General features: G+C 37.8%; 1 protein-coding gene and 1 long non-coding RNA gene across 4 annotated transcripts; one reads left to right on the forward strand and one right to left on the reverse strand.

Moving 5' to 3' along the window:
* Positions 1-26,907: 26,907 nt before the first annotated feature.
* Positions 26,908-111,885, reverse strand: LOC129732977 (uncharacterized). 3 transcript variants are annotated; one of them, XM_055694476.1, is made up of 4 exons: positions 111,528-111,885; positions 111,210-111,454; positions 33,133-33,307; positions 26,908-27,594 (listed from the first exon to the last, which is right to left on the reverse strand). In XM_055694476.1, the coding sequence occupies exons 3-4, from the start codon at positions 33,279-33,281 to the stop codon at positions 26,934-26,936; spliced, it is 810 nt and encodes a 269-aa protein (XP_055550451.1). In that variant the 5' UTR covers positions 33,282-33,307; positions 111,210-111,454; positions 111,528-111,885; the 3' UTR covers positions 26,908-26,933. The 3 variants fall into 3 exon arrangements, with proteins under 3 accessions (XP_055550451.1, XP_055550450.1, XP_055550452.1); XM_055694475.1 differs by lacking the exons at positions 111,210-111,454; positions 111,528-111,885 and adding an exon at positions 65,612-66,467; XM_055694477.1 differs by lacking the exons at positions 111,210-111,454; positions 111,528-111,885 and adding an exon at positions 36,633-37,865.
* Positions 111,710-113,241, forward strand: LOC129732981 (uncharacterized). The gene is made up of 3 exons (XR_008729401.1): positions 111,710-112,015; positions 112,067-112,198; positions 112,251-113,241. It is a non-coding gene; the product is annotated as an uncharacterized LOC129732981 (long non-coding RNA).
* Positions 113,242-121,896: the final 8,655 nt, after the last annotated feature.

Raw genomic sequence — 121,896 nt, forward strand, 5'->3', positions numbered from 1 at the left:
AACGTGACAACCCCAGGTGCCTTTAGAGTCGAACCAGACACCAAGATATTTGTGTACCAAAGCCTGAGAAATCGTTTTACCCATTAATTGTGTTCGAGGCTGAGCAGGTTCATGCTTCCTAGAAAAAACTACTATCTCAGTCTTATCCGGAGAGAATTCGATACCTAGTTGTAAAGCCCAAGCAGACAAATTGTCCAAGGTATCTTGCAATGGTCCTTGCAAATCGGCAGCTTTGGCTCCTGTAACAGAGATTACACTGTCGTCTGCAAGTTGTCTTATCGTGCATGAATTTGCCAGACATTCGTCGATGTCATTTACATAAAAGTTGTAAAGAAGGGGGCTTAAACATGAGCCCTGGGGAAGACCCATGTAGCTAATGCGAGCCCTGGGGAAGACCCATGTAGCTAATGCGAAAAGTTGCCAAATCGCCGTGCGTAAAATGCATGTGCTTTTCGGACAGCAAATTGTGCAAAAAATTGTTCAAAATTGGCGAAAATCCTTGTCGGTGAAGTTTACCCGAAAGAATGTCAATAGAAACGGAATCAAAAGCCCCCTTAATGTCCAAGAACGCAGACGCCATTTGTTCTTTGCGAGCATACGCCAGCTGAATATCTGTTGAAAGCAACGCAAGACAATCATTCGTCCCTTTGGCACGGCGGAAGCCAAATTGAGTATCTGATAGTAGACCATTTGATTCGACCCAATGGTCTAAACGACGGAGTATCATTTTTTCCATCAATTTCCGGATACAGGATAGCATTGCAATTGGCCTATAAGAGTTGTGATCAGAAGCTGGTTTCCCTGGTTTTTGGATGGCGATCACCTTCACTTGCCTCCAATCTTGCGGTACAATGTTTTGCTCCAGGAACTTATTGAACACGTTCAACAAGCGCCTCTTGGCATTGCCGGGTAGATTCTTCAACAAGTTGAATTTGATTCTATCTAACCCAGGCGCGTTATTGTTACAGGACAGGAGGGCAACTGAAAATTCTGCCATCGTAAAAGGTGATTCTATCGCGTCGTGGCCCGGAGACGCATCGCGAACAATGTTTTGCTCAGGAACAGAGTCCGGACATACTTTCCTGGCAAAATCAAATATCCACCGACTTGAAGACTCCTCGCTTTCGTTGACCGTTACGCGATTCCGCATTCTTCGGGCTGTGTTCCAAAGAGTGCTCATCGATGTCTCCCTCGACGTCTCGTTCACGAACCGACGCCAATATCCGCGTTTCTTTGCTTTAGCCAGGCTTTTAAGCTTGGTATTAAGCTCCGAATACGGTATATAGTCGTCGGGTATACCTCCCTTCTGGTAGGCCTTAAACGCGTCGGATCTTTGCGTGTAGACATCGGAGCACTCTTGGTCCCACCACGAAGTGGGAGGCCGTTCTTTGATCGTTACGCCGGGATATTTCTTCGTTTGAGCTTGCAACGCGGCGTCGAGAATCAAGCCCGCGAGGAGGTTGTATTCTTCAAGTGGTGGATGATGTTGAATCGACTCGACCGCTTTTGAAATCATTTCCTCGTATAACTTCCAATTGACATTCCGTGTGAGGTCATACGGAATGTCAATCGGTCGCATGCGAGTTGAACCGTTAGTAATTGAAATAAGAATAGGCAGATGGTCGCTACCGTGAGGATCGAGGATTACCTTCCATGTGCAATCCAACCGTAGCGACGTCGAACATAAGGATAGATCCAAAGCGCTTGGGCGCGCTGGAGGTTTCGGGATACGTGTCATTTCACCGTTGTTCAAAATAGTCATGTCGAAGTCATCGCAAAGGTTATAGATTAAAGAGGAGCGGTTATCATTGTAGGGGGAACCCCAAGCCACACCATGAGAGTTGAAGTCTCCCAAAATCAAACGTGGCGAGGGAAGAAGTTCTATAAAATCAAAGAGCAACCGTTGCCCAACCTGTGCTCTGGGAGGAATATATATTGAGGCAATACAAAGCTCTTTACCTTGTATTGTCATTTGACATGCGACAACTTCGATGCCTGGAATCGAGGGGAGGTTAATACGATAGAAAGAAAAGCACTTTACAATCCCTAAAAGTACTCCTCCATATGAGGTGTCTCGATCAAGGCGAATAATATTAAAATCATGGAAGTTGAGATCAATATTTGAAGTAAGCCAAGTTTCACAAAGGGAAAATGCATCGCCATTGTTTCTATTTATTAAAACTTTAAATGAATCCATTTTTGGAAAAATACTTCTACAATTCCACTGTAAGACAGAGATAGAATCCTTCGTATACGCAGATGAATTAGGCATCGAAGGATACAATCGCTGCAAGGAGGGGCCATTGGGCAGTCAACTGCTTCAAAAATGATCTAACTGTTGGGAGGAATGCTGTAAGAAAAATTTTAATTGGATCGGGTACATTGAAAGTTTCAAAAATCCAGTCCACAATGTCAGAAAATTTCACTAATCCAGAGTTTGTTTCATCAACTGGGAGTGCAAAAGGAACAACTGGGGTTTTAGCTGTTCCTGGCAGTGCTGGGAGCTCCTTCTGGGACTTTAAATTTGCAAGCCCAGGAGGAGTTTGCTTCGGTTTTTCCGCAGCACTGTTTGGTTTGTTCGTACTTTTCATTTCACTTTGGGAAATCTTAGGACCTTTTCGGGGAAGTTTAGGAGAGGAAATATTTTTCCTCTTTCTAGACGCCCCAGGATTGGCATAAGTTGTTCCCGCTGGTGAATCGTCAGAATCGGTTTCATCAGAGGACAACAGATCAAAGGGGTTCGATGTTATGGTAGAAGTGGTCACGGTCTTCTTCAGCATCTCAGCGTAAGATCGCTTTGAACGCTCCTTAAGTGACCGCTTGATTTTATCTCTGCGCTGCATGTACACCGGGCATGTGGAGAGCTCATGCTGATTTTCCCCGCAGTGAATACATTTTTCAGCATTTACACTGCAAGAATCTTTCGCATGAGTTTCTCCACACTTGCTACATCGTGCCTTATTGCAGCAGTAGGCGGCTGTGTGGCCTAGCTGCTTGCAATTGGTGCAATTCATAACACGGGGTACATACAATCGCACAGGCAGACGAACCCGATCGATCGAGACGTGGCTAGGGAGAGCAGATCCGGCAAACGTAACACGAAACGAGTCTGACGGAGTGTACACTTTTGTGCCGTTGACAAGAGACACAGACCGCAATTGCTTGCAATCTATGATCTTTACTTTTACGTCGTGACACAAAGCATTTTTGAAGCAGCCAAAACCGCTTGCCAAGATACACTCGACCGACAGACTCGAATCGGTTATGACACCGTCGATCTCCACGTCTCGTGCGGGTATATAAACGCGATACTCGCGTGTGAAGAGCTCGGAGCGAGCAATAGCGTTGGCCTGTTCCAGGTCGCTGACCACGACACGGAGCTTGTTGGGTCTGACCTTGGAGATTTCGGTCACGGCCTTGTACCCCTCCGTCAGGTCTTTCGAAATCTGCAGGATGTTTAACGGTTTCGATTTCGGTCCTGCTTTTGGCCGAAAGAAAACAGTAAAACTGCCCTGAGATCCGTCCGGGTAAAGCCTGGGGCGAGGGGGGACTGGAGAATTAACAGAGGATGGGTTGGCAGGAGGGACAGGGTCGGAGGGGTTCGGGGATGGTGGCACGGGAGGCGAGGGATCTACATCTATCGCGCTAAATCTAGCGCACTAGCGCCGACAGAACACGTACCTCTTTACTTCTCCTTTCAGCAGGGTTGGTTGTCCGAACGGTCGAAGCTGCAGCCGTTACAGCCAGCAGCACCAATACAGCAGCTCCAAACAGCCACCAGCAGCGAGCCGGGTGTGTGATCACTCAGCACAGCGACACAACTCGCTGTCAACTGTTGGCTTCTTCTTTTTCCTCCTTTGTGTTGAGATTCTCGTCCACTGCTGTAGCACAAATCACTTAGCAGCCAAATCGGCTTACGCACCAGCAAACAGCCACGATGCGAAACAGTTGCACAAAGGCGGGCGACCTTGAACCTTCACTCGACCAGGCAAACAATGCCAACACTTGCTCGCGCGTCTTTTGTTTTATATTCTATCGGAGCGATCACCAAACACGTCCTATACTGATGCGTGTTCGGCACAGAATGGTAAGTACACTATTGAAATATATATACAACACATTCCAAATAAGCTTTATTTCTCTACATATCGTTAGCAAAGTAACCTTTTACGTTACAAAACTCACTTTCAATATTTTGTGGCTTATCCTTTGTTTTGTAAAACCATATTTAATCTTCGTGACGTAACATAAATCATATAACAACTAAAATCAGTGCCTAAGTATGGGAAATCAACCAAAACTGCAAGTGTATTTATTATTTTCTCGCACCTGATGCCAAAACATTATAGAAAAGGCATAACACATTCAAGTGAGTGTAACTATTTATGAAAGTCGTCAATGCACCCTTGCTGGAGTAAAATGCACCGCAACAAAGGGACAAGAAGCACCATGTAAATGAGGTAAAATGCACCACGTCCACGGGGCAGAATACACCATAATATTGGAGAGTACGGCTCATTTTGTCATCTAATCAATAATGGCAAAATGGTTTTCTTTCGAATTCCATACACCCGAGCGGCATGGTTTTTGATAACAACGTTTTTGATTGCCTCTAGCACCGATCGTAGCTGTTCAACGGTCCATGACCGCCGATTGGGCTTCCGGACAATGTTGGAAACGAAATGAAACGTTAGTAAAAAAAATGTTTACTAAGAATCCTTTTGCCCTGAGCTACGGGAAGCGTTATGCCTCGAACGTAACAAAAGAATAGTTCTGGTTACATAACGGTAATTCTCATTGAAACTTGCCGATATTCCATCAGAAATATGTTGCTCGACATATATTCGATGTAAATAACACTTTTCGCTGGTGGAAAATAACAATTGAAGAGCTAAAAACACTTAATTCAGCTGAGAAAAAATGAGACCGTATGCAACGAAAACTTTTTTTCGTATTTATTTACATTTTCTGACATTGTAGTGCTGCAAAATTGACAAGGTGACATAGAAAACATATTTTAATAATAATAGAATTATTATTTTGTTATCAAAATGTTTCTCCATTGTAAATCATAGGGGGTGCATCTTGCCTCATCGGTGCTTATTACCCCAGGTACCCCTATATGAAAGGAAGAGGTTCTAGAGAAGACAATGTTAACCTCCCACCTCGATTGAAAACGAGAAAATTGACGGTGATGAAATTGAGGTACCAGCAGAGAATTTCATTGGCGCATTATGGCAGAAAACCGCTTATACTTTGGGTTCCGGAGGACGCTCTGATAGAGTAGAATTCACCACCACCGCAGCTCTTATAAATGTGCAGTTCCACGAAAAATGTGTTCTCCATGATCAGACAGTATTCAATGTTTATGTAACTTTTTGTAGATTTCATGATAAAAAAAATAGATTTAAAAAACGAGTTTTTTTAGATAATTATTTTCCTAAAACCTTATTTTCAAAAAAAGAGTGTATTTTTTTGCGAAAAGACAAAATGATTTTCTACAACTTTACCGAAGATGTCACTCCGATCAAACAAAAAATTTGGCTCTAAATATATTTTTTATCATCAATACCCTCTCAAAATAGTGTTTTAGCTTTTCAAAAATAGCATCTTTTGCTCATAGAAACGTCTATGCAAAGCTTTAGCCAAATCAAAAATGGTCGGTTAAATTGGTTGCCCGTTTTTTTTTGAGGAATTTCACAAATGAAGAAACAATACTACATGGTGCTCAATCAGTTCGAATACAACCATTCATCATTGTATAGGTGCGCACTATGTGCATTTTGTGTATAGGTGTTGGTGTCAGCTTTAGTCTCATATATAGGCTAACCGACGCGCATGGTGTCGACTTGCGCACGTTGACCAGCATCACCCCGTCCCACATAAACATCCCGCGGTCCCAGAGCGCCGCGTTGGTGATGGTTGGCTTCCACTGGTCTTTATCTAGAATAAAGGTGTAAATCAGCGTCGCGTACTATAAGGGCGATGTTTTGGAGAAGATTATGGCTCCAAAATGACTTTAAAACGGATGCATTCACGAAGGTAATTATAATGAGCTTTTCGATTTGAAATGACTATTTAAATTGTTTAAAATCATTGAAATACATACACATATTTTGAAAAATGTCGAAATTAAACATATTTTAGGAAGTTCAATCTTCAATTACAGAAATTGTTTTTAATTTCGCCATCCAGAGCTCTTTATAATAAATTTTGTTCAAACTTCAAGCTAAAAAAAAATTTCCAAATAAAACAAAATTTATAAATTAAAATTTAAATAAAATTTAGTATTTATGAAGATTTTTTTTTGGTTTAAAACTGTTTTTTTTTAATTGTGTTTTTATTTTGTGAATTACTATTAGTTGCCTGCAATTCGTTCTCAGACAGTTTTTATATACAACCAATGGTTTCTGAACTACAATGCTTTGAACGAAACCTATGCCAAAATGCACACTCCCTTTTAGGAAATTAGTCTTGAATTTGAAAATTTTCTCCATCGGTGAAAATATTCAGTTTGCTTTGCTAAACACGTGTGCAGAGTTACATTCAAATTTTTCCGAATTCCCAGATCATTTGGCACGGAAACGCTCTATGGTCAACTAAGCTGCCGATTTTCTTAACAAACTAATGCTTTTAAGGCCCAAACACAATGGATACGTTGCGGCTGCGTTTGCGGCAATTTGACAGTTAGCCCATATATTTCCTGTCAAATTAACGTCAACGCAACGCAAACGTTCTCATTGTGTTTGGGCCTTTAGTGTACATGATTTATGTTTGTAAGCGATTTATTTTGAATTTTTAGATAAAATCACAATTTTGATCATAAATTTTAAACTGTGAGTTCGATATGTATAAAAATTAGTTAAAAGTCTGATGTTAATGGGTTTTCAGTTACCGCTAAAAATTAATTATCCCAATTACACTATGCTTGTTGCAATAAACTGAGAAATGTTTATGTTTTGTACACTTTCAATAAATTTTTAAATTCCATAACTATAGTTATGCTGGATTATTAGTTCTTAATGTATTGGAAATTGGTGAAAAGTACAATCACAAACCAAATTTATGGTACAAACTTTTTTCCAGTGCAACACCCATTTCTTTTGAACATGATTAACTCATTCTTTTGGGCGTGTTGCTTGCTCTATCGTAAGGAAAAAGTATTTTAGCAATCTCAACAATTAAATCATTAAACTAGTCCAACTGCCATCCTGCATGGCTATGATGTAGTGAACGAGTCCTGTTGATTACTTTGCTGCTCAGTTTAGTAGTTGAGTATGAACCTCCCATTATTTTCTCATTTCTTATAGCTTATACTTCGCCAGTATTAGGTAAATGAGTGTCTGGAGGTGCAATAAGCAAACAATACCATAGCGGTAATTATATTTCGGTTCTATAAACATTGTTCGCAGGTAGACAGAAAGAGATACACCGAGAATGAGACGGGTAAATAATAGTTTACTTTATGAAGTGCAATAAATAATCCCTCTAAAACTTAAATCGGCACATAATCTGCAAAAGCTCGTTTACTTTTTCTTGTTATTTGTCTTCCTCATTGAGTTGGTAATCATCATTAGAGTCCGCGCGGTATTTCTTATGTGTCTACGACGCTATAAGCCTCATTGTGAAACTCTGTTACAGGTTATTCAATTAGACAGAACATTAAAAAAGTGTGCTCGAAATAATTAGCTAGATAATGTGATATCGAAGAAGCATCATATGGAAAATTTAAATCGAATTATGTCAGGCAGTACAATTTTTGTTTTGATTTAAGGGAAGAAGTTATATAACAACTATAAGCAATCAACAAAATAAATGTCAACACTCGGTATAACCTTCTCATGGAATCTACATGGAAAGTTGTGTGAAATTTTCTATCTTACTTTTTTTACGGTGAAAACATACAAACTCGTTTATGTGAAATTTAGGTAAATTATATATCATTTTATCATGAGTCATGAACAAATTTCAAACGATTTTCATTTATGCAAAAAAGTAATCACATGATATTCCTGCTCACACATTTAGGCAAAAATTGTAATAAAAATAATTAATAATACACACAAGCATGGGCGGGCATACATACATATAGGATTAGCGTATTAACAACTGTGTTATTTAAATGAAACACTTTAGAAGCTAGAGTTGATCAAGGAAAGAAACTCGTGTAAATTAGAGATTTTTTTATTGATTTTTACTGACCTGTTCACTAATATTTTCGCGAGACTTTTAGCCAACTTGATTATAGATAAAAAATAAAAAGAGTAAATTATACGGCAAAAAAATGTGTCAAAGAAAAAAAAAATTAGCTTAAGTAAAGCATTAGACAAACTAATATAGCCCCTAAAAATCAATCTTTTCATCTACGCTTTTTAAATTTCAATTTTTTAAAGAATATGATGCTTTAGATAGTTTGAAATATTATAAATATACATCTCTCGCAGTAGAAAATGTAAAACGCGATTACGGCGGTATCTACACGAATGAAAAAATTAAATCTATGTCTTCGAAGATATACGGCATCGGACAAAATATATGTTAGAGATCTTTTGGAATATGAATTGAAGAATCATAGTGCAATACATAGATAATTTTCGACAGCAGCGTTAGTAATTCATAGCAAGTGGACGGATAGACGGCGAAACGGTGTGTCTTTCATTTATCTATGCCTCCTTTCCATTTCCTTCGATTTCTGTTTTAAGGTATCGATATCACAAACCTTCCGCCTGACGGTAGATTTGAAATTAGATTTCTTAGCAATCATTGGCGCCAGCAAACGCCGAGTGACTTGTATGCCAAAATAGTCAAATACATTCTAGAATCATGTAGAAACAAAAAATAAAAATTTAAATAAGCTCTTCAGCTTAGCATAGATTTTCTAAATCTGAAATTACAAAAAAAAATTAGTGCGTCCTGACGACATTTGTTAAAGTTGTTTGGTATTTGTGGCGCTTATAGGTATTTCAAAAGAAAGGTAAGTTAGAAAAATGTAAAATCTGCGTGTGGTTGCATGGTTTCATTTTATTTGTTCGGGTTTTCTCCTAAAGAGATTGTTGTGAAGCTACGTTTCCTTTGTAATTATGGGCAATAAAGAACGCCCAATATTTCTAGCTGATTGGAGCATTTTGATATAAATCATGTATTGGGTGTATTATTAACGAGTTTTAACCTATTATAACGCCATGATCACCAGTATTCAAATTATATCGCTACATATCATGTTTATTCCAAAGTGTTCAGATACCGCAGCTTTAGCAAGCCCCTCGGAGCCTTTATTTTTAATATCTATGCTTTTGAGCTCAATCATTTGTGATTTCATTATACTAGAGTTTCAATTCATAACCTGCTACGTGAATTTGGTTTCATTGTAACAACTTAGAAATATATGTTCCATCATGTTTCGATATAGAGGGTGATAATGAATACATTAGTTTTTGTAGTCTGTTTTTGTTTTTTTGTCCGCGTACGTCTTTTGGATATTTTCAAAATCAATTGTACCCCTCATAATTTAGTGTTGATTCAAATAATTTTTCATATAATTATCCATGAAAATAACTGACGTAATCTGCAATAAAGTTAGTTGTACTCTCGAATAGAACATCGCTGAATTGCTACAGTTTTAATTGCCACATTTTTTAAGAGCAAGATTGAAAATCAAATGAAGGATTACAAAGAAAAATTACTTCGTCCGCCATTACTAACTCAATTTTTCGCGTACCCTTTAGAACCTTTTGTGTACCCCAGGTTGAGACCCGCTGTTTTAAACTGTATACATGCTTTTGAACCAAATACCCGCTTGTTTTTATTTAAATCACCAAAAATTAAAAATATGAAAACGGGAAAATTTTGTTTCTTAATCGGATCAAAATGATGTTGATTTTTGCATCGAGCAACTTCAAGAAACTTGTGTTTTTATGTTTGTTGAAGAATGGCTTATAAAGTAATGATGTGTTCAACAGTAGCAGAAAGATATAAAGTATCTTTGTGATAATGAAATTTTTAAACAAAGCCCAATGGGTGGAATTGCATATAAAGTTCGACTCATTTCGTGTGTGCACGTGTGCTGTGTAAATATGTTTGTTTAATACTCACTATTCTCACCCACTTTTTTCATAGATGGCTGGACATTTACAATCTTAGTTTCAAATGATTGAACTAGATTTGCCATACGACGTTATTAAATTTTTCCAATATCTGATTAACAATATTTAATTAAGTAAATGCCAAGGAAATGAAACGTTTCTCAATGTCTCTATGGCTTATTTGGGTAATGTGAGATTTTTGGGAGTCATCAAATTGACGATACTAGTTATAACATTATATATTTTTCCCTAGACAGCGACCTATTAAGTAAACAAAGGTGAAAATAATGAATTAGTTATTATAAGGTCATTTATACAAGAATAAGAATTGATTATTTGATGAATAGCAAGCAACACGGCAAATTTTGTTATGTTTCCAAAATCGAACCATACCGAAAAAGGAACGGTTATATTTCATCATATTTTTTTAGGTGGCCTATGATGACTTGGACTCTAGGTATCGCCACCAATGGAGTTTTAGGATTCCTACTGGTTAGAGGTGTCGTTTGATGGGTTTTGGCTCCCTAATCTAGGAGTATCCGAAACACAACCGGAACAAGTCCGCATGTGGTTTATGACGACAAAGAATTGATTGATATGACCATCCGAGAAATTAAAGGCGTGGTACTTTTCTAAGTACTGCTTTGATCAAGACTATTATATTACCGAAACATGTTCCAGCCACAGCTCCGGAACCGGTTCCGGCCATTCAACTCGGCAACATGAAGCACCATAATACAGCTCTTTTGGCGATTTTTGAACCTAAATTTGTTAAAGGAAAAACGAGGAAACTTAAAAATAAGAATAAAAAAGGGATGGTATTAACTGAATTAACTTGCTTTGTTTTTATGCTCTACGGATACGCTATGTGTAAAAAAATGTTTCATCTTCGAAAATAATCTTTTACCTAACGAGAAAAGCTTACATATGATTCGTGGGGGGAGAGAGGTAATGCAGAATCTTACTAAGCCTTATTATGGGAGTGGGGAGGTCGAAAATTTCGAAAACAGTCTTTACATAATTCATGGATGACGCCTATGCACAGTGGTTTAAAATAGCAATGTCGCGAACTTAATTCTATAGTGCCTAAGTGCTTTACTTTAGGACTATAGTGTCTTCGAAGCAATTGTTTGTATTGAAATTACCCACATGATGGTGCTATGCAACAATAGCCATTGCCTACTATGTAAAAAATAATATTTCTAACTTTTTTGTTTCTGCATGTAACTAAAAGTTGTCTTCGGCAAAGTTGTAGATAATTTCATTACAAACAACTTTGCTGACAAGACTTATTAAATAAATTATTGTTAATATTGCTTTTATCTTTTAAACCAAAAGGAATTTTAACATAGTGTCTTCATGGAATTTTTGAAGCATGATGAGGCCTAAAATTCTCTAGAACAGTGTGTTTATAAAAAAAATCAAACCAAAAAGATAGGAGCAAAAAACAGATTTTACGGACATAGCCATACGAAACTCAAGTTATTTCAAAATCTGCAGTATATAGAACAAAAGTCTTGTTAGCAAAGTTGTTTGTAATGAAATTATCTACAACTTTGCCGAAGACAACTTTTAGTTTCATGCAGAAACAAAAAAGTTAGAAATATTATTTTTTACATAGTAGGCTATGGCTATTGTTGCATAGCACCATCATGTGGGCAATTTTAATACAAACAATTGCTTCGAAGACACTATAGTCCTAAAGTAAAGCACTTAGGCACTATACAATTAAGTTCGCGACATTGCTATTTTAAACCACTGTGCTATGTAGAGGTATTAGGAGCCGAGAAAGGTAATAAGGAATAGTTCGAGACCACTCCCTTTTCTTGATGGGAGGGCTCTAGAGTGGTCGGTATTTAATTCCTTTAGGAGCCTATGACCACTGCTACCATTAGTTAGATCTATTGTGGTGTACTCCGCGTTAATTTACATGCACTGTCAGTTCGTTCCATCACTATGGGATGACACCCCGTTAAGCATACAGACGCGAGGCATACGGACGCGAGGCATAGTACGCTAGGCATAATGGATGGCAGGCATACGGACACGAGGCATATGGACGCGAGGCCGAATGGACGCGAGGCCGAATGGACGCAAGGCCGAATGGACGCGAGGCCGAATGGACGCGAGGCCGAATGGACGGGAGGCCGAATGGACGCGAGGCCGAATGGACGCGAGGCCGAATGGACGCGAGGCCGAAAGGACGTGAGGCCGAATGGACGCGAGGCCGAATGGACGCGAGGCCGAATGGATACAAGGCCGAAAAGACACAAGGTCAAGGGGAAGTGATGCGGAATATGTTATTATCGTCATCATCATCACAGCATTCAATAACATGTATTTCGCTTCAAAGTGTCATTTCAAAAGCAATACACTCGCGGCCTTCGGACGACTCGCTGTTCGAGCGAATGCTGTCCTTACTCGCTACCGCTCGTTCGGACTTAACTAAGGGAAGAAAACTATGTTTGAGTAGACCTAGCAAACCAATAGATCAGTCGTTTGGGTGCGAGAGGCCGCCGCTTCCGACGGCGGGTCGGCGGCCGGCTCGGACTGCGAAAACCACGGCGGCTTAGGGCCGCCTCGTTTCCTTGCCCTCGATTATGCGTCTTCGCCGCATGATTTCAAGAGAAGTATTATACTCAACTTAAACTCTTTAGAAATATAATAACACCTGAACTACATAATTGGATCTCATGCGATCATACAACATCGCATTCGGCCTCGCGTCCGTTCGGCCTCGCGTCCGTTCGGCCTTGCGTCCATTCGGCCTCGCGTCCATTCGGCCTCGCGTCCATTCGGCCTTGTGTCCATTCGGCCTTGTGTCCATTCGGCCTCGCGTCCGTTATGCCTTTTGGCAGTATGCCTCGTATCCATTATCCCTCACATCCATTATGCCTCGCGTCTGTATGCCTAGCATACTATGCCTAACATCCATATGCCTAGCGTCCATATGCCTAGTGTCCCGTCCCCCACTATGGGTATCAGTGATAGTCGCACCCAGACTTTGTATTTCACCCCAAGAAGGTACAACTTCTTTGATGAAGTTTCTTACCTTCATCAGTTCAGCAGACCATATCTCGTTAGGCGTAAGGATACCTTTTCTGAAAATACGCAGTCTTTACTGAATTATCGCGCTGCATTGGCACAGTTAGTGTTCCGAGGTTTCTACTTCAGAATTACAGAAACGAGTTATGTCATCTGTCAGTTTACCAATTTTTTTAAGGTGATAGTCGCACCCAGACTTTGTATTTCACCCCAAGAAGGTACAACTTCTTTGATGAAGTTTCTTACCTTCATCAGTTCAGCAGACCATATCTCGTTAGGCGTAAGGATACCTTTTCTGAAAATACGCAGTCTTTACTGAATTATCGCGCTGCATTGGCACAGTTAGTGTTCCGAGGTTTCTACTTCAGAATTACAGAAACGAGTTATGTCATCTGTCAGTTTACCAATTTTTTTAAGGTGATACTTACTCGGACAGTGTCCAGTCAGTAGGCCAGTTAACATACTTAGATCAGCTTTATTCATACTGAGTAGGTTCCGTGTTACACTATTACATGATGTAATGAAAAGTTTAGATTGTCTTGCTTTAGAATAAGCCCTCCAGTTGAAATCAATCATCATTGATTCCGAGCCTCTGAGCTCAGATTTCAAACAGGATGTAGATACCCCACAGAATGGCTTTTGCACAGAATGGCTTTTGCTAAGGCATTTTCATTAGGAACGTTTGTAAGGCGCCGTACACAAATTACGTAACGCATGAATGTGGGGGGAGGGGGGGTTGAGTCAGCGTTACTTATTGTTACGTAGGGGGGAGGGGGGTAGTAGAGACAGTTACGTAACTGTGATGATTGCTCGAAATTGAAAATTCCGGAGGGGATCAGCTTGATCAGCGTTGCATAATTTTAGGGGGGGAGTCATGTCGAACGTTACCTATCGTTACAATAGGGGGGGGTGGGGGGAGGGGGTCTGTAATGTAGATTTTTAGCGTTACGTATTTTGTGTACGACGCCTAACAGTTAGTTGTCGTAGTGATTGAATACTTTCTCATACCAACTTCGACTGACATGTGTATGCTTGTAATGCATTGAGGTCTGCTTGACTATCAGAGTAAATGCAGTTATTGGCATCAGGGTTGATATTTGTTGACACTCTTGAGTGAAAGTGAAAAAAAGCATCCATAAACGTTATTTTTTACAATCCTTTCAGAGTTCTCCCTTCCCGCTTTTTGCATGGAAGTGAACTGTCAAAACACCTCATTATATTTCATGCGATGGAAGCAGGGGGGATTTACTGCTGTCAAAATTCATATATGTGTGCGTTATCGCAGATCAACTCTGGTCCATGAAGTTTGTTGGTCCATGTCGTTTAAAAGATTTCCTGTGTGGCGAGGAAACTTCATGTTTTTCAGCTAATTGCAGGCTGCTGCCACTGAATTTCACTACGTAACGCAGTATGAATAAAAGTTTTCCGCGATTTCTAGAGTTTTGTTAAAAAAGAACGTTACAGTTCGACTAAATTTTACTTCAATCAAAACGACAAAAACCAAAACAACCGGACGCCTTGTTGGCAAATATGCTGGTCACGGTTACACGATATTTGACAGATAGATTCCCCCTGGATGGAAGCAAGACAACAAAATCAGTTTATCAGTTAACGAAGATTGTCAAGGCATCGGTCAGTGTCCGTGAAAAAGTGTTTCGGTGAGGTTCATATTGGATGAGTGGACTGTTTGTTTTTCTTTTTCGCTTTGAAGTGAAGATCATTTGGTTGGATTGGTCGTCAAATTTCATTCCGTAACCGTGAAAGATGCGCGCGTTCTATTTCATCTGAGTATAACAGCACGTTACTAGGACGAAAATCTAGTGTATCTGAAGGAGTGCTGCGATCATTGGAAGTGAAAATTGAAAATGATTGGCTGTAATTTTCGAAGAATTTTGCTGGGGAAAATGAATGAAAAGATTTTTATATCAATTTTCGTTCAGATCGCAAAGCTTAGTATTAGGTTAGTGAATACACACTTAATTTATCTCGGTAAACTTCCCAACAGCTGACCAAACTCGACGAAGTATTTAACAAATCTAGATAAACATTTCAAAAGGTCCTATCTGCTTTCATCGTTTTTCGGAAGCATCTTCTTATTTTGGTAATGGTTCAACTTTAATAACTCTCCCAAGCGTTGTTTTCGTTCAGATCCCTCCGCTATCAACTTGTGCAAATAACGTATCATAAGAGGTGTTTGATAAGTTGTGGTGATTGAATGAAAGTGATCGATCAAAAAATCGATCGAAGCAGATAGGTTCTTTTGAAATGTTTCTCTAGAAATGTCAGCAAAATATTTCGATGAACATTCAGCAAATATATCGATCTACCGTAAACCAGCATGCATTGACATTTTGTTTGCCGAAGTTCTTAAAAATTCTGCCGAAAACTTGTAAATCAATACATTGAATTCTGCTCTGCTCTGTTCGATGCTCTTTAAGTTCATCCAACTTTGTTCGAACCTGAGAAAGCATTTTCCTTAGCTAGAATTATTGCCAATAAAACCTATGCTACGCCTGTTGGAATTCCACTTTTTCAAGAATGAGAAGCAGTAATTTTTAGGATGAAATCTTTTAATGATCTATTGTTTTATCCTGTAAACACGATTTGTTAACACTTTGTATCAGAGGCAACTTGTCCATAACTATGTGCAACCTGTGCATTGCGCACGGAGATCCCACACGAAAAAAAATCCAAATTTTATTTCCAAATAGTAAAAAACGAATAATGACTTCCGTATTTTCGCGGACTGTATTGTGATTACTTCCCCAAACTATGTTTTCAAAATTTGTCGTTTAACTAGTAGGTTCAAAAGTCATGAGTGCCCCTGTAATTTTAACATGTTGTCGATACACACAAACAGATCCTCTAAATCCAAGTAAAACAAACAAGAAGGAAACAAAAATTGAAAAATATCTAAGTTAGAGTTACTTAATATTCAATGTTGCTTTTGTCTAAATGTGTCTGTTATATACGCCGTCAAGTGGGTTGTAACGCCTGCCTAAGTGGGTATCATTTATTTGTCTCACAATGAATTGTGAATATTGTGACATTTTTTTTTAATTTTCGGAAAAATATTGAAAATACTGGTTTTTCCACCTCCGGTACTTCTGTATTGAAAAAAATATCGGTTTTACCGGTTTTTGTTTTACCGGTAAACTACCCAGGGCTTTTATACAAAAACAACACAAATTTCTGCATAAGTCGAGAACTAATCAAGCAAATGGAACAAAATTTGACATGTGGAGGTTTTTGCGAGCAAGAAATATTCCTATGGTGGTTCGATACTCCTCCTTCCTTTGGAAAGGAGAACTTCACTACTACACACTTAAAATTTTTTGCCTCCCTTCGGAAAGGAGAACTCCCATACAAATGAAACAAACTTCACTACTACACACATAAAATTTTTGGCCGGGTCTCGGTAACTTATTGCCGAAAACGGCACCACTGAGTGCACGGTTAGAAAAATAATGACAGCTGTCACATTTTATCGTAAATCTCGGTTCAACCTAAATGAAATTTCGGCACAAAATATTACTACCGAGATTCCGGATATTTTGTACCGAAATTTCAGTTAGGTTGAACCGAGATTTACGATAAAATGTGACAGCTGTCATTATTTTTTTAACCGTGCACTCAGTGGTGCCGTTCTCGGCAATAAGTTACCGAGACCCGGGAGAAAATTTTAGGTATGTAGTTTGTACTAGTGTTTGCACAAACATCAAACGTTAGGGAGCTTCGTGGCCGCAAGGTTACAGAGTCCGCTTTGTTAGGTGAGTGGTCGTGGGTTCGAATCTTAGTAGAATTAAGCCATTTGGTTGTCAAAGGACTTTAACATGGGTTTATTATCTGGCTCTCCAATGCATACCCTTCCTTCAAGCTGAATTCTATAGTACCCCTGCTGACTTTCTTCATCCTAACAAAAAAGGGCCTTATAATAAAAGTGATCTGAGTGACGTATAATAGTTCTCTTCAGGGAATTGTAATTATGGCGCGGTCTATATAGGTCCTACATATAATAAAACTGACCAGAGGTAAAGCATTAAGTGCCTCTTCAGAGAATTGTGATTGTGACGCGGTGTTGGTACGAAGAACGAGGTTTCGATAAGACTCTTTCCTCTTGACAAAATAAGTCCTTTTTGGAATAAAACTGATCTCAGGAATATATTACCTCTACAGGGAATTGTAATTGGTGATATTGGCGCGGGGAACGAAGTTTCGATAAGACTCTTTCCTTATGACGTAATAAGTCCCTCTCAGAATTAACCTGGCCAGAGAGGAACGTTAGGTGTAGTCTCAGTCCAGGGAATTGTAATTTGGCGATATTGGAGTATAAAAAGAGGCTCGGTATAATAGAGCAGTAAGCTTGAAACGAAAGGGTAAACTCTCACACACAAGCACGTATATAAATTATAAGCGTATCATTTACTTCAATAGTGATACTGCCAATAATATGAAGTCATTCCGCGTCGAACACTCGACAGAAACGGACGTGCAAAGTGGTCGTTCTATTACAATCCGGTCCGTGTGTACGAATAGCCAAACAAAAGAGTGTATTATTCAAGGCCATCAGTTGACAGTCGAGTCCGTGTCGCTGTGCTGAGTGATCTCACACCCGGCTCACTGCTGGTGGCTGTATTGGTGCTGCTGTACTGGTGCTGCTGGCTGCTTTGGGTGCAGCTTCGAACGATCGGACAACCACTGCTGGAAGGAAGAAGTAAAGAGGTACGTGTTCTTGTCGGCGCCGTGCCACCATCCCCGAACCCCCCTGACCCTGACCCTTCTGTTACCCCCTCCCCTGTTCATTCTCCAGTCCCCCCTCGCCCCAGGCTTTACCCGGACGGATCTCAACAGGGCAGCTATACTGTTTATTTTCGTCCAAAGGCAGGAGTGAATTCAAAGCGATTAAACATACTGCAAATTTCAAAAGACCTGACGAAGGGGTACAAGGCCGTGACCGAAATTTCCAAGGTCCGACCTAACAAGCTCCGTGTCGTGGTCAGTGATCTGGCACAGGCCAATGCTATCGCTTGCTCTGAGCTCTTCACACGCGAGTATCGCGTTTACATACCCGCACGAGACGTGGAGATCGACGGTGTCATAACCGATTCGAGTCTGTCTGTCGAGTGTATCCTAAAAAGCGCAACCGGTTGCTGCAAAAATACCGAAACACAGGCGAAGATTTTGGATTGTAAGCAATTGCGGTCCATGTCTCTCGTCGGCGGTAAAAAAGTTTACACTCCGTCAGACTCGTTTCGCGTTACGTTTGCCGGATCTGCACTCCCTAGCCACGTCTCGATCGACCGGGTTCGTCTGCCTGTGCGATTGTATGTACCCCGTGTTATGAATTGCACCAATTGCAAGCAGTTAGGCCACACAGCCGCCTACTGCTGCAATAAGGCACGATGTAGCAAGTGTGGGGAGACTCATGCGGAAGATTCTTGCAGTGTTAATGCTGAAAAATGTATTCACTGTGGGGAAAACCAGCATGAGCTCTCCACATGCCCGGTGTACATGCAGCGCAGAGATAAAATCAAGCGGTCACTTAAGGAGCGTTCAAAGCGTTCTTACGCTGAGATGCTGAAGAAGACCGTGACCACTTCTACCATAACATCGAACCCCTTTGATCTGTTGCCCTCCGATGAAACCGATTCTGACGATTCATCAGCGGGAACATCTTATGCCAATCCTGGGGAGTCTAGGAAGAGGAAAAATGTTTCTTCTCCTAAACTTCCCCGTAAAGGTCCTAAGATTTCCCAAAGTGTAATGAAAAGTACGAACAGACCAAACAGTGCTGCGGAAAAACCGAAGCAAACTCCTCCTGGGCTTGCAAATTTAAAGTCCCAGAAGGAGTTCCCAGCACTGCCAGGAACATCTAAAACCCCAGTTGTTCCTTTTGCACATCCAGTTGATGAAACAAACTCTGGATTAGTGAAATTTTCTGACATTGTGGACTGGATTTTTGAAAATTTCAATATACCCGATCCAATTAAAATTTTTCTTACAGCATTCCTCCCAACAGTTAGATAATTTTTGAAGCAGTTGACTGCCCAATGGCCCCTCCTTGCAGCGATTGTATCCTTCGATGCCTAATTCAACTGCGTATATGAAGGATTCTATCTCTGTCTTACAGTGGAATTGTAGAAGTATTTTACCAAAAATTGATTCGTTTAAAGTTTTGATAAATAAAAACAAATGCGATGCATTTTCCCTTTGTGAAACTTGGCTTACTTCAAATATTGATCTCAACTTCCATGATTTTAATATTATTCGCCTTGATCGAGACACCCCATATGGATGAGTACTTTTAGGGATTAAAAAGTGCTATTCTTTCTATCGTATTAACCTCCCCTCGATTCCAGGCATCGAAGTTGTCGCATGTCAAATGACAATACAAGGTAAAGAGCTTTGCATTGCCTCAATATATATTCCTCCCAGAGCACAGGTTGGGCAACGGCTGCTCTTTGATTTAATAGAACTTCTTCCCTCGCCACGTTTGATTTTGGGAGACTTCAACTCTCATGGCGTGGCTTGGGGTTCCCCATATAATGATAACCGCTCCTCTTTAATCTATAACCTTTGCGATGACTTCGACATGACTATTTTAAACAACGGTGAAATGACACGTATCCCGAAACCTCCAGCGCGCCCAAGCGCTTTGGATCTATCCTTATGTTCGACGTCGCTACGGTTGGATTGCACATGGAAGGTAAACCTTGATCCTCACGGTAGCGACCATTTGCCTATTCTTATTTCAATTAATAACGGGTCGACTCGCATGCGACCAATTGACATTCCGTATGACCTCACACGGAATGTCGATTGGAAGTTATACGAGGAAATGATTTCAAAAGCGGTCGAGTCGATTCAACATCATCCACCACTTGAAGAATACAACCTCCTCGCGGGCTTGATTCTCGACGCCGCGTTGCAAGCTCAAACGAAGAAATATCCCGGCGTAACGATCAAAGAACGGCCTCCCACTTCGTGGTGGGACCAAGAGTGCTCCGATGTCTACACGCAAAGATCCGACGCGTTTAAGGCCTACCAGAAGGGAGGTATACCTGGCGACTATTCACGGTATTCGGAGCTTAATACCAAGCTTAAAAGTTTGGCTAAAGCAAAGAAACGCGGATTTTGGCGTCGGTTCGTGAACGAGACGTCGAGGGAGACATCGATGAGCACTCTTTGGAACACAGCCCGAAGAATGCGGAATCGCGTAACGGTCAACGAAAGCGAGGAGTCTTCAAGTCGGTGGATATTTGATTTTGCCAGGAAAGTATATCCGGACTCTGTTCCTGAGCAAAACATTGTTCGCGATGCGTCTCCGGGCCACGACGCGATAGAATCACCTTTTACGATGGCAGAATTTTCAGTTGCCCTCCTGTCCTGTAACAATAACGCGCCTGGGTTAGATAGAATCAAATTCAACTTGTTGAAGAATCTACCCGGCAATGCCAAGAGGCGCTTGTTGAACTTGTTCAATAAGTTCCTGGAGCAAAACATTGTACCGCAGGATTGGAGGCAAGTGAAGGTGATCGCCATCCAAAAACCAGGGAAACCAGCTTCTGATCACAACTCTTATAGGCCGACTGCAATGCTATCCTGTATCCGGAAATTGATGGAAAAAATGATACTCCGTCGTTTAGACCATTGGGTCGAATCAAATGGTCTACTATCAGATACTCAATTTGGCTTCCACCGTGCCAAAGGGACGAATGATTGTCTTGCGTTGCTTTCAACAGATATTCAGCTGGCGTATGCTCGCAAAGAACAAATGGCGTCTGCATTCTTGGACATTAAGGGGGCTTTTGATTCCGTTTCTATTGACATTCTTTCGGGTAAACTTCACCGACAAGGATTTTCTCCAATTTTGAACAATTTTTTGCACAATTTGTTGTCCGAAAAGCACATGCATTTTACGCACGGCGATTTGGCAACTTTTCGCATTAGCTACATGGGTCTTCCCCAGGGCTCATGTTTAAGCCCCCTTCTTTACAACTTTTATGTAAATGACATCGACGAATGTCTGGCAAATTCATGCACGATAAGACAACTTGCAGACGACAGTGTAATCTCTGTTACAGGAGCCAAAACTGCCGATTTGCAAGGACCATTGCAAGATACCTTGGACAATTTGTCTGCTTGGGCTTTACAGCTAGGTATCGAATTCTCTCCGGAGAAGACTGAGATAGTAGTTTTTTCTAGGAAGCATGAACCTGCTCAGCTTCAAACACAATTAATGGGTAAAACGATTTCTCAGGTTTTGGTACACAAATATCTTGGTGTCTGGTTCGACTCTAAAAGCACCTGGGGTTGTCACGTGAGGTATCTGATGAAAAAATGTCAACAAAGAGTGAATTTTCTTCGTACAATAACCGGACAATGGTGGGGAGCCCACCCAGGAGACCTTATAAGGCTTTACCAAACAACGATATTGTCTGTCATTGAGTACGGGTGTTTCTGCTTCCGCTCCGCAGCAAACACACATTTGATCAAACTGGAGCGAATACAATATCGTTGTTTGCGTATCGCCTTGGGTTGCATGCAATCGACCCATACGATGAGTTTGGAGATCTTAGCTGGAGTACTACCATTGAAAACCCGCTTCTGGAGCCTGTCTTCTCGTATTCTAATCAAATGTGAGGTCTTGAACCGTCCCGTGATTGAAAATTTTGAAAGGTTAATCGAACTTAATTCTCAAACCCGTTTTATGACATTGTATTTCAATCACATGTCCCAAAATATTAACCCTTCTTCGAATATTCCAAATCGTGTCGACTTATCAAATACTTCTGATTCTACTGTGTTTTTCGATACATCCATGTGGAAGAAACTCGTGGAATCCCGGATCTTTTACGCGTGCAGCAGATCCCTAAAATTTTTTCCAATAAATATCGAAACATCAACTGCGACAATATGTACTACACTGACGGATCACTTCTTGATGGGTCCACTGGCTTCGGTATCTTCGATAACAATTTAACCGTCTCCCATAAGCTCGATAATCCTGCTTCTGTTTACGTCGCAGAATTAGCTGCAATTCAGTACACCCTAGGGATTATCGAAAAAATGCCCGAGGACCATTATTTCATCTTTACGGACAGTCTCAGTTCCATTGAGGCTCTCCGATCGATGAAAGATGTTAAGCACTCTCCGTATTTCCTGGGGAAAATACGGGAACATCTGAGTGCTTTATCCGAAAAATCTACTCAGATTACCTTAGCGTGGGTCCCTTCTTACTGCTCGATACCGGGTAATGAGAAAGCGGACTCTTTGGCTAAGGTGGGCGCAACAAACGGTGATATTTATGAAAGACCAATTGCCTTTAATGAATTTTTCGCATTTGTACGTCAGAATACGATCATCAGTTGGCAAAATTCTTGGACCAAGGGGGAACTGGGAAGGTTTTTACATTCCGTAATCCCCAAGGTATCGACGAACCCGTGGTTCAAGGGGTTAGATGTAGGTCGGGATTTCATTTGCGTGATGTCCCGGCTTATGTCCAATCACTATAGATTTGACGCGCATCTCCGTCGTGTTGGGCTCGGGGAGAGTGGTATCTGTGCCTGTGGTGAAGGTATCACGACATAGAGCACGTTGTTTGGTCATGCCCTGTACACCGTGACGCCAGGTCTAGATTAATAGCTTCCCTGCAGGCCGAAGGTAGGCAGCCGGCTGTTCCTGTTTGTGATGTCTTGGCGAGCCGTGACCTATCCTACATGTCCCTTGTATACGTTTTCCTGAAATCCATCCACGCCCCAGTTTAGTCCTATCCCCTTCCGCCTACATCCAACCAAACGACAAGAACACGTTAAGACCCCGGATCCGGAAACAGCAATCAGACCCGCACGATACTCTCAAGGCCCGATGGAAACAACCCAATATGCCAGTCCGTAATATCTTGGCCCAGCAGCGGAACAAATTTAATATGCTGCTTACCTATGGCAATGAAAACCATCAAACAGCAAACCTGTGCTTTAAATGCAAAATATTCTAGCTTTAAGTTAGATTTAGTTTCAGCTCGTAGTCGGCAGCGAGGATAAAAAATTTGCTTTTAGTTATTAAGATACTTTAGAAAGTAAGCTACCAGATATAATTGGCGCCGTTAAACATTGAATTGTATTTGTGCCGTGTCAAATAAACTATAGATGAAGAAAAAAATATGAAATAATATGAAGTGCGGAGTACAAAAAAAACACCTGGGCAATATCCCAATAGACTCTGGTCGCAAAAAAAAACATCAAACGTTTTTCGAGAAACTGAAAAAGCATTTTTCGTGGTTTTGAGCTATTTTCTATGGAACGCACAAAAGAACGCAGCGGTATACCACAAAAGATCAAAATAATGGTCGCAGTGGTCCAAATCTTACAAAAAAAGGAACGCACTATTCATATCAATTCCCTAGTGATCAACGATGAAGATTGGATGGAGGAAAGATACAATTTTAAAAGACGATTTCAAATGTTTGAACCTGACCGTGATTTTTGGGAACGCCATGGTCCTGATCTTCGTCCAGGATCAATCATTTTCTCACAGATGGTTCAAAAATGAACAATCGGGTGGGAGCAGGAGAAACTGGCCCCGGAATAGACCTGTTAATTCCGATGGGCCGATGGCCAACTGTCTTCCAAGCTGAAGTCCAAGCAATACTAGAATGTTCTGAAATATGCCTACGCAGGAAATACAGACACTCAAACATTTGCCTTATGTCCGACAGGCCAGCAGCGTCAAAGGTTTTGAAGTCTGCGACATGCACATCAAAACTAGTTAGAGAGTGTGTTCAAAAATTGGGTGTCACTTCAAAAATTGGGTTGTAATAATCGAGTAGATTTATATTGGGTTCCTGATCGCTGTGGAATAGATGGAAAAGAAAAAGCCGATGAACTGGCAAGACTTGGATCGTCTCATCAGTTCATAGGAACAGAACCCTTCTGTGCTCTGGCCGCTTGTTTCTTTAGAATGAAACTGAAAGCATGGAAAACTCTGACAGTAAAATCCGATTGGACAAGCATTTTCATTGGTAGGCAGGCGAAGTGTTCCATCACATCGAACGTTTCTATGACTCGCAAAATAATGAAAGTTTGAAAGAAAGATCTATGCACGTATACTGGTTTAATAACAGAGTCCGTGCCGTTATCATTTGGAAGTTATGAAAAAACTTCAAAATGAAATAAATAAATGTCGCGTATGTGGCATGGAAGAAGAAGACTCAAAAAATCTGTTACGCCGATGTTTGGCAATTTTTATCAAAAGATATAAGTTCTTCGAGAGAAGGCTACTGAAACCCTCTGAAATCTGGAGAACAAATCCCAGATCGGTTGTGCGCTTCATGCGAAGTGTAATACCGGACTGGACTAATGCTATTGGTCAGATTGCAACGACCACATCCTATAGTGATTCGTTATGCTGACTTAGCAAGATTAAAAAGGGGGAATATGTCACAAAATATCAAAAAATTAGTCGCAGTGACAAAAAAAAAGGTACGCAAACAATCACATATTTCTAATATAACTAACCCAAAGAGATTCCGATACAGTTTCAGTAATAACCTACTAGTCACATTCATTTATAAAAAATGCGAATTTGTGCCTCAAATTTGCACTTAACTGAGCAATATTTAAAATTTTCATACAGACTGCATCACTTGTAAGAATCAGATGATCAAACAAATCACCAAAATTACCAAAAACCAACAACGAAGAATATTGATAGCCCGTTTTATAATCACAGACGAAAAACGTGAACTATTAAGAAGGAAGGGAGTTTGATTAAAATCTATGGTTGAAATTTGTGTATACTAAAATCTAATGATCCTAAATGATCCTTGCGAGATTTGCAGATGGTCAAGGTGCAAGTACCCCCAAAAATGTCGAAATATGTCAACATTTTTTTTTTGTTTTATTAGATAAAACTACTAATTTTTATTAAGAAGAAGTTTTCGATGGCTGATAACTTTGTAGAAGGTTTGAAAGTTCAGAAAAAACAGAACATTGGGATTTAAGCGCCATTCAAAGAAAACTTTATGTGGCTCGTAATTCGTAAAAGATTTTACCTTCGGTAAAATATACTATACCTTCAGTAAAGTTTCTTGCTTTGAGATGTTTTAAAATTTTGCTGGAAACACTACGCGTCTATCTAAATCAGATAAAAAAGTAAATTTTGTATCAAACTTTTAGGTAGATTGATCATCCAGTTTTTTATATCAATAGATGCGTTTCGGAATACCTAGAAACTTTTTCGAATATAAGCTATGGCTATAATTAACATTTGAATCACTTTTTAATTATTCGCACGAAAACGGCAAAATGAAACACTGTGCAATAATTAAGTTTTTTTTGTAAACTATATTCAGAATGATGTTATTCTAAAAAAAGTTGTGCAAAAGTACTAAATCATTGAATCTAAATAGAAAATCAATTCAACCTGCTATTTTTTTGTTGAAATGTTATATAATGATAAAATCGGTGGCAGACAAAATCGAGCAGTAAATACTGAATTTGCATGATAAAAAGAGGTAGAGAAAAGTTATCAAAGGATGACTTCTAGGGAATTGTCTGAGCCCTCATTTAAAAATAATTAAAAAAATGAACTTGAGATTCTACACTGAAACTGATTGGTTAAAAAAAAAAAACGAATGTTTTCAAATAATTATTCATCTCGGATTTTTTTCAAAATAAGTTTTTTAGATAGATTTAGGTGCCTAAAACTCTCCTAAACAAACCAAAGTGGGCAGAAAAATTCCTTTTACAAAAACTTTTTCATGTTTGACGCGGTTTCACGTTTTTGCCTCTGAGCCCTTTTCGGTAATGACAAGAGTTAGAGAAAAGTTGTCAAGGTTTTTAGGAAACGTCAAAATTTTTATTTACAATTATAAAAAAAAGGATTATTGAGATCCTACACTGTGATTTTTTTCCATTAACGTAAAAGTGTTCAAAAGTTGGCACACTTGAGGAAAAAAAGGTTTTTCTAACACAAACTTTTCAGGCGGCTCCATGCATCATCGTTTAAGAGCTGTTTTCTAATCCCACTTTTTGTTCTTGAAAAAAAAAAAGAACTGTTATTCGATGCAGAAACTCAAAATTTATTTTGTCAATATTTTTTTTTTATTTTTCTTACGGGTTTGTTCGGAAGACTTTCAGGTAACAAAATTGCCTATCTAAAAAACTTATTTTGAAAAAAAGTCGTGGAAGCCTGATTAACAATTTTATTAACTTTTGAATCATTTTTGGTTTTTCAAATGATTTTTTTCAGACAATTATTAATGTTTAGCTAATATCTTGTAGTTTTAAACAATAAACTAAAATTTAAAAAAAAGATCAAACAAACCGTTCTTGCTCTACAAATGTAATCAAAAATACCTTTTTTACATTACCCCTCTGCACAAATTAGTCGCGATGAAAAAAAAAAACAACAGCACAAAGTGACATTTCAGCCCATAAGAATGTGTGCAAAGTTTCATCCAAATAAAAAATGACAGTTGAAGAATGTATCAAAATTTGGACATATTTTATTTGGAATTGCTTTATTTGGAATTGCAAATTTTTCAAAAGTAGCTAATAGACCACATTTTGTAAGTATTTTAACCAACCATGTAACCTGTCTAGATTGAAAATTTTGTGTGCTTTTGTGCTTGCATTGTTTTTACGAACCTTTGGCCTAATCATAAAAACTATGCACTATGACCGAAAAAAAGAGCTTATTCAATTACTAACAGAAGATCAATGAATATATCCATGAGGAATACTGATTGTTTCGGATGCATAATATTGTCACAATTAGATAAGTTAACTAGCTTGATTTTTTTACTTAATGATTGAAACGACAGCCATCTGCATTATTTTTCTCTTTGTTCATGGTAACATTCACTCGGATTATTTGTCTTGTACTGGGACTTGGTGTGCGATAACAAAGTGATCTATAACCAGCCGGTATTTGTGGTGAATCTTCCGTCATATTTTCAGTTTTATCCGACTGAGGGCCGCAGTCATCCATTTCGTAAGAATCCAAGTTTAAAAACATGTCATAACCGGATGGAACGCTAGTTTTACTGACAGGTTTGATAGCAGTTGAATCCGTTCCCTGAAGTCTTTGTTGATGTCTATTTATCATTTCTAAAGATATATTCGAAATACTATCCAGCAAAATGTTAGCGAAACTGTCTTCCTCGTTTTCAGTTATTGGTCGAATTTCGCATTGCAGAAGTTCTCGTTGTTGAATCGGACCATTTTTCTTATCGTGAATTTCAAACCCTTGAATAAAGATTTGAGGTACTGTCGAAGTTGTACACGCTTGGCTTTCAACGACAGTCTGATTAAGGTTGCAGCCTTTCGTGGGTTGCTGATGTTGTACACAAAATGGGGGCAGTTTTCTTGAGCTTTTTAGGCTCTTTGGCGCTAGAGTTTTGATGCCCGGGGGAATATTTAGATTGACAATCATCAGCGGTGTTTTAGGTTTCTCATACGATTTTCTGGAAAGAAAGAGAGACATAAAAAATAATAAATTATAACACAAGAGCGGTGAGTTAAAATTTATCAGAGGTAGCCTTTCAGGGTTTCATATGGCGTGTGAAAGTTGTTTCATGCTGTTTTGTGAATCAACACAAACCGCTAGCGCCTCGTAGATTAAAAATAATTTGGTCGTAACAGAGTTTGCCTTCTTCTTTGCGAATATCGCGTCGATTCTCGCAAATACCGGTCTAGAAGTGACTCATAATGTCTGCAAGTCTTCGCGCTAACCTACATCAAATACGATATACTATGCCTCTGGGATGGATTTTTTGCAGTTATTTCTTTATTTTTCTTCTGAGCAGCGAGCTTGGGTGATGTTCACTGAAATCGCTGTTCATTTTCTGATACTCAGTTCTGTGGCTGCCGCGTCCAATAAGCAGCACACTTCATTTAATGTCTTCTCATTAATTGACCCTGGTGGCTGTTTCGATGTTCTCGGAAAAGAAGCGGCATGAATACATACACAATCGCGTCAAAACTTATTTACATATATTTTTAATTATGTGAATGCGCTATATTGGCTATTAAATATTAGCAATCAAACGAAGCCGCCTCATCTTGTTTTTTTGCATCTAAGCAGTGATTCCATATATTATGCAGATATGATATATGTAAGAGCAAATGAAACTAGATCCAGACAGATATTAGCTAGTCACAAAATAGAGTGAGATATCTTCGTTAATCGTGAGATCGGATCATTCTGAACATATTGCATTTGTTATAACCATGATCTGAAATTTGACTCACCAATGTATTTTGAAAAATAAATATTCAAACAGAAATGTAGACTTTTAACATATGTTTAGTCTATTTTCATAAAATTGTTTATTCTATTTTTCTCTTTTTTCTTTTTCATACTACTAATATGAATGGAATAGAAAGACATTTGAAATTTCTCGCAAATTTTCGAACAATCAGGTCTTTAAAGCGTATTTTTTCCTGATTTTTTAGGAGGTTTTTTATGCAGATTTTCGAATTAACACGATTTATTCTTACGCGATTTCTTTTCTTGAGGTACGTATCCCACGCGTAGAAAAATGTGACTGTATTTAAAAATTATAAATGTTAGTTTTCCAGACAATGGAGACTAAACAAACTTTAAAAATAAAATTTATTCTTCTAATAGCTAAAATAGGATACAAAGCAGTTTTATTGATTTTAAGGTTGTAATGCTGTTGCTTTTGAGTAGCTCACATAATCTGGTTTGGTTACAAGAATAAGTACAGCAGAGTATTTTTTTACACGAGAGATACGGACCGCGGAAAAAAACCGTGAAAAAAAATGAAATTAACGTCGTTAAAACAAACACTCGAAAATAACGTCGGAAAAAAATGTGTGCAAAATACACCTTAATGTCTGTAAGCCTTACTGTTACTTACTGTAACTGCTTACGCAAGGATAAAAAACCGTGCGAAAAAAGTTTAAAAAATCGCGTTCGTCGTAAAAAACGTGTAAAAAAAGACGTTACTGTATATAAAGGAATAACTTTTCCACCTGTTAGACTAGAAAAAGTATATTAGGGAAAAACTAAGAAACTATCACTGATGATAACATTATCTAAAACTCAATTACTTTTTTTTTTGTTGGGAAATTCATACAGTCGCGATAAAAAAAAAAACAACAGCACAAAGTGACATTTTAGCCCATAAGAATGTGTGCAAAGTTTCATCCAAATAAAAAATGACAGTTGAAGAATGTATCAAAATTTGGACATATTTTATTTGGAATTGCTTTATTTGGAATTGCAAATTTTTCAAAAGTAGCTAATAGACCACATTTTGTAAGTATTTTAACCAACCATGTAACCTGTCTAGATTGAAAATTTTGTGTGCTTTTGTGCTTGCATTGTTTTTACGAACCTTTGGCCTAATCATAAAAACTATGCACTATGACCGAAAAAAAGAGCTTATTCAATTACTAACAGAAGATCAATGAATATATCCATGAGGAATACTGATTGTTTCGGATGCATAATATTGTCACAATTAGATAAGTTAACTAGCTTGATTTTTTTACTTAATGATTGAAACGACAGCCATCTGCATTATTTTTCTCTTTGTTCATGGTAACATTCACTCGGATTATTTGTCTTGTACTGGGACTTGGTGTGCGATAACAAAGTGATCTATAACCAGCCGGTATTTGTGGTGAATCTTCCGTCATATTTTCAGTTTTATCCGACTGAGGGCCGCAGTCATCCATTTCGTAAGAATCCAAGTTTAAAAACATGTCATAACCGGATGGAACGCTAGTTTTACTGACAGGTTTGATAGCAGTTGAATCCGTTCCCTGAAGTCTTTGTTGATGTCTATTTATCATTATCAGAAAAAGTATATTAGGGAAAAACTAAGAAACTATCACTGATGATAACATTATCTAAAACTCAATTACTTTTTTTTTTGTTGGGAAATTCATACAGTAAGGTCTTTTTTTACAGGTTTTTTTCACGCGGGATATATGGTTATCATATATCCGTTTTCAAAAAAAAATCACAATTTTGGTGTAAATACTGAAAATTAAAAATGTTGAATTTTGGTCTCCAGATTGACCTCTATCATATTCAAACGAGGTTCAAACATTTTAAAACGGTTTTCCTCGTTCTCAAAAGAGTCTTTTTTTACGCGATCCCATACAAATTTGGAACGCATCCCTCGTTTGAATAAAAAAAAATTGCACAAGAATATAACAGTAACTCTCGCTAAAATTAGACTCTATTTGCACAAGATCTTTTAAATTTGATATAATGAAAAGCTAGTAAGGTTTGTTTCATATAAAATGCTGAGAAAATGGATTAGCTCTATCTCGGAAATGATATTTAATTGTACTTTCAGAAAAAATAACATTAGAAAATTATTCCGTCAATCGCGAACTTTTTCTGAAATTCACGCCATCATTTTTTACACACACCTTGTCTACCTCAGCCACTCGTTTATTCCAATTGATCGCCATCCGTGCAGTATCCCGCATTGCCTTTTAGTCTTCTTCTTGATTATTGTCCAGTGTTTTTCGATTAGGCGAAATCGGGGGCAATTGGGTGGGTTTTTATTCTTTGTGTTGAAATTCACCTTGCAGTCATGGTACCACTGAACTGCCTCCCGATCGTGGTAGCAGCTTGCTAAATCCGTCCAAAACTTTATAGGACCTTTGTGTGCTTTAATCAATGGTAAATTATAAAATCATTATGATGAACGTACTTACATATACACTAATGTCCCTTTTTACGCGAATTCCGGAATTTACGCGGTATTTTTTTTGCGCGGATTTCGGTTTCCCTTCACTCGGAATGCAGAATTAATGCAGGTTTTTTTTTATGCGGATTCTGGAATTCACGCGGTTTTTTTTACGCGGATTCCGGAATTTACGCGGTTTTTTACGCGGATTCCGGAACTTCACGCGTTTTTCTCACGCGGATTCCGGAATTTAGGGGTTTTTTTATAGATTTTTTTGACGTTGACTAACGTCTACATCGAATCGAAAAGTTGCCAGTGTTGTTACTGTTGTGAAATATAATAGCACCTTTTGGTGCTCTACAATTATGTGATTGAAGTAGTTAAGATTTTTCATCATGTGTAACAGACGGCAAACTGCAGAGCATTTGCAGCATTTGCAAGCCAAGAAAAAACCAACATTGCCTCAAGAACGCGTTGGTGGCCCTGAAAAGGGTCGGTTGTAATTAATACTTGTTCTCCTGCTAGATGGCAGCAGATACCAGAAATGCAGCACTTACACTATTGCGTCTTTGTGAAGAAAAAAAAACTATTGCGTCTTAAAACGAAACGGTTATAGTTGGACATCACAGCGGAATTTCGACCTTCATACTCATGTCTACCATCGACAATGTCAAACACGCAGCAACCTGCTTCAATTCGACACGGGAACGGGAACATTGTCTGCCTTTAAGCCGCAGCACGACACGATACAATGTTATTTTGTTGCCTTTATGAGAGCTCTACGGTGCGGCCTGACAGAATGTCCACAAGATATCATTTTTGTACATCCGTATTGCGAAACTGAGACGAACTGTGGGAACTTGAAATTAAGGCGAGGCTATTGAAACAATAGCTCTAAACCCGAATAAAATGAGATTTTTTTTCGTACATTAATATTGCGACATACGTAATAAAAATTTTCGAACTTTGGAGTATGGTATAACTGGCAATAAAGAAGTCACATCTCTTTTTCCAGTTATATCATTCTCTACCGATCGAAAAAAAAAATTATGTCAGAATGGATATCGCACGCGATCTGACCATGAAGCATTTATGCGATAATTGAATGAAAATTGCAATTGCAGTAATCGGCCTTTTTCATGGCTACTACATGTTTTTTGAAGAGCAAAATGAATGGTTATTATTAAACTGCAACTGTGGTTTGATGCTGCTGCAAATGCACAGAAGTGTGATGTTTATTACGATTCGTTGATACTGTGCATAACCGGCGACATATAGGGAACACATCCGATTTCAAACAGAAAAGTTCGGCACGTTCTGCCCACGGTGCTGGGTCCGTTTTAGAAAAATCACAACACTTCATTAACAAGGATGTAACGTCTTGAAGAAGACGGCTATAGTTTAACATCACAGCAGAATTTCGACCTTTATACTCATGTCTACCATCGGCAATATCAATCTGCTTCCATGCGACACGGGGACGGGAACATTGTCTCCTTTCAAGCTGCAACACGACACGATACATGTTATTTTGCAGCCACTATGAGAGCTCTCTCAGTCCGGCTAGACAGATTTGATTTGATTTGAATTTTGTTGGAGAGGCTATAACCTGAGGGGTCATTCAGCTCATCATTTCTTGTGCATCCGTATTACGAAACTGGGACAAACTGTGGGAGCTTGAAATTTCATTATCGCACGCGATCATGAAGCATTTATGAATTAATTAATACAATTTCTTTTTATATTTTTTCAACAGAGTCAACATAAGCACATCGATTAGTGCGCTTTTGACGTAGAATTACGTCATACGGCAACATATATAGGGGTACAAATTGTAAAACCGAAAAAATCGGGAGCGTCACGAAAGTAGCCCACTTTCTAATGTTTCAAACTCAGTCATTTTCCAACTAATTTCGTTCATTTTTTAAACAAAAATAATATACGAAAAAATGTACCGCTTCACACCATTAAATTGATTAACCCCAATCGAGTGTATTTCCAAACCTATTGCAAAAGAAAAAAATATTGACATAAACCAGACTGTCGTAATTCTACGTTGACCTTGTGGTCATGTCATGTAAACAACCTCTTCAACTATTTTGCACATTTTTTTTGCACTTGGGATGAGCATCATGAATCGTCAATCAAAGAATTTCATTGCCATAAAACATATTTTACTGTCAGCAGTTTCGCTCTCTGATGATGTCCAACGTGTTGAATTGAAACATAAAGAGATAATTTTTATGTACAGACCGTATCTACCATTAAAAACAACCAGATTATTATATTCGGGCATCTGTCCGATTATAAGCATTTTAATGTGCTTACCTTCCATGCTGTCCGAGTGAGGAAATCGCAGAGTCTTTGTCGTTGCCTTCCAATTTGCGAGCAGTGCACGGTCGCATGATTGGTCCTTCGATGGGCTCGCGTGGTTCTTGAATGTGACGTTCGGTTAAACGCATCCTGCGACACAACATTTCACGTTTTTAGATATGGATGAAATCTGAAATAAGGACAGACTAGATTTAAACGATTGTATAAAAATTCATTTGAAAGATATTATACATTATAAGAATATAATTATGATTAATATGAATTGCCATTAATATTAAAATTAAAACATGCTATTTGTACAAAAAGAAATAGACGTTGAATATACTTAGCGAAATGCTTCCTGGCTGATCACGAAGTACGATGTTGATTCAACAAGCTCTGTACAGTGCATAATGTTTGTAGGGATAAGCGGGGTAAGACCGCCCCCTTAAGCAATTCTGTTTATAGAAAAAAAAGTTGCGGCTGCAATTTCATTTTTTCTTCGCTAAAAGGTTCTTCTATTAGGTTCTAATACCCACATTCAAAAAATAAGAACTGAAATATTCTTGTTTATTTTCCAGATTTTTTTTAAATTTTTAAAATTCATTGAAAATGTGCAGATCCTTTTTATGCGGGGTAAGCCCGCCCACCAGCGGGGTAAGATCGCCCACCATTTTTTGAGGATAAACAATATTTCCATGGCCGAAACGGTTGATTTTATCGGTATAGTGTCTCTCACAAAGTTATAGATGGTATTTTTTTTTCTTTCTTACCCTTAAATGCGCACGACGTTAAAAAATCATCTAAAAACATAAAATCTTTGTTTAACAGGTTAACTGCTCTAAAACTAACCAATATGCTTAAAAAATTTGAAAGATTTACTTATTAATGTGCAAATATTGCCATGTTGTTTCTAAACAACACTGTGACTTTATCGCAGAATAAAGTCGAAACAATTACTTTTGTTAACAGTAACTTTAAAATTGACCTTTTGTTGGTATAATTACTGATAATTCAGACGTTTTCTCTAACCAGTAACCTTATTTTGAAATTTATTTTCAAAGACAGTCAGCACCAGTCGGGAATCTCGCCATGTTTTTTTTCGTTTCCGAGATTTTAACAGCAAACATAAAAACAAAACATCAAATACAGTACTTCCAGCTGTTAAGTTTTCTTCGTTAGAGTCTAGAGAGCTGTTCTAATGAATTAAATTTCTAAAAAATACTAAAATATGTATATTTAAAAACGTTTTTAGTACTGTTGTTTCAAAACAACATTGTGCATTTAAGGGTTAAATAAAATATACACTGTGAAAAATCTGAAAAAAAAATTTTTTTTCTAAGTTTTAACTTATTTTGGTTTCTGATTGTTCAAGTTCAAATCAATGTTTAGGCAACTTTTTTGGTTTTCAAAATAAATAGATTTTTCAGAATTGGGGGTTTTCAAGATAACTAATTCATAATATACCTATCTTTAAGCTAAAAATTAAAACTCATTAAATCTGTCTGTATGATTCTTTTGAAGACTTATTATGTATAGAAAAATACTTTATTTATATTTTCAATTTTCTATGCTCTTTTTTTTTAAGAACAAAATTACCAACGACTCTATACACCAAACAAACCGTCCAAAAAAAAAATTTCTTAACAAAATTTGAGCTATATATATTTCTATAACTCCACGATCCAACAACCATAAAATTTTAGCTTACCTTTCGTAGATTTTACGGGCAAAAACATGTTTTTTTCAAATAAATTGGAAAATATATATATATATATATATATATATATATATATATATATATATATATATATATATATATATATATATATATATTTTTTTTTTTTTTGTTACTTCCGAAAAAGTACACACTCTAAAAAAATTTAAAGAATAGATATAAAAATAGAATTAAATATATATATATATATATATATATATATATATATATATATATATATATATATATATATATATATATATATATATATATATATATATATATATATATATATGTGTGTGTGTGTGTGTGTACTTTTTCGGAAGTAAAAAACTACTATTTTCAATTCTGCGGAAACCGTCCTGGCTCTAAAATTATTTTGGTTCATTAACACCATTTTCAAACAGGTTTACTTTTTTCAAAAATAAGTCTTGTTAAAATATATTACTAGAAAAGCTTCAACCAAATCGAAAATGGTCGATTAACATCGATGTCTTATGTGGCTTGAAGTTGCTTTACTGATCCTGTAAATATTCCCTTTGTAGTGTCGAGGCATTTGGGTCTTGAAGTAAAACAACAAGCAGTTGTATACGTGGCGGTTTTACCCCTTGTATAGTGGGCGACTTTACCCCCAGTGGAACATTTTCATATTTGACCGAAAAAGTAGTCAAAATTACAAGATTACTCACGGCCTTCGATATTTCCGAAAGAAGATAGATTCAGGCAAGCGATTAAACGTATATTCACGAACAAAACAATTGATTTTTAGACTGAAAAACCTTAAGTCCCGTTGCCGCAAAACAAAAGCGCATTGACTGGTTGCCAGCTGAAAGGTTGTTTTTGATTATTTCTGCGACCGTTCGCGCCAGGGGGAATCTATCTGTCAAATATCGTGAAACCGTGACCAGCACATTTGGCAACAAGGCGTCTGTATGTTTTAGTTTTTGTCGTTTTGATCGAAGTAAAATGGAACGTTTTCTTTTAACAAAACTCGAGAAATAGCGGAAAACTTTTATTAATAATGCGTTCCGTAGTGAAATTTTGGGACAGCAACAAGTTTTTAACGAAAATTGGTGATGGATTATCGTCACATTGGTAATTTATCAAACGTCATGGACCAACAAACTTCATGGACGCACACATACATGAAATTTGACAGCGGTAAATCCCCCCTGGTTCGCGCACTATCAAAACAGAAAAACGTGCAAAATGTTATGTAATTATACTGTAATAGACACGTTAAAGAAATGTTCCAATTATTTTATAACTTGTTAGTAAAACTACGGTGGGCGGTCTTACCCCGCAGGGCGGTCTTATCCTGTTTACCCCTAAACGAATTCAAATCAAAACTTGAGCGAACTAGAAGAATGCAATAATTGCTCATGCTCGAATTGATGTTGCTGCAATTTTTGGTTAACGGAATAGTGAAAATATATGTAACATATGTACTGAACTAGTTTTCATGTGCACGGATACATCAGTGTCGTAATCGGAATACGTAACTGCGTACGAGTAAGTTCAATATTTATTTTTGAAGTTGATAGTAGAATTCAATGGGAACTTTTCGAGATTTGATATAGTGCTATATGAATAGGCTCATACAATATTTTTAAAATCGGTTTTGAATTAGAAATATTTCGAATCTGAACTACCATGCTGCTAATGGATATATAGATAAGTATGTGCTCACATTAGTGAGTTGTTAAAAAATATTTATTATTAAAGTTCGTTGTACAACTTGCTTCTTTCACACTCAAAATTAGACTGACTAAACCTGTGCTCCTGAATTGTATTCTACCTGTCCACTGTACTGCATACTGCTGCGTCAGGTGTTCCTGCTGTTCGTCGTCGTTGAAACTTTCCAGAGTTGCCGTCGATGGTGTCGATGGTGGCTCGTTTTGTTGTGTCAGGAATACCGGCCATCCACGTGTTGTGTCGGGTGACGTGCTGCGTCAGGGCAGTGCGTCCGGTGCTACTGTCGTTCAATAATGTTCATGGATCGGAGCATGGAATGTGCATTGTCGGCGTCTATTCCACGATCGTTTGAATATCGTGGATAGAGCATTAGTTTATCCATAACTATATATAGTTTACAATAATGCATTAGAGAAACAAGCATACCTACAAAATCCTCACAAAAAACGTATTAAAAAATCCTCACACAAAAAAATCGTACTATCGAGGAACGAAGATGTTAAAGTAAATTTTCCACTGTGTCAATCAATCAATTTTGGAGCTTAAAATTTATTCAACAACTCCGTACGACTAAATAGATCCCGGAGTAGTTAGGGGCCATCCACATACAACGTGGACAGGTTTGGAAAGGAGGGGGGGGGTCTGTGTCCACGGTCCATATAAATTTTTTAGAATTTAGGGGGGGAACTTCAAAATCGTTAAAAATCTGTCCACGTGGTATGTGGATGGCTCCTTAGCAGTTTATCCATACGGTATATGTATCATCGAATACTCGGCCGTCGGCCAATTTGTGTAGTCAAGCGTTGGTAGACATAGTACGCGCAAATAGACACTCAAAAGTTAAATACAGATTCAAAAAATGTATGGGGCTTCTGGTTCTATTTTTTGACTGTAGCTGTTTCAGTCTGCGAATTTCCAGCCCTGCTTTCTTATTTTCAAAGATATGCAGAACATTGTTATAAAAACATCAGCTTCGATACGTTATCGTGCTTCAAACAAATATAGGGCAAAAGACCTGTTCTCGGCTTGTTACGCAAGAGTCAATCATTTTTATGAAGTACTTGAATATTGTAAATTGTTTTAACTACATACTACTACATACATAATAAATTGTTTTATACACAGTTTAAAAAGTTCTTCTGCTAAAAACATGAGAAAACTGAAGTGTTCAATATAGCCCCGCGCATCAAAACAAAGGCCTCGCACAACGACTTATATGCAATGCTTTCATATGTGCAATTTAATAATTATCGTATTAGTTTTTGGTGAAGTGCCATTGCCATTTTTGTCTATAAATATGCAGTCAGTGTTATAACTTGAGTCTTGATTTGTCTACATTTTGTTTCACGTTAGTAAATTCTTTTGATCTGATTAGCATGGTTCCCATACCATGTCCCTTGATGATTCTAAATTTGCGGCCTAGTTTAGTGTTGCAGATATTAAAATAACATCGTGAAATTGACATGTGAAACTTACTTATTCAGTTATTAAATATTATCTTTAAAAAAAACTCCTAGAACCTGTTAGCGAGCAGATTCTAAGTTTATTTGTACAGGTACATGTGAACAAACAAAAAACAGAGAATAGATTGAACATATCAGTAGATCGAAATTACCTTCTTCTACCCTACTAAGCTTTATGATGTTCTGACGGCAGCGAAAAGATTTACCGTCACTGCAGCGTCAGGTTTGTAGAGAGTTTGAAAACTCGCAATCTTCGAACAGATATAGAGATGTACATTAGTAATATATCGGTGAAACTATAATACTTCGAAATTTATGAAAAAAAAAAATCAAAAAATATATTGGGCTTATACCAAAAAATTACCATAGGTAGGGAATACGGCTATCAAATATTTTACATGATAAGTGTTTTTAAATATGAACGTTTTTTATTTTAATATGTTTTTCTATTCATGCATTTCATCTATATGTTGTCATTTTCCTAGCATCCCTATTCCAGTGACTAGCACGGTGGTTGAAAACCATTTTATCGCTTTCGCTCAGTCGGCTTCAAAAATGAATTATCAACGATATCGTGTTACATTTTTGTCGCCCTGTTAGCTCTGTCGTTTCATATAGAGCACTTTTCTACTTCGGGCTACTCTGCTATACAATGGCTCGTGTATAAAGCTTGATAATTCGCTGCATAGGGTTTCCTTCTTTGTATACTATTAGGCTTGGCCACAAGGTTCCTGAATCGGGCAATAACTGGACACCGCGATCTGCTGGTAGCATGTTTTATTTTATCTTTTTTTATAAGTTGGTGTTCCTAGTAATGACGAGCTTCGGAGCGCGCTAATATCAGGTAATAATCAAAGGTAAAATTCATTGGAAATCATCTCTGAGCAAATTTGATTATATTGAAATTGACAATCGCCATCAAGCTGACTCAAAGACGAGACATAATAACGCATTGTAGGTGGCATTTCATAAAGCGTCGAACAACTTGATAAAGAAGGCTTGTAAAATTGTTAGGACTAGCAACCACGGCATAAAATGTTAGAGTGCGTATGCATTTTGCTTTGCTTGTTTTTTTTTTTTTTTTTTTTTTTAAATAAAGATTGAGTATACTACAGCTATCTTCTAAAGTTAGCAGAATACAGTCAGACTTTTTTACGCGGGGGATAAATACCTTGTAAAAAAACACGGTAATTCGGAAACACGCGTAATGAACCATGCTAATTCGAAAATTCGCGTAAAAAACCACTTTAATTTTGCAATCCGCGTAAAAAACGGTTTATTGAAAAAATGCGTGAAATTAACCCTCAAAAAGGCTTTAGAAAAAAACCCGAAACGCTCTACGACCAGTCATTCCGGATCCTTCGGAAGGCGAACGGTTTTTTTTTTTTTACTAAGTGATTTACTCAATAAACATTTAAACGTTTTTGGCTCCCAATTTGCGTTAATTCGGAAATCCACGTAGATTTTTGAATTACCGCGGTAACGCGTACAAAACCTCGTTAATTAGAAAATCGTTAACCCGTGTAAAAAACTCTTAAATACCGCGTTGTCAAAAAACCTGACTGTATTTATTTTTAGGTGTGTTGAAGTCTTATCATTAAAAATATATATTTATTGCTCATACAACATCAACAGAGTAAACTTCTTAAGCTATTTTTTTTTCAAAAGTCAACATAGTAAACGCAATGAGTACAGGAAAAAATATTTTTAAAAAACTGGAAACTATTGTAACTCATGTACTTTTTTTTCTTCTTGGTGTTCTCCAAGAGAAGTATACGTCGCAAATTGTAAACCGACAGATTCTAATACACACACACATTGTAAGCTCAAACTCCGCGCAGGATTCCAACTGTGCCGTGTCTAATCAAAACCATATTTTTTCTGTAACATTAATTTAGAAACCTATCCTTCGATTTTTGGGTTTTCTATTCCCATGGTTTTCTTCTCAGGATATTTCAGCAATAATTGCTTTGCACAATATTCTTCGACAGTCCTGATGCGTGCGTGGGTTTGAACGAATTGACAATGAAAAGATGCACTTCATCGCACGAAGGTCTTCTTTTTCTAATTTTTTTTTTCCCAAAATCATTTCTGTCCTTTTTTCTCGCACGTTTCATGATTTAAGTTTCTGGTTAAGTTTTTCTAACGTGTTTTCATTTCATTTTACGGTTATTCGCATTTCCTCTGTCGCCACTCGGTGCTGAATTAGTCTGATGCAGCCAGGCACACAAAAGATGGATGGTTGTGGAACTTGTAGGAGTAGCTTTTATGCGACTCAATGCAGAATGAAATAGGAGGTTTACAGCAAAAAGAAAGAATAAATGCGCCGATTTCTCTGCTTTTTCGACTACAGTCGTATGCTTCGGGTAATGTGATTGTATATATATCTATTTTTTGTGCTATGCAGGGTTGTAATTGTGTTTACTATACAGAAAAAAATCAAATCACTGTTGTTTTAACTGATATTAGTTGTTTTAACTGATATTAGTTGTTATGTTATTGTTTTTAGAAAATAAAATTGTTACTCATGCTGAATGATTTGTCATTCACTGAGGAAAAGAAATTAATTTATGACTGAACTGACCAATAGGCGTTCCTCAAAGTTACCATTTCAATTTTTCCAGTCCGATAATCAACCATGATAGTGGAAATGGAATTTACTTTTTTTTAATCCTAGTTTTATGACTGCTTGCAACTTCGGCAACCGTCACATGCATGCAACTTCGGCGGACCGTCACATTGTTTGTTCATATCAGAAAACTACAGCCCTGGCATTGAAAGTAATACTCTAGCAGCTGGACATAAAATTCCAAGAAAAGGAACATATTTTTAAACAAGACAAAGAATTGATGCCACTACTAGCATAGTTGTGAGAAACAGGCGAAGTTCTCGTTCGTTTAATTTACAAAATAGATTAAATTCGGTAGACTATTGTGCTCAAGCGTTTCGTCAGGATTTGATGGTGATCAGCGTATGTTCGAATGAAACAGCATCTGTGCAAGCTTGCAAAAGGGAATAAGCCGTTTTCAAACACAAAACGAAAAGCAACCTCAAAAATTGATTGCTGAGTTCGATTCTGCATTTTATATAACATATCTTGTATAAATAGGCGCTTCCTGTATTCGACCTTTGAGGTGTCATGTTTCTATTCCATTTTCGATAGAAATGGTGAATTTTCCCACGGTGTGCAGTACGAATGTGCAGGTGAAATTATTCGCGTGTTGTTACAGCAATGTTGGCAAATTAACCCTCTATTTTCCAAGCCCGCATACGACGGGCTTCAGCTAAATGACTATAAATCTTTAATAAACATTGCTTTTTACTTTCTCCAATTCATGTCTCTTTAGCTTAGTCTCAATTACCTAACCAAAAACTTTATTAGTTGAATCAGACTGGTTTGACCGATAAATAGGTTGCTAAGGACAAACAAAAATCGTAAAAACCAGAAAACAATATTTTGCTGTACACAGTGAAATAGAAACCACTGGTATTCTACTTTACGAACTAATTTCATTTTTGTCTTATGACTTACATTTTAAGTTTAGTAATGCGGGCAATGTATGTAGTTTGCGAGAATGCGAAAATGAACGAGAATAGAAGGTGTGACTTTAGACATAGAAAAAATTTCCCTCGTCCACACGGACTCGGACCCGCAATCCCCGTTGTCTCCGGCATGGTGTTTTAGCCAATTAAACTACTGGGAAAGGTATAACTCACCCTAAACCAAAGTCGAATCTGTATGTCGCTGTAGATATAATAAGTTGTTAACATAGTGTGCGTGAAGAGACCGCTCTCTCAGTTACAGAAATAAAACTCCCACAGGGCAGTGTGTGCAGTTTATCGTGGCGTGCTGAGATACGTGAACACAATAGTAGAGGGTGATTCGACATTGGTTTAGGGTGAGTTATACCTTTCCCAGAAGTTTAATTGGCTAAAACACCTTACCGGAGACAACGGAGATTGCGGGTTCGAGTCCCGTCTGGACGGGTTCGCCACAAAAGGCAGAATCACGAAAGGCAGAAGCACGAAAGGCAGAATCATGAAAGGCAGAACTCTATGATCACTATGTACACACAAGGCAGAATATTTCAAAAGGCAGAATTTCGAAGGGCACGAAAGGCAGAATCACTGATAGCAGAACCTGACTCACGATAGCCAAGTGCGTGATGGCAAACTGGTGCGAATCCTGGTCACGGTATCAAAGCTGCTGCTCTACATTAATTTTTTAATATTATTTGGTAACCAGACATAATTACTGGTCACACAGCCATGACCAGTTTTGATGGGAGGTGCAAATCAAGCTTAATTATTAGATCCGAAGCGCGCAAACTGGTTTGGCTCAGGTCCTTAAGACTCTCACGGCATCGCGGAGAGTAATTATTCGATGTTAGGTATAACTTACACTAGTCTCAACGGCTTGTTGGTTATAATTAACATAAAACAATTCATGCGGCGAAGACGCATAATCGAGGGCAAGGAACCGAGGGGGCACAAAGCCGCCGTGGTTTCCGCGGTCCGAGCCGGCCGCCTCTCGCATACAAACAACTGATCTATTGGTTTTCTAGGATTATTCAAACAGGTTTTCTTTCCCTTAGTTAAGTCCGAACGAGCGGTAGCGAGTAAGGACAGCATACACTTGGACAATAGAGTCGGCCAAAGGCCGCGAGTGTGTGTTGTTAAACAGAAAATAGACCATTTTTTGATTCTGCCATTCATGCTCTTTGCGATTCTGCCATTCGTTATTCTGCCTTATAAAATATTCTGCCTTTCGTAATTCTGCTTTTTGTGATTCTGCCTTTCATGATTCTGCCTTTCGGTTTTCTGCCTTTCGTAGGAGACCCGTCTGGACGAGGGAAATTTTTTCTAAGTCTAAGGTCACACCTTCTATTCCCGTTCATTTTCGCATTCTCGCAAACTACATACATTGCCCGCTTCACTCACTGGTATTCTCTTATTTATTGGTAATTAAAAACGATAAAATTATTAGTTGGTGGATGGAACATTGTAGTTTTTGGTATAGAAGTTAATTTATTGTAGAAGTTGAAAAAATAATAATAAATATTCACCGAAACACAAAACCCGTCGAATGGCGGTATCAGGCACTAACGTCAAGTTGTTTTTTTCGTTGGAAAACCTTGTTTTCCAAAGGGACGACGCCTGGCATAATTACTAACGCAAATAGTTGGATTATTGTAGATAATTTTGCTGGCATTTCTCTCGCTTTGTTGACACTGCTAGTGCTACTTAGTCTAGACATGCATGTGATGTAAGTACGAAGGAAATACAGCGGCGTGCTTTGAAAACCGATGGTTTTAAAAGCGTCATGCAACTAAAAGGCAAAAACTGAATTGAATTGTTGAATTGAATCTTGTCTTTGAAAACCTGCATTGGAATCTTTATTTTATGGAACATGATAGGAACGAATAAGGCACATGGGGCACTCTCATTAACTGCAGTGTTTACCTATATTTGCAAGCTCGTTAGGACTTTTTTTAGGAATTACAAAAGCCTTTCTCCAAGGCAAAAGGCAAAACAAAAGGTATAAAAGTGCTCCAAAGGGTCGAATAGCAGATATCACTCGACTCAGTTCGACGACCTGAGCATTTCCTGTGTGTGTGTGTGTGTGTGTGTGTGTGTGTGTGTGTGTGTGTGTGTGTGTGTGTGTGTGTATGTGTGTATGTGTGTGTGTGTGTGTATGTGCAACTTTTCAATCTCGCTCGATTTTCTCAGAGATGGGTGGACCGATTTTCATTAAATTATTTTCAAATGAAAGGTCTAATTGCCCCATAAAACCCTATAAAATTTTATTTTAATCGGATTTTTAGTTTGTATGTGATTCATCAAAATGTAAAAATCACGGAAGCTAGTTATCTCAGACACTACAAAACCGATTTTTTCAACAAAATTGGATTGAAATGAACGGGTGGCCCGTAACTTTTGACTTTGATTAAGATTGGATGTGTGATTCAAAAGTTATGGAGAGATACGTGTTCTGGAGACTATTTAATCTCACTCATGTTTCTCAGAGATGGCTGGACCGATTTACATAAAATCAGTGTCATATGGAAGGTCTTGTTGCCCCATAAGACCCTATTGATTTGTTTTGCGATAGAACTATTACTTTGCCTGTTATGTTTAAAAATGTAAAATCCAGCTATGAAAAGAAACATATTCCGAAGAATACTTAAACTCACTCACTTTTCTCAGAGAATGTGAACCGAGTTCCACAAAATTAGTGTCAAATGAAAGGTCTAGCTGCCACATAAATAACATCCTATGGAATTTTACTGTAATCGGATTTATTACACAGGCAGATTTTGTGTAAAAACTGCTAAAAGGCGAAATCCATCTTTGCCCTTCTAGAACAAATATACGTCAACGGGATTTCCTGTATCTAAGATCGCAGAGATCTGAATATGCGCAACATGAGCCGATTAGACTTTTGTGTAGTACTTTCACCGCTATTTTTGAGATTTTTTACTTTACCATTACAACTAAGACTTTTCAAAACCAACTTTCTTCAAGACGATAATTTTATGTGTCTTGTTTTAAAATTTGTATGTTAGTATTGTTGAGTAGACTAGTTACTAAGGCATGTTTATGTACATCAAGGGGAACAAAGATTGCATTTTTTAAAGCGTGTAGCACCTTTTTGCCTTTCTCCTAGAAAGGTATAGCAATCACTTGCAAAACCGAAGATATTAAAGTGCTCTTAAGGGCCGAACACATTTATCACTCGACTCGGTTCGACGAGCTGAGCATTTTCTGTATATATGTGTGTATGTGCAGATTTTTATTCTCACTCACTTTTTTCAGAGATGGCTGGATCTATTTTCATGAAATTAATTGCAAATGAAAGGTCTAGTAGTCCTATAAGACCCTATTAAATTACATTATAATCGGATTTTTAGTTTAGAGGTTATGCATCGAAATGTAAAAATCACGAAACATTATTATCTTAGAAACTACACAAACGGTTTTAAAAATATTGGTTCCAAAAGAGCGGGCTACCTTAAAAACCCTCAGCTTTTGAATTTTATAAAGATTGAACAGGTGGTTCAAAAGTTATGGAAAGAAACGTGTTCTGTAGGCTGTTTAATCTCACTCATGTTTCTCAGAGATAGCTGAATCGATTTTCATAAAATTAGTGTCAAATAAAAGGTCTAGTTGCCCTATTGATTGCTGTCGAATTTCATTGTAATTGGACTATAATTTTGTCCGTTATTTATAAACATGTGAAATCACGTTATAAAGAGAAATATATTCCGAAGACTGCTTAAACTCACTCACTTTTCTCAAAGATGGCTGAGCCGGTTTTCACGGAATCAGTTGCAACTGAATGGTTTAGTGACCTTATAGGATGCTGTTGGATTTCATTGTCATCGTACTTTTAGTTTGGGCACTGTGTTTCAAATTATGAAAATAACGAAACTTCATTCTGCAACCAATTTTTACACCGGGCACAATCAATTTTTACACCAGGTCAAATTAAAATTACAAATTTACAACAGTGTTGTGAAGTCTCCATTAGTGATTGGACACACATACTCATTATTTTCTAATATTTGTCATAAATACTTAAGCTACTAACAAATCCCCCCCTTTAAAAAACACCGGGTCAAATCAAAAGACTGCCGTGAAAATCCCTAACTAATGATTTTTGTAATGATTAAACATGTCTTGACTAGACTTGTCTACACTAACACAGCTAGTTCTTGAAAGGATACAGGAAAATGACATCCACCTTTTTACCTTTCTCCTGCAATCACTGGCAAAACCGAAGATATAAAGTGCTCCAAAGGGCCGAATGGCATATATTACTCGACTCAGTTCGACGAGCTGAGCATTTTCTGTATGTGTGTGTGTGTATGTGCAACTTTTTATTCTCATCCACTTTTCTCAGAGATGAACCAATTTTCATGAAATTAATTGCAAATGAAAGGTCTTGATGTCCCATAAGACCAAAACGAATTTTATTGTAATAAGATTTTTAGTTTAGAGGTTGTAAAAAATGTAAAAGTTATGAAACATCATTATATCAGAAACTACACAACCATTTTGAACAAAAATGATTTCGAATGAACGGGCTACCTGAAATACCTTTAACTTTTGAATTTTATAAAGATTGAACTTGTGGTTCAAAAGTTACGAAAAGAAACGTGTTCTGAATACTGTTTAGTCTCACTCTTGTTCTCAGAGATGGCTGAACCGATTTTCATAAAATCAGTGTCAAATGGAAGGTCTAGTTGCCCTATAAGACCCTATTGATTTGTTTTGCAATCGGGCTATTACTATGCCAGCTATGTTTAAAAATGTGCAGCTATGAAAAGGTACATATTCCGAAGACTACTTGCACTCACTTTTCTAAGAGAAGGCTGAACCGATTTCCACAAAATTAGTGTCAAATGAAAAGTCTACCTGCCTCTTAGTATAGTTTAAATGCGGGAGGGTTGTTGATAATAAAAATAGAATATCGATATTAACTTTATCGATATTAGAAACGGCTCCGATAATAAAATCGGTGCTGGATGCCGGTATCGATATTTTACCGATATTTGCCTATATATTTTTTTGTTTGGCTTTCAGTTAGGCCTGAAAATCGCTGAACGCCAACGTGAGCGATCGGGCGAGATTCTTGCCGTAGGTTAATGAACAACCGTACGTAGAGCTGTTCATTAACCTACGGCAAGAACCTCGCCCGATTGCTCGCGTTGGCGTTCAGTCTGTTTCAGGCTTTAGTATTGAATATTCCGGCAAATTGTTTGCTATTTCATCTCGTCCGTTAGGACAGCGGGCCGATTGCTGATCGCTTTACGCCAGGTGCATTCCCCAATCAGATTAAACCGACGTTTCGTGAGCCGCGTCTCCTAATCGTCACTGACATTCTCCATTGACTAATCACCAGCCAGTTACTGAAACATCCTACGTGAACATTACGGTTATCGCTTATGTAACACTGCTTTTTGACTGAAATTCATCGATTTTGCTATCCCAATGCAACACCAAGGCACCGCATTTGATCGGTTTAATGTGGTGGTTATTGCCCCACGCGCTCCAGAAATTCGCTCTATACATCCTGTCAATAAAAATGGAAATATGGCAACCAGGAGATTGGTGTGGCTGTCAAATGTGCACCTTCAATGAATATCTTATATTGTGTGTAAGCATTTTAAATTTAATTTTGATGCCACGATGAATTTCTGAATATCGGACAGCAATATCGAGTCGCAATATCGGAATATCGATAATATCAGGCGCAATATATCGATCGAAAATATTGATATTGTGACGGGTAAATATCGATAATATCAAATATCGATAAAATATCAGCAACCCTAGATACCAAAAATTTGTTATTTAGAGACTTCCTGAAATCTCGCTCGCACAAAGAAGAGACAGTGTGCTTTGCGCTACAAGTCTCGTTTCTCATTCAGTCGCTTCGTGCTGTGTGCAGCGTGCGAGCGAGAAAACTTACAATTCGTACGAGCCATGTCTCGTCGCATGGGAATTTTTATTGCGACGTACACGAAGATACCTCGTCTCTCAACTTAACGAGTGCGGTGCATGGGCGACGCGTACTTGAGACAGCTTGCGTGCAAAATCTCGTGAGCTCGTCTCGCGAGCTTGCCTCGCATGTTGCTTTGCGCTAATGGTGCGAGAAGGAAATTGATTTTGCGCAGAAGGATACAGGCAGGGGATTTTATGTTTTTTTTTTTATTTACGGTGTTATAGCAGCATGCATCAAAACACCGTTAGAATTATCAATGGTATAACCTAGTTCATTTATTTATCAATTCGAAATTCTATGATTAATTCATCCGACTTTTGTTAACATGAATTAAGAACGTTTTGTTACTATACCTATTATGCTAACGGTACGAAAATGCACCGGATGCAGAGTGTTACGTTGGTTAACAGAAGTGTTCCTTTCGTCGGTCTAGATGTCATTGACTATCTTATGATAGAACTTTGTTTTGTAGTTCTAAGGATAAAAATGAGGTTTGAAATTACAGTCGCCGTTCGATAACTGCAAGTCTGTTAACTACAACGCTTTTTACTGCAAGACCGATAACTGCAACAACTTTGCAGTTATCGGACCGCAATCCGTCAAATCTGAAGTCGAAGTCATATTTGACATTGAAGTGACAAATCTCGCGGGGGGATTCTCAATGCATTCGAAAATGAAAATTGTTGAATCTCTAGAAACATTTCAAAAGGACTTTTTCATTTTTCTCGAATTTTCTCGATTTCGTTAACTTGTTGTCTCTTCATTCAAAATGGGAGATTATAGATCTCCACTATTAATCAATGAAGCAAAATCACCATGTTATGTGATTCACTTCCCGTAATTATTATAAGAGAAAAAAAAATTCCTTGTGCATTGTTTGGCTAGCTTTCCCTACTCAGTGAGGCAGTGCATAGTAGATCACAAACAATATTTCTCGCGTAATTTTTCAAAGCGACCTATCTAACATTGAGAGACTCTCTTTGTTTACTTTCTCTTTGATCAATAATAATGTTTTTTTTTTCATATTTCATAACACTCAATGCATAGTAAGCAAGACAGTATTACTATCTCTCGATTAAGGGGAAGAAAGCTTAGAAAATATATATAATGACGACGTAATTAACGAAACAAAGTGAGAGATGAGAGAATCTGTCATTGTTACTTAGGTCTCTTTGAAAAATTACGCGAGATTTTGTGACCTAGCGTTGAATAGACCATTTTAAGACAGGTGTCACGGATCCTGCTGACATTGATGTTGCTTTTACTTGCGTTATGTCACCGGTTCCGAGCTTTCTGTCAAAATTTCATTCGTGAATTGAGTTCAGAAACGTCTCGTAAAATGGTCTTCTGTAGTGATGAACTTTATCTTCGCCTACATATTGGTAATGAAAAGTAGTTACTAAAACGCAATAAATTATGATGCGGAAATATGACTATCAAATTGCTCAAAAAGCTTGCCTATTTTAATTTTCTGCTATTTTTTGCCACTATTCCATTAAAAAAATACATTTCGACATCATTGAAAAATTGAAAACAAAAATGGTAGTGACGGACCCCCCTCTAAATTTTGGCGTGTGTCAAGTGTTGCAGTTATTGAACGGCATTCGATAACTGCAATGTAAACATGTTGCAGTTAGCGAACGACGACTGTACAACATAAGTTTTTCGGGAGTTAAAAATAGTAAAACCATTGAAATTCCGGAATCCGCGTAAAAAAAAAACCGCGTAAATTCTGCAATCCGAGTGAAGAGGAACCGAAATCCGCAAGAAAAAAAAATACCACGTAAATTCCGGAATCCACGTAAAAAACCGCGTAAAAAGCGACCTTAGTGTATAGATATTGCAAATCAGGTTCTGAAGGCTCGTGATAATCTGATCTTAGTAATATAGTTTTGTGAATTCTTCCGATTAATACACCTTCAGAAGGGTCTGACGGCATATATCGTATGTAGGTACGGTAGGCAGTCTATACACCAGAGGGACGCAGAGACACTCACCGTTAAGGCAACTGTCAACATCAAAACGGGTAACGGCAATGCAAAATTATACAGCTCGCCCGTTTTGATGTTGACAGTTTCCTCAACGGTGAGTGCTTTGTCATTTCTCTAATATACAGTTTCACTAAGGTACAGTACGGGCGTCTCGCTCAGTTTGTAAAGCGATAAGGCATCGTGTGGTGCGCCGCAGTCTCTTACCGAAGAAAAAAAAGAAAAGAAACCTCTCGTCGTTTCAGTAAAAAGCGCGTGTACAGCGTGTACAGGAAGTCTGTGTACACGAGAAAGTCTCACGAGCTGTAGCGCACGAGCTGTATCAAGTATGTACAGTACGGGCGTCTCGCTCAGTTCGTAGTGCGATAAAACATCGCCCTGCGCATCGCAATCCGAACCGAAAGAGAAGCGAAAGAGCAACCTGCAAATTGCATGTGACTTGTCTCGTCTCGTCGCACATACATGGAAATTCTACGAGCGAGAGAAAGATTTCTCTCGTCGCTTGAAAAAAAAGCGCGTGCACGGGAAGTCTGTTAGAGTGACAAAATCCAGTGATAAATAAATCAAGGTGTATTTTTATCTGAAAATAGAAGTGTTCGTGTCAATCTATTTAAAAAAATAATAAGTTTGAATGAGAACGGCTGGGTCTCACCGCTAGGTGGATTTATTTGGGTTTTTTGCAGAGTTTTGCGGTGTTTACGATAAAGGCCCAGAGGATCAACTGAAATCAAAAATCTCATATTTCATTAGTTAAGAAGTGTACCGGGTATCAGAACGATCATTTCGATGCAAACGGGAACGTTAGAAAAGTTTTTCGGCAAAGTTAAACTTTGTGTATCAAAAAACGATCGTTAATCGACCGGAGAATTTTATAACGCACATTGAAAACACCCAGATTAATCCACCTAGCGGTGAGACCCAGCCTTTCTCATTCGAACTTTTTATTTGTTAACATAGATTTACACGAACACTTCAATTTTTAGAAAAAAAATACACCTTGAAAATTTCTCCTGGATTTATTTTTCATTTTAAATAACGAATTTCTGGTAGCCAGCAGCACAACTATACCGAATATTTAAAACAAATCATTCACACACATATGAGCTTACGTAAACACATACACATGCAATTACCATAAAATTAATATGTTGTAAATACATCACGCGAAAAATCAAGATGGCTACTCCTGGTTACCGGAATACATTCTAAAATGGCCAAACTCTGCTTAATCTGGGTGTTTCGATGGCGAAGATGCCGACTTTTAGTTTCTGGAAAACAGCTTAAAGTGACCAAATATCATTCACTTGAGACGCCACTTTAAATTTCTAGATAGTAGTTCCGATTTATGGAAAACAACCTAAAAAGGACAAACATTACCCAATGTTTTTCAGGAATCGGGAAAATGCTCGGAAGCCGGGGTGAACTCTATACTTCACATTGAAACCCGATTTTGCAGTTTTCGGTTTCTAGAAATCGTCCTAAAATTGTAAAATACAATCTAATGAACGTACCTATATCCGCTCTTTGGGTTCTAGAACATTGATTGTATATATAAAGTAATAATTTAAGTATGTTTGAGACTAATTTTGTGAAAATCGGTCCAGCCATTCTGAAAAAATTGTGAACTTCAGTTTTTTTTTTAAAGTGATTTGCTTCTTTCATACAAAGTTATAGTCCAATTACAATACCATTCAATAGGGTCTTGTGGGGTAACTAGACCTTCAAAACGACACTAATTTTGTAAAAAATTATTCAGCTAAATCTTAGAACAATCAGTGAGTTACAAAGCCTCCGGAGCACGTTTCATTTAAAAACTTTTGAACCACATGTTTAATCATTAGTTAAGGATTTTCAAGACAGTCAGCCCGTTCATTTGACACTAGTTTTGTTTCAATTGGTTGTGTAGTTTCTGAGATAATGAAGTTTCGTGATATTCACATTTTGAATAGTGTTCGACATCGGACCGGGTAGGGTCCGGTAAAAGTCCGGTCCGGTCCGGTCCGAAGTCCGATCGGAACGGAACCTTCAAAGTCCGATTTTTTTCCGGACCGGACCGGAACGAAGCCATCCGGACTTCGGAACGGACCGGGTAATGCTTTCCGGACCCCGGACATTTGCGGTGAAAAAAAAATTATTCAATTTAGGTCATAGAACGCAGCAAGTTTTTCATCCTTTTTGATGTTCTTCGCTGCTTTTATTAAAAGTCAACCCATATGGGCTTGCTCGCCTTTCTAACCTGTAATATATGCTTTAATTGATCACATGGTTCTTATTAAATTAGAAAGACATTGATTGTTACATTTTTTCTGCTATTTCAATTTTGCTCCTGCTATCACTTCGAAACTAGTGAACAACTGATAGACTCGCACAACTTGTTCTGAGTTTGTGCTTAATTTAAGGTGGTCAGCGAACCGATAAAACCTTGAAAACCGGGAAAAAGCCGGGAATTCGAAACTGAACCGGAAAATTTATCATGTCCATTTTTAACATTATTTTTCATTTACACATGCTTGGGATCTGTTGTATTAGTTCAACGCACTATACAATTTCTGCCATCTCACAAACACTGGAAGGCTCAAGGAACCATTTAGATGGTCTCGAGGTAAGGTGCTGGAGTAACAAGCCAGTCGTCATTCATTAGAATCTCGGTTAAGAGAGACGACCGTTAGAGTCTTAGGATCCTATACACTAACAGTTGGCTGCTTTTGTTTTTCTCTAAATTGTCTCCCTTCTCATTCGCACTGATTAGGGCTTCAACAGTAAGTGGCGATCAAACATCAAAACAACCACCACTTTACAGGATCAACGTCTAATGTCATTTATGGCTGAGTTTGTTTCAAAGTTATGTACCGAATTCTTCACAATTGATGTAAAAATACTCTTTAAAAAGAAACAAAATTTGAATCTTGGTTTACATATCGCCAACAAAAACCTACAAAGCCCAGGGAAGGTAAAAACTTCAAATTACTAAAAAATATTTTGGAGGCCAGAGAAGTCAAGAATGATTCCAACAAAATTTTATATGTTAACTTGAAATAGGCAAAAACTAAACTATGATAAAAAATATTTCAAACCTGATCTGGGTTCGAATCCCAACGCCATAGGTGTCGATGGTTGTGTGGTGACGTTATTTACTCACAATCAACCAAAACTGATCTAGATCCTCCGGAGATTTTCCGAGGCGAAAAATCTCTGGGCTCTTCTATCGCATGGGGGTCTCCTACGAAAGGCAGAAAATCGAAAGGCAGAATCACGAAAAGCAGAATCACGAAAAGCAGAATTACGAAAGGCAGAATATTTCATAAGGCAGAATAACGAATGGCAGAATCACAAAGAGCACAAATGGCAGAATCAAAAAATGGTCTACTTTCTTTTTAACAACACACACTCGCGGTCTTTGGCCAACTCTATTGTCCAAGTGTATGCTGTCCTTACTCGCTACCGCTCGTTCGGACTTAACTAAGGGAAAGAAAACCTGTTTGAATAATCCCAGAAAACCAATAGATCAAATGTTTGTATGCGAGAGGCCGCCGCTTCCGACGGCGGGTCGGCGGCCGGCTCGGACCGCGGAAACCACGGCGGCTTTATGCTTTTATTAATTGTTTTATGTTAATTATAACCAACAAGCCGTTGAGACTAGTGTAAGTTATACCTAACATCGAAAAATTACTCTCCGCGATGCCATGATAGTCTTAAGGACCTGAGCCAAACCAGTTTGCGCGTTTCGGATCTTATAATTAGGCTTGATTTGCACCTCCCATCAAAACTGGTCATTGCTGTGTGACCAGTAATTATGTCTGGTTACCAAATAATATTAAATAATAAATGTAGAGTAGAAGCTTTGATACCGTGACCAGGATTCGCACCAATTTGCCATCACGCACTTGGCTATCGTGAGTCAGGTTCTGCTATCTGTGATTCTGCCTTTCGTGCCATTCAAAATTATGCCTTTTGAAATATTCTGCCTTGTGTGTACGGTCATAGAGTTCTGCCTTTCATGATTCTGCCTTTCGTGATTCTGCCTTCTGTGGTGAACCCCCTCCCCGGGTGTCGGTGATTGACATAATAGTGACAGAAATAGACCATCAGAAAATAAGCAAAAATAAAAAAAATCGTAACCTAACCCATTCCCGGCGTATGATGCCATATGGAATTACCTGACATTCAAACTTTGATTTGAGTTCAACATTTATACTTGAAAATTTACACATACAGTTTATGTTAATTATGCATACAGTTGATTAGTAATAAGAGTTTAAAGTTCATTGTTTGAGGTAAAAACTGATTTTTCTCCACCGGTAATCGATTAAGCTTAAATCCGCTTGAGAAAATGTCTTGAGGCCAGAAATTTCAGAAATTGATTTTAAAGAATTTGCGTTTCAAAAACCAGATGCAACGAAAATAATTTAAAATTCAATTCAAAGTTTATTGAATAGTATTCTAGAGGCTTAAAATGCAGAGCCTGTCTTTGTTTTTTCTCAAATTGCTTGCATGCTCCTATAAAATCAGAAAGACATAATTTTCAAATAAAAAAGGCAAAACTATAAGGGCCATTGCGGAAATTATTCGCCTGAAAAACCTGGAACAATACCACGTAAGGATAACATTGGTATCAAATTAGTCCTTTTTATATTGTCAAGACAATAACTGAGCCTCAAGAGATCCTTAAAAAAACGGAAAAAATATTTTGAACGACAGAAATACACACAGTTGTTCATAATTCAGTCTACAATTGTCATGAAACGTTTACAGAGACTATAAAAAGATAAAAGATATGTTCAAATGTTTCTAAAGTTCTCGATAAAAGTCAGCAATCAGATTTTAATTTAAAGCCAGAAATGCACCATAAATATGAAAAGAATTCAAAGATATTATAAAAGTAATAAATTCAATTTTTCAAAATAGATTTTTGTTGAAAATTCTGAAATCTAGAACGCGGAATCAGAAAACACAAACCAATCTTCTTATTTAGCTCAAAAAGGCAAAAATTGTTTCTGAGTAGCAATAAAATTAAATTGATTTAAGCCTAGAATTTCAAATAGATTTTTGTTGAAAATTTTGAAATTTAGAACGCGGATTCAGAAAAAAAAAACAAAACAATCTTCTTATTTAGCTCAAAATGGCAAAAATTGTTTCTAAGTAGCAATAAAATTGTATTGAAGCCTGAAAGAAACTAATAATATCAATTTAAAATCAATTTCAAAACTTAAGTGTGTGAACACTAGGAAATGGGTAATAATTAGGTTGAAAATGCAAAAACTTATTCTTTATATTTATATTTATTCTTAAACAAACTTAAAATTGCCAAAAACGGCTATCATTGCAGATTCAGGCAAGGCGAAAAACTATCTCGATTCGGGGTCAAAAAAATATGTTCTAATTATTTTAAAAACTCTGAAAAATAACTAGAATGTTTCCTCTCAGCAACTAAAAATGACTATGAACAAGTTATCAGGAAACAAGAAAAAAAAATAAAAAAAAATTAAGGTCAATTCAATAAAAAAATTTAAAGTCAATTCAATTTAAAATTAAGTTTTGAAAAAGAAAAAGAACTCAGAATTGGGAATTTAGCTAAAAAAAATGCTAAATTTTAGTCTGACGAGAAATCAGAAGAAGAAACTCTAGAAAAGATTCCAAATTGAATTAAAAAAAAAAATCCACAATCATATTTGAAATTCAATTTAGAATTAGTGGAAAATAAATTTTTAAATTTGATTTTTAAATAAGCACTTTGAATGAGGCCAAAATCCGTAACAAAGCTTAAAAACAATTAATAAAATTTCACAAGGCTTGAAATGATAGAAAATGATTTCAAAGATTTGTCGTTTCCGAAGCTCAACAGCAGCCAAAACAACTTTGAATTAAATTCCAAATTTGTAAAAATATATACTAAAGGTTTGAAAAAGCAGAAACCAGTCCTACTAAACGCAGAAAATCTCAACCAGAGAGTGCAGAAAGTTACAAATATTGCTTTAGTTAAAATAAATAACAAAATTATGTGAAAATATTCTGAAACATGAAGCACAGATTGATTCTAAATTATATCCTGATTTTAGCCGAGTGAAAAAATTAAAATCTTAGCCATGAAAAGTCGAAAAATCAACAGCAAATACATGTTGGCCGAAGAAGTTAACCCTTTTTCAAGTTTTGGTAAGAAATAATGATATTAAAAACAAGATTCTCTCACGAAATTTATTTTGTCAATAAATAAACTTCATTCTGTGCCGAACACGCATCAGTATCGGACGTGTTTGGTGATCGCTCCGATAGAATAAAAAACAAAAGACGTGTGAACAAGTGTTGGCATTGTTTGCCTGGTCGAGTGGAATAAATCCGGGTTCAAGGTCGCGCCTTTGTGCAACTGTTTCGCATCGTGACTACCAGCTGGTGCGTAAGCCGATTTGGCTGCTGGCTGAATTGTGCTACATCAGTGGACGAGACACAAAAGAGGAAAAAGAAGAAGCCATCAGTTGACAGTTGAGTTGTATCGCTGTGTGGAGTGATCTCACACCTGGCTCGCTGCTGGTGGCTGTTTGGTGCTGCTGTATTGGTGCTGCTGGCTGTAACGGCTGCAACTTCGAACGATCGGACAACCAACCTTACTGGAAGGGAGAAGTAAAAAGGTACGTGCTCTTGTCGGCGCTAGTGCGCTAGACTTAGCGGGATGGATGTAGATCCCTCGCCTCCCGCGCCACCATCCCCGAACCCCTCTGACCCTGACCCTTCTTTTACCCCCTCCCCTGTTCATTCTTCAGTCCCCCCTCGCCCCAGGCTTTACCCAGACGGAGCCCAGGGCAGCTATACTGTCTACTTTCGGCCAAAGGCGGGACCGAAATCGAAACAGTTGAACCTCTTGCAGATTTCTAAAGACCTGACGAAGGAGTACAAGGGCGTGACCGAAATATCCAAGGTCCGGCCTAACAAGCTCCGTGTCGTGGTCAGTAACCTGAAAGAGGCCAACGATATAGCTTGCTCTGAGCTCTTCACTCGCGAGTATCGCGTTTACATACCCGCACGAGACGTGTAGATCGACGGTGTCATAACCGATTCGAGTCTGTCCGTCCAGTGTATATTGGAAAGTGCCAAAGGGTGCTTTAAGAACAACACATGTCCCGATGTAAAGGTGCTCGACTGCAAGCAACTGCGGTCAGCATCGATCATCGGTGGCAAAACAGTATACACTCCGTCAGACTCGTTTCGAGTTACGTTCGCCGGGTCAGCACTACCTAGCCACGTCTCGATCCACCGGGTTCGTCTCCCTGTGCGATTATATGTGCCTCGCGTCATGAACTGCCTGAATTGTAAGCAGTTAGGCCACACCGCCGCCTACTGCTGCAATAAGGCACGTTGTGGCAAGTGTGGGGAGAATCATGCGGATGAATCCTGCAGTAAAAATGCTGAAAATGCAATCACTGTGGGGAGAGTCAACATGAGCTCTCGACATGTGCGGTGTACATGCAGCGCAGGGATAAAATAAAGAGGTCTCTCAAAGAGCGTTCGAAGCGTTCTTACGCTGAGATGCTGAAGAAGACCGTTACCACTTCTCCCATTACATCAAACCCCTTTGATCTGTTGTCCTCTGATGAAACCGATTCTGACGATTCATCAGCGGGAACATCTTACGCCAATCCTGGGGAGTCTAGAAAGAGGAAAAATATTTCCTCTCCTAAACTTCCCAGAAAAGGTCCTAAGATTTCTCAAAGTGAAATTAAAGTTACAAACAAACCAAACAGTGCTGCGGAAAAACCGAAGCAAACTCCTCCTGGGCTTGCAAATTTAAAGTCCCAGAAGGAGTTCCCAGCACTGCCAGGAACATCTAAAACCCCAGTTGTTCCTTCTGCACTCCCAGTTGATGAAACAAACTCTGGATTAGTGAAATTTTCTGACATTGTGGACTGGATTTTTGAAACTTTCAATGTACCCGATCCATTTAAAATTTTTCTTACAGCATTCCTCCCAACAGTTAGATCATTTTTGAAGCAGTTGACTGCCCAATGGCCCCTCCTAGCGATTGTATCCTTCGATTCAACAAAGAGTGAATTTTCTTCGTACAATAACCGGACAATGGTGGGGAGCCCATCCAAGAGACCTTGTAAGGCTTTACCAAACAACGATATTGTCTGTTATTGAATACGGGTGTTTCTGCTTCCGCTCCGCAGCAAACACACATTTGATCAAACTAGAGCGAATACAATATCGTTGTTTGCGTATCGCCTTAGGTTGCATGCAATCGACCCATACGATGAGTTTGGAGGTCTTAGCTGGAGTACTACCATTGAAAAACCGCTTCTGGAGCCTGTCTTCTCGTATTCTTATCAAATGTGAGGTCTTGAACCGTCCCGTGATTGAAAATTTTGAAAGGTTAATCGAACTTAATTCTCAAACCCGTTTTATGACATTGTATTTCAATCACATGTCCCAAAATATCAACCCTTCTTCGAATATTCCAAATCGTGTCGACTTATCAAATACTTCTGATTCTACTGTGTTTTTCGATACATCCATGATAGAAGAAACTCGTGGAATCCCGGATCATTTAAGCGTGCAGCAGATCCCCAAAATTTTTTCCAATAAATATCGAAACATCAACTGCAACAATATGTTCTACACTGACGGATCACTTCTCGATGGGTCCACTGGCTTCGGTATTTTCAATAACAATTTAACCGTCTCCCATAAGCTCGATAATCCTGCTTCTGTTTACGTCGCAGAATTAGCTGCAACTCAGTACACCCTAGGGATAATCGAAAAAATGCCTACGGACCATTATTTCATCTTTACGGACAGTCTCAGTTCCATTGAGGCTCTCCGATCGATGAAAGATGTTAAGCACTCTCCGTATTTCCTGGGGAAAATACGGGAACATCTGAGTGCTTTATCCGAAAAATCTACTCAGATTACCTTAGCGTGGGTCCCTTCTCACTGCTCGATACCGGGCAATGAGAAAGCGGACTCTTTGGCTAAAATGGGCGCAACAAACGGTGATATTTATGAAAGACCAATTGCCTTTAATGAATTTTTCGCACTTGTACGTCAGAATACGATCATCAGTTGGCAAAATGCTTGGACCAGAGAGGAATTGGGAAGGTGGTTACATTCTATAATCCCCAATGTATCGACGAACCCGTGGTTCAAGGGGTTGGATGTAGGTCGGGATTTCATTTGCGTGATGTCCCGGCTTATGTCCAATCACTATAGATTTGACGCGCATCTCCGTCGTGTTGGGCTCGGGGAAAGTGGTATCTGTGCCTGTGGTGAAGGTTATCATGACATAGAGCATGTGGTTTGGTCATGCCCTGTACACCGTGACGCCAGGTCTAAATTAATAGCTTCCCTGCAGGCCGAAAGTAGGCAGCCGGCTGTCCTGTTCGTGATGTCTTGGCGAGCCGTGACCTATCCTACATGTCCCTTATATACGTTTTCCTGGAATCCATCCACGCCCCAGTTTAATCCTATTCCCTTCCGCTTACATCCAACCATTCGACAAGAACACGTTAAGACCCCGGATCCGGAAACAGCAACTAGACCCGCACGATACTCTCAGGCCCCGAGGGAGATAACCCAATATGCCAGTCCGTAATATCTTGGCCCAGCAGCGGAACATATTCAATATGCTGCTTACCTATGGCGATGGAAAACCATCAAACAACAAATCAGTGCTTTTAATGCAAAACATTCTAGCTTTAAGTTAGATTTAGTTTCAGCTCGTAGTCGGCAGCGAGGATAACAAATTTGCTTTTAGTTATTAAGATACGTTAGAAAGTAAGCTACCTGATATAATTGGCGCCGTTAAACATTAAACTGTATTTGTGCCGTGTCAAATAAATTGAAGATGAAGAAAAAAAAAAAAACTTGGTTGACTTATAAGTTTATGCGTTTTAAAACCGGGAAAAACATCAATTTCTAACCGGGAAAAAACCGGGAATTTGAAATTGGAAATCTCCTGGCCACCCTGTTAATTGAATGCCATCGGCTAAATTGGTGGAAAGTGAGTTACAATATACATAATTTTTGTTTCATTTATGGTGTTGTTTATTCTCTTTTCATCATTCAGGACAATTATGAAAGATTTCCGAACCTGTCGTTAATGGCAAGAGACGTCCTGTGTGTTTCTGCATCGAGTGTTCCACTCGAAAACAAATTTTCTTCGGGACGGGTCCTCGTCACATCACGTATAAACATACTAAGTAGGAGAAGAATCCTGCAGCTACTTTTACTAAAATATTGGCTTAAATAAATGTTCCAAAACTAGGAAAATTGTAGAACCAGCTTTTTTTGTTACTACACTCCAAATTTTTCAATTAAAAAAAATATTAAAAAAAATAGAAAAACAAATTGCAAAACTTAGTTTGTATTGTAGTGATTTATTCAAACATTTTTCAATATGCATAAATAATATTTTTTCACTAAAATAACGCTCTCGAAAAAACTGGCAACCTTTGTTCCCGGACTTCGGACCGGACTCCGGACCGGAACCGAAACGAAGCCAATCGGACCGGACCCAAATCGGACCGGCACGAGCTAGTTCCGATTTTTTACCGGACCGGACCGGACCGGAACGCGGACCCAACGTTTTCGTTCCGATGTCGAACACTAATTTTGAAACACGGTGCGATTTCAATGAAAATTAATAGCAACCAATGCAATTGGACAATTAGACCTTTCGTTCGAAACTAATTTTGTGAAAATCGGTCCAGCCATCTCTGAGAAAAGTGAGTGAGAAAAAAAGTTGCACATACACACACACATACACACAGACATACATAAAATGCTCAGCTCGTCGAACTGAGTCGAGAGGTATACGACATTCGGCCCGCGTATAGTGTTTCAAGTTTAGCTTATGCGGTCGTGAGGAGGCTCGCTTCAAATAGCTCTAACTTTCTGCCTATTGTTCAGATCTTCATGATAATTCATGAAAATATTCTCAGGAAGTTGTACATAAAAATAATTCAGTAAAGTTTTTTTTTCGATTTTTTAAAAACTAAAAAGGTATATAACAAATTATGTTGAACAAATAATATCAAATAATAGTAATATGTTACCTGGCCCATTGACAAGTCTGCTTACGTCAGTTTTACTCTTCATATGTCATCGGAAAAACAATAAATTTGGCAACGTTAATGTTGCCAAATCTCCAGACGTGAGCAGTGCGGTTCGCAAATTACGAATTATAGCACTCGTCAGCGTGAAAAGCTGAATTCAACAATTTTAGATCGTTTTTCATTATTTGTGATTTTTGGTCATTAATAAATATTACAGTGGTCGACAAAAGCAAAAATAAAAGATACCCTAAGGCTGAAAATAATTGCACTAAAAATATACAGCTTCATAACCATTCCTGTGAATTTTAGTTTCCTTAGTATATGCAGAAATGCTTCAAAAAGCGGCAGAGATATTGCTCGCAGGACTCGTCGCTTCAATGTGGGTTTATGAGAAAACTCATTTAAGTCTCTGAAAAAGTTACCTTCACTATGGGCACCAAATTTCACAGAAATGGTTAAAAATACCAACTTCTCATTTTTTCCAGTATTTTTTTGAGGGATTTTTTTCCAAATTTCTTGATTTTAAATTTTTGTTACTTTGGAACTGTTGGATCGATTTTCAATATTTCACCGCCAATTGATGATAATTAGTGGGCTGAGGAAAAATACCAAACTATACTTTAAACAACACTAACTATGCCAACAATAATACAAACCGTATTTTGCCATTTTGTATCGTTTTACATATTTTTGGTTCCTCATTTTACACCCAACATCAACCTATATGATGTCTGGGATAAAATTTATTTATTTTGGAGAGGGAATTTTTTCAATCTTAAGTATATTAGATGCATCAAGCATTGCAGTAACCTAGCGCCTCCATTCTGAAGGGCTACTGCTGCTCTTGAATGCAGGCGTAGGGTGGGTCATGGTTATATGGAAAAATTAAAACTTGATAGCACGGAAGCAGAGCCTAGTTTTATTGGTTCTATTTCAGACCTCAAACAATCCTAATGTTGCATTTCAAATTTGTGTGAAGGTTTGTATAAGAAAAAAATTCAACATGTTTTTCCAGATACCCGAGTGGAAATATCGTAGGAAGCATTCAACAACAAAAATGCATGCATTGCCAATATTGCTCATACGATACAGCAACGGAACTGCCTTTCAGAAATACTCGGAAAATTTTGAAAACTGACAACATGCACTAAAGGACAGGAAATATTACGTTTCCGAAAATGTTTTTAATTTCATTGTGAGTTTGGGTTTTATCAAAATGTGTATTTTGCAGATAAGTCCATGGTCAAGAAAAATGCAATCATTCTACCACACAAATCCAATCCTAGCCGGCACCGGGAGATTTTCTGAGGCGAAAAATCTCTGGGATCACGCCTTCCATCGCATGAGGAAGTAAAGCCGTTGGCGCCGGTCCGTTAATAAACGGGTCGTAAGTTAGGGTCCTGGGTGGAGTCGCCTCCCTGGGCGTCGGTGATTGGCACAACAACAGTGGCGGAACTAGACCGACGGAAAATAAGCGAGAATAAAAAAAAAAAAAAAAATACCACACAAATCACTGATGACGTTACAGGTGCAACTGCACGATTGCTGTTACTGTAACAGTTACATAAAGCAGAAGTTGGTTTGAAGATTTCTTGAATTTGGAATTTAATCTGGAACATACAAGCTCATCAACTGATTTCACAAGTGTCTTCATATTACAGCGGCCTGTTGAAATCCACAGTTCGAAAGGTATTTCACTCAAACAACTTACTTCAAGTTCTTTGAAAAAACAACTCTTCAAATTCTTAACGGCTTGGACAATGTTCCCATTTGCGGAGAAAACAATATTTGAATCGTACAGTTGATCTGCATGTAGTTGTTCAAAAAAAATGAGAACCATTTGAAAAGAACATTTCTTTAGACTGTCAATTCAGTATTCTTAAGGGGTTATATACCTTTTTGGTCGATAAAAATGAGGGAAGTTTGAATTTATTTTTAAGTGCATAGCACCATTTTCATTGCATCAAAGTGGTATTTTTCTGAAAGTACAGTTTATCAACAACAACAAAATACGTTTGATTTTGAAAGATACCAATTTTTACTGGAGTAATGGCCGTTCCCCCGTAACGCTATTTTTTGCAGAGGCTTGCGGTGATCCTGATAAAGACTCAGCGGGTCAACCGAAATCAAAAAACTCATATTATTTCATTAGTTTAGAAGTGTGCCGTGTCCTTGAACGATCGCTTTTATGAGTATTTTGTTTTCAGTGCCAACGGGAGCGTATTTCCCAAAAAATGCACGTTTTGAGCGCTAAAAATTGTATTACATTTTTTTTTGGGGCAAAATGTAACAGTATGTTTCAAAAAGCGATCGTTCAAGGACCGGCAAATTTAATAACGAAAATTAAAAAAAAAGAAGAAGAAGGAAATCGGTTCAGTAGTTTTCCCACAATCAGGATCACGGTAAAGTCATTTTTCGAAAAACGCTATTCCGAGATAATCGCGTGTAAAGTTTCAAGTTTAGCTTATGCGGCCATGGCGAGGCGCGCTGCAAATCGCTCTAACTTTCTTCATATTGCTCAGATCTTTATGAAAATTTGTGAAAATGTTTTCAAGATGTTGTATTTGAAGATAATGAAATAATTTTTTATTTCGGTTTTCTGAAAACTAAAAAGGTTCCCCTTAAGATAATCAAACCCGAAAATGATTACTCAATTTATAAATGAATATATCATTTGAAGCATTTTAATTCTTTTCTTGAGAACCCCCAGCAAACCAGAAGTCGTATAAGGATGTTGATTTTAAGTCGCTCAATTGTGCATGTCAGGTTTGAAATTGCATAAAATGCAAAATTAAATTTGTTTATATCGTATAAAACTTAAATCCTATAAAACGCAATATTAGGTTATATATGAAGCCATTTAACGTGTCATACAAAATTGTAAAATGCGTCAATCCTCTAAGTCGTACAGAATGCAATTTAAAGTTTCGAATGAGGCCATTTAAGAGAGCATGCGAAGTTATTAAAAATCGTAACCAATTTTTTCTTACAATGTACGTATATGGCCTCCAGGTTTGTACACATAGGCGCATTTCATGCATCTTATATGGTAATTTTTTACTAAATCAGGGTTCACTTAACAGAGTTGAGCGCGAGTTATATGAACCAATTTGTTTGCTGGGCCGTTCGCCCAATCATTTTGTTGTCATAGAATGAATTGTACAATATTGATCATACATTTCAATAAACTCCTGAATATTAATTTTTTTTGAGCTCAAATTCAGAATAACTCGAAAACCGGTGCATTTACAATGTTAACTACCAAAAGCTTTTTTGATTTTTAATGACTGTCTGAAACTTTAAAATCATTTGAACATAAAAATTTTGAAAAAGGTTGAAATTAGAATTTAAAGAACTATCTTGCATAAAATATTTGATTTTTTTCTCCATCCTGTTTTTTTTAAAGTTGCGTAATAACGTTTCTTTAAAAAAAAATGAATAAAAAATCAACTCTTCTTTTAAGTTATAGTTTTGTGTTTATTTTCAATTTTTTTAGCAAATTATTTTTTGCGGTGTACATTTTTTATGACATACTGAGTTGTAGCTTGTAGCTGCTTTGAATGAAACCTATGCCAAAAGCCCTTTAAGAAAATGAATCATGGGTCTAAAAAATCTCTCCATCTGAGAAAAATGTTCAGTTTGCTAAGCCAAAGTTTCATTCAAATAAATAATGATCGATTAATTTTTAGTGTATCTCCAGGTCATTTGAGATGATTCTGCTGAACTGCGTTAAGGAATTTCATATTCATATATAAGATCATTCAAATGAATTCAAAACGAAATTTAATTATGAGTTATTTGAAAGGTATGACTAAAGCTGACATACATAATTGAAGCATAGGCTATCCGAGGTTTTGAATGTTTGGTATAGTTGCTGTTGGTTGTCAAAAACTTATTATTTAGAGTGAGAAATAAACACAGCAGAAATTATTAAGCTTCAATTTTTTTATAAAAATTGGAGTTTTTGTGCAAATCTAGTTCGACGAATAATGAATTTAGTATGACACAGGCAAGGTTTCACCGCTAGGTGAATTATTTCGTGTTTTATTTCAATTTTCACATCGAAACTGTCTTGAGACGTGTAGAGATTTTTAAGACAAACGTTTCGTAATGCCGAAATCGTTGATGTTTAATCATCTTCAAAGCTTTTGATGTTTAACCCTACTAATGAAATTTTTTTTCAAAATTTGTTATTTTTGTTTTGAGTAAATTTATTTGAAAACATGATGAAATTTATTCACTTCTGTTCGAGCGTCTTGATAGAATATTTCCACTACACATTACACTTTTCATTACACATCACACTTTTTATCCACTTTCACTATTTAATTCTATCACTTTTCACTTTTCACTTGCATAGATAAAATTTTTAATAGTTTCTAAATTTTCGAAAGTACACATATTCTATTAAAGTGAAACCTCATTGAATCCAAAAATGGCCGACTTCGAGTCACCATTTCGAATTTTCGAAAGCACAAGACTCGGAAATAGTTGATGCGTTCCCTGTGAAAATGCTATTTTATGATTGCTGTGGTGAAGCAAACATAGAATAAAATTTTCATAGGAAACGCAATGAGTATTTCCGAGTCTTGTGCTTTTGAAAATTCGAAGTGGTGAGTCGAAGTCGGGCATTTTTGGATTCAATGAGGTTTCACCTTAATCTGTATTTTTTTAAACTAAAAATAATTACATTTAATTTGATTCACGAATATCAAAAATCGATCAAAAGTTATGAATTTTTTAAAATTTTGAACAAAGCAATATTTTTCTAGCCATTAATATGACGTATCTAGCCGCAACGTTATATGTTATATGCAACGGGTGTTATATACATGTTAAACTTTTCGTCACTGGAGTGGTACAGGCAAAAATCGCAATTCCGTTGGTTTTTAATCTTTCGGATCACTTGCGAATGGTCAAAGTATAACAACCGAACCCTTTCACTACAAAGAATCTAAAACGGTCCAATAACAATACATTAAATATTCATTCTCACCCAATTACGTTTCACAGCAAAAATCTCGGAAAATAATTTGCCATAATGATTGCTAAGCGCTGGTGGGCCGTCATGCTGTACTTACAATAGAAGCGAATATTCGTGTTGCGGGGCTTCCTGCTTTCCTTCGCGTTGAACTCGAAGGCTCTACACCACCTTGCCAGAAAGGAATAGCCAATTCTTCCTGTAGCCTGTGGGTGGTGAACGGCCTCGGTTGCGACAGCAGCACAAGTAAGCAATCTGACTTTTACAAACACATTTTCCTCGCTCCACTAGAGTTTTCAACTGTTTTGCTTGGCACCAAAACGCATACTTAATAGCTACAATTGCGTTATATCCAGCAAAAAGCGTGGATACCGTGGCAAGAGTTATATTATTGAAAAATCCGGAAACAGGCGGCAATATTCTTGCTTCATAATAACCATTTCTTTCCAGACTTGCACACTTTTAAATTCTCGATAAAACTGCAAACGACGACAGAGTAGCGAGGTAATGGATTCTATTTTCCCCTGGAATCATTCGCAATAACCCGAACTTTAACTCATTCTTTCACCGCTGCTGCAAAATTCATCTCACATTAATATTTGATCAGAATTACACAAAGGCTTTTAAGTTTCAATTTCGCTGATTCCATCCAAAATATTTAGTGAGTTCCTTAAAACATTCCAATCAAAGCATTGATTAATAATTTATTACGATTTTTAGTACATTTATCACTGTGAGCACCAAGGAAGTTTGGTGGTTTACTCAAAATGATGCTAGGTAATTCGATGTACTTGTGGAATTTCCTCGCAATCACGGTTTTTTGCATAGTTAGTATTATTGTACTGCCGAATTCTGGATGCATGGTTGATAAGCAGTCTTTCGGGCTACTTCAGTGGGAAAGTGAAAATGCGTGAACTACACTGGGAACAACCGCGTCTGTACAACGTTAAACTTCGCGCTCCAACAGCGGAATGCAATAGAGTTATTTTCATGCTGGTTTTCTCACCCTCTTTTCACCTTCTTCTGTTATGTAAATGGGCTTTTCATGCATAATAAACTGTGTTTTTAATGGTTACCCGAATGGTGTGAAATGTCTTATAGCTGCGATCAGGATAAACGTGATGATATTGAAAAAAGCAAATTCGTATGAGATTTACTTTATTCGGCATTATCAAATGTACACACAATTTAAAAGAAAGCGCTAAAACTTAGAAAAAACGCGAGTTAATCCACCTAGCGGCCGGACCAGACCTTTCTCATAAAACTTTATTGTTGGTTAAATAAGATTTACACATACATATTAATTTCAATACTAAGATACTAAATATGGCAGCCTAATAATCTCTGTAGCATTCATTGCTTTGAATAAAAATACGGTGCTACCAATTAAAAAAACGCAAGAATTTCTGAAGTCCTGATGCAGGTGGTAGATCTAGTCAAGTAAAATCGAGTTGAAAAAAAACGAGTTTAAAATTAAAATGTGAGCATAGGTAAAAAAACGAGACTTAAATATAACTTCAAATTCATTCCGCGTCGAACACTCGACAGAAACGGACGTGCAAAGTGGTCGTTCTATTACAATCCGGTCCGTGTGAACGAATAGCCAAACAAAAGAGTGTATTATTCGCGCTAAAGGCCAACTAGATTGTGAGTTGTGTCGCTACGTTCTGTACCCGGCTCGCAACTTTGGCTGTATTGGTGCAAAATACCAGCTGCAGTTTTGATCTGTGCACAGTGAATAGATCTTTCTAATTCAAGGCCATCATTTGACAGTCGAGTCGTGTCACTGTGCTGAGTGATCTCACACCCGGCTCACTGCTGGTGGCTGTATTGGTGCTGCTGTACTGGTGCTGCTGGCTGTTTTGGGTGCAGCTTCGAACGATCGGGCAACCACTGCTGGAAGGAAGAAGTAAATAGGTACGTGTTCTTGTCGGCGCTAGTGCGCTAGTGCACTACATTTAGCGCGATGGATATAGATCCCTCGCCTCCCGTGCCACCATCCCCGAGCCCCCCTGACCCTGACCCTTCTGTTACCCCCTCCCCTGTTCATTCTCCAGTCCCCCCTTGCCCCAGGCTTTACCCGGACGGATCTCAACAGGGCAGCTATACTGTTTATTTTCGTCCAAAGGCAGGAGTGAATTCAAAGCGATTAAACATACTGCAAATTTCGAAAGACCTGACGAAGGGGTACAAGGCCGTGACCGAAATTTCCAAGGTCCGACCTGACAAGCTCCGTGTCGTGGTCAGTGATCTGACACAGGCCAATGCTATCGCTCGCTCTGAGCTCTTCACACGCGAGTATCGCGTTTACATACCCGCACGAGACGTGGAGATCGACGGTGTCATAACCGATTCGAGTCTGTCTGTCGAGTGTATCCTAAAAAACGCAACCGGTTGCTTCAAAAATACCGAAACACGGGCGAAGATTTTGGATTGTAAGCAGTTGCGGTCCATGTCTCTCGTCGGCGGTAAAAAAGTTTACACTCCGTCAGACTCGTTTCGCGTTACGTTTGCCGGATCTGCACTCCCTAGCCACGTCTCGATCGACCGGGTTCGTCTGCCTGTGCGATTGTATGTACCCCGTGTTATGAATTGCACCAATTGCAAGCAGTTAGGCCACACAGCCGCCTACTGCTGCAATAAGGCACGATGTAGCAAGTGTGGGGAGACTCATGCGGAAGATTCTTGCAGCGTTAATGCTGAAAAATGTATTCACTGTGGGGAAAACCAGCATGAGCTCTCCACATGCCCGGTGTACATGCAGCGCAGAGATAAAATCAAGCGGTCACTTAAGGAGCGTTCAAAGCGTTCTTATGCTGAGATGCTGAAGAAGACCGTGACCACTTCTACCATAACATCGAACCCCTTTGATCTGTTGTCCTCTGATGAAACCGATTCTGACGATTCATCAGCGGGAACATCTTATGCCAATCCTGGGGAGTCTAGGAAGAGGAAAAATGTTTCTTCTCCTAAACTTCCCCGTAAAGGTCCTAAGATTTCCCAAAGTGTAATGAAAAGTACGAACAAACCAAACAGTGCTGCGGAAAAACCGAAGCAAACTCCTCCTGGGCTTGCAAATTTAAAGTCCCAGAAGGAGTTCCCAGCACTGCCAGGAACATCTAAAACCCCAGTTGTTCCTTTTGCACATCCAGTTGATGAAACAAACTCTGGATTAGTGAAATTTTCTGACATTGTGGACTGGATTTTTGAAAATTTCAATGTACCCGATCCAATTAAAATTTTTCTTACAGCATTCCTCCCAACAGTTAGATCATTTTTGAAGCAGTTGACTGCCCAATGGCCCCTCCTTGCAGCGATTGTATCCTTCGATGCCTAATTCAACTGCGTGTATGAAGGATTCTATCTCTGTCTTACAGTGGAATTGTAGAAGTATTTTACCAAAAATTGATTCGTTTAAAGTTTTGATAAATAAAAACAAATGCGATGCATTTTCCTTTTGTGAAACTTGGCTTACTTCAAATATTGATCTTAACTTCCATGATTTTAATATTATTCGCCTTGATCGAGACACCCCATATGGAGGAGTACTTTTAGGGATTAAAAAGTGCTATTCTTTCTATCGTATTAACCTCCCCTCGATTCCAGGCATCGAAGTTGTCGCATGTCAAATGACAATACAAGGTAAAGAGCTTTGTATTGCCTCAATATATATTCCTCCCAGAGCACAGGTTGGGCAACGGTTGCTCTTTGATTTAATAGAACTTCTTCCCTCGCCACGTTTGATTTTGGGAGACTTCAACTCTCATGGTGTGGCTTGGGGTTACCCTTACAATGATAACCGCTCCTCTTTAATCTATAACCTTCGCGATGACTTCGACATGACTATTTAAAACAACGGTGAAATGACACGTATCCCGAAACCTCCAGCGCGCCCAAGCGCTTTGGATCTATCCTTATGTTCGACGTCGCTACGGTTGGATTGCACATGGGAGGTAATCCTCGATCCTCACGGTAGCGACCATCTGCCTATTCTTATTTCAATTACGAACGGGTCAACTCGCATGCGACCAATTGACATTCCGTATGACCTCACACGGAATGTCGATTGAAAGTTATACGAGGAAATGATTTCAAAAGCGGGCGAGTCGATTCAACATCATCCACCACTTGAAGAATACAACCTCCTCGCGGGCTTGATTCTCGACGCCGCGTTGCAAGCTCAAACGAAGAAATATCCCGGCGTAACGATCAAAGAACGGCCTCCCACTTCGTGGTGGGACCAAGAGTGCTCCGATGTCTACACGCAAAGATCCGACGCGTTTTTGGCCTTCCAGAAGGGAGGTATACCCGACGACTATATACCGTATTCGGAGCTTAATACCAAGCTTAAAAGCCTGGCTTAAGCAAAGAAACGCGGATATTGGCGTCGGTTCGTGGACGAGACGTCGAGGGAGACATCGATGAGCACTCTTTGGAACACAGCCCGAAGAATGCGGAATCGCGTAACGGTCAACGAAAGCGAGGAGTCTTCAAGTCGGTGGATATTTGATTTTGCCAGGAAAGTATGTCCGGACTCTGCTCCTGCGCAAAACTTTGTTCGCGATACGTCTCCGGGTCACGACGCGATAGAATCACCTTTTACGATGGCAGAATTTTCAGTTGCCCTCCTGTCCTGTAACAATAACGCGCCTGGGTTAGATAGAATCAAATTCAACTTGTTGAAGAATCTACCCGGCAATGCCAAGAGGCGCTTGTTGAATTTGTTCAATAAGTTCCTGGAGCAAAACATTGTACCGCAGGATTGAATGCAAGTGAAGGTGATCGCCATCCAAAAACCAGGGAAACCAGCTTCTGATCACAACTCTCATAGGCCGATTGCAATGCTATCCTGTATCCGGAAATTGATGGAAAAATGATACTCCGACGTTTAGACCATTGGGTCGAATCAAATGGTCTACTATCAGATACTCAATTTGGCTTCCGCCGCGCCAAAGGGACGAATGATTGTCTTGCGTTGCTTTCAACAGATATTCAGCTGGCGTATGCTCGCAAAGAACAAATGGCGTCTGCGTTCTTGGACATTAAGAGGGCTTTCGATTCCGTTTCTATTGACATTCTTTCGGGTAAACTTCACCGACAAGGATTTTCTCCAATTTTGAACAATTTTTTGCACAATTTGTTGTCCGAAAAGCACATGCATTTTACGCACGGCGATTTGGCAACTTTTCGCATTAGCTACATGGGTCTTCCCCAGGGCTCATGTTTAAGCCCCCTTCCTTACAATTTTTATGTAAATGACATCGACGAATGTCTGGCAAATTCATGCACGATAAGACAACTTGCAGACGACAGTGTAATCTCTGTTACAGGAGCCAAAGCTGCCGATTTGCAAGGACCATTGCAAGATACCTTGAACAATTTGTCTGCTTGGGCTTTACAGCTAGGTATCGAATTCTCTCCGGAGAAGACTGAGATAGTAGTTTTTTCTAGGAAGCATGAACCTGCTTAGCTTCAAACACAATTAATGGGTAAAACGATTTCTCAGGTTTTGGTACACAAATATCTTGGTGTCTGGTTCGACTCTAGAGGCACCTGGGGTTGTCACGTGAGGTATCTGATGAAAAAATGTCAACAAAGAGTGAATTTTCTTCGTACAATAACCGGACAATGGTGGGGAGCCCACCCAGGAGACCTTATAAGGCTTTACCAAACAACGATACTGTCTGTTATTGAGTACGGGTGTTTCTGCTTCCGCTCCGCAGCAAACACACATTTGATCAAACTGGAGCGAATACAATATCGTTGTTTGCGTATCGCCTTGGGTTGCATGCAACCGACCCATACGATGAGTTTGGAGATCTTAGCTGGAGTACTACCATTGAAAAACCGCTTCTGGAGCCTGTCTTCTCGTATTCTAATCAAATGTGAGGTCTTGAACCGTCCCGTGATTGAAAATTTTGAAAGGTTAATCGAACTTAATTCTCAAACCCGTTTTATGACATTGTATTTCAATCACATGTCCCATAATATAAACCCTTCTTCGAATATTCCAAATCGTGTCGACTTATCAAATACTTCTGATTCTACTGTGTTTTTCGATACATCCATGATAGAAGAAACTCGTGGAATCCCGGATCATTCACGCGTGCAGCAGATCCCTAAAATTTTTTCCAATAAATATCGAAACATCAACTGCGACAATATGTACTACACTGACGGATCACTTCTTGATGGGTCCACTGGCTTCGGTATCTTCAATAACAATTTAACCGTCTCCCATAAGCTCGATAATCCTGCTTCTGTTTACGTCGCAGAATTAGCTGCAATTCAGTACACCCTAGGGATTATCGAAAAAATGCCCACGGACCATTATTTCATCTTTACGGACAGTCTCAGTTCCATTGAGGCTCTCCGATCGATGAAAGATGTTAAGCACTCTCCGTATTTCCTGGGGAAAATACGGGAACATCTGAGTGCTTTATCCGAAAAATCTACTCAGATTACCTTAGCGTGGGTCCCTTCTCACTGCTCGATACCGGGTAATGAGAAAGCGGACTCTTTAGCTAAGGTGGGCGCAACAAACGGTGATATTTATGAAAGACCAATTGCCTTTAATGAATTTTTCGCATTTGTACGTCAGAATACGATCATCAGTTGGCAAAATTCTTGGACCAAGGGGGAACTGGGAAGGTGGTTACATTCCATATTCCCCAAGGTGTCGACGAACCCGTGGTTCAAGGGGTTGGATGTAGGTCGGGATTTCATTTGCGTGATGTCCCGGCTTATGTCCAATCACTATAGATTTGACGCGCATCTCCGTCGTGTTGGGCTCGGGGAAAGTGGTATCTGTGCCTGTGCCTGTGGTGAAGGTTATCACGACATAGAGCACGTTGTTTGGTCATGCCCTGTACACCGTGACGCCAGGTCTAGATTAATAGCTTCCCTGCAGGCCGAAGGTAGGCAGCCGGCTGTTCCTGTTCGTGATGTCTTGGCGAGCCGTGACCTATCCTACATGTCCCTTATATACGTTTTCCTGAAATCCATCCACGCCCCAGTTTAGTCCTATCCCCTTCCGCCTACATCCAACCAAACGACAAGAACACGTTAAGACCCCGGATCCGGAAACAGCAATCAGACCCGCACGATACTCTCAAGGCCCGATGGAAACAACCCAATATGCCAGTCCGTAATATCTTGGCCCAGCAGCGGAACAAATTTAATATGCTGCTTACCTATGGCAATGAAAACCATCAAACAGCAAACCTGTGCTTTTAATGCAAAATATTCTAGCTTTAAGTTAGATTTAGTTTCAGCTCGTAGTCGGCAGCGAGGATAAAAAATTTGCTTTTAGTTATTAAGATACTTTAGAAAGTAAGCTACCAGATATAATTGGCGCCGTTAAACATTGAATTGTATTTGTGCCGTGTCAAATAAACTATAGATGAAGAAAAAAAAAATAACTTCAAATTTTAGGGGAATTAAAAAAAATACAATTATGGGCGCAAGTAACACTTAACTTGGCGCACAGCCTACATTTGGTCACATCAGAAATTCTTGATTTTTTTGACGTAGAACTACGTCCCTCAGGAAGTTCGGTTACATAGGGATGTAAAATGAAAATCTAAAACCGAAAAAAGCGAAAAATATGCCAAATTTGAAATGCTAATAAATCGGTTAGTTTTCGATGGATTTCTTTCGTTCTTGCAGTAATCGATTGGAAAATCTTTCAAGATTTCTCTCAAATGCAGAGAATTGTAATTTTATCATTCGATCTATTGTACTATTGAAAGTTTTCAAGCCTTATCAAAACGCAAAATTTGACCTCTGATTGATCATTATATGATTTCTTTCCCAAGCACGGTCGACAGAATTATAGACCTAGTAATTCGGAATATACTATTTGGCCTATATAAGAGTCTGTTCCACCCGAAACTGGTCTGGGTATTAGTTCCAGACAGCGACTACAACAGTCCTTACTTAGCAGCAGCAGTAGCGGATATCAATAGCAGCGGAGAGCGTAGCAACGCATAGCAGTTGCAGCGTCTATCAGCAAAGGTAGTGGCAGGGCCAGCTTATGTAGCAGCACTTTATTTAGTGAAATGCTACCTCTGTGCAGTAACCGACAGCATCACAAGTAGATACATCCAATGAAAAGTACTCTCATTTTGATAACACACCAACGTTCTGGAAAGCTGGTGTTCAAAATGTATCAGCTGTCTAGTTTTGAGTGTCAAACAGCTTTAAACTGTGTTATCTATCACAGGGAATACCATATTCGCGCTGTCATTGATAACGCAAAAATTGATCAGCATCTCATCCAAAATCGAATTAAACAGCAAATTGCCCTTTCCAGGATAAATAAAAAGCCTAATTGAAAAGTAAATAATTTCCTTCATTTATTGCACTTCATTTTAAATGTTGAACGGTTATAAGTTTGGTTTCACTAAATGCCTCAAAACGTTATCCCCTGAGTTATCTTTTCCTTCAGTAATATGCAACACCCGAACAGCTTTTGTTTTCTGCGTAATCAAACCTTAAAAATTGTCAAGATTAAGTTATCGGATAATTAAACCTTGAAAATTGTCAAACTTTCATATGCAAGAAACTTGTTTGCGTTGTAGAGGGTTTTTTCCATTCATGTTCAGTGATGTATGTGAAAACTTAAAATCGGTAGCACTTCAACTCCACTTTTGCACAAAATTTTGAACATATTCAATACAAGTACCTTATTAACCTTATGTAGTTCTACATCAACCTTGCGGTCGTGGCTTACAACCTATGTAATTTTTTCATTTGTAGCACCGTGAAATTAACAAAATAGATTGTGTAAATAAAAGCTGAATATTTTTTCCAAAAAAAAAAACTTGACTCAGCCAAACATCTATTAATAAAACATTTTCTTTCATTCGTAATGGAATATAGTTTCAACGTAGTATTTTTCTTACATAATAGGAGGCAAATTCAAATCAAGTGTAAAACTTACGTGAAAAAGTGTGAAAAATAAATTTTAGCTCAAAGAACTTAACATATGTTGATGAAGTTAGTACAAACACATACAATAACACACACAACCTACACTAGGTGACATCAGAAATTCAAAATCACTGTAACATTGTGTAATTTGTGAGATGTAGAATGTCACTCTAACTGGTACAACTTTATCATATATTTACAATCGAAAATGCCCAATTGTGTGCACTCACACACATGAGCATACATACATGCATATATATGCACACGAACATAAATGCTTACACATACGAGCACACGTATACACACAAACATACAAATGCACAGATATGAACATAAAACCATATGAACATACACATAAATACGAAAATACCAACTTACACTAAAACATTTTAGGTGCTGCGTAGCCGCAAGGTTACAGAGTCTATTTTGACAAGTGGATAGTCGTGGGTTCGAATATTAATAGAATTAGGGCCATCCGATTTTAAATAACTTTAAGCATAGGTTAATTCTCATGTTCCACTCAATAAATAATCAGAAAAATACGATTTTAAACGGTTCAATGGGTCACTAAGCCCTTCATTTGACAAAAAATGGGGCATACCGAAGAGTAGCCCCACAAATGTAATTAATACTAGAATTCTTGTCTAATGTTTAAAAAGTACGTATCTAAAAATAGACATGCGTTTGCTGTACATATATAATTTAAATTACTGAAAACTTTGAAGACATTGAATGGACCACAAAACGAATGTGCGCAAGCGGCTACGTTAATTTTATTTTAATAAATTGATTACTTGAAATAAATGATTTTATATATGTCGTTGTTGAAGAAATAATAGAATACAAATCTACTCATTCATTACTAGTCATCCCAGATGTTTTGAAAAATATCTGTTCGAAAACGAAGAATAATTAACTTGAATTGGGTTATTTATTTATTTATTTATTTATAGTGACTTTAACTTTTAGTCATTCGTCACTCATTGAATTGGGTTGTTTAAAGCACACTTATATTTTAAATATAAGGATACGATTTGATGTTATGACCATTTTCTTGAATGTTTTATCATGCGTGCTGTGCCGGTCATGTGTAATGATAAGGATGACAACCTGCTTACTGATAAACCGACAGTTGCAGCCAGGTGGAAGGAGCATTTTCAGGCGCTATTGAACGGTGAGGAGCCGGATGAGCAGAGCAGGAACAGGATTACGATTATGAGTGACGAACAAGCTGTGGAGCCGCCAACACAGGAGGAGGTGAAAAAGGCGATTAGTGAGCTGAAAAACGGCAAGGCCGCTGGGAAGGACGGTATCCCGGCCGAACTTCTAATAGCGGGAAGCGAGCGGCTGTACTATGCGATCCACCAGATAATACTAAGGACCTGAGCGGATGAACAAATGCCGAACGACTGAGCCGAGTTGCAGCTGCGAACAGAGCCTTCTACGGGCTACGTAACCAGCTAAGGTTCCGTAGTTTGCAAACTCGCACAAAACTAGCGCTGTATAGGACGCTGATACTCCCGGTGGCCCTTTACGGACATGAAGCATGGACGCTGAAGGAAGCTAATCGACGCACTCGTCGGAGTTTTTGAGCGTAAAGTCCTGCGATCGATACTTTGCGGTAAACTGGAAGATGGAGTGTGGCGCAGACGCATGAATCACGAGTTGTACCAGGTATACAAACATGCTGATATAGTGAAGGTAATACAGCTGGGAAGGCTTCAGTGGGCTGGACATGTAGCCAGAAAGCCTGACGAGAGAGCCGCCAAAACTATCTTCAGTAGAGAACCAGGAAAAGGCCGTCGGCTCCGTGGTAGGCCTCGCACGTGGTGGAAGAAGATGCACGATCTGCTGGTGTACGAGGAGACTGGAGCACGGCTGCCCAAGACAAGAGTAGCTGGACATCTCTAATTCGGTCGGCCCTAGACCGGTGAACGGTCCTTTAGCCAACAAAGTAAAGTACGTTATATTTAGAAACTGACAAACTGACAAACTGAAACTGACAACTGACAACTCTTGAACCAAATATTAATGAGAGGTATATTGAGCTGTAAAGGTCATTTCTGAAAACTTGTATGGGGAAAGCGGCCGAAGTAACCTGCATTTACTTCGAAATGTGGAATATTGAAGTGTGTTGCAGGCAGGCATGCCAATGGTACAGTCTTTTTTTTTACTGTCTGCTTCTAAGCATGTGTTTGCTGTTGCTATTTGTGATATCTATTCGCGCTGCCAGTCCGATAATCACATTGAGAACGTATTGACAGCAGAGCATCACAAAAGGAAACGAAAAATATACTTCGTGTGTCGATTCGGCATTATTTGGAAGATTGTCTTTGGGATTGCGATTATAGAAAAGAGAAGAAGCTGTTTTTTATACAGACGTTCGTGTCTGCACTACACAAACAGCGCGTTTCGGTAATAGCCCGAATCCACCGAAGACATTTCCCTCTCTTTTTTTATTTGCCTATGATGGATGCCGGGTGACGGCTGTTAAAAAAGGCTGTGAGAAGAAGAAGCGTAAGGACTGTTCGGCAACTCACCGACAGCCTTCGCGCAAAGAAAAGCAAACTCGGCAATAGAGCCGCTGTGCACTGAAGGATGTGTGTATTGCATACCGAGTGTTATCTGCAACCATACTATCGTCGACATGGTGATAAGGTGAACAGCAAAGAAAAAAAAAAACATTCGTGTATGAGGACCTAGACGGCAACGTTATAGTCGCCAAATATTTTATCTGTCGGCTGTCGTTATTTTGCCAATACCAACACTGTCATAGAGGGACGCTCTCAGTTGTTATCAGAAAAACTGTCATCACTCGGTACATTTTTTCCCCTGGTTGCAAGCATTTGCAGCCAGTTCCAAACCGTTAAATGTAACTCGGCTCATTCGCATTGAAAGAGATTTCGGAGGCTGTTCGCACCTACGTGAACTCTCATATGTAATTGTCAAAATGTGCGTGATGACAAAAGCAAAAATATTTCCTTCTCTCTTTTTCCCACGCAAAAACGAAACAAATATCAGCAACACTGTCAACGCGAATAAATTAAGAAATAATAAGGTACCTGTAAATCGCTACAAGATACCTCTCCATCCAGTGCGAAGCGACCAAATGGTGAACAAAGAGCTGTCAAAGCTTAGTTAGGTGGCAAGAGCAAAATATGTTCGTTCTGGACATATTTATGCCTTATGCTGACTATATGAACCTTTTTTATACTTGTTAGAATGAAACCGTTTTAATGGTGTTTATTCATATTTGTTACAATAGCTTTCGGAAATTGACATGAATATTACCACTACCTCTTGGGTGAGGCACGATTTTTAATATGTGTGAACTAATCCCAAAATAATGCTACCTAGAGTCAGTATTTTGCCGAAAACTTAGGTTAGCATGTTTCTTAGATATGATTAGATTATTTCAATGGTGCATACATGTTTGTTTTGATATTCGTTAAATTCATTTTTTTGATTTTATAGTGCGTAAAATATTCCCGGGTAGACTAAGAAGACATGTAGATAGACTTAAATACTCCCGTTACTCTACTACTCTAAGATCGAAAAAAATAATACGCTGAGACAAAAACCTTTTTTGGAAAAACTTCAAATTTCTGGAATTAACTTAGCACACAGATTTCAGAAATCTTCATTTTGCAGGCAAATATTTTCAACAAATTTGTTCCTACAAACTAAAGTTATGAATCAGGGTGAAATTATAATTATTTTTTCACTTTATTACAATGTTTTGGCAACCTTTCAAACGGGGGGCGGGGGCCTAGCGTGGTTGCTAACGTCTCCGCCAACCACGCTCGATGCCTGGGTTCGAATCCCAACGCCGACATAGGTGTCGATGGTTGTGGGGTGGCGTGATCCACTCACAACCAACCCAACTGGTCTAGATTCAATCCTAGCCAACACCAGGAGATTTTCTGAGGCGAAAAATCTGATCCCAGAGATTCCTTCCATCGCATGAGGAAGTAAAGCCGTTGGCGCCGGTCCGTTAATTAACGGGTCGTGAGTTAGGGTCCTGGGTGAAGTCGCCTCCCTGGGCGTCGGTGATTGGCACAACAACAGTGGCGGAACTAGACCGACGGAAAATAAGCGAGAATAAAAAAAAACCTTTCAAACGCTTTTTTAAAAATTTGAAATTTTTTAAAATCGAGCTCGATTTTAAAGCATTTTACCTATAGTTTTTTGTAACGGCTGGATATTCATACACTTTACAATTCAGTTATGCAAATGAAGCAAGCAAACGCAATAACTAAACACTCCTTCGGCTCGTGCCTCTATGATACTTATATTTACATATATACTAATACTTCGCGTGTTAAATTTTCTTGGTACTAGGGCAAATATGTATGCGAATCGGAACGATTATGATCCGTGAAAACGCGGCTAACAAAAGTGCATGAGCACGCCAATTTATTTACGAACCGCTGAGTGTGCACCATCATCACCTCTGCTGTCCTCGGCCAAGGAATTGCTCAAGTGCTAATGAAGGTAGTTGAGAATAATCGATAAATTCGAAAATAGGTAACCTGTCACTCAAGCAGCAGTTGGCTGATTTCAAACCAAAACTTGGAAACAGTACAACCGCGAACGGAACAACGGTGGGCTTCATTGATGCATAAAATCAATAATGACTTTTGTTGTTATAATTCTAAACAGTGTTTTTGTAAGTAATAACTTCAACTAATCAATTTAAATTTTTGAAGTTAAGGATTTTTTTATATATAATATATATTTTTTCTATTATATATGTTTGTTGAACATTACCATTCGTGAGATCCAAACTACTTAATTCACACCAAATGGTGTTTGAACGGCACAACGACTCATAACCAAAATCTTATTATTTTCAAAATATGTGTTTTGGTTTTGGTAGTGAAGAAATTATTGTAATGCATCATCGTGAGACTGTATGTATTTGGCTCTTTAAAAAATATTTTATGTAATCATGTAATAATATATAATACTACACTAAAGTGAAAATCTCGTTCCATGATTGTTCAGAGTTAAGTGAATAAAGTCCTATTACGGGACTCACGTAAGTGAGAAAAACGTCGCAAAGTGACATCTGCCGCGGAATCTGGGTTATTAAGAGTGTCATATCAGTGAAGTGAGAGCGGAAAAAAGCGACGATTCGCGTGGAATTATTTCACGACCATTTTGAACGGTGAAATGATTCCACGAAGATGCTATGAGTCTTAAAGCTGATTGATTTGTGATCTAATAGTAAATATTGGATTTATTCTTCAGTAACGAAACGAATCAGAATTTGATCCGTGCATTAAAGCGAACAAATTTTCATTTTTTTGCCCGATCAGGAAATTTTCGATACCGAAAAAAACATTTTTTTTTATGCCGAATGTTCTAGAAATGCAGAACACGTCAAGATCTGGTGTTATCTGAAAAAATGGAAAAAATGACTTTCTGGGACTTAGAGATTTTTGAGCTGAGAAACAATCTCATTTCACTTGTCCTTTTCTCAATTTCACTTCACTGTCAATCTCACTCCACGGAGGTGATTTTTGTCACCTCACTTGAGATGGAATCGGGAATAGGTCCAAAAAAGTGAAGTGAGCGTGAGAGTGAAATATATTTCACCGTGAAGTGACTCCCGTAATAAGCACCACTATTCAATTTTTATTTTAATATGAACTTAGGTTCTTGTGGCAGGTTAATATGTAGTTATTGGGGTCATATTGATTGAACTTGGAATTGATTGTTCTATATCGTTTTTGAATCCATGATTCGGATCGTATTGCAAAAAGATCATTTTGCCGAATGGGTTGGTACGTCCAATATGAATCAGGTACGATAATTATAAGTTTCTAGAAATTTGAAAGACTCTAAGATGGGTTCTTCAATAAAAAATCAGTTCACTTTTTGATCCAACTTAACGGCAAGAACACGCTTGGAAACACGATTTAGAACCAGCAACTAGATACCAGATACCAGCAACTAAAAGCTCGAGGAACCCTATATCCCAGTTCGTGTCTTAGTTCAGCAGAACCAGGGTTGATATTTGTTGACACTCTTGAGTGAAAGTGAAAAAAAGCATCCATAAACGTTATTTTTCTACAATCCTTTCAGAGTTCTCCCTTCCCGCTTTTTGCATGGAAGTGAACCGTCAAAACACCTCATTATATTTCATGCGATGAAAGCAAGACAACAAAATCAGTTTATCAGTTAACGAAGATTGTCAAGGCATCGGTCAGTGCCAGTGAAAAAATGTTTCGGTGAGGTTCATTTTGGTTGAGTGGACTGTTTGTTTTTCTTTTTCGCTTTGAAGTGAAGATCATTTGGTTGGATTTGTCGTCAAATTTTATTCCGTAACCGTGAACGATGCGCGCGATCTATTTCATCTGAGTATGACAGCACGTTACTAGGACGAAAATCTAGTGTATCTGAAAGAGTGCTGCGATCATTGGAAGTGAAAATTGAAAATGATTGGCAATAATTTTCGAAGAATTTTGCTGGGGAAAATGACCTTTATCAGCACTGAGCAGAACATACTACATATGTAGCGAGGATAAAAAATGCTCTTAGTTTATGAGATACTTTATAAAGTAAGGCACTAGATATAATTGGCTCCGTGAAACATTATTTTGTATTGTGCCGTGTCAAATAAATGTTGGGAACAGAAAACAAAAGAATTTTTTGTTCTCATAACATTTGTTTGACATGGCACAAGCGTACAGTAGAAGTTCTAAAGTACGTGTGCCGTACTGACAATAATAGTTGGAGAGTGTTTCCAGACACGACAGGATTGCAGCGCTTTTCAATAATATTTAGGTAGTTTCTGTTAAAACCTATTGCTAAAAGGTAATTAAAGCTATCTTTTCAGTTAACCAGTAAAACCAAAAATAACATTATAACCATTAACTAAAAATGCAGTTCTGTGCTAATTGTTTCCAGAACAACAGAAAAATTCTGGGAGAGAAATGATGCTAAAGATGCTAAAAATTCTGAGAGAGAGAGAACTGGAAAAAAACTCAAAGTTCTTGAAAAATCTGAAGTAATGTCGAAATTTTATTGTTGAATTTAACGCTGATCTCAAAAATTTACTGGAGGCTGCATAAAACCGAAAAAAATTACCAAAAACATATCGTTTTTTTTTTTTCAGAAACCCCATGTGAAATCGCAAAAGTTTTAAAATTTATATGCAAAGCAGCATCCGTTTTCAATAATATTTAGGTAGTTTCTGTTAAAACCTATTGCTAAAAGGTAATTAAAGCTATCTTTTCAGTTAACCAGTAAAACCAAAAATAACATTATAACCATTAACTAAAAATGCAGTTCTGTGCTAATTGTTACCAGAACAACAGAAAAATTCTGGGAGAGAAATGATGCTATAGATGCTAAAAATTCTGAGAGAGAGAGAACTGGAAAAAAACTCAAAGTTCTTGAAAAATCTGAAGTAATGTCGAAATTTTATTGTTGAATTTAACGCTGATCTCAAAAATTTACTGGAGGCTGCATAAAACCGAAAAAAATTACCAAAAACATATCGTTTTTTTTTTTTCAGAAACCCCATGTGAAATCGCAAAAGTTTTAAAATTTATATGCAAAGCAGCATCCGTAAAGTGTAAACTACATTTAAGAATCGAAAATGCATATCACGCAACGTAAACTTATCAAACGCCCTGAATTTCTCGAATTTCCGATAGTAGCAAGATTATTCGATTATTTCGGTGCCGATTATTCCAAGGCAATCGTCAACTGCGAGAAAAATAATCCACTAGCTAATAATCGACTAGTTGGGAAAATTAGGCAGCACTAGTTGCTAGTATAAATCACAAAAACGTTTGCAAATAATCCGATCGTTTGAATTCGTTAGTGTCGCCTGTGCTTGCGAAGAAAGGCTGTTGGTTTCGTTGGTCCATTCAATGCTGTTTATCAATTTTTCAATAGTATGTATTTTTTATTCGTGTTTTGCCTTTCTCCTAGAAAGGTATAGCAATCACTTGCAAAACCGAAAGTATAAAAGTGCTCCAAAGGGCCGAATGGCATATATCACTCGACTCAGCTCGACGAGCTGAGCATTTTCTGTATGTGTGTGTGTGTGTATGTGTGTGTGTGTGTGTGTGTATGTGCAGATTTTTATTCTCACTCACTTTTCTCAGAGATGGCTGGACCGATTTTCATGAGATTAATTGCAAATGAAATGTCTTATTGCCCCATAAGACCCTATTGAGTTTTATTGTAATCGGATTTTTAGTTTAGAGGTTATGTTTAAAAATGTGAAAATCACGAAACAACAATATCTCAGAAACTAAACAACCGATTTGAACAAAATTGGCCTCAGAAGAACGAGCTACCTAAAAAACCCTTAACTTTTGAATTTTATGAAGATTGAACATGTGGTTCAAAAGTTATGGAAAGAAACGTGTTCTGAAGACTGTTCAATCTCACTCATGTTTCTCAGAGATGGCTGTACCGATTTTCATAAAATCAGTGTCAAATGGAATGTCTAGTTGCCCCATAAGACCCTATTGATTTGTTTTGCAATCGGACTATTACTTTGCCTGTTATGTTTAAAAATGTGAAATCCAGCTATGCAAAGGAACATATTCCGAAGACTACTTGGACTCACTCACTTATCTCAGAGATGGCCGACCCGATTTCCACAAAATTAGTGTCAAATGAAAGGTCTAGCTGCCTTAGAAGACCCTATTGAATTTTACTCAAACTGTAACTTCATTTGTAATGTACCGACTTGTGAAAATCACGAAACTTCATTATCTCAGAAACTACACAACCGATTTGATTATTATTATCAGATGAGCGGGCTAGTTAAGGGTTAACTGATGAATTATTATTGAACACGTGGTTTCAAAGTTTGGCTGCCCTACACGTTCCCATTTCATTTGATTATAATCGAACTTAAGCAACCTTTATGTATTAAATTGTTAATAAAACAACGAAAGTCTATTATCTCAAAGATTACATGACTTATTTGAACATAACTAGTGTCATACGAACGAGTCATCTCTCAAACTTACAAATAACAAACTTCATAACAATTTGATATGTGGCTCAAAAGTTATGGAAAGAAGAGAAATTCAAAGACTATTTAAAACTATACCTGCTTTGATCGATATATGTGGCCTCAACATAATTTAAATGTGGTATCGTACTATTTGAACGTTCCCAATTCATTGATTCCTTGCAATGTGTTTAAAGTCTGCAAAGGCACGACGAATCGGTCATAGGATATGATCAAAGTCAAATAACAAACCGCTTGAAATGATTGGTTCTATCGAGATGACAATATCCTCAACTTTTGGCTTCTGTACATCGCCTTAATTCTGAATATATTCATATGAGGTGGTATTCTGTCATTTTCAGCAGACTTTCTGGCATCAATCTGACACCGGAAATACTCATATTGGGAGGTAAACTTGGTTATTTTCCAGAAACTAAAAGTGGTCGTTTTTAAATTCGAAATGGTGTCCAGGGTCAATGTTTGGTTTCTATGCATCATCACGTTTACGGAAATATCCATATTGAGTATTATTCGGTCATTTCCGACTGTTGCCTATAAGTTGCCATTTAGCAATTCAAAATGGTGCCTGAGGTCAATTGTTAGCTCCTTGCATCATTCTGGTTCCAGAGATACTCATATTGGATGGTATTTGTTTATTTTAGGCTGTTTTTCACAAACCGGTAGTCGCCATCTTGGATTTCAAAATTGTATTCAGGATACTGGTTGAAGAAAAACTCATATTGGGTGGTATTTTGTCACTTTGGACTGTTTTTCAGAAGCCGAAAGTTGTCATTTTGGACTTTAAAATTGGCTGTGAAATCAATTTCTGTCATCTGGGAGTAATTCTGGTTCCGGAAACATTCATATTGAATGGTATTTGGTCATTTCCGGCTGTTTGTCAGACACCGGAAGTCACCATCTTAAAATTCAAGATTGTGCCTGTGATCAATTTTTAGCTTCTGCGCATCTTTCTGGTTCCAGAAATACTAATATTTGATGGGAATCGTCCATTTCAGGCTGTTTTCCAGAAACCGGAAGTTGCCATCTTACAATTCAAAATGTTGTCTGAAGTTGATTTGTGGCTCCAGTGCATCATTACGGTTCCGGCTCCAGTGCATCATTACGGTTCCGGAAATACCCATATTGGGTGGTATTTGGTCATTTGCCGCTGTTTTCAGAAACCGGAAGTTGCCATCTTAGAATTTAAAATGCCTTCTGTGGTCGATTTTAGCTCCTGTGTATTATTCTAGATCCGGATATTATTATATTGGGTGGAAATCGGCCATTTTTGGCTGTTTTCCAGAAACCGGAAGTTGCCATCTTACAATCCAAAATGTTGTCTGAGGTCGATTATGGAACATATCTGTTACCACTAAAAACATTCACCTGCCAATATGGTTCCATTTAGTTGATTAGTTCGCGAGATGTGCAGAAATTTGTGAAGAAACATGTACTTCCAGAGTAGGGAGGGGCGTAAACCATTATGGACATATTTGTTACCTCTAAAAACATTCACATACCAAATTTGGTTGTATTTTCTTGATTGGTTCTTGAGCTGTGCGAAATTTGTGTTTCATTTTCATTGGATCCCTCCCTTATAGAAGAAGGAGTCGGGTGTCAAACCATTATGTACATATTTGTTACCACTAAAAACATTTACCTGCCAAATTTTGTTCCATTTGGTTGATTAGTTCTCGAGATGTGCACAAATTTGTGTTTCATCCAACTATTATGGACATATTAGTTACCCCTTAAAACATCCACATGCCAAATTCGGTTTCATTTGCTTGGTTTGTTCTTGAGTTGTGCAGAAATTTATGTTTCATTTGTATGGGACTCCTCCCTTCCAGAAGAGGGAGGGGTCTCAAACTATCATAGGAACCTTTATCGGCACCAAAAACCCCTACATACAAATTTTCACGTCGATCGGTTCGGTAGTTTTCGGGCCTATATGAATCAGACAGACAGACAGACTTGACTGCATTTTTATATGTAAAGATTACAACATCAATATTTTAGAACCTAAAGAGTGAATATACATTTATTGGATTGAAGCGGTCATGTAAATCTATTTTTACAAATAAAAAATTGAATGAGAAAGGCTGGGTCTGACGCTAGGTGGATTAATTTAGGATTTTTTGCAATTACAATATAGGCCAACTCAACCATCCGCAAACTTACCAATTACCTATTAACCGTTTTTTCAGACCTGTTTATCCGGCTGAATAAGCAGTTTGATAGTTATATTATAATTTGAGCGTTGATATACGTAGTCATGTAGAAAAACAAAAGGAGCTAGTCGATTACTTTAACGTTAGATTACTTGGGTCATGTTTGTCTTTTTTAATGTATCAATAAAACTTTGCAAATATCAATCAATCGATTCCGACCAAAATGACCCAAAAACACACGAGAATACGCATACAGTTTCTTTAAAGCATTATAGATCATAGAATAAACAAACTGTCTGAGAATTAATTTCAGGCCTACCTAATAATTCTAAACATATAAAAATGCGTTCCTGTCTGTCTGTCTGTCTGATCCATATAGACTTGGAAACTGCTGAACCGATCGACGTGAAGATTTGTATGTAGGGGTTTCTGGGGCCGGGAAAGGTTCCTATGATGGTTTGAGACCCATCCCCCTCTGAAAGGGAGGGGTCCCATGCAAATGAAACACAAATTTCTGTCTAACTCAAGAACTAATCAAGCAAATGAAACCAAATTTGACATGTGGGAGTATTTGAGGGCAAAAAAAGTTTCTATGATGGTTTGACACCTCTCCATAGTTTGATGGAGAGGGGGTCTTCCCATTAACCCATTGACCCATTAACACCCAATATCGGTATTTCCGGAATCATAATAATGTACAGGTGCAAGAAATTGACCCCACATGCAATGTTTGCTACTTCGAATATCACAACCGTAGTAAATATCACAAACCACAATGAACCACCACTGTCGATATTTAACAACAAATGCTGCATGGGACGTCAGGGCGGTGCGATGACAGCTGACTGCATAAGTGTTACCAGCATCAATTCAGCATCATCTTGGAGGTTGCTATGGACCGAGCTTCGTGATGTTCCACCTGAGAGGAGCGGAACCCTTTTGGCGCTGGTGGCGTACAAAACCAGTTCGACTGCAGAGAAAGGAGCCATTCCTATTCGCCAATCGCCCTAGGAAACAGCTAAGGCGCTAAATACCCAAGACTTTTAAATTAAGTAAAGTAGAAAATAAAAAAATTAATTCTTACGCGAGCTGTTGACAGAATCTCCACAATTTTACACTACTCTTTTATTTCACTTCACTTTTTGAATCTATTACTTTTTATCACTTTTTCAAAGTGATAGAATTGAAAAGTGAAGTGAAATAAAAGTGTAGTGTGAAATTTTAGAAAATAAATATGGATATTTCCGTAATCGGAATGATGCATAGGAGCTGAGAATCGATTCTGGACACCATTTTGAATTCTAAGATGGTTACTTCCGGTTACTGGAAAACAGCTCAAAACGACTGAATACCACCCAATATGGATATTTCCGGAATGAGAAAATACCCGAATACCACCCAATATAGGTATTCCCAGAAACAAGGTGATGTACGGATGTGAAATGGCGAGGATCATATCATTTTGATAAAACATTGGAAACAATTTGTCTTTTGCGTTTAAACGTATTCAATAGCTGATTCGTCATGCCTTTGCAGGATATAAACAAATCGCAAGGTCAATCTTTGGATGCATGTAGGATCAATTGAGATTATCAAAATAAAGAAAAAATGCGCGGAAAGAAGTTAGCCGGGTCAGCTAGTACTTTATAAAAAACAAACACCTAATTTTCAACTACAACAAAAAGAAAAAATACCATTTTTATTGTTTTTCAAAATTTTAAGTCAAGGTTAAGTTAAAGTGGAAAAATCATGAAGGTCAAGTTAGGTTTATGTTCGTATTCCAGATTCCAAAAGTTATTTGAAATCATTAAGTTTATAATAATTAACTTACTAGAGCATTCGCTTTTGAGGGATTTTAAATTTTATTTTAGACTATTAATTTTTTTAACTCTTTTTTCTTCACTTGTTCGCGATTTTCGGCAGTAATCATAGATCCATCAAAATGTTTGATTATTATTACACAATTCATTTTTGGAATACGAAAATATTGGATGAATAATTCAAAAGTTGTAGAAAGTTTCCGCGTATGACACTATCGACCGTAAAGAGCTATGGAAGGTCATGGACGAAAACGGCTTTCCGGGGAAGCTGATTAGACTGACAAAGGCTACGGGGGATGGGACGCAGTGCTGTGTGCGAATTTCGGGTGGATTGTCGTGTTCATTTGAATCCCGCAGGGGGCTTCGACAGGGTGATGGTCTCTCCTGCATGCTATTCAACATTGCGCTACAGTCTGTAATGAATCGAGCAGACATCAACACGCGGGGTACGATTTTCAACAAATCCAGTCAATTCGTTTGCTTTGCTGATGATATGGGCATTGTCGGCAGAACAACTGCGGCGGTGGCAGAACAGTACACCAGACTAAAACGGGAAGCAGCGAGGATTGGGTTGCAGATAAATACGTCTAAAACGAAGTATATGCTAGCCGGCGGAACCGGAGCTGACCGACAACGCCTAGGCAGTAGCATTACGATCGACGGCGATGAGTTGATGAGAACTCTACGGTGAACCCAGTATTCAGAAGGTGGCTTAAGCTGGACGGATACGCTGGGCAGGGTATGTTGCAAGAATGCCAGACAACTACCCTGCGAAGATGGTGTTTGCCTCGAATCCGGTAGGAAGAAGGAAGAAGATGACCAGGGGCGCAGCGGCAAGATGGGTAGACCAGGTGGAGCTAGATCTAGCAGAGAGTACACGGTGTCCCAGGGATTGGAGAGCGGCAGCTGAGCAGAATCATTTCAAATCGCCTGGAAATATGCGAAAATTTAATCAACCATTTTTGATTTGAATGAAAGTTTGCACACGTATTTGGCTTAGCAAACTGAGCATTTTTCACAGGTGGAAAGATTTTTTACACCCATGAGTTACATTCTAAAATGGCGTATGCCTTTTGGCATAGGTTTTATTCGAAGCATTATAGCCCAGAAACCGCTGGTTGTATAGAAAAACTGTCTGAGAATGAGTTGTAGGGAATTAAAAATTCACCATAAAAAAATATACACTGTACAAAAAAAATTTTTTTTGACCAAAAAAAATAAAAAATAAAAATTAAATATCAATTTAAAAAAAGAGTTGATTTTTTTTTATTTTTTTCTAAAGAAGCTTGACGTTAATACGCAACTTTAAAAAAAAGTCCAGGATGGAGATATGAAAAATATTTTTTAATGGTAGATTGATTTTTTTATAAAAATTCTAATTCAAACATTTTTCAAAATATTTGTATTCTGATGATTTTAAAAGATGCAGAGAGTCATTTTAAATCAAAAAGCTCTTGGTAGTAAACATTCTAAAGGCATTGGTTTTCGAGTTATTTTAAATTTAAGCTCGAAAAATTATAATTATTTAGGAAAATACACGTTTTTCTTAATTTGTCCATGGTTCTCCAGCAAAAACCATACGTTCATTGGAATGCTTGATCAAAAATATACAGTTCATTCTATGACAACAAAACGATTGGGCGCACGGTTCTCAAGAAAAGAGTTAAATGTTCTAAGTGATATAAATATATATAAGAATCAAATATTCAGTCTCGCTTGTCGCTTCTTCCGAACAGCACGTACAAAACTCTGTCTCCACAAACAAGTGATCTGCGCGCTGCCGTTCCTTTGTTTAGTTCTGCTACATTGGCTTTCTTTTTGATTGTGCGAAGAAATGGAAGGCAATACCATTGCAGCGCAGCTGCGAAAGGCTAACTCTGAAGGTGGACCTTGTGTGATGCGTGTTAACACGGCCGTGATTGACTTTGCATCCTGTGTCCCGCGCCCCCCGATACGTGAAGTCGAAAAAATAATCAAAAGTGAAATGAGAATCAATATCGATGAAGTGGATAGTATACAAATGCATCATGTGCGCAATTGTGTGCTGATAACATTCAAGCTACTCGATGCCGCTGAAAAATTTATAAACGAAAATAACATGAAACATCGCATTCGGAATGAGCAGTTAAACTATTTGATTCCGGTGTATATGGAAGACAATGCTATTGATGTACGCATCCATGACCTTCCAAGGGCGTTTAGTCCGAGGTCAATAGAACGTGTGATAGGCGAGTATGGAGAAGTTTTGTCTATTAGACACGACACGTGGAAAAACTTCTTTCCGGGAGTTTACAATGGCGTACGTATTGTGCGTATGCGTTTAACCAAACCAATACCGAGTTTTGTCACATTTGCCGGTCGAACCTACTCCGAACAAAGTTTGGTTACCTACAAAAACCAACGCGCAACTTGCCAATGGTGTGGCTTAGAAGCTCATCCGGGAAACCCCTGCAACAAAGCGGTACAACACAGTTCGTCATCCTCGACAGCCAACGACGAAAATAGAAGTAAACAGTCATCAAAGAAATTACCATCAACGGAAACAACGAAGACAACAACACAAAATCCAAATGCGAAACTGCCAACAACTAAAACAGCAACGGAAAAAACATCGGTCCAAGATACATCAGCGCAAACTAAGGACAACTTACCTGATACTGATGCCATCGAGTTTAAAGAGATAAAACGAAGACTCCGAAAGTACAAAACCTCGAATGGAAGCGATAGCGAGATGTCAGCCAGCGAGAACGACATGATTTGCTCTGACCCGGAGGCAGGCAAGAATATTGGTTCACCTCCCCGGAAAAGGACCACGACGCGCAGTAACATCCGAAATGGCCCAACAACAAGAAAACCAAATGCAACAAATAATAATATACAGCAGCAGTAGCGTTTTTTATTTTATTTTTTGTATCTGGCACCGTAAACCTAGAGGTATTGTGCCGTGTCAAATAAACGAGTTAATAAAAAAAAAAGAATCAAATATTTATTTTCGAGTTTTATTATCTTGAGAACATATTTTTTATGACATAGATACTTTACAGAACTAGTTTCACTTTATATTTTATATACATCATAAGTAAATGATTGGTCATCTTTTGGAAACATCTTCGTTTGTATCTTATTTTCTGAAATCGGAACAAAAGAGTAATACTTTTGTGTGGCAGCTATTATTATAGATTTTTTGAAAATATTGCTCCATTCTGTTACTCCTTGTTCATATTCTTCATATGATACCCAACTAAATGACATTTTTGATGAATTTTTATTACAATCATACAATTCTTTTGCGCTTGTATTGGGATGTTCATGTTCTTTAGCTAAACTTGCATTTCCTGCCATTCGTTTTAATATGCCACCAATTGCATCGCATGGGCCTTTACCATGAGAAGTCGCAAAAAATGCCACTCTGCATCGACGTTATATTTTGTTGCAAAGTTTTTTCTATTTTCATATTGTGAGGCAGCTCCATCAGACATTAATATCGCTTTTTTCAACTCTATTGTTGTTTTCAAAAAACTCATTAATTTGGCGATGAACACCTGAACCGCAACAGTATCATGAGATTCTGATTCAGTAAGTGTTCCAGATTCTGAATAGTAAACAACGAAGGGATGAATGGTGGCTTGACTATCATTCCAATAACTACACGAATCACAAATTGATAAAGACATATCGAAATGAGCTTGACTGTTCAATATTTTTAAATTTGCGATAACGTTTTCGTTTAAATTGCGTAAGCTTGATGAGCACCGATGATCAGGAAAGGGTTTACAGCATTTGGGCTTGGTGTATTCCATTTTCACTTTATTCATCTTCACAAAATGCAAACTGTTACTAAAACATCTGGAGTAGTGCAATCGTATTTATAAACGAAAACAGATATTATAGGTAACCCAGTAGTTATTGGTTGCGTACTTTACAAACAGTTATTATTAGTAAACAAGTAGGTAGTGTTGCACGACAAACATATTTTTTTATAAAACATTCGGCAAGGGGGAACGTGTAGGAAGGGTAAGGTTTAGCGCTTGAGTTATTTATCCAATCGTTTTGTTGTCAGGGAATGAATTGTATATTTTTGATCAAGCATTCCAATGAACGTATGGTTTTTGCTGGAGAACCATGGACAAATTAAGAAAAACGTGTATTTTCCGAAATAATAATAATTTTACGAGCTTAAATTTAAAATAACTCGAAAACCGATGCCTTTAGAATGTTTACTACCATGAGCTTTTTGATTTAAAATGACTTTCTGCATCTTTTAAAATCATCAGAATACAAATATTTTGAAAAATGTTTAAATAAGAATTTTTATAAAAAAATTAATCTACCATAAAAAAAATATTTTTCATTTCTCCATCTTGGATTTTTTTTTAAAAGTTGCGTATTAACGTCAAGCTTCTTTAAAAAAAATAAAAAAAAAATTCAACTCTTGTTTTTTAAATTGAAATTTCATGTTTATTTTTAATTTTTTTTGGTCAAAAATATTTTTTTTGTACAGTGTATTTTTTATGGTGCATTTTCAATTCCCTACAACTCATTCTTAGACAGTTTTTCTATACAACAAACGGTTTCTGGGCTACAATGCTTCGAATAAAACCTATGCCAAAAGGTATACGCCCTTTTAGAATGTAACTCATGGGTGTAAAAAATCTCTCCATCTGTGGAAAATGCTCAGTTTGCTAAGCCAAATACGTGTGCAAAGTTTCATTCAAATCAAAAATGGTTGATATTCGACCATAGGCGATTTGGCGCGATCTTGCTCAGCTAATAACCAAGTGAATTGGAGAAACTTTGTAAATCAGGCCATGTCATTATGACTGAATGCCAAATAAATAAAAATTAAATAAATGATTGTTAATCGAATTGTTCCATTCAAAAATGTTTGATACGATTTTTCGCTGTGAAAAAAGCCATGATTGTGGATATACTATAACAATAATTCTTTTTTAGCTACACAGCTCGGTATCTTCAAAATACAGTTTTATATGTTCAAAGACATAGATGGTTTCCGTAAATATGAAATCAATGTAGACAAAAAAATCCTTACACAAATACCGGAGAGTAATTGCAAAAGCTAGATCGAATTTAAATAATATATAAAGAATCAAAGATATATTCCACCCAAAAGGCGAACTCTAAAACGTCTATATTATCAAAGAATTCGTCAATTGAAATAGCTTAGTTTTCAGATTCTGTGGAATTTTCTAATGATTCTAGATGTCTCCTATGAAACAAGTATATGAATGGAATGCGATCGTGTGAAGAGACAATACTGTACAAATCCCAGCATCGTCACTCTAAATTATTCATCCATTTATTTGTTCCAGACTAGCGACATACAATATAGAGAAGTTTCCGAAGATAAAACTGAACGACCTTTTCCCTAGTAGGTTCCACTAATGCTGGAAAAGGAGAGAAGGAATGAGAATACGGCAAGAGATTTGCAATATTCTATTAAGGAAATCCATTCATTTCAATATTTGAGAGAAAGGCGGGAAAGCTGACTTGAAAATCACAGTCTATTATATAAACATAAGTAACAAATGTGTTCCGTGCAGGCGCGAGGTATAAACAAGTGCGAAGCATTTGGTGTTGATTTTTTAATAGCTTCTGTTCTCCCAAAGAAACTATGTAAACCCATGATTGAATAATTCAAAATTAAAGCTGACTTTAAAAAACATTTAGTATTACGTTTTGTGGTTGTGCTGCCCGTACCGTTTAGATATGTTGATATGTTGCATTACTCGACAATGTTTAGTACCACAAGTAAGTAGTTGCATGATGATATCAAATACATTCAGAACTGCAAAAGCGCAGTACATTAATTTGTGTTTAACGAGATACGAACTGTGTCGGTGATTGTTTCTTGTTGGCATGTTTATGGAATTTGTAGGGTTGTTACAAAGTCACGTTTCAAACGCTTTCGATTATATACGGTCTTCAATTTTCTATTTTTTATAATCGAATCAGTGAAAAAATATTTTTCCGTTTTTCACAAACATTTACTAACATTTACTATTAACTACATCATGTCTTGTTTTTGAATGAATAAAAAGAATTTTATGTTTGACTAAACTTTATAAAGTCAGAAAAAACATTTTTTACAGAAAATATTATTTCTAATTTTTTTGCCTTTGGTGTGTATATGACAGAATCGTTCTTTCTTTAAGGCATTGAAATTCACTAAATGATAATATTTAAAGCAGTAGATGTTTTTTTGGAAATCATCCGCCCTCATTTTTTTATGGCCTTGACAGGAAGGTTTATTCTGGAAGAAATTCTCATTCAGGTTTATAACTTCAGCTTTAACTCTTTTTTTTGTAGACAACTCAACCGAAGTATTGAACTTTGGTAACATTCATTGCAAAATTTGGTACAAATGAATTTACTCCAGAGTATTATTTTTGGTAAGGTGTTAAGATTTATATACGAAAGCGAAATAAATAAGTGTCGCCCATTTTTCGGAATACACTTTCCTCAGAAGCGCAAGATATTTTTTTTTCTTCATAGATCACTAGGTTCACAGTAATAAAATTTTCAGAATTATTACAATTGCTCTAGTAGTATTATGTAAATCGCAGTATTCAATGGTTCTATGCTTTTTTTGATGTATAATATCTATTAATTATTTTCTATTCTGAAAAAAAAAACCTTGATGAAGATATAAAATACGTACAGTGATACTACATTCATTTTTGTTAGTTATTCTGTTTCGTGCATCTCTATAAAATCAAATTAAACCTTACGTGGAAAGTTGTGGGTTGCAGCTCCGCTTATATGCAAGCTTTTGCTATCGCGTGGCTGCTAGCAATTAGCCTTTCTCGCGTGATTGTTTTATTGGTAGTTCGTAGGTCGTAGTAGATGGTAAAGATGGATGGTAGATGGGAAAAGTTATACCTAACATATTAAACCGCAATAAATATTCACTATTATTCTCTGTCGATCTTCACCTCAGAAGACCCATTTTTTCAACAAATCGAATTGTTGCTTAATCTGATAACTATAATTAAGAATGATTGACAGTCGTGAGCTTGTTTTGTAGAACACATTCTATCAAAGTGATTTCGAATAAGTTATCAATATATATACGTACTACGTATGTCAAATTTCAATAAAAATGTTTTATTATAATAGCTTCGTTCACCAACCCTGTTTCGAATGAAACACAAAATTCTAGAGTAGGGTAGAGCGGGGCTAGTTGGTTACGGGGTAAATTGGTCAATGAGAATATCTTCGAATTTACGTATCAAAAAAATTGTGTAGTATGGGTGATATGTAGCAGATAACCAGAGAAACTGAATGACAAAATAAAGTACAATTTACATTAAGACGTATAATAAATACAGGTTGGTGCCAAATTGGCCATCAATTCTACACGATTTTCAAGTTGAAACTTTTTGCCTAAACAAAGCTAGCCAAATTAAAATAAACCTAGTTCAATGTGTAATGAAAGTACTTTTTGTTGGTTGTAAGTTGTGTAAAACAAATTTTTGCCAAAATTTTATTTTCATGTATTTTAAGTAATTTTCATATTGAATACATGAGGGGCTAGTTGGTCACATACTAGCGGGGCTGGTTGGTCCTATGCACATCATCAATGAATTCATGTAATCAAGTATATGCAATTCCAAGAACGGCGCATTTCGTGATGCATACTAAAACCAAACGAAAACAACATGTGCTCTGCTTAGCAAAACCGTTTATTTTAAATGATAAACAATTTGGTAAAAGTTATCTTCGAAATCGTCGTCATTTTTATGAATGTTTCAATGGACACTATAAATTTGATCTAAAATAATTATAACGCACACTAATGCACACTAATGACCCGACGAAAATTTCATCAAATGCAAGTTTTCAACAAGAAAAAAACTAATGAGGCTTTGGTGATTGCAGATGCGAATCCAGAATTCGGCTCTGGTTCTCAATTTAATCCGTGTTGTCTTTGATTTACTCTCCAACAAATTGACATTAACTCAAAAAACGTAAAATATCCGCATAATCGTAAACTATTTTGAGTCGGTCATATTTTTTCTAAAAGCTACAGACTTAACGCAACATTTTCATGTAATGAGTTTTTACCATAATATTCCCTACAAAAAGTTAGAGAGCATTTTGAACAAAAATTACCAACTAGCCCCGCTCTACCCTACGCGGCTGCCTTATAACTTTTGCAATAAAGAAAAAATTTATTTCAAAATTACATCTTTTTCCTTTGCTACCCTTCGATTGGTCTGTTTTACGAGTGTTTTCAATAGACATATATTGGAAGATTCTCAGAGTTGTAGATGCCACGCACAACATTGTCAACGGTAAGATATATTATGTAGAGATGCGTGTCCCTTACAATCGGCACAAAGTGCGCGAATTAGGACACATAAAAATTTAGTACGCAAACACTTATGATTGAACGTAAAGACAGGATTTTATGTAATCCCTGAAATAGCCGCAAAGGTTTCTGAATTAGAGGTAATATATTTCCAATAACAATGCAATCTCGAAACGGAAATCCGCCTTATGCCGTGTGGAAACAATCGGTGTAAAAATAACATGTTTCATTCGATTGCATCTTTTCAAATTTCTTATACATGGCATGTGAGTTTTCATGCTGGCTGAGCTAGTTTGATTACAAGCGGGGCTTGAATGCGATATTCTTTACCAGAAGTTGAGTGAATGAGTTACTTTATTTTACTTTACTTTAGCACTATTTACTACTAAAACTGTTAGCAGTTCATGGTAAATATTTTAATAATCTTTGCATTAGTCACATGATGATATTGTGTAGTTTTACGACTGCAGATTGGACTGCAAATTATGTGATATGGTATACTCTAGGTTGATTCACACAATCTTTACTGATGAAATTACACTGGTCGACAAAAGCGCAAAAAGTTGCCCTAAAGCTTAAAAAAGTTGCTCTAAAAAAAGTATACGTTTTTACCATTTCTGTTAAATTTTGTTCCCCCATCACATGCAGAAGTGCGTCAAGAGTTCTCAGAGAAATTGCTTGTCTAGTTCGTTGCTTCAACGTTTGCTTACAGAAAAACTCATTTAAGTCTCTGAAAAGTTATATTTGTTAGGGGGGAAAAAAGTTATATTTGTTAGGGATTAAAAAGCTTCAATCTTATAATCTTTCATTTCGTTCCAGTTAAGGCTCTAAATAGGGCGAAACCTAGGGGAGCTCCGTAGCCGCAAGGTTACAGAGTCCGCCTTGGTAAGCGGGTGGTCGTGGGTTCGAATCTTAGTGGAATCAGGCCATTTGGTTGCCAAAGGACTTTAGCGTGGGTTTATTCTCAGGCTCCCCACCAAGTACCTTTCCTTCAATCTGAATTCTACAGTACCCCTGTTGACTCTCCTTCTAACAAAAATAAGTCCCTATTATAATAAAACTGGTGTGAGTAACGCGAATGAAAGTTCTCTCCAGGGAATTGTAATTAGGCGATATTGTTAGGAGAGACAGAGGCTCAGTATAGTAGGTAAAACTTATACACAAGCACGGATATGAATGATAAGCGTATCACTTACTTCAATAGTGATACTGCGATTAATATGAAGTGCGGAGTACAGAAAACACCTGGGCAATATCACAATAGATCTAATTTCTCTGGTCGCAGTGATGAGTCCACACAGGAAAAAAGGGCGAAACCTGTGTTTACCTGTGTCATTATCCAATAAACGGTCTGACAAGAATGCTCTTAGAGGGTGGTAAGGGAATGTTTTCTACCTTACAGTAGTATATATTTATGCAAGCATGTTCGAATCTACTTTTTCTATTTAAAATCTTGTGAGCTCATCAATTAGTTCTTTATCGGTGAAGCTATAAGGAACGGTGAAGCTAGAATTAACGCCTCCAATATGCTTTGTTGATCAAATAAAGTTAAGCATTCATCATTTTTGCCTTTCTCCTAGAAAGGTATAGCAATCACTGAAAAAACTAAAGGTATGAAAGTGCTCCAGGGAGTCGAATGTCGTATAATACTCGACTTAGTTCGACGAGCTGAGCATTTTCTGTACGTATGTATGAATGTGTGTATGTGTGTGTGCGTGTGTGTATGTGCAACTTTATTTTCTCACTCACTTTTCTCAGAGATGGCTAAACCTATTTTCATAAAATTATTTGCAAATGAAAGGTCTAGTTGTGCCATAGGTTGCTATTGAATTTTATTGTAATCGGATTTTTAGCTTAGAGGTTATGTATCAAAATGTAAAAATCACGAAACATCAATATCTCAGAAACTATATAACCGATTTCAATAAAACTGGTTTCAAATGATCGAGCTGTCTTCGAAACCCTTAACTTTTAAATTTCGTAATTATTGAACATATGGTTCAAAAGTAAAGAAAAGTTCAATGTAAAGAAAAGTTATCCTGAGGTTGTTTAAACTCACTCATTTTGCTCAGAGATGGCTAAATCGATTTTAACAAAATTAGTGTCAAATGAAAGGTCTAGTTGCCCCATAGGTTGCTATTGAATTTCATTGTAATCGGATTGTAACTTTGTCCGTTGTTGATAAAAATGTGAAATCACATACTGAAAGTAAGCATATTGACTTTCTCCTAACGATCACTGGCTAATTGAAAGGTAGAAAAGTGATCCGAATGGCCGAATATCATATACTACTCGACTCAGTTCGACGAATCCCGGGCAGAAGAGGATAACAAAATCATAACTCATCAATAACACATTTAGTTATGAGGACTTATCGTGTTATTCGAAAGATATTCACGTTTCAAACGTGCATATAAAAATATCATAAAATTTTGATATCATATCTCGCTATGCCTTCAATGATATGTTCGAGATGATTTTGAAATATCTGATTAAAAGTAAGTTTTTAAGTGAAAATTGTTCGATATTGATTATTTATATTGTATCAAAGCATTCAGTGTTCAATAAGTTGAAAATATCTGAATCGGTTATTTTCGTGATTTTTAATGCAAATTCTTGGTTTTTTATTGTAATATCAAGCTTTGTTATTCATATAGTCTTGAAGGAACAATATTTTGGTATTATTTTTTGTTATTTTACCAACTATGTAAACCATATTAAGATCAAAATGAGGTGTATTTCCAATATCTGGTTGTGATATTATAATGATATTTTCTCCTGCTCGGGATCGAGCATTTCCCGCATGTATGTGCACCTTTTTTTCGCACTCACTTTTCTCATAGTTGGTCTGACCAATTCTTTCTATCTTGGTGTCAAATGAACGGTCTATTTGCCGCTTAGGTTGCTATTGAATTTCATTGTAATCAAACTTTTAGTTTTGGCGCTGCGTCAGAATGTGAAAATCGCTCTTATATCTCAGAAGCTATGAAAATGATTGAATTCAAACTAATGGGCTTTAAAACCCTTAAACAATGAATTTCATAATGTTTAAACATGTGGTTTGAAAGTTATAGAAAGAAACGTAGCCCGCAGACTGTATATAACTATAGCTACGATCAAAATATGTGGCCTCAACATCATTTAAATTTGATATTGTACTATTTCAATGCTTGCGGCCTTGCTCGGGATTGAAGTTGAAATTAAAAGTCATTTCTATGATTTGACTTTTTGCCTTTCTCCTAGAAAGGTATAGAAATCACTGAAAAACTGAAGGTATAAAAGTGCTCAAAAGGGCCGAATGTTGTATATCACTCGACTCAGTTCGACGAGCATTTTCTGTATGTGTGTGTATGTGTGTGTAACGCTCTCCCAATCTCACTCGATGTTCTGAGATGGCTGAACCGATTTCAACGAAATTGACTACAAATGAAAGGTCTAGTTGCCCTGTAAGACCCTATTGAATTTTATTGTAATCTGATTTCTAGTTTAGAGGTTAAGTATCAAAATGTAAAAATCACGAAACATCAATATCCCAGAAATTACACAACCGGTTTGAACAAAATTGGTTTCAAATGAACGGGCTATCTAAAAAACCCTTAACTTTTAAATTTTATGAAGATTGAACTTGTGGTTCAAAAGTTATGGAAAGAAACGTGTTCTGAAGGCTATTTAATCTCACTCATGTTTCCCAGAGATGGCTGGACCGATTTTCATAAAATCAGTGTCGAATGGAAGGTCTTGTTGCCCCATAAGACCCTATTGATTCTTTTTTGCAAACGGATTATTACTTTGCCCGTTATGTTTAATAATGTGAAATCCAGCTATGAAAAGAAACATATTCCGAAGACTACTTGGACTCACTCACTTATCTCAGAGATGGTTGACCCGATTAGTATCAAATAAAAGGTCTAGCTGCCTCATAACACCCTATTGAATTTTGCTGTAATCGGACTGTAACTTCGTCTGTAATGTATCGAGATGTGAAAATCACGAAACTTCATTATCTTAAAAACTACACAACCGATTTGAACAATATTGATATCAGATGGACGGGCTAGTTAGGGGTTAACTGATGAATTATGATTGAACACGTGGTTTCAAAGTTTGGCTGCCCTATACATTTCCTTTTCATTTGATTGTAATCAAACTTAAGCAACCCTTATGTTTTAATTTGTAAAACAACGAAAGTCTATTATCTCGAGTGTTAAACGACTTATTTGAACATAACTAGTCATACAAACGAGTCATCTCTCAAACTTACAAATAACAAACTTTATAACAATTTGATATGATGTTCAAAAGTTTTGGAAAGAAAAGAAATTCAAAGACTATTCATCACTATACCTGCTTTGATCAAAATATATAGCCTCAACATGATTTAAATGTGGTATCGTACTATTTGAACGTTCCTGGTATCGCTCATGATTAAATTGTTTGAAATTAAGAGTCATTTCTTTTATTTCGCTATTTCTTAAGCAATAACATTACGTCAAATTTTATATTTTATACTTTAATTACAACATCAGTGTTTTAGAACCCAAAGAGTGAATATACCTTTATTGGATTTAAGTATTCATGTAAATCTATTTTTATAATGTTTGAATGAGAAAGGCTAATTTAGGTTTTTCGTATTGGAATTTGCCACGAAAAGCATTTTTATAGTTCTCATCTGACCTTACTATTTGAACAAACGAAAAAAAAACATTCTGTCAGACGTGTTGAAGTGCAACTGTAAAAAATTCTGTAAAACCTAATAGAGTGGTGTGTATTCTAAACAATGAGAGATGTAATGAATAGTCACAGTTTATAAACATAACAAGGCGCAAAACTTGAGTTTGCATGGGTTTGTAACAAGTAGGGATACCATCCGTCCTGATTTAGCAGGACATGTCCTGATTTTGAAGTCCTATTTGGGCGTCCTGATTTATTTTTTATATTTTAGCATTTGTCCTGATTTTCTTGAGATATTTACCTTTGTTGTGTGGCAATGAGCAGAATTTTTCAAAATTGCTCAATAAAGGCCCGAATACACACACGGCGTGATAACGCATTCCTGGCGAAAATTGTCAATACCTTCTTGAAACCTTTTAATGTGCCTTCTATCATCTACCACCTTCCACTCGTCTACACGGAAGGTGCAATCACGCCGTCTTGAACCCCGCCGAGTGCTAACCTTCCTGTCGTCATGCCACCCAATTCATGTTTGTTTATGTTTGCTAAAAGAAAAAATGAGGCAACGCACTTCTAGAATCACCAGCAGGCGAAAAATGATACAACACGGCGTTGCCAGCACCTTCGCCAAAAGAAGGCGACACAAGACCGTGTGGAAGGCACGATGCGTCTACACGGAAGGCAGTCAAGTACGCAGCCGAAGGCGGCGAACGACTACCTTCTCCACTAGAAGGCACAGCTAGAAGGTTCTGGTTGAAAGACGTCCTAACGGAAGGCGCGATTACGCCTTTTTATTTGTATGGAGAAGGCATAATTACGCCGTGTGTGTATTCGGGCCTTAAGTGTTTTCGATTGAAGGTCACAACGCTCACTGCGATCGAAATTTTTCATTGGTTGAATCTCACTAGAGTAATAAGACGAATCTCTCAGGCGTTGACCGTTACCATTAAGCATCTGGGATTTGGTAAGTTTAAGTTTTTTTTTTATAAGGGGGGATTTGTTAGTAGCTTTAGTATTTATGATAAATAATAGTAAATAATGAGTATGTGTGTCCAATCACAAATGGTGACTTCTCAACACTGTTAGAAATTTGTAATTTTATTTGTTAGGATTTGTTTGCTTTCGCAATTAGGACTTATCATTCGTAGGGATTTAAACCTACTTGTCAGAAAAGGGGAAGTAAACTTACAACTAACTTAATTGCTAACTTATTGGCTATAAAGAGAGCTTATCGTAGCAATTGAGGATTGCAACGGTTTTTGTCGAAAATTGTTAATAATTTTATTTGACATAGCTTCTAATGGTTCAACACCAGTAAGTCTATGTAATTCGAGTGTACCAAACCAAGGAGGACGCTTCAAAATCATTTTTAGAATTTTATTTTGAATCCTTTGGAGCGTTTTCTTCCTTGTTGAACAGCAACTTGACCAGATCGGTACAGCATAAAGCATTGCTGGTCTAAAAATTTGTTTGTAAATCAAAAGTTTGTTCTTTAAACAAAGTTTAGAATTCCTGTTAATGAGAGGATATAAACATCTCGTATATTTGATGCACTTGGCTTGTATACTCTCAATGTGCTCTTTGAAAATAAGTTTTTTATCATAAATTAGTCCCAAGTACTTAACCTTGTCGGACCAACTTAAAATAACCCCATTCATCTTGACAACGTGATTATTGTTTGGCTTGAGGAAAGAAGCCCTAGGCTTATGCGGAAAAATTATCATTTGAGTTTTAGAAGCATTGGGAGAGATTTTCCACTTTTGCAAGTAGGAAGAAAAAATATCTAAATTTTCTGCAATCGACTGCATATGACACGAAGACTTTTTCCTTTTACGGAAATGCTTGTGTCATCGCAGAACAATGACTTTGTGCATCCTGGAGGCAAATCAGGAAGATCTGAAGTGAATATGTTGTACAGGACTGGACCCAAGACTGAACCTTGAGGTACACCTGCTCTGACAGGAAATCTATCAGATTTTGAATTCTGATAGACAACCTGCAGAGTTCGATCAGTAAGATAATTTTTTAAAATTTTGATTAGGAAAATTGGAAAATTAAAAGTTTGCAATTTCGCAATCAAACCTTTATGCCAAACACTGTCGAATGCTTTTTCTATGTCTAAAAGAGCAGCTCCAGTGGAATAACCTTCAGATTTGTTAGCTCGTATCATATTAGTAACTCTGAGCAATTGATGAGTTGTGGAATGCCCATGGCGAAATCCAAACTGTTCATTTGCAAAAATTGAATTTTCGTTGATGTGTGACATCATTCTGTTAAGAATAATTCTCTCAAACAGTTTACTTATTGAAGAAAGCAAACTGATTGGTCGATAACTTGAAACTTCAGTTGGGTTCTTATCCGGTTTTAAAATGGGAGTAATTTTTGCATTTTTCCATAATTTGGGAAAATATGCAATTTTGAAGCAGCAATTGAAAATTTTCACTAAAAATTCCATTGTGCTCTCAGGGAGATGTTTGATTAGTATATTAAAGATTCCATCGTCACCAGGTGCTTTTATATTTTTGAAATTTTTAATAATTGATTTAATCTCATTCAAGTTAGTTTCAATTATTTCTGCAGGTAAAAAATTCTGGGAAGAAATTAAATCAAATTGACGTGTGACTTCATTTTCAATTGGACTCACAAAATTCAAATTTGAGTTATGAACACTTTCAAACTGCTGAGCAAGTCTTTGAGCCTTTTGTTCATTGGATACAAGAAAACGTTCACCATCTTTTAAAACTGGAATAGGCTTTGAAGGTTTCTTAAGAATCTTCGACAGCTTCCAAAATGGTTTTGAATATGGTTTCAATTTTTCAACTTTAGTCTCAAAATTTTGATTTCTCAGAAGAGTAAATCTATGTTTAATCTCTTTCTGTAAATCTTTATAAATAGTTTTGAAAACAGGGTCACGAGAACGTTGATATTGACGTCTGCGGACATTTTTCAAACGAATTAGAAGTTGAAGATTTTCGTCAATTATTGATGAATCAAATTTCACTTGAGCCTTTGGAACAGAATAATTCCTGGCATCAACAATTGCACATTTTAATGCTTCCAAAGCGGAATCAATATTCACTTCGTTTAGCAAATCAAGCTCATTATTGAAATTTCTCTCAATATGAGTTTTGTATCTTTCCCAATTAGCCTTGTTATAATTAAAAACAGAGCTCATAGGGTTTATAACTGATTCATGTGATAAAGAAAAAGTTATTGGAAGATGGTCAGAATCAAAGTCAGCATGTGTGATCAAATCACTACATACATGACTTTGATCTGTTAGCACCAAATCAATTGTTGAAGGGTTTCTTACAGAAGAAAAGCATGTAGGACTATTCGGAGACAAAATAGAATAGTATCCTGAAGAACAATCATTGAATAAAATTTTGCCATTGGAATTACTTTGAGAATTATTCCATGAACGATGTTTAGCGTTAAAATCGCCGATTATGAAAAATTTCGAACGATTTCTGGTGAGTTTTTGTAAATCACCTTTAAAATAATTTTTGAGCTCGCGTGTGCATTGAAGTGGTAAATATGCTGCGGCAATAAATAAAATCCCAAGTTCAGTTTGAACTTCAATTCCCAAAGTTTCAATAACTTTCGTCTTAAGATGGGGAAGAGCACGATGTTTGATTCGGCGATGAATAACAATTGCAACTCCACCGCCGGAACCCTGAATCCTATCATATCTATGAACCATGTAATTGGGATCATATTTTAATTTTATGTTAGGTTTCAAAAATGTTTCAGTAATAATTGCAATATGCACATTATTTACTGTTAAAAAATTAAAAAGCTCATTCTCATTGGCCTTCAATGAGCGAGCATTCCAGTTTAATATTTTAATTGTTTTATTTAAAATCATTGCTAAATTTTAAATTAGAAACAATTTTAATAGTAAAATTTGTGCCTATTTGAATGGCTTCAAACATTGATTTTGCCTGCAACATGGCGTTCATAAGATCGAACATTGCCTGTTGCAAAAAAGAAAGTTTACCTGCCGTAATAGGCCCCAGGCAGTTGACATTAGAAAAAATATTTTCGGCAGCAATATTAGCTGGAGTAATAGGTGTACAATTATTTTCTAGCGTGTTTTGCTTACCCATATTAACGGTCATTTTCGAACTACCAACACTAGGCGGTATAATGTTCGAACTACCTGTAACCTGTGCATAAGTTAAACGGGTATGCAAAGGAGTAGGTAAACTATGCGTCACTGGTACGCTTGGAGAATTTTGTTTTGAAGTTGGTTTTAATTGAGAAATTGAATTTTGTTTACCTTGCCTTGCCTTAACAATTGCTAAACGGACTGGGCATTGATAAAAATTTGACATATGGTTGCCGTTACAATTCGCACAGTGAAAATTTTTACTCTCTTTCACAGGACATGTGTCCTTTTTGTGAGAAGAGTTTCCACAATTAAGACATTTTTGGTTCATGTTACAGAATTTGGAACCATGGCCATAACGTTGGCAAGTACGGCATTGGGTGATATGCTTTTCACCTCCGCCATACTTCCTATAAATTTCCCACTTTACACGCACATTATACAAAGCATGTGCTTTTTCAAAAAATTTTAAGTTGTTAACCTCATTGCGGTTAAAATGAATTAAATAATTAACAAGGGAAATTCCAGTTCTCTGACTGTTTTCGCCCCGTGATTTTTGTTTCATTAGAATTACTTGGGTAGGGGCTATGCCAAGTAATTCTGTTAAAGTAAGTTTGATCTCATCAACGGTTTGATCGTTGGTGAGACCTTTCAAGACAACCTTGAACGGCTTGGCGTTCTTGGTGTCATATGTAAAAAAATTGTACATCTTGTCAGTTAAATACTGAACAAGACGATCACGACCCTTTACTGAGTCGGCTAATAAGCGGCATTCACCTCTACGGCCAATTTGATAGGTAACTTTAACGTCAGAAACAAACGTTGAAAGTTCCTTTTTGAATATATTAAATTCAGAAGAAATAGTTACCACAATAGGTGGAACTTTCTCCTTTTTTAAAGATTGTATATTTTGTATAGTTTCATTATTATTAACTTCCATTTCACCAGCTTCTTGCTCAGGCAAAATATCAAAAGGATTGTCACTACAGACACTCGAAGTGTCAGAAAGAGATGCCTCTCTTTTCCTCCCCGCAGCGATGCGAGGTTTCTTTTTCCGTCCAGCCATTTCAGGTGATACGAAAAAAGTTAAAACAAATGTTAAATTCAAAAGTAGGTAGTCTTGAGAAAGACTGATGGGAAATAACTTTCAGGTAGTCTTTAAAAGACACACAAACTTTGAAGCTATAGGCAGTCAAAGACCAGTCCACAAGCAACCGAAAAAACGTCTGATCTGTAGGACAGTTCAAGACACACTGTTAAGTTTAAGTTGAAACAGTTTACGTGTGTTGAATTTTTAAAGTATCTACTAATGCGTAATAATTCAAAGTGGTTTGATGAAAGTGGATCGTCAGAGATACACTCAGATTTTTTACTAGGTATTTTTCTACACGGATTTTCAAATTAACGGTTTTTTTCACGCGGATTTTTAAATCAAAGGATTTTCAAGTTACGCGTTTTTATACGCGGATTTTGTTTATTAACTCTGCACTGCACACTGGGCCAGAAGTGGAATCTAGCGGAACGAAATTAATAGCGCTCTCGGGGTTTGACCAATCGGTTTCTGATCTTCTACAAAGTTTCTTGGAATAGTTAAAGCTTCAGTTTGAATGTTCGAATTAGTTCGGAATTTGGCCGCAAAGGTGGCGTTGCGATACCAACTTCTTTCCCTTACACGCTAGAGCTTTGCGGTATTCGACAAAGTTGTAGATCTCTAAATTCCACGAAACTTTACAGAATATACAAAATTTCTAACTCTTCAAGTTTCAGAGATCTACGAATTTTTATAAATTTTCTCTGAATTCCACGTTTTATTGTGATAATTTTATGAGTTCACTCGAATTAATTTCTTACAAATTTTTTCTTGATAGAAATTGAATAAATACGTCGTTTTCTTCCGAGTACAGAAGTTTTTGAAGTACTTAAGTAAAAATATTACACAAAATTTGAAAAAAATACATAATTTTGTGAAGTAGACCCGATCAGAAAGACAAAACAAAAATGTAACAGAGGCTGTTAGTTTGTTATGTGAAAAACCTTTCAGGTTGTGTTTTAATTTTGATCCCGTTAGGTGTTAAAATAACAGAAATCATAACAAAAAATATTCTACTTATTTCAAACCCATATCAAACTTTGTTACTAACGTATCAGCTTTCTAACAAATTTAGATAGCACATAGAACAGTGTAATAACAACCATCGTTATAAACAACAGGTTTTGATAGAGACGAAAAAGTTGTTAGATTTGTTTCAGAACAACTTCACTTCTGGATTTGTTATTATAACTCATTCTGATTCAATTTTGTTATCGAAAGCACATGGGAAAATGCACAATCGTGTCAAAATAAGTTATTTGTATCTCCCGTTGATATAATTTTGTAATTTTTTAGTTATGTTCTTCTGATCGGGGATATCTCAGCGGATAGCAAGTATTAGCAAACCATGATTTTTTCTTAAAATTGCCCATCAAAAAATCGTCATTTTCTGAAATTTTGAAAGAGGTGTTTTTTGTGTTTTTGTGATATATCAGTTTGAATATAACCATAGGTTTCATGTAAAAATACAATTGCTATGTATTTATTGCATGGAATACACGGTCCAGTACTTTAAATCCAACCTATGTGCAGTCTTCAGCAAAGTTTCTCAGTGTAATAAGAACTTCAACTTGACGCTCAGTTTAGTTCGCGATTTGGCCGCAGAGATGGCGCTTCGACACCAACTTTTTATTCTTACACGCTAGAGCTCTGCAGTTTTCGACAAAGTTTTAGATTAGAAAATTTTATGTAACTTCATAGAAGAATCAAAATTTCTGTCTCTTAATTGTTCTTAAAAATTTACGAGTTTTTGAAGAATTTGTTTGAGTTTCACGTTTTTTGTAATAGTTTTGTGATTCGAAACATTAAAATCACCGAAGAATATGCAATTTTCTGAATCAGCATACGTTTTCGGTTTAAGTATGCGAAGAGTTTTCGTTAGTAAAGCTAGGCTTATTGAGAGTAGATCTGTTGCTATTGGATCAAATGTTACTTTGTTTGTTTCGTAGCCAAAGCCAAATGAAATTCAGGGAAAATTTATAAAACGCGTAGATCTCTGAAACTTGAAGAGTTAGAAATTTTGTATATTCTGTAAAGTTTCATGGAATTTAGAGATCTACAACTTTGTCGAATACCGCAAAGCTCTAGCGTGTAAGAGAAAGAAGTTGGCATCGCAACGCATCGGCTAAATTCCGAAGTAATTCAAACATCCAAAATGAAGCCCTAACTATACCAAGAAACTTTGTAGAAGATCGAAAACCGATTGGTCAAACCCTGAGAGCGCTTTTAATTTCGTTCCGCTATATTCCATTTCTGGCTCAGTGTGCACTGGTACTTATTACGGGAGTCACTTCGCGGTGAATATATTTCACTTTCAAGCGCACTTCACTTTTTGAGACCTATTCCCCTAAAGTGAGGTGATAAAAATTACTCCGTGAAGTGAGATTTACACAGAAGTGAAAATAAGAATAGGACAAGCGGAATGAGGGAGTTTCCCAGTGCAAAAATTTCTAAGTCCTGGAAAGTCGATTGAGCTAAAATATTGTATGAGGACATTTTTCGACAAGAGGAAACTTTTGAGCCCTACCGCCAAACGAAAATCGAAAGTCAATTTTTCCCTTACCTTAACGTTAAGTGAGTCTCAGAGAGTTGATTTTTTTCAAAAAAAAAAGATTCGCCTGAATACTGGAAAATAAATCCCATATAGATTATCACTAGATCACAAGTCAATCGAATTTTAAACTTCCCTACCTTCGTGAAATAATTTCACCGTTCAAGATGTTCGTGAAATACACTAAGGTCGCTTTTTACGCGGTTTTTTCCCGTTTTTTTTTACGCGGATTCCGGAATTAACGCGTTTTTTTACGCGGATTCCGGAGTTTACGCGGTTTTTTTTACGCGGATTCCGGAATTCACGCGGTTTTTTTTACGCGTTTTTTTTTACGCGGCACGTATCCCCCGCGTAAAAAGCGACTTTAGTGTAATTCCACGCGAAACGTCGCATTTTCCGTTTTCACTTCACTCACTCATATGACACTTATAATAACCTAGATTTCACGGAAGATGTGACTTTGCGACGTTTTTCTCACTTACGTGAGTGCCGTAATTAGACTGATTTCACCGTGAAGTGACTCCAGTATCACACACTGTAAAAAAAATTTCTGTGCAAAATTTTCCAAATTGTCACAAAATATTAAGTATCTCAAAAAGCACCTTTTTTAAAAATTAATTCTAATTTTGCATTGCAATAATTTTCGAAGTAGCGTGGTCTGTCTCAGGTGCAAGACTAATAGCGGAACCTGTCTCTGCGCAATCTCTCAGCTTCCGGTTCTCTAAACCTGAATGTACTTGATGCAAACACGTACTGTATAAATTGATTACTTTGTGTGTTCGTCTTATTTTTTCAACCTTCTAATAACAGGGTTCGCCGGTGAATTACCCAAAACCAATTTCAGCAAGGCCAGTATGAAAATGTTCAATTATGGTACAAAAACAGCGCGTTAGATTGGTATCATCCTCTTAGCAATAAATTTTCAACATTGTTATGTGTAGCTAGAAAAAAAACCACTCAAAAAAAAGTTCAGAGTGAGAATGTCAAAATACTCAAACGTCTATAACTTTTTTGTTTCTCATTTTACCATCACTAAATTTCGTAGTACATATTGTCATTTTCAATATGTAAAAAAATTAGATTTTTAAAAAAGGTACTTTTAAGGTAATTTAAAAATCGACTTTCTAAGACTTACAATTTTTTGGGATGAGGGAGTTTCCCAGCTCAAAACTTACCCCATTATTGTCAAATTTTTAATGGTAGAATTGAAAATATCAAGTAATCAAAGTAATTTCATGTAATAAAACAAAACAGTAATTATAATGTAACGATAAGTATTATCATACAAGACTTCGAAAGTAATGATTGTTATTACAATGTTTTTAATCACATAATGTTAGCACGCTTGTGACCAACAGGCACATCGTGGATAAGATATGAAAATAAAACAAATTCAAATAGTATAAATATGCTTTTTACTTACTTTCTCCGTTGTGTATGCTTGTTGCTTCAGAAAGCATGTGCAAAGCTGAATCTAAAAGTCAAAGTTAATTAACTCTTGTTCTAATACCTTCATGAAAAATCGTTAATCATTTACAGACTGGTAATTAAAATTGACGCATACAGAAAACGGTGCTTTTCAACATAGGTTTTCGCTTGCAAAAATGAAAAACGAACTTGTTGGATACAAAATTGCGTTAGTCTTAATTAGAAACTATGCGAGCCTGTCAAGCCTGTCAGAAACAGGGCACATTTTTCGACGCCTAATTTGCGCCTGCATTTTTAATTACAGGTAAATTACTATCTAATTCAAACGTAAATTATTCGAATGTTTCACAAATACAATGTTCTCATGCTACAGAGTGACAATTCAAACGTTACGAAACGACAAATATAGGCTATTATCCGATACTACGTTATACTGTATATTATGCATACGCATACCACTATAAAGTTAAGAACTCGCTGAAATTCCATGAAGTATCCTCACATGACTAGGGACATGAACTATAACGATTGGAAGTAGAGGAAACATCTTCGGGCATGTACAAAACGTATAGTAGAACATTATAAATTTCCTTCAGCTCGATGCTGTACGGTGTATGCCGACGGGAAATTCCTTCCCACTCATCATATACGCATACTTGTTCATGCTCATCCGTTCGTTTGCATTTTACTTGCTTATTTTATGTCCTTCTAGTTTTGTCTTGGTCCACAAAAATTGCTTCTGTCGTTCCCTTCCGTCGCTTCACAGCTCTCACCCACATCCACCCACATCTCCTCCTTCCAAGAGATATTTTACAACGAACCAACTTCACACTCTCCCTTTCCAGCGAGAGAAGAACAAATGTTAAACTGGACGTTCACCCATCAACCACCCACTGGCAAACAGCCCCTAACTTCTCATACTCACTGTTTTCAAGCCTGCAGCGCGTTCAAGAGCAACCCCACGCATTTCTTGCATCACATCAAACACTGTATTGTCGTGCTATTGCATGGTCAAAACAGAGGTTATTTCGTCTTAAATAAACTTACTATAAAATATTTATAACACATATAACACATGTGTAGAAACACAATCAAATTTATTCGAACAAGTTTCAAAATGAAATGAGAGCTAGTTAATTTTGACTCCTGAGCCATATTGAATAAATTTTAACCTAGATAGAGAGTTCCCGGGTTTGTTTTCTACTCATTTTGAAAAATATTGTTTCGGAAGGAAAAATCAAGATGAACCGAATTATTTAAAAATTTGTACAGTTTTTTCAAATAACTCCGTTATTGTTGATTTTCCTAAAGCAGAAATATGATCAATTTCATCCCATTCCATCCGTTCGCAATTATTTCTGAAATAATTGAAATTTTATCATGAAATCGAAAAGGAACAGTTTGGTTTTTTGCAATTTGAAATATCGCGTGTTAATTAAGGAAAACTGATTTTCCTTTTTTTAGTAGAAATTCAAACTTCGTTCACATTTTTAACACAGCCGAAGACCTTCCTACATTCTGCCCATTTTTTACAGGTTGTTACTAGTTGCCATAAGTGAAATGAGACCCATCAAAATTTTAAAATATTTATTTACAATTCTTACCGACTGACACGACACAAACTTCCATTGTGGGTGTAAAAATCGACTGGTCTGTTCAAGTAGCAGGCAAAAACGCCGCTATATCTCACTAAAGACAGGAATGTCTGTACACTTCGGTTTGTGTGCTATATACACGATAACGGACATTGAGGTTACTTGCGTATACAACACGTGGACTTGGTTTTGAAACTTCCTACACCGCACGTAGCTAAATCGTCCTCTCCTGGTTCTGTTGACCAGCATGGATGCTGTTGTAACGAGAGAAAAGATGGTATGAGGTACAGCTTCTAGGAGACAAGAGTTTACGTGTATATACAATACCCGCAGAGTGTCGGTCTCCTTCTCACTGGCCAAGGAAAATAGTCCTTTGATTTTAAGCTTTAGAAAACCCTTTTCTCTCTAGCTAGGCCGCCTGGCGTACATAATAATATATACGCATGCTGTAAAATATACACAATCCATTCCGTCTCCTGTTGGAAAATTCTGCTTTGCTTTCTCCTCACACACCATTAAAACGGACGTCAGGCCGTCGAGAGTAAATTATGCGTGTCACCCTTTCGCTGCAAAATTCTCTAACACTCTGGTTGAGATACGTGCTGTTATTCAATGTGGGTGGTTGGGAGGCCAAAGTAGAGGCTAGTCGAAAAGTGAAAGTAGAAGGTGGCGATTTACAGGCTCTGCAAGAATTGGGTTCCAACTGTGGAAATATAATGATTCTCAGTATAAATATAAACAAGCAGGACGTTGCGCTGGACCAGTTCCACAGCTTCATACGTTGCTCTCAGAACGAACTCAACCCGGCGTTAGAAGTAAGTATGTAAACGAATGTTGTAGCCATGGATTTATAAAATTTGCTCTAGTAGAAGAGGGGTTCTCGATAGAGGCGAAGCTCGGACGCTTGTTGTATAAACTAAAATGGAACTTAAACAAACATACGGCTGATTAAAACAAAGACAATAAATGATTTGTAAACAATCAGTAAAATTTGACAGGTACGTATGCGGACATTGCATTCACTCTCGAAATTCACTGCTCTATTTTTAGGCGAAAACTGGAATTAACGAAAGTATTAACTGTCAAGTAGATTTCCAATGCAGATACCAATAGAAAAGAAAAAAATTACCCAAGTAACACACAAAACATGTTAGAAAAGAATTCACGATGACAGTAGTCATGAGCAATTCTCGCTGAAACCGTCCCACTGGTGACATGAGGTCTTTCAAAAAGGGTATATTAGTGTCTAAATGATTGAAAGTAGTGAAAAATGAGAAAACCACTTTGGTTAGTTCATATTGATGGACCCCTCGGGCACAAATCGGTTAAACGGTTTCTACGAAAATTGATTTTTGAGAAATTTTTGACCTTTTTATTGATTTATTTCTCTTGAATTTGTCATTGAACCCCCTGCAACCAACGCATCGTTTTCAAGAGGAATGATAGAGCTTTCATTAGAAGTAGAAAAACATGGCCGCCATCTTGGATTTCATCAGAAAAACGTGTTTTTGAGCAAGTTAGCAATCACTGATAATAAATTTGACATCACCATTGGAAAACTGAGAAAAAATGCTTTAAGAAACATTCAAAATATTAGGTGAGCATTGAGTTTACCTTGTCATTCTGGTCACTTTTCAAAATCGACCTTCAAACAGTTCAACGCATGACGCGCGGCCAATATCAAATCATGCTGAGCCTGTGGTGTGTGTTAGGGTTTGCAATATTCCCAGGAATCGATTTCCCGGGAAACGGGAGTGAAAAATCGAATTTCCCGGGAATTCCCGGGAACCGGGAACTGACAAATTCTTTAGCACACACATTTTGACATTTTAAATGAAATTCATCAGCAAAAGGTAACAAAAAATTGTTTAAAATTTCATTCTCAATCCACATGAAAAACAAAAAAAAAAAACAAATGAAATACAAAACATAAAACATAAAAAATTCGTGATCGATTTTTGTAGCATATATTTGCAGAAGAGTAGACCCGATCAGAAGAGCATAACTAAAAATTTGCAAAATTCCATCAACGGAAAATACAAATAACATATTTTGATACGATTTTGTTTTTTCCCATGAGCTTTTGATAACAAAATTGAATCTGAATGAGTTATAATAGCAAATCATGAAATGGAGTTGTACTGAAACAAATTTAACAATTTTTTCGTCTCTATCAAAACCTGTTGTTTATAACAATGGTTGTTATTATACTGTTCTATGTGCTATCTAATTTTGATAGAAAGCTGATACGCTAGTAACAAAGTTGGATATGGGTTTGATATTAGTAGAATATTTTTTGTTATGATTTCTGTTATTTTAACACCTAAAGCAGGTATTAGACGAAGCAAATATTTGCTATTTTTGGTACGATTTTTATTTGCACAAAATGAAATCTGTATTGAAAAATAGCAAATATTTTCTTCGTCTAATACCTGCTTAACGGGATCAACATTCAAAAAAACCTGAAAGGTTTTTCACATAACAAACTAACAGCCTCTGTTACATTTTTGTTTTTTCTTTCTGATCGGGGAGGTATACCACAAAAGATCAAAATAATGGTCGCAGTGGTCCAAATCTTACAAAAAAAAAATTATTCTTAAAGGTTGTACATTGTTTTTTTTTTTTCATAATCAATTTATAATTAAATAAAAGTGCCACTGACAAAAACGGTTGTCGATCTAGTTGCAGTGCGCATGCGCTGAGTAAATGTTCCCGATCAGAAGAGCATAACTAAAAAATTACAAAATTCAATCAACGGGAGATACAAATAGCATATTTTGATACGATTTTGTATTTTCCCATTTGCCTTCGATAACAAAATTGAATCTGAATGATTTATAATAACAAATCCTGGAATAAGGTTGTTCTGACACAAATCTAACAATTTTCGCGTCTCCATCAAAACCTGTTGTTTATAACAATGGTTGTTATTATACTGTTCTATGTGCTATCTAATTTTGTTAGAAAACTGATACGTTAGTAACAAAGTTTGATATGGGTTTGATATTAGTAGAATATTTTTTGTTTCGTTTTTTATTTTATTTTAACACCTAACGGGATCAAAATTAGAACACAATCTGAAAGGTTTTTCACATAACAAACTAACAGCCTCTGTTACTTTTTTGTTTTGTCTTTCTGATCGGGTTGTTATAGCAACGTGTTTGCGCACGCGCTTTTTTTTTTCTTCTTCACCAATCATTTATTTGACACGGCACAAAAACAATTCAATGTTTAACGGCGCCAATTATATCGGATGACTTAAAATCTATTAGCAAATTTTTTATCCTCGCTGCCGACTACGAGCTGAAATTAAGTCTATCTTAAAACTAGCATGTATTATTCAATCAATGTTTTGTAGTTGAATGATCGTCTGATGATCATCGAATGAATATGCAGCATGTATGGATTTGTTCTGCTAAGCCACGATGTCATGAGCTGGGACAGGGGCTTGTAATCCTCGGGTTCTGAGGGTATTGTGCGGGGTCTAGTTGCTGGTTTTGGTTCGTTGCTGTTGTTCGCTGGTGTTCAAGTTGCCATATGGTGTGTGCCGCTGAGCCAAGATATAAAGAAAGGCCTCGGGTTTTCCTGGCGAGTTCGTGTGGGGTTCAATTGCTGGTTCCAAAATCGAGGTCTACGACGTGTTCTTGCCGTTTTGTTGAATGTGGGTGGAAAGGAATGGGACTAGACTTGGGCATGGATGGATTTCAGGAAAATGTATATAAGGGACATGTAGGGTAGGTCGCGACTCGCCAAGACATCACGAACAGGGACAGCTGGTTCTCTACCCTCGGCCCGGAGTGAAGTTATTAATTTAGACCTGGCGTCACGGTGTACAGGGCATGACCAAACAACGTGCTCTATGTCGTGATAACCTTCACCACAGGCACAGATACCACTTTCCCCGAGCCCAATACGACGGAGATGCGCATCAAATCTATAGTGATTGGACATAAGCCGAGACATCACGCAAATGAAATCTCGACCTACATCCAACCCCTTGAACCACGGATTCGTCGATACCTTGGGTATAATGGAATGTAACCACCTTCCCAGTTCCCCTCTGGTCCAAGAATTTTGCCAACTGATGATCGTATTCTGACGTACAAATGCAAAAAATTCATTAAAAGCAATTGGTCTTTCATAAATTTCACCGTTTGATGCGCCCACCTTAGCCAAAGAGTCCGCTTTCTCATTGCCCGGTATCGAGCAGTGAGAAGGGACCCACGCTAAGGTAATCTGAAACGATTTTTCGGATAAAGCACTCAGATGTTCCCGTATTTTCCCCAGGAAATACGGAGAGTGCTTAACATCTTTCATCGATCGAAGAGCCTCAATAGAACTGAGACTGTCCGTAAAGATGAAATAATAGTCCGTGGGCATTTTTTCGATAATCCCTAGGGTGTACTGAATAGCAGCTAATTCTGCGACGTAAACAGAAGCAGGATTATCGAGCTTATGGGAGACGGTTAAATTGTTATTGAAGACACCGAAGCCAGTGGACCTATCGAGAAGTGATCCGTCAGTGTAGAACATATTGTCGCAGTTGATGTTTCGATATTTATTGGAAAAAATTTTGGGGATCTGCTGCACGCGTAAATGATCCGGGATTCCACGAGTTTCTTCTATCATGGATGTATCGAAAAACACAGTAGAATCAGAAGTATTTGATAAGTTGACACGATTTGGAATATTCAAAGAAGGGTTAATATTTTGGGACATGTGATTGAAATACAATGTCATAAAACGGGTTTTAAAATTGAGTTCAATTAACCTTTCAAAATTTTCAATCACAGGACGGTTCAAGACCTCACATTTGATAAGAATACGAGAAGACAGGCTCCAGAAGCGGTTTTTCAACGGTAGAACTCCGGCTAAGACCTCCAAACTCATCGTATGGGTCGATTGCATGCAACCTAAGGCGATACGCAAACAACGATATTGTATTCGCTCCAGTTTGATCAAATGTGTGTTTGCTGCGGAGCGGAAGCAGAAACACCCGTACTCAATTACAGACAATATCGTTGTTTGGTAAAGCCCTATAAGGTCTCCTGGGTGGGCTCCCCACCATGATCCGGTTATTGTACGAAGAAAATTTACTCTTTGCTGACTTTTTTTCATCAGATACCTAACATGGCAACCCCAGGTGCCCTTAGAGTCGAACCAGACACCAAGATACTTATGCACCAAAACCTGAGAGATCGTTTTACCCATTAATTGTGCTTGGAGCTGAGCAGGTTCATGCTTTCTAGAAAAAACTACTATCTCAGTCTTCTCCGGAGAGAATTCGATACCTAGCTGTAGAGCCCAAGCAGACAAATTGTCCAAGGTATCTTGCAATGGTCCTTGCAAATCGGCAGCTTTGGCTCCTGTAACAGAGACCACGCTGTCGTCGGCAAGTTGTCTTATCGTGCATGAATTTGCCAGACATTCGTCGATGTCATTTACATAAAAATTGTAAAGAAGGGGGCTTAAACATGAGCCCTGGGGAAGACCCATGTAGCTAATTCGAAAAGTTGCCAAATCACCATGCGTGAAATGCATGTGCTTTTCGGACAACAAATTGTGCAAAAAATTGTTTAAAATTGGAGAAAATCCTTGTCGGTGAAGTTTACCCGAAAGAATGTCAATAGAAACGGAATCAAAAGCCCCCTTAATGTCCAAGAACGCAGACGCCATTTGTTCTTTGCGAGCATACGCCAGCTGAATATCTGTTGAAGCAACGCAAGACAATCAGTCGTCCCTTTGGCACGGCGGAAGCCAAACTGAGTATCTGATAGTAGACCATTTGATTCGACCCAATGGTCTAAGCGACGGAGTATCATTTTTTTCATCAATTTCCGGATACAGGATAGCATTGCAATCGGCCTATAAGAGTTGTAATCAGAAGCTGGTTTCCCTGGTTTTTGGATGGCGATCACCTTCACTTGCCTCCAATCCTGCGGTACAATGTTTTGCACCAGGAACTTATTGTACAAGTTCAACAAGCGCCTCTTGGCATTGCCGGGTAGATTCTTCAACAAGTTGAATTTGGTTCTATCTAACCCAGGCGCGTTATTGTTACAGGACAGGAGGGCAACTGAAAATTCTGCCATCGTAAAAGGTGATTCTATCGCGTCGTGGCCCGGAGACGTATCGCGAACAAGGTTTTGCGAGGAACAGAGTCCGGACATACTTTCCTGGCAAAATCAAATATCCACCTACTTGAAGACTCCTCGCTTTCGTTGACCGTTACGCGATTCCGCATTTTTCGGGCTGTATTCCAAAGAGTGCTCATTGATGTCTCCCTCGACGTCTCGTTTACGAACCGACGCCAATATCCGCGTTTCTTTGCCTTAGTCAAGCTTTTAAACTTGGTATCAAGCTCCGAGTAACGTTTAAAGTCGCCGGCATCGTCTGTATCCCGGAAGGTCAGATACGCGTCGGATCTTTGCGTGTAGGCATCTTGGGCTTGCAACGCGGCGTCGAGAATCAAGCCCGCGGGGAGGTTGTATTCTTCAAGCGGTGGATGATGTTGAATCGAATCGACCGTTTTTGAAATCATTTCCACGTATAACTTCCAATCGACATTCCGTGTGAGGTCATATGGAATATCAATTGGTCGCATGCGAGTTGAACCGTTAGTAATTGAAATAAGAATAGGCAAATGGTCGCTACCGTGAGGATCGAGGATTACCTTCCATGTGCAATCCAACCGTAGCGACGTCGAACATAAGGATAGATCCAAAGCGCTTGGGCGCGCTGGAGGTTTCGGGATACGTGTCATTTCAAGGTTGTTCAAAATAGTCATGCCGAAGTCATCGCAAAGGTTATAGATCAAAGAGGAGCGGTTATCATTGTAAGGGGAACCCCAAGCAACACCATGAGAGTTGAAGTCTCCCAAAATCAAACGTGGCGAGGGAAGAAGTTCTATTAAATCAAAGAGTAGCCGTTGCCCAACCTGTGCTCTGGGAGGAATATATATTGAGGCAATACGAAGCTCTTTACCTTGTATTGTCATTTGACATGCGACAACTTCGATGCCTGGAATCGAGGGGAGGTTAATACGATAGAAAGAATAGCACTTTTTAATCCCTAGAAGTACTCCTCCATATGGGGTGTCTCGATCAAGACGAATAATATTAAAATCATGGAAGTTAAGATCAATATTTGAAGTAAGCCAAGTTTTACAAAGGGAAAATGCATCGCATTTGTTTTTATTTATCAAAACTTTAAGGGAATCAATTTTTGGTAAAATACTTCTACAATTCCACTGTAAGACAGAGATAGGATCCTTCATATACGCAGATGAATTAGGCATCGAAGGATACAATCGCTGCAAGGAGGGGCCATTGGGCAGTCAACTGCTTCAAAAATGATCTAACTGTTGGGAGAAGTACGGTGAGGAAATTTTTAATTGGATCAGGTATATTGAAGTTTTCAAAAATCCAGTCCACGATGTTAGAAAAATTCACCAATCCAGAGTTGGGTTGCAAAAGGAACAACTGGGGTTTTAGATGTTCCAGGAAGTGCTGGGAACTCCTTCTGGGACTTTAAATTTGCAAGCCCAAGAGGAGTTTGCTTCGGCTTTTCCGCAGCACTTTTAGATTTGTTCGTATTATTCATTCCATCTTGAGAAACCTTAGGTCCTTTCCTGGGAAGCTTAGGAGAGGGAAGGTTTTTCCTCTTTCTAGTCTTCCCAAGACAGGCAAAAGAAGTTTCCTCTAGTGGTTCGTCAGAGTCGGTTTCATCTGAAGACAACAGGTCAAAGGGGTTCGATGTTATGGTAGAAGTGGTCACGGTCTTCTTAAGAATCTCAGCGTAAGAACGCTTTGAGCGCTCCTTAAGAGACCGTTTAATTTTATCTCTGCGTTGCATGTACACCGGGCATGCGGAAAGCTCATGCAGATTTTCCCCGCAGTGAATACTTTTTTCAGCGTTTACACTGCAAGAATCTTCCGCATGAGTCTCCCCACACTTGCCGCACCGTGCCTTATTGCAGCAGTAGGCAGCTGTATGGCCTAACTGCTTGCAATTGGTGCAATTCATAACACGGGGCACATACAAATGCACAGGCAGACGAACCTGGTTGATAGAAACGTGGCTAGGGAGTGCAGATCCGGCAAATGTAACGCGAAACGAGTCTGACGGAGTGTATACTTTTTTACCGGAGACGAGCGACAGGGACCGTAATTGCTTAACATCCAATACTTTCGCCTCGGTAGTGGATTTTTTGAAGCAGCCGACGCCGCTTCCCAGAATACACTCAACAGTCAGACTCGAATCGGTTATTACACCGTCGATCTCCACGTCTCGTGCAGGTACATACACGCGATACTCGCGTGTAAAGAGCTCAGAGCGAGCTATATCGTTGGCCTGATCCAGATCATTGACCACGACACGGAGCTTGTTTGGTCTGACTTTTGCGATTTCGGTCACGGCCTTGTATCGTGACGTCAGATCTTTCGCGATTTGTAACGTGTTCAGTGATTTTCCTCCTGGTTTGGGCCTCATGTAGAGAACCAGTGGACCCGTTGATCCGTCTGGGTAGAGCCTGGGACGAGGATTGACTAAAGCAGGGACAGAGGGGGGGGGGTGAACAGGAGGGACAGGGTCGGGTGGGATTGGAGACGGGGGATCGGGGGCTAAGGGATCCACATCTATTGCGCTCAAACTAGCGCAACAGAACAGTGGCAAAGAATCACGTACCTCTTCTTCTTTGTTGTCTTCAATAGCACAATCACCGAGTCTTTCGGTGCTGGAACGGGCAGCTTCGCAGCGACACAGCTATAGCACAATAGCAGGATGACCTTCGAATTATCAGTTTGTCTTTACACCGCACTTCGCACTCTTTGAAACACGACCGAGTAAGCAATGCTTCTTTTCTTCTTCACACAGTAGCGACTTTATAGCGAGACAATCACTTAATGCGTCCGTTTTCGTCGAGCGTTCGGGACGAAAGACGCGCACGCGCTTTGTTGTGGCGAATTCTGACTTACGATTCGTGGGCCATGAATGCGCGAATTTCTTTATTCCACTGGGTCAGTGCAGATCTACCCAAGAAAACAGAAACGACATTGCGATTTACTACGCAAGAGATACCAGTTGTTGACGAACTAAGTCCATGCGGTGGTGGGCTAAATTGACTCTTCGTGATCAAATAAATCAGCAAACATTCTGTAATGCATAATTTCTTTCCACTGATTGACAAATTGAAAACAGTATCCAATGAATGCCAGAAGTAAAACACAATGTTTCACCATGAACTTTGACGCGCACCTAGAACTTGGTATTAAAAGCATAGAAAGGTTGATCTAATATTGTTTCTTATTTTTCGGTGATTTTTCGAAACGCCATAGTTACTTTTTTTTCTTGTTCCTAATATAAATCAGCGCCGTTCTGCAATATTTTTGTTTTGAAGTTTTATGCTTGCGTCAACGATGTTTTGATTAGTTAGCAATTACAACTTAAAAACGACCTGTTTTGAACGTTTTCTTACCGTATTGGTACTCGAGATGTATTTTGCAGCTTCAGTCTTACAAGTTGGCTTGCTTTCATGAAGTCAGTCACAGTAGCACCTTCTTGAAGAACTTGGTGTGTGAAATGAACTTCACCTTCGTGTAAAAAGTAAAATACGATGTGCCCTGCCAGTCGTTGCCATCCAGTGTGAGATAGGTCTCGTGAGATAGGTCTCGTGGTCCATCACCATCACCGTGAGTATAACGTGCCCACACATCACTTGTTCGTCGATTTTAAATCGGCATACGACATAATCGTTCGAGACCAGCTATGGCAGATTGTCGTGGTCTCGTGAGATAGGTCTCGTGGTCCATCACCATCACCGTGAGTATAACGTGCCCACACATCACTTGTTCATCGATTTTAAATCGGCATACGACATAATCGTTCGAGACCAGCTATGGCAGATTATGCACGATTACGGCTTTCCGGATAAACTGACACGGTTGGTCATGTCGACGATGGATTGGGTGATGTGCGTAGCTCGAGTTTCGGGGACACTCTCGAGTCCCTTCGAATCTCGAAGAGGGTTACGGCAAGGTGATGGATTATCGTGCTTGCTGTTCAACATCGCTTTGGAAGGTGTGATACGGAGGGCTGGTATCGACACGAGTGGCACGATTTTTAAAAGGTCTGTTCAGCTCTTCAGCTCTCGCCGATGACATTTATATTGTAGCACGAAGCCTTAAAAAGATGACGGAGACGTACATCAGACTGAAGGCTGAAGCCGGACGAATTGGACTGGTCATAAACGCTTCCAAGACTTCTTTTAAAAAGATACTTAAGTGATATATAAATATCGCCAAAATGCTAAATGATCGAATTTGGAGGTAATCCACAAATTCCGTGAGGCCTTTTATAAAAATCTTCTTTCCAAATGCTTGAATTTATACATTAAAAATATAACCTTAGCTAGCACTTTTACTGGAACAATACGACCAGACTTTAGTTCTACACAATTTTCACATTTCACAATTTTCATATTGAAGTTATATGCATCTAAATATCCAGCATTTTTATTAACGTCTGACATTACGGATTTACGTAAGTTAGCCAATGATTATTTAGCAATGCCTAATTAACGGGTGGAAATTTTACAAGTTAGTACCCTTACGCTATGTTGAACAAAAATACAGTGGTTTACTTGGCAAACCAAAAAAAACTAACAACAAATCACAGAAAAGTGTCAGATAGACGAGCT

This window comes from Wyeomyia smithii, chromosome 3 (genome assembly GCF_029784165.1).
Source record: "Wyeomyia smithii strain HCP4-BCI-WySm-NY-G18 chromosome 3, ASM2978416v1, whole genome shotgun sequence".
Taxonomy (NCBI): Eukaryota; Metazoa; Arthropoda; class Insecta; order Diptera; family Culicidae; genus Wyeomyia; species Wyeomyia smithii.

Bases quoted from the DNA above. Each gene is read 5' to 3' on its own strand.
- LOC129732977 (XM_055694476.1), bottom strand. From the start codon at position 33,281: ATGTTGTGTCGCAGGATGCGTTTAACCGAACGTCACATTCAAGAACCA. The intron at 27,595-33,132 runs GTAAGCACATTA...CTTTCTTTCCAG, and splicing joins TCACTCGGACAGCATGGAAG to AAAATCGTATGAGAAACCTA.